We start from the raw sequence: 100,980 nt of genomic DNA, 5'->3' as shown, positions 1-100,980 counted from the left end.
CCGAGCGGTAAATCCCCCTCGGGAGAGAGGTAAAGCCCTCTCAAAGACGAACGGTAAATCCCGTTCACTAGGAAACAATCCTAGCTCAAAACAGAGGTAAAACCCTCTCAAAGCCGAACGGTAAAGCCCGTTCCCTGGGAAGCACTCCTAGGTCGAAGGCCGAGAGGTAAATCCCTCTCGGTTCATGTTGAAGGACGAGCGGTAAATCCCGCTCGGTTAATGTCGAAGGCCGAGAGGTAAATCCCTCTCGGTTCATGTTGAAGAACGAGCGGTAAATTCCTCTCGCTTAATGTCTAAGGACGAGCGGTAAATCCCGCTCGGTTAATGTCGAAGCCCGAGAGGTAAATCCCTCTCGGTTCATGTTGAAAGACGAGCGGTAAATCCCGCTCGGCTAATGAGGTAAAGCCCTCTCGGTTGATGTTGAAGACCGAGAGGTAAATTCCTCTCGGTTCATGTTGAAGGACGAGCGGTAAATCCCGCTCGGTTAATGTCGAAGGTCGAGAGGTAAAATCCTCTCGATTAAGGTTGAAGACCAAGAGCTGTTGAAGAACGAGCGGTAAATCCCGCTCAGTTAATGTCGAAGGTCGAGAGGTAAAATCCTCTCGATTAAGGTTGAAGACCGAGAGGTAAATTCCTCTCGGTTCCTGTTGAAGGACGAGCGGTAAATCCCGCTCGGTTAATGTCGAAGGTCGAGAGGTAAAATCCTCTCGATTAAGGTTGAAGACCGAGAGGTAAATTCCTCTCGGTTCCTGTTGAAGGACGAGCGGTAAATCCCGCTCGGTTAATGTCAAAGGTCGAGAGGTAAAGCGCTCTCGGTTAATGTAGAAGACCGAGCGGTAAATTCCTCTCGGTTCCTGTTGAAGGACGAGCGGTAAATCCCTCTCGGTTACTGTTGAAGGACGAGCGGTAAATCCCGCTCGGTTAATGTCAAAGGTAGAGAGGTAAATTCCTCTCGGTTCCTGTTGAAGGACGAGCGGTAAATCCCTCTCGTTTACTGTTGAAGGTCGAGCGATAAAACGCTTTCAGTTCCGCCAACGCAGCCTCCCTCAAACTCATCAGTCCTATAGTTAACCACGGCTAAAGCCAACCGCTTAACTCGGACTTGGGGGGCATAATGTATAGTATAAAATATTAACCGAGTGGTTACAAACAACCAACCGGATATTCAGGTAATCTGTTTATATCTTATTCTGTTTATATTTTATTGGGCTTATATCAGCTCAGGATCCATGAGGTAAATTATAAATACAAAGCCAGGGCCAAAAGCCAGGTACGTTCCACTTACTCTACATGACTCTCAAATACTCAATAGTGATAATCATTCACTAAATATTCAACCAAGAGCCGAGGCTCTTCAAATCACACGCCTAACTTGGGCGTCGGAGTACCTTTTGCAGGTACATCCCCCTCGTCAAGAAGGAGACCGATCGGTTTGCGCCAACACCGATCGGCCAACAGGAGGAGTTTGGAAGCGAGCGAGCGGCCCAGACGCGTCAGCAGGTTAGTCTCTCGGTCCCCAAAAGTATCTACCGAAACATAATCTAATATTTTTTAATGTTTAAAAATTGTTAAATCATGCCATTCCTTTCAATTTTTGTAGAAAAATTTCAAATTGATTTTTTTTTATGTTTTTTAATTTGGTCTTTATTTTTTAAAAATTGATGCAATCAGGTACTTTTTGTTAGAATGTGTCATATGTCAATTTCCAGTTTTTTTAATATATTTTAGTTATTTTTGAATTTTTTTTAATTTTTTAGAAATTTGTCGCATGTTAAACTGTACTATGTGACCGTTAGAGCGTGATGTTACAGTGATAGTGTCATCGATTGTCATTACCTTAGTCTTAATTTAGTTCATCTATTTTTTTTATTCTGTTTCAATTAATCCTATTTCTTTTAAATTAAATAATTTGATTTCTTTCCAAAATTAAAATAAAATTTAATTTTTATATAAATGTTATACAAATATTTTTATTAAAATTGATATTTTTTATTAATTATTTTTTAAGAAGATTAAGTTTATTTATATTTATATTTTACTTTGAATTTTATTTAAAATTGTTTTAAAGGTTTTAATATAAAATAATGTGAATAGAAAAAAAATCAAAATTAATTTCAGCTAAAATCTTATTTATCGATTACATTTCATAAAATAAAATAAATTTATCAACTTTGTCAATTTTTTTAAAAAATTATATACTTTTAAAATTTATAAAATTCAATAATTTTTATACAAATGTTTGAGTTAGTTTAAAATTAATAATTTTAAAAATTCAAATATAAAATCTAAAAATTATTTTAAACAATTTTATAAAAATTTAAAATAAATAAATTTAAAATTTGAAAACAATTTAAAATAAAGTTCAATATTATAAACAAATATTTATATAACATTTATGAAAAAATGAATTTTATTTTAGTTTAGGAAGAGATAATATTGTTTTATTTTAAAAAGTATTGAAACATTATAGAAACAAAACTGAGCATAAGAGAATAATATCTAGAGTGATAGTGACACTGTCGTGAATTTAACATGTTACAATTTTTTAAAATAAAAAATAAAAATAAGAATAATTAAAAAAATAAAAAAATCATGATATTTTTTTAACGATATTAATACATTATTAACGAAAATAACATAATTACATCAAAACTTTTAAAATAAAAGTAAAATTCAAACAAATAAAAGATATTAGCACAATTTGAGATTTTTCTTCGAAATTAAACTTTTAAAATATTTATTAAGTAATATTTTATAAATGTTTTAAAATTCAAATTGAATACATTCTTTTTGAAAAGTCTTCCATGCGTAACTTTCTGCATCCAGGATGAAAACAAATAAAGTAAAGAGAACAGGTGTGATGAATCTGAGTTTGGATAACAAACGCATGTTACATTTTTTCCAACTTTGTACATGAAATAAGAAAAATAAAAACAATGTAAACAGGTACAATAATTTTAAGAGGCTAATTTTCAAAGCATTTGTTATTAGAAATAAAGGTTTAAATCCTCGGATGGTCCTCGTATTTATATGATGAGAATCTCAAATGGGTCATCGTTTTTTTTTCGGTCTCAATTAGGTCATACTTTTTGTAAAAATGAGTCAATTTTACCCTAACCGACGGCGTTAAGTTTAGCTGAGCTGTATTTTATATTTTGATGGCGTGGCATTGTTGATTAAAATTGATGGCTGATGTGTTTTAAAATCAAATCCAAGTGGCACCGCTTCTTCTTTCCTCCAACCATCGATCACGTTTCACCTCTTCCGCTCCTCCTCCGTCCAAGTTGCTTTCTTTCCACTCCCATCCTTAAACCTTCGCTCCCCAGACACACACCCTTTCTCCCTCTCAAACTAAAAAAAGCCGTCGTTGGGGGCACGTTTGTCGAACTCCTCTTCTCCTCCGCCGACGAAGCACTTCATCTTCCATTCTCTCCTTTGAATGTCAACAAGGTCATAAAGATCAGTGCTTTCAAAACTGCCCCTGTTTAGCTTAAAAAAAATTAAAACTTGTATGTTTCTGCATAACTGCAATTTATAGAGGATGGTGGTAAGGACACAAAGATATATCCCATGAAAGCTGAACATTTTGTCCACCCAAAAGTGTGCCGTTTAAAACCCGCAAAGCTTCTTCTGCACAGCTCCTGATGCATAAACCCTCAAATGGTCATCGATAACATTAGGATCCAAATTGCCGACAAAAATCTGCAATTAAACTAGGGTCATGAACAAGAACAAAAAGAGCATTTTCTATATTGCAAAGAAGTACGCACAGTTGTATTATTTGGATCATGCTCGTTCTGTACCCCTTGAGGATTTTGATATGATGCTGCATGTTCAAAGTACAAGTAAAAAGATGTTCAAAGTACAAGTAAAAAGATGGGTAACATTGTTAAACAAAAATTCTGGAAGCAGTCCGCGGAAAAAGACACCAAAAAAAGATAAAGACAAAATACTTTGAGTATTAAAGAACTGAATCCAACTAGTAGTATAAATGTATCAATATTCAATAACAGATCAAAAGTATGCAACGACCATGGGCCTGTGGCTTTTGATGTGGGCAACGGCCATGGGTCTCTTGATCCAGCTCCTCTCCGCCTGCCTCGGCGTTGCCACCGGGAAGCACCTCGCTGAACCCTGCAGGGACTGCTCAACCCTTGTTCTCACCATGATCGTGGAAGGTGATTTAAAACACATCAGTCATTCAATTTTAATGAACAATGCCACGTCATCAAATATAAAATACAGCTCAGCTAAACTTAACGTCGTCTGAGAGCACTTAACGGTTAGGGTAAAATTGACTCATTTTTTACAAAAAATATGACCCAATTGAGACCGAAAAAAAAAACGATGACCCATTTGAGATTTCCATATAAATACGAGGACAATCCGAGGGTTTAAACCTAGAAATAAAATTAGTTACGTCATTCACCAACCACCTATGACCTGGTTTACATCAAATATACAATATGTTATGTTGTTTAAAAATCTAAATCGAATTTATCTTTTAATAATAGTTTATTTTATTTAAAAAAAAGTCACGTCTTTAAGCTATTTATGAAATTATTTTTGGCCTAATAAAGTGATTAGTATAAGTAAATATAAATAATAATTTCTTTGTAAGGCTGGTATAAAGTAACAAATTCAAAATCACATAATTTACACTTTAACTTGTCAGATCCTTTTAGGAGAATTTATGAGAAAGATTCAATGAAACTTGATCTAAATTAAGATGAAGAGTTTATATTACTTTCATATAAAAAAGCGATTTGTGAGGTTTCTCCTATCTTGCTGAATTTTATCATTTCTACTCAACATTGAATTTAAGTTTATATTAAGATCTTAAACGAGTTTGTGAGGATTTTCTTTTTTACCTTTTTAACCTTATTATTTTTATTTAATGTGAATTTAGCCATGTATTTAAATTTTGAATGATATTAGAATAAAAAGTTCTCTTATTAATACTTAAACAAATACAATCTGATTTTTATATTAAAACTCCTATTAACGAAAGTTTAAATAAACATATTTTTTTATGATGAACCCAGATATACTAATAAGAAGGAACATATACAGAAATTCAAAAAAAGAAATTTGAAAAAAGATAAAAAGTTAGAACTTACAAATCATTTAAAAGTACACGTATACGAGTTTGCTAACTTAAGAGTGTACCGAACTTTAATTAACAAAAATATCTTTATATATTATGAATTTTATATATTATGAATTCTAGGTTTTAAAATTAAAAGACTTGAATAATTTTTATTTTTTATTTTAAATTAAAAATAAAAATTATTAAAATATATCTGTGTTTAAAGTATATATTTTTTTATGAATAAAATATTTTTGTTAACTAAAATTTGATACACTTAAGAGATTATATAAGTTAACAAACTATATATATATAATTTATATTTTGTAAAGAGGTACATCTACCACTCTTTAAATATGTTACCTATTGTAAGACCCTGGAAAATAACGTACATTGGAGTACACGTGGCAACTGGAGAACTAGACACTTCAACAGCGTACGTGGCGGCAGCAGGGAGGAGCATTCCAACAGCTTGCGCCAGGTGTCACGCTGCATGGAGTTTGGAGTGGGGAAAACGCAGCGCAGTTTGCGTGTCACTCGGAGAGCACGACAGTTCACTAGAGAACGCCAGGTGTCACTGCGAGAGGAATCTGGAAAACGTTAGTGGAATGCACGTGGCTGACGAGGAGCGGACGTTCGTTCGGCACTGGAAACAAGGCATGCATTCTCAGAAAAACTCATCCCTCGCTCTACACGCACACTCCTTTCTTGATTTTGGAAAATTCTTTCTCTCCTTCTTCTCTCTACGACTTCCCCACCTTCTCTCTAGGAACCTTCCATCTTCTCCAACTTCTCTCTAAGAACTCCCAAGCTTCTCTCTTCTGTAACTTACCAAAGCTTACTCCTAATCCATTTCAGATACTGCAGAAACGTTCCCTGCACCGTGAGCAGCGTTCTGAACCGAACAGAACCAAGATCTGGACTGGTAAGCTCTCGAACCCTAGAAACCCTTTTCTAAGTTGCATGCAGACCTTAATGCAGCTGCATGTTAGAATATACTCTAAGTTTCCTACGTTCTTTCTGGATAGAGTTAGTGAAACGCTTGAGAAAGCACGTTGTGGGTAGGAAATTTTATTTGGACAAGTTAACAAGTGGTTGCATAGGGAGTACACTGCTATCCAGGTAAGGGAAGCTTATATGTTTAATTTATACTGTATGTGGTATAATCTAAGTTGTATGTATGAAAAATATGATGTTTGAGCTGTATGATTGACCACTGTTATGAAATCTGGGTTCTGATTTTATTGATCTGCATGTTGGTTTGGAACGTATGAAAAATTGATGTTTAATTGTATGAAGTAAATCTGAATCTTGATGTTGAATATGAAGTTACTGGAATTCATGTTAAAAGTTCATAAATTTGAGAATCATCTGAATTAATATAGTATAAAGCTGAAATGTTGAAATCTGGAAAATTTCTAAGGTTGAGAAATCTGAAAATTTTATTCTTTCCCACTGATAAATGACGCTCGTCCCTGAACGGTCTTAAACCGTTCGGTCTTCATTAAAATAACTTAGTTTGGAATTCTTTCATTTGGAAAGAATTCTGCTCGCGAACGAGCGTCCCCAATGGAATATCTGAGCGTTCGTCTAGCTCAGCAGTATTTAAATATTTAAAACTTTATGAATAAGTAACGCTCGGTCTTATACCGAAGCGTTCGTCCTAAATAGCGTTCGTCCTTATGGTGAACGTTCGTCTTTGATAGCGTTCGTCCTTATGTCGAGCGTTCGTCCTCCATAGCGTTCGGACTTATGTCGAGCGTCCGTTCTTAATAAGCGCTCGGTCTTATCACGAGCGTCCGTTCTAAATCTCGCTAGGTCTCCTACCTCGCGTTCGTACTAATTGAATATTCAATTGATGAAATAGCGTTCGTTCAAAGTTTCAAATATTCATTTCTTTACGTTCGTTCCATTCCTGGAATTGGTTTTTCATATGTAAATCTCTTGAAAGATAATTCTAAGTGTTCTTGACCCTCCTTTATACATTAAATCTGGTTCAAGTTTCTATCATGATTATTTTCTAAGTACCAGTACGCTTTAAGTCGAGCCAGTTCATTTAACTGGATCAACAGAGATTACGTTCGTTCTAAGTATTTTTCCTGAGTATCCAGTGAAGTCATTTGGACGTTCGTCCTGATTATTCAGTGGACTGAACGTTCGTTCTATTATTCTCTTAAAGTTAAAGATGAATTTGATATTACATTATAACGAATTACGGTGTGAACACTATATGGATTGAATCTGGGATTATGGATATTGGACGAGCGTTCCAGGGAGGAACGTATCATGTATGTTGAACATTGAATTGGTAAAGTATGACCGTGGATAGCTAATGCTGGCTTGGTCCATCCTGATATTCCGTGATGCTCATCTTCACGTAGAAGGGGGTAGTCATGTGTGGGAATGGCAGGAGGTCATTCGTATCCCTCACTTAGCAGGGGCGAAGGATTAACCTCGAGTGGCAGCTGTTGAGGGTTTCCCAGTTACTACATCACTCGGGTGCAAGGACGCCTGTAGCTACATGGTTCATACAGTCCGGACGGTCGTCTTTTATACTTATAAATTTCTATGTTATATTATGTTAAATTGTATGTTGTGCGTTGCATGTGAAATGTTGAATGTGAATGTTGAACGTATGAATTAAATATTATAAGCTTACCCTTGCAATTTTCTTTGTGTTGTCTACTGTCCATGTATCTCCGTCTTGTCAAATGCAATGATCATCCGTTGTGGATGTGAGCAGATGGTGGTACGTACGTTGAAGAAATGCTGGAAGAAGGAAATTTGGAAGATGCAAATCTTGTGGAAGTGGAAGTAAAGACCGAGCCTGAACACGCTCGTTAAATTAGGATTGAAGTTGTTAGCTTCGATTGAACGTTCGGCCAAGTGTTTTTGTATAGCCGTTCGTCCTAGTTATTGTTTTGCTTCTGTTTAGCGTACGTTAGTATATATTTGAAGCATTCGTTTTAGTTTCCCTTGTAAGCGTTTATGCGCGCTTCCCTTGTACTGATGTCGTTCGGCTTTTAAATCTGAGTTAATGCAAAGACTGCACTGTTTATATTATTAATTGTAATTAATTCTCAATTATGGTAATTACTATATTTTGGGATGTTACATTAGTGGTATCAGAGCAGTTTTGTTCTTTTAAGGAACACTGTAGGTTATGAGTGCACTACGTTTTTGCTGTGTGCTTATTATGTGTTAATGAGTTATTGTTTTAACTCTCGAACTTTACTAACGCTCGTTTTTCTCTAATCCAGAGAACTAATGGCGCCTAGACTTCCTCCTCCTCCCCAACCGAATGAGTCCGATACGTCCAGCAACGCTAGGTTGTTGGAAACCGTAGTTGAACGACTGCATCAACAGAACACCACGTTGCTGGAGCAAAACGCCACCCTGATGCAGCAAAACCAAGCTGCTATGCAAGGTTTGGAGGCCTCGCGTGTCAATTCTGAAAACACGCAAAGGCAGTTGATGGAAATCTTGGCTGCAACTAGAGGTGCGCCTGGAGCATCTTCTTCAAACGCTGCTCAACCTGCTGCCGAGTGGAGTTTGGAGAGCTTCCTGCAGCATCACCCAGCTAAGTTCAGTGGGAAGTGCCTCCCTGATGAGGCTGATCAATGGCTGGGAGATATGGAGAGAATTTTTAACGCCAAACGCTGCCCAGATGTGAACAGGTTGGCGTACGCTGAGTATTTGTTGACTGGTGAAGCGAACTACTGGTGGACGAGCGTGAAAGCTCTCTTGACAGACGTTCAAACTCCTGTTACTTGGGAAGTGTTTAGGAGTAAATTCTATGAAGAATATTTTCCTGATAGCGTCCGGTTTGCAAAAGAGGTGGAGTTTCTTCAACTGGTCCAAGGAGGGATGTCTATTTCTGAGTATACGAACAAGTTCAAACACTTGGTTCGTTTCAACACAATGGTCACAAATGAAGAATGGCAGTGCCGTAAGTTTGAAAACGGACTGCGGAGTGATTTGAAGGTTTTGATCTCCAGCTTATGTATAAGAACGTTCCCTGCCATGGTTGAGAGGGCCAAGGTTTTAGAGAAGAACATGGCAGAAGTAGAAAGGCACAAGAAACAACAGCAAGTAAATAGAGGACCTATCGTTTCCAGAGGCAATGTTACTCCAAGGAGGACCCCCTACGTTCGTCCAAATCAACCATCTAATACGAGCGGCTCTTGAGCTCTAGTTCCTACTGGACAATCTGGTCAGGTCGGGAACGTTACGTGTTTCCAGTGTGGAGGGCCACACTACCGTTCGTCCTGTCCTCAACTGGTGGGAGTGAAGCACTGTAATCTTTGTGGGCGAAAAGGACACTTAGATAATGAGTGTAACATGGGTGGAAGAGCAGTGATGAGACCACCAAACGCTGGCAGGAATCAGTCTAGAGGAGGACGAGCCCAAGCAGCTGGACGTGTGTATGCTATTATTGGTGCAGAGGCAGCTAACTCAGGTACGCTTATCACCTGCACTTTCTTGCGGTATGAAACGCCTTGATGTACGTTATTTAGTTACTGTGATAAGGAAGCTATTCGGTCTGATAGTGTAAACACCAACAATTGGGTTAGTTTAGATATCCGACCAGTGAGATAGATGTTTATTACTATGATTAGTGAGAGTGTTATTTTCTAGAATTGACTAACTTAGGAGAAATTTAATGTGAATGGGATGTTGGCGTTCGGTATCCCATGAAAATGACTTAGAATAAGAATTCTTTTATTTGGAAAGAATTCTGATTGAGACGAGCGTCCTTTGTGTGAAGGGTTAGGTTTGAGCGTTCGGCTCAGCCTAGCGTGTCCAACGATTGAAAATAAATTGAAGTGTATTTAGACCGCTCGGTTTTGTTCACCAGCGTTCGTCATAAGTAGCGCTTAGTATTATACTGAGCGTTCGTCCAAGTGAACCCTCGATCTTAGACTGAGCATTCGTCCTAAGTTAGCGTTCGGTCTAACACCGAACGTCCGTTCTATTTTTGTGCTCGGTCAACTACCTAGGGTTCGCCCTAAATATCGTTTGGTTCGACACTGAACGTTCGTCTTAATAACGCTCGGTCTTGAAACGAGCGTTCGTTCTTAACAAGCGCTCGGTTTCGAAATGAGCGTTCGTTCTAAGAAGTGTACGGTCTTATACCGGTCGCTCGTCCATACTTTGAATTTCTGAACGTACTTAAATAGCGTTCGTCCCAAATTACCAGTAAATAAATGTTCACTCTTGGTCTTATTTAACACTCTTTCTCAGGGCACTAAATATTCGTTTGATTATATCCTGTTGCTTTTAAAGTTGGTCTACGATCTTTATATCCAAGGTTATTCTGAATCCGTTATACTAGGTTGTTAAGGGTCGGGTTCTTTGACTGCTCGGATTAGTTCGTCCTTTAACGTTCGTCATTTATACCCTTTACTGGAATTTGCTATATATATATATATATATATCTACTTGTCTTAGTTTCCATAATCAATTTATTCCGGAATATTCAGATTAATCTTTTATGTTCTCTCTCATCTGTTGCTTCTGTTTATCCTTTCCACATTCTAATCCAATAGTAAAATACTTCAATATTAATTCTTTTACTCTTGGAAAACTTGTGACTCTTCCTAATGATAATTTCTCTCGTTCGGTATGATGTTACCAATCCATTAACCTTTCAAATTCAATGTCTCTTTATTTCAAAATCATCTACTGGTTCCTTATTTCACGGTTCCCTTGTAATTTATCATCTTCCCATAAATCTTTAGTCCTTACCCAAACATAACCGTTCGTTATAGTTGGAACCAGTCAACATTGAAGAATTGTTAAAGACATGTGTGTGGGACGAAGTCACTTGTCCTAGGAAGCTGCTGCCGAATGTTCTTGGATTGTAGACGCTTTGGGACGGTAGCGTATGAAGATATCATTGTCTTCTCAATTGGCTAATCCTCATTTAGTTTTCACGCATCGTCACTCTGGTTATATATTGGAGACTCGTCTGATGTGCTAGGACTAGAAGGACTAGAACACGTTCATATTTAAGGATAACGATTGTATAAATCCAACCAGTAGGTATTGGAGATACCCCATCTAGTGTTCAAGTGAAAATCCATCAGATGGGTGAAAGTGGTCTGGAACGAGAAGAAAGACGACATTACAAGATAAGTTGAAGGTTTGCTAGCATGGACAAAGTACTCCGTCTACACTTTAATATACCTAGATTTTCGAGGACGAAAATTTTTGTAGTTGGAGGGAATGTAAGACCCTCGAAAATAACGTACATTGGAGTACACGTGGCAACTGGAGAACTAGACACTTCAACAGCGTACGTGGCGGCAGCAGGGAGGAGCATTCCAACAGCTTGCGCCAGGTGTCACGCTGCATGGAGTTTGGAGTGGGGAAAACGCAGCGCAGTTTGCGTGTCACTCGGAGAGCACGACAGTTCACTAGAGAACGCCAGGTGTCACTGCGAGAGGAATCTGGAAAACGTTAGTGGAATGCACGTGGCTGACGAGGAGCGGACGTTCGTTCGGCACTGGAAACAAGGCATGCATTCTCAGAAAAACTCATCCCTCGCTCTACACGCACACTCCTTTCTTGATTTTGGAAAATTCTTTCTCTCCTTCTTCTCTCTACGACTTCCCCACCTTCTCTCTAGGAACCTTCCATCTTCTCCAACTTCTCTCTAAGAACTCCCAAGCTTCTCTCTTCTGTAACTTACCAAAGCTTACTCCTAATCCATTTCAGATACTGCAGAAACGTTCCCTGCACCGTGAGCAGCGTTCTGAACCGAACAGAACCAAGATCTGGACTGGTAAGCTCTCGAACCCTAGAAACCCTTTTCTAAGTTGCATGCAGACCTTAATGCAGCTGCATGTTAGAATATACTCTAAGTTTCCTACGTTCTTTCTGGATAGAGTTAGTGAAACGCTTGAGAAAGCACGTTGTGGGTAGGAAATTTTATTTGGACAAGTTAACAAGTGGTTGCATAGGGAGTACACTGCTATCCAGGTAAGGGAAGCTTATATGTTTAATTTATACTGTATGTGGTATAATCTAAGTTGTATGTATGAAAAATATGATGTTTGAGCTGTATGATTGACCACTGTTATGAAATCTGGGTTCTGATTTTATTGATCTGCATGTTGGTTTGGAACGTATGAAAAATTGATGTTTAATTGTATGAAGTAAATCTGAATCTTGATGTTGAATATGAAGTTACTGGAATTCATGTTAAAAGTTCATAAATTTGAGAATCATCTGAATTAATATAGTATAAAGCTGAAATGTTGAAATCTGGAAAATTTCTAAGGTTGAGAAATCTGAAAATTTTATTCTTTCCCACTGATAAATGACGCTCGTCCCTGAACGGTCTTAAACCGTTCGGTCTTCATTAAAATAACTTAGTTTGGAATTCTTTCATTTGGAAAGAATTCTGCTCGCGAACGAGCGTCCCCAATGGAATATCTGAGCGTTCGTCTAGCTCAGCAGTATTTAAATATTTAAAACTTTATGAATAAGTAACGCTCGGTCTTATACCGAAGCGTTCGTCCTAAATAGCGTTCGTCCTTATGGTGAACGTTCGTCTTTGATAGCGTTCGTCCTTATGTCGAGCGTTCGTCCTCCATAGCGTTCGGACTTATGTCGAGCGTCCGTTCTTAATAAGCGCTCGGTCTTATCACGAGCGTCCGTTCTAAATCTCGCTAGGTCTCCTACCTCGCGTTCGTACTAATTGAATATTCAATTGATGAAATAGCGTTCGTTCAAAGTTTCAAATATTCATTTCTTTACGTTCGTTCCATTCCTGGAATTGGTTTTTCATATGTAAATCTCTTGAAAGATAATTCTAAGTGTTCTTGACCCTCCTTTATACATTAAATCTGGTTCAAGTTTCTATCATGATTATTTTCTAAGTACCAGTACGCTTTAAGTCGAGCCAGTTCATTTAACTGGATCAACAGAGATTACGTTCGTTCTAAGTATTTTTCCTGAGTATCCAGTGAAGTCATTTGGACGTTCGTCCTGATTATTCAGTGGACTGAACGTTCGTTCTATTATTCTCTTAAAGTTAAAGATGAATTTGATATTACATTATAACGAATTACGGTGTGAACACTATATGGATTGAATATGGGATTATGGATATTGGACGAGCGTTCCAGGGAGGAACGTATCATGTATGTTGAACATTGAATTGGTAAAGTATGACCGTGGATAGCTAATGCTGGCTTGGTCCATCCTGATATTCCGTGATGCTCATCTTCACGTAGAAGGGGGTAGTCATGTGTGGGAATGGCAGGAGGTCATTCGTATCCCTCACTTAGCAGGGGCGAAGGATTAACCTCGAGTGGCAGCTGTTGAGGGTTTCCCAGTTACTACATCACTCGGGTGCAAGGACGCCTGTAGCTACATGGTTCATACAGTCCGGACGGTCGTCTTTTATACTTATAAATTTCTATGTTATATTATGTTAAATTGTATGTTGTGCGTTGCATGTGAAATGTTGAATGTGAATGTTGAACGTATGAATTAAATATTATAAGCTTACCCTTGCAATTTTCTTTGTGTTGTCTACTGTCCATGTATCTCCGTCTTGTCAAATGCAATGATCATCCGTTGTGGATGTGAGCAGATGGTGGTACGTACGTTGAAGAAATGCTGGAAGAAGGAAATTTGGAAGATGCAAATCTTGTGGAAGTGGAAGTAAAGACCGAGCCTGAACACGCTCGTTAAATTAGGATTGAAGTTGTTAGCTTCGATTGAACGTTCGGCCAAGTGTTTTTGTATAGCCGTTCGTCCTAGTTATTGTTTTGCTTCTGTTTAGCGTACGTTAGTATATATTTGAAGCATTCGTTTTAGTTTCCCTTGTAAGCGTTTATGCGCGCTTCCCTTGTACTGATGTCGTTCGGCTTTTAAATCTGAGTTAATGCAAAGACTGCACTGTTTATATTATTAATTGTAATTAATTCTCAATTATGGTAATTACTACATTGAAGAATTGCTAAAGACATGTGTGTGGGACGAAGTCACTTGTCCTAGGAAGCTGCTGCCGAATGTTCTTGGATTGTAGACGTTTTTGGACGGTAGCGTATGAAGATATCATTGTCTTCTCAATTGGCTAATCCTCATTTAGTTTTCACGCATCGTCACTCTGGTTATATATTGGAGACTCGTCTGATGTGCTAGGACTAGAAGGACTAGAACACGTTCGTATTTAAGGATAACGATTGTATAAATCCAACCAGTAGGTATTGGAGATACCCCATCTAGTGTTCAAGTGAAAATCCATCAGATGGGTGAAAGTGGTCTGGAATGAGAAGAATGACGACATTACAAGATAAGTTGAAGGTTTGCTAGCATGGACAAAGTACTCCGTCTACACTTTAATATACCTAGATTTTCGAGGACGAAAATTTTTGTAGTTGGAGGGAATGTAAGACCCTGGAAAATAACGTACATTGGAGTACACGTGGCAACTGGAGAACTAGACACTTCAACAGCGTACGTGGCGGCAGCAGGGAGGAGCATTCCAACAGCTTGCGCCAGGTGTCACGCTGCATGGAGTTTGGAGTGGGGAAAACGCAGCGCAGTTTGCGTGTCACTCGGAGAGCACGACAGTTCACTAGAGAACGCCAGGTGTCACTGCGAGAGGAATCTGGAAAACGTTAGTGGAATGCACGTGGCTGACGAGGAGCGGACGTTCGTTCGGCACTGGAAACAAGGCATGCATTCTCAGAAAAACTCATCCCTCGCTCTACACGCACACTCCTTTCTTGATTCTGGAAAATTCTTTCTCTCCTCCTTCTCTCTACGACTTCCCCACCTTCTCTCTAGGAACCTTCCATCTTCTCCAACTTCTCACTAAGAACTCTCATCTTCTCTCTACCATTCCTCACTTCTTTCAACTTCAATCAGTTTTCTGAAACCATAGAAACGTTCACGGGCCAGTAAGCTTCGTTTTGATCCGAACCTCTTTTGATCCTGTAACTGGAAAGTTCCAAACCATAACCTAGATCTAGAATTTCTAGGAACACTGTTTCAGTTGCATGCAAAGAATAAAATCTGAGTTTCTGAGTTGTCTTTGGTTAAACCTAGTTGAGGAGCGTAAGGAAGAGCGTAGCGGGTAGAAAGCCCTAGTTGGACAGAAGCAAGTTATACTGTTAAAAGTTCACTGCAATCCGGGTAAGGGAAGCTTATATGTTTAATTTATACTGTATGTTGAATGATCTGAGTTGCATGAATGAAGAATATAAGATTTGAGTTGTATGGATGATCACTGTTATTGTGCATGTATGAATTTTATGAAGTTGAGCTGTTATGAATGGTTACTGAGATCTGATACGAATTCTGGTTTTGATTGATCTGTTATGGATGAACACTGACTTTTATGTATGATATATGTTGTTGATCTTGGTTAAAATGCATGCTGAATTGATTATGTATGAATGGAGTATGTTTATGATATATTTGGAATGATTTGGATATTGAAACTGTATAATAACGATGTTGAAGGTGAATTAAATCTGGAATGAATGTTACAAAGTTGGAAAAATGAAATCTGGAAAATTCTGTTAAGTTTGAGAAATCTGGAATTTTAATCTTCCCCTTTTATGAATGACGCTCGTCACTGTACGGTCATAGACCGTTCGGTTTTTCATTAAAATAACTTAGTTGGAATTCGTTCATTTGGAATGAATTCTGCTTGAGAACGAGCGTCCCCAATTTAGTGAATGAGCGTTCTTTTCAGCTCAGCTTAGATAAATATTTGAAACTTTATAAATACGTGACGTTCGGCCTTAAGTCGAACGTTCGTCCTCAGTGACGTTCGGCCTCATGTCGAGCGTTCGTCCTTAATATCGTTCGGCCTTATGTCGAACGATCGTTCTATAGAGCGTTCGCCCTTATACTGAACGTTCGTCTGAATTGGCGTTCGGTCTTATACCGAAGCGTTCGTCCTAATTAGCGCTCGGTTTGTATCCAGCGTTCGTTCTGATTTGTGCTCGGTCATTGACCTAGCGTTCGTCCAAAGTAGGGTTCGGTTTCAAACTGAACGCTCGTCCTTATTATTGAATTCTGAGCGAACGTAATTGACGTTCGTCCAAAGTAAATTTCTGAACGTTCGTTCATTTACAGTAAGAGTTGTTTTCTGTACTTTAACTTCTCTGGTTATTTATCTAAGCTATTCTTTATCTAAGTTATTCTGTAAGATATTTATTCTCTTAATTCAACCTAAAGTCCTTGTACTCAATATTTTCTAAGTATTACTCTGATTTTCTAAACTCAATCCCATTTAAACTATTTTAGTATTCTTAACGTCCGTAAGTGGACTATAGTTCGTTTCTTTTGTTCAGAAACGTGAAGTCAAATGCACTGTAATAAGTTCGTTCTTATTTGATTAAAGGATGCCTGTTGTTAATATATGAGAATGGAACAGAGAATGAGAATGTGAATAAAGGGAACTTGTTATTATGGGAGAATGATATTTTGAACGAATTATTGGAAATGGATTTTAACGAGCGTTCCAAGGAGGAACGTCTCAGATATGATTGATTATTGAAGTTTTGTAAAGTATGACTGTGGGCATGCTAATGCTGGCTTGGTCCATCCTGATATTCCGTGATACTCATCTTCACGTAGAAGGGGGTAGTCATGTGTGGGAATGGCAGGAGGTCTTTCGTATCCCTCACTTAGCAGGGGCGAAGGATTTACCTCGAGTGGCAGCTGTTGAGAGTTTCCCAGTTACCACACCACTCGGGTGCAAGGACGCCTGTAGCTACACGGTTCATACAGTCCGGACGGTCTGTCTTATATATATGTATTTTTATGTTTGTTATTGGATAAGTCACATGTTGTTTGTACGAATTGAAATGTAAATGTATGTGTTGATTGTATAAATTAAATATTATAAGCTTACCCTTGCATTTCCATTGTGTTGTCTGCTGTCCATGTATTTTCCGTCTTGTCAAAATGCGATGATCATCCGTTGTGGGTGTGAGCAGATGGTGGTGCATCCCTTGAACAAAGACTTGAAGAAGGGTTGCTTGCTGAAGAAAATCTGGTAGAAGTTGAAGTGAAGGCCGAACAGTGAGCGTTCGGTTCTAGTTAGTGTAGTTAGAGTAGCGAGCGGCTGTGAGCGAGCGCTCTTTTATGGTTTGTTTATAGTTGGACGTTCGGTATTTGTTTTGTAAACCGTTCGTCCTTATCTTTTGTAAGCGCTCGTTAATTTATTCTTCATTTGCGGTCGTTCATCCTCTTTCGTTATTGTCGATCCCTGTGTTTTAAGACTGTTTTGGGTTATTGATACGTGTAATTATTCTAAGTATATAGTTGATGACTGTATAATTTTGGGATGTTACATTATTGGTATCAGAGCAGTTTTGTTCTCTTAAAGGACGCTGTAGGGTTATGAGTGCACTGCGTTTTTGCTGTGTGCTCACTGTATGTTTAATGAGTTATTATTATTTTAACTCTGGAACATAATTAACGTTCGTTTTCCTCTGTGTTCAGAGAACGAATGGCACCTAGGCTACCTCCTCCACCCCAACCAAGTGAACCTGACACGTCCAACAACACTAGGATGTTGGAAACTGTGATTGATAGACTTCAACAACAGAACACGACCTTGATCGAGCAAAACGCTGCTTTGATGAGGCAGAATCAGGATGCAATGCAAAGTTTGGAGGCCTCGCGGGTGAATTCAGAATCAACTCAGAGGCAGCTGATGGATATTCTTGCTGCTACCCGAGGCGCGCCAGGAGCGTCCTCTTCTAACGCTGCCCAGCCTGCTACAGAATGGAGCTTGGAGAGTTTTCTCCAACATCATCCGGCAAAGTTCAATGGAAAGGGTCTTCCTGATGAGGCAGACCAGTGGCTAAGGGATATGGAGAGGATCTTCAATGCTAAGAGGTGTCCGGATGAGAACCGTTTAGCGTACACTGAGTACTTGTTGACGGGAGAAGCAAGCCACTGGTGGGTGAGCGCTAGAGCCATCTTAACGGACGCTCAACAACCAGTCACGTGGGAAGTTTTCAGGAATAAATTTTATGAAGAATACTTCCCTGACAGCGTTCGTTTTGCAAAGGAAGTTGAGTTCTTACAGCTGGTTCAAGGGGGTATGTCAGTTTCAGAATACACCAATAAATTCAAACATCTTGTGCGGTTCAATACTATGGCAACCAGTGAGGAGTGGCAGTGTCGGAAGTTTGAGAACGGTCTAAGAAGTGATTTGAAGGTTATGATTTCAAGTTTGTGCATAAGAACATTTCCTGCCATGGTTGAGAGGGCCAAAGTTTTGGAGAAAAATATGGCAGAAGCTGAACAACACAAGAAGCAACAACAAGTTAGTAGGGGACCTATAGTATCCCGGGGAGGTACCGTTCCGAGAAGGACACCTTACCCTCGTCCTAGTCGGCCATCTAGCACGAGCAGTTCTCAAGCTTTAGTTCCTACTGGACAAGCCGGACAGTACAGGAACGTTACTTGTTTCCAGTGTGGAGGACCACACTACCGTTCGTCATGTCCTCAGTTGGTGGGAGGAAAATACTGTAACCGGTGTGGACGAAATGGACATTTGGAGAACGAGTGCAACATGAGTGGTCGAGTGGTGATGAGACCACCGAACGCTGGAAGGAATCAGCAAGGGAGAGGTGGACGAGCCCAAGTTGTTGGGCGTGTATATGCGATAACTGGAGCGGAGGCGGCTAGCTCAGGTATATTCATCCACCGCACTTTCTTGTGGTATGAACTGCCTTGCTGTACACTGTTTTAATTACTGTGATAAGGAAGCTGTTCGGTCTGATAGTGTAAACACCAACAATTGGGTTAGTTTAGATATCCGACCAGTGAGATAGATGTTTATTACTATGATTAGTGAGAGTGTTATTTTCTAGAATTGACTAACTTAGGAGAGATTTAATGTGAATGGGATGTTGGCGTTCGGTATCCCATGAAAATGACTTAGAATAAGAATTCTTTTATTTGGAAAGGATTCTGTTTGAGACGAGCGCCCTTTGTGTGAAGGGTTAGGTTTGAGCGTTCGGCTCAGCCTAGCGTGTCCAACGATTGAAAATAAATTGAAGTGTATTTAGACCGCTCGGTTTTGTTCATCAGCGTTCGTCATAAGTAGCGCTTAGTATTATACTGAGCGTTCGTCCAAGTGAACCCTCGATCTTAGACTGAGCATTCGTCCTAAGTTAGCGTTCGGTCTAACACCGAACGTCCGTTCTAAAAGCACGTCCGTTCTATTTTTGTGCTCGGTCAACTACCTAGGGTTCGCCCTAAATATCGTTTGGTTCGACACTGAACGTTCGTCTTAATAACGCTCGGTCTTGAAACGAGCGTTCGTTCGTAACAAGCGCTCGGTTTCGAAATGAGCGTACGGTCTTATACCGGTCGCTCGTCCATACTTTGAATTTCAGAACGTACGTAAATAGCGTTCGTCCCAAATTACCAGTAAATAAATGTTCACTCTTGGTCTTATTTAACACTCTTTCTCAGGGCACTAAATATTCGTTTGATTATATCCTGTTCCTTTTAAAGTTGGTCTACGATCTTTATATCCAAGGTTATTCTGAATCCGTTATACTAGGTTGTTAAGGGTCGGGTTCTTTGACTGCTCGGATTAGTTCGTCCTTTAACGTTCGTCATTTATACCCTTTACTTGAATTTGCTATATATATATATATATATATATATATATATATATATATATATATATATATATATATATATATATATATATATATATCTACTTGTCTTAGTTTCCATAATCAATTTATTCCGGAATATTCAGATTAATCTTTTATGTTTTCTCTCATCTGTTGCTTCTGTTTATCCTTTCAACATTCTAATCCAATAGTAAAATACTTCAATATTAATTCTTTTCCTCTTGGAAAACTTGTGACTCTTCCTAATGATAATTTCTCTCGTTCGGTATGATGTTACCAATCCATTAACCTTTCGAATCCAATGTCTCTTTATTTCAAAATCATCTACTGGTTCCTTATTTCACGGTTCCCTTGTAATTTATCATCTTCCCATAAATCTTTAGTCCTTACCCAAACATAACCGTTCGTTATAGTTGGAACCAGTCAACATTGAAGAATTGCTAAAGACATGTGTGTGGGACGAAGTCACTTGTCCTAGGAAGCTGCTGCCGAATGTTCTTGGATTGTAGACGTTTTTGGACGGTAGCGTATGAAGATATCATTGTCTTCTCAATTGGCTAATCCTCATTTAGTTTTCACGCATCGTCACTCTGGTTATATATTGGAGACTCGTCTGATGTGCTAGGACTAGAAGGACTAGAACACGTTCGTATTTAAGGATAACGATTGTATAAATCCAACCAGTAGGTATTGGAGATACCCCATCTAGTGTTCAAGTGAAAATCCATCAGATGGGTGAAAGTGGTCTGGAATGAGAAGAATGACGACATTACAAGATAAGTTGAAGGTTTGCTAGCATGGACAAAGTACTCCGTCTACACTTTAATATACCTAGATTTTCGAGGACGAAAATTTTTGTAGTTGGAGGGAATGTAAGACCCTGGAAAATAACGTACATTGGAGTACACGTGGCAACTGGAGAACTAGACACTTCAACAGCGTACGTGGCGGCAGCAGGGAGGAGCATTCCAACAGCTTGCGCCAGGTGTCACGCTGCATGGAGTTTGGAGTGGGGAAAACGCAGCGCAGTTTGCGTGTCACTCGGAGAGCACGACAGTTCACTAGAGAACGCCAGGTGTCACTGCGAGAGGAATCTGGAAAACGTTAGTGGAATGCACGTGGCTGACGAGGAGCGGACGTTCGTTCGGCACTGGAAACAAGGCATGCATTCTCAGAAAAACTCATCCCTCGCTCTACACGCACACTCCTTTCTTGATTCTGGAAAATTCTTTCTCTCCTCCTTCTCTCTACGACTTCCCCACCTTCTCTCTAGGAACCTTCCATCTTCTCCAACTTCTCACTAAGAACTCTCATCTTCTCTCTACCATTCCTCACTTCTTTCAACTTCAATCAGTTTTCTGAAACCATAGAAACGTTCACGGGCCAGTAAGCTTCGTTTTGATCCGAACCTCTTTTGATCCTGTAACTGGAAAGTTCCAAACCATAACCTAGATCTAGAATTTCTAGGAACACTGTTTCAGTTGCATGCAAAGAATAAAATCTGAGTTTCTGAGTTGTCTTTGGTTAAACCTAGTTGAGGAGCGTAAGGAAGAGCGTAGCGGGTAGAAAGCCCTAGTTGGACAGAAGCAAGTTATACTGTTAAAAGTTCACTGCAATCCGGGTAAGGGAAGCTTATATGTTTAATTTATACTGTATGTTGAATGATCTGAGTTGCATGAATGAAGAATATAAGATTTGAGTTGTATGGATGATCACTGTTATTGTGCATGTATGAATTTTATGAAGTTGAGCTGTTATGAATGGTTACTGAGATCTGATACGAATTCTGGTTTTGATTGATCTGTTATGGATGAACACTGACTTTTATGTATGATATATGTTGTTGATCTTGGTTAAAATGCATGCTGAATTGATTATGTATGAATGGAGTATGTTTATGATATATTTGGAATGATTTGGATATTGAAACTGTATAATAACGATGTTGAAGGTGAATTAAATCTGGAATGAATGTTACAAAGTTGGAAAAATGAAATCTGGAAAATTCTGTTAAGTTTGAGAAATCTGGAATTTTAATCTTCCCCTTTTATGAATGACGCTCGTCACTGTACGGTCATAGACCGTTCGGTTTTTCATTAAAATAACTTAGTTGGAATTCGTTCATTTGGAATGAATTCTGCTCGAGAACGAGCGTCCCCAATTTAGTGAATGAGCGTTCTTTTCAGCTCAGCTTAGATAAATATTTGAAACTTTATAAATACGTGACGTTCGGCCTTAAGTCGAACGTTCGTCCTCAGTGACGTTCGGCCTCATGTCGAGCGTTCGTCCTTAATATCGTTCGGCCTTATGTCGAACGATCGTTCTATAGAGCGTTCGCCCTTATACTGAACGTTCGTCTGAATTGGCGTTCGGTCTTATACCGAAGCGTTCGTCCTAATTAGCGCTCGGTTTGTATCCAGCGTTCGTTCTGATTTGTGCTCGGTCATTGACCTAGCGTTCGTCCAAAGTAGGGTTCGGTTTCAAACTGAACGCTCGTCCTTATTATTGAATTCTGAGCGAACGTAATTGACGTTCGTCCAAAGTAAATTTCTGAATGTTCGTTCATTTACAGTAAGAGTTGTTTTCTGTACTTTAACTTCTCTGGTTATTTATCTAAGCTATTCTTTATCTAAGTTATTCTGTAAGATATTTATTCTCTTAATTCAACCTAAAGTCCTTGTACTCAATATTTTCTAAGTATTACTCTGATTTTCTAAACTCAATCCCATTTAAACTATTTTAGTATTCTTAACGTCCGTAAGTGGACTATAGTTCGTTTCTTTTGTTCAGAAACGTGAAGTCAAATGCACTGTAATAAGTTCGTTCTTATTTGATTAAAGGATGCCTGTTGTTAATATATGAGAATGGAACAGAGAATGAGAATGTGAATAAAGGGAACTTGTTATTATGGGAGAATGATATTTTGAACGAATTATTGGAAATGGATTTTAACGAGCGTTCCAAGGAGGAACGTCTCAGATATGATTGATTATTGAAGTTTTGTAAAGTATGACTGTGGGCATGCTAATGCTGGCTTGGTCCATCCTGATATTCCGTGATACTCATCTTCACGTAGAAGGGGGTAGTCATGTGTGGGAATGGCAGGAGGTCTTTCGTATCCCTCACTTAGCAGGGGCGAAGGATTTACCTCGAGTGGCAGCTGTTGAGAGTTTCCCAGTTACCACACCACTCGGGTGCAAGGACGCCTGTAGCTACACGGTTCATACAGTCCGGACGGTCTGTCTTATATATATGTATTTTTATGTTTGTTATTGGATAAGTCACATGTTGTTTGTACGAATTGAAATGTAAATGTATGTGTTGATTGTATAAATTAAATATTATAAGCTTACCCTTGCATTTCCATTGTGTTGTCTGCTGTCCATGTATTTTCCGTCTTGTCAAAATGCGATGATCATCCGTTGTGGGTGTGAGCAGATGGTGGTGCATCCCTTGAACAAAGACTTGAAGAAGGGTTGCTTGCTGAAGAAAATCTGGTAGAAGTTGAAGTGAAGGCCGAACAGTGAGCGTTCGGTTCTAGTTAGTGTAGTTAGAGTAGCGAGCGGCTGTGAGCGAGCGCTCTTTTATGGTTTGTTTATAGTTGGACGTTCGGTATTTGTTTTGTAAACCGTTCGTCCTTATCTTTTGTAAGCGCTCGTTAATTTATTCTTCATTTGCGGTCGTTCATCCTCTTTCGTTATTGTCGATCCCTGTGTTTTAAGACTGTTTTGGGTTATTGATACGTGTAATTATTCTAAGTATATAGTTGATGACTGTATAATTTTGGGATGTTACACCTATTAAGATACTTGTGTTCAAAATATATTTCAAGAAATATATATTAATGTAAAGAAATTCACATTTTAAAAAATATATTATTAAAAAAATTAAATGTCTTCAAATTGAATATAAACAAAATATCATAACTTCGTTAAATTTTGAATTAGAGATAATATTTATGCAATTTGACTCACTATTACTGTTGAATCTCCTCTTAATTTCTCAAGTAATTAATTATACATGACTATAAATAAGAGTTTAAGTTAAGAAGAAGTATATATATTAATTTGTTATTAATATTTAGAAAAATAATCTTTGATTGAATTAATTTAAAATATAATAAATTGTTAGGAACATATTATATTTTAATATATTGATTTATTCTGTTTTGAAAATTAAATTAGGAGAGAATTCCATACAGTTTTACATCATAGAAAAATATTTGAAAAAATATTTTATGTAAATACCTAGAAGGTAAATAAGCTTGAGAATAGATAATAATGAATTAATGGTTTAGAACATGATGTTTCATATGCTATACTATAGACTTGATTAAAAATTAAAATAATTGTAAAAATATTGGTTGTAAGATGCTTTTCATGAGTTCACAAATAATTATGATAGCTATTTTTATCATGTATGGTTATTACTTAGTTTCATTTAATTTATCATTACAAACGTTGTTTATAATCACGTATTAAAAATACATACTATTATAAAAATTTAAAATTGAACCAATAATTTCTTGAGAATATGATAGTTTTATTTATCCAAGGCCTCAGTACGTTTGTCAATTAAAAAATATATATTTACGAAAATCTTGTCAAAGTAATTAATAAACAATTAAAAAAGAGAAATAGTAATTTAATAACTTGAGAACTCAATACAATTTGGTGAATGGAGACATGAACATAAAACCAAACAATAAACATAATGCATTCCAAAATACATTTAACATACCACACTCAGTACGAGATTGATAACTAATTATTAACTCAAACACACCCATAGACTGAACTTAGGAAAGTACAGTCTGTTAATTTATTCTTAATGACACAGAAAGCAATGCAATGATAGTGTAACTGACGTAACACAGAGAAAGTGAAAACTAAGTTTAGAATATATGGAGGCCGTTCACAGAGAAGCCGCCATCAACACAAATGGTCTGTCCAGTGATATAAGAGGCTGCAGGCGAGCACAGAAATGCCACCAACGAAGACACTTCCTCTGCCTCTCCCATCCGTCCCAGAGGGGTTTGAGAAATTACAGCATTCACAACTCTTTCCTCTTTCAAGTGCTTCAACAACACAACACAAAAATATGATGTCCTCAGTCCACACAAAAAAAACAAAACAAATGACAACAATAATCATACACTAACAATGCCAACAAAAGGGTTACCTTTTCCGCCAGAGGGGTTCTGATTACCCAAGGTGCAATACAATTACTCCTTATGTTGTCTTTGGCCCATTCGCATGCAAGATTTTTTGTCATTTGGTTCATTGCTCCTGCATGCCAATTACATACACCATTTCAAATTGGCTAGTTTTTACTACTCTAGCTACCTAACACTGTCACATGGAATGCAATGAACAATCACCTTTTGTTGCACTATAAATAACGGATACTATGTTTGTAGCTACAACACCAGCAATGGAGGACATGAAAATGATACTTGCAGCTTCTGAAGCTTTTAGGAGAGGATGTGCAAGCTGACTTAAGTGGAAACAAGATTCAAGATTCGTATTCATCAGAAATGCGAAATCTTCCGCTGTGAAATCCAGGGTATGTTTCAGTATGCTTGTTCCCACATTGTTTACCTACAATCCGTATGAAATGTAACCCGAAATCAAATAACAAATAAAAACACTAATATCGTCGTATACTGATTCAATATTACAAAAAACTAGATTGTAAAGGAAAATGTACACAAAATATATGTAACTTAAGTGTAAAACTAAATATTAACAATATTAATTTTTAATAGAAGGTTGAAAAATAACTTTAACTACATGCACTTGAATTGAATGAATTACTGACAAGGATATTGAGTTTTCCATTGAACTGAGAGGAGACAGTAGCTATAAGCTCTTCTCTGTTAACACGAGAGGTCATGTCACAGACCGAACCGGTTACTCTGTATCCTTTTGTTGTCCATTCTTTTAAGGATTCATTGAGTTCAGCTTCGTTCCGAGAACAAGTGTGTACAGTGGCCCCAAGCTCTGCCAACTCCTCCACGATAGCATATCTAAGTGATAGTTAACATGAGAGAAATCAATAAGCAGAAACAATTCTCATGCAATATCCACGTATTATACTTCTTCTTGTTACTATATTTTATTGGTACAAACATTCTTACAGATAAACACAAAAATGAACAACTTTTTCCACTAGCTTTCGTTGGTAACTGATAGCTAACAAATGAATAGGTATTTTTTAGAAATAAGTTTGAAATTGAGGAACAAAAAGTGATGAAAAATGTGAAAAAAAGGAGAGATGATATGAACCCGATTCCTTTGGATCCACCGGTGACCAGAGCTGTCATCCCCTGCAGACACCATCTGCTGCTTTTGCTACCACTGTTCGTCTCACCCATTTCTTTTTCTCTTCGATGAAGGGTATGATGATATGATGAATGAAGCTTTATCGAATCTAATAATCGATATTGTTACCTTCTAAGTGGCTTAATTTATAGTCACTATCTTCATAGAGAAAATTAAGAGTTAAACGTAAGCCATGATAAAGAATAGTTTGACATTTATCCCAACTGACTAAAGGAATTCTTTTCCAAACTCCCTTGCTTAATTTCTGTGCAGGAAAAGTCTGATTGCATGTTTGGTTTATATACATTTTGTTCAGTAGCTAAAGGATTGAGAAAATCTAATCAATTGATAGAGCCCTAAACCCTAAACACATGACTTACATGACTTAATGACATAAAAAAAAATTTAATTTGTTAAATGTGTTTGAAACTAACATTTAAATTACAATATGGTACATTATATAAAATTTCAAACACAGTATTTTATACGTCAAAAACATTTAATTTAATTAAATTAAAAAGATTATATCAATTTATTTTTAAAATTTAAGGATTAAAATGTATTGAAATTTGAGACAAAAACAAAATTATAATTTTGTGAGAGACAAAAAAATATATTTAACTTAAAAATATTAATTTATTTGAAAGTATTATATAAACTTTTGATGTTTAAGGTTTGAATGGGCACGAAATTGGAGGAAAGTTGATTTGCATTTCACTTCCCAAAATTTGCTTTAGCTGTTTGGTGCATAATATCACTTCAAATACAACTTTTCTACTTCAAGTTTGTAGACCTGTGAGTCATTAAGTTGATGTTTTAAGTCGATCTTTCTTTTGCTGAACCTCTAGTCGATTTTGCCTTATATGATCAGCCACCGTCAACTTCATAGACATTCTACAAAGCATTCACTATCTTCGTAGCAATAGAGCATAATTGGTTTTCAACGTCACGTCGTAAATGTTGGATCACAAAATAACTAACTTAAATTATTGATGGACGACATTTTCATAAATAAGTTAGACATCTAGACGTCGGTTAGGAGGAGCCCCGACGTTTATACTTTATAGACGTCGGACCCCCCTATCCGACGTCTATATGCCTAACAGGTAGGTGAAAAGTCATTTTTTTTTCTGCTATATAAACGTCTGATCCGCCATCACCGACGTCTATATGCGATTATAGATGTCGGTCCCCTGTAACAAACGTTTATATGACTGACAGGGTAGGTGAAAAGTTAACCTAGATGTTGGGCACCCTCCTAACCGACATCTATATGCGCCAGACTGTGAAAAGTCATTTTTTTTCGCCATTTAGACGTCGGATCACGCCACATCCGACATCTATATACATCGCGAATATTAATTTTTAAATCGAATGGACGTCATATTAGTGAGGTCCTCGACGTCTAGTCGAGAATAGACGTCGGACACTGGGGACACCGACGTCTTGATTCCTGTTAAATCAGAAATCGCGAACCCGCGGTTATGCACACTTCATTGTCTTTCTCCTTGCCTTTTCTCTCCGCGACATTGCATTTTCAGGTGCATTTTATCTCTTTTGAACCGTTTAAACTTACTTTTACTCCGATTGAATTAGTCTTTGATGGATTATGTTCCATTTGAACCAATTAAAATGAGTTTTCGTTTTGTTTTCCTGCAGTTTTTCTCGTGTCTTTGGGTAGCGTAGTAGCACCTTCTCCCTTTGCTAGTTTCCTTGTAAGAAAAACTTGCGTCTTTTGTATCTTTTATAGTATTTCAACCCAAAATCGAACATGGATCCTTGTTTAGTTCTCATGTCACCGTATTCTTTTTTTTATTGTCTCTCGAAATGGAACTTTGTTTGGTTGCAATCCATTTTGTTTGTGAAGCAATTTGATTCGGCAAGCGAGAAACCCAACTTCAACAATTTTTGGCCTAATAAAGTGATTGCTATAAGTAAATATAAAAAAAAAAACAATTTCTTTGTAACGCTCGCATGAAGTAACAAATTCAAAATCACATAATGATTTACACTTCAAATTGTCAGATCCTTTTAGGAGAATTTATGAGAATGATTCAATGAAACTTGATCAAAATTAGGATGATGAATTTATATTAATTTCCATATAAAAATATAGATTTGTAAGTTTTCTTTGTTATATGCTGTTACGTTGACGAGTTTTATTATTTCTACTAAAATTTAATCTCACACCAAAATCTTAAAACGAGTCTCTGAGAATTTTCTTTATATATTTTTCAATTTTTTATTTTTATTTAATGTGAACTTAGAATTGTATTTAAATTCTTTAATATAATATTAGAGTCAAAAACTCATCTTACCAATCTACTTAGACGAATTCAATATATTTTTTGTATTAAAAGTGTTATGACGAAAATTCAAACAAACATGTTTTATTATAATAAAAGGTTGCAACGTGCAAATAAAATAGAAGTGTCAGAAAGACAATAATTTTTAAGAAAAAAATTTATATTTAACTTTTCAAACAAGTTTTAACTTTTATTTTATATATATAGTTTATATTTTTTTCAAAAAAATGAGGAAAGGTAGATCCACACCTGCCTCCTTTTGGATATGTCCCTATCAAAATACTTGTGATTCAAAATACATTTCAAAAAAATGTATATCAATATAAATAAATTTATATTTGAAAAAAAATGTTAGAGAATTTAAATGTGATTATAAACCCTCAAATTGAATATAAATAAAAAATTTAAACAAAATATCATAAATTCATTAAACTTTAATGTAGTTTGACTTCTTATGATTTCTCAAGAAATTAATTATACATGACTATAAATCAGAGTTTAAGTTAGACAAAAGGAAAGTATATTAATTTGTTTTTAATATTTCGAAAATAATCTTTAATTAAATTAATTTAAAATATATTAAATTGTTAGGTACATATTTTAATATATTGATTTATTTTGAAATTACGAGAAAATTCCTTACAGTTTTACGTCTTAGAAAAATATTTGGAAAATTGATTTTATGTAAATACCTTTAAGGTAAATAAGATTATAAGAATAGATAATAATGAATGAATGGTTTAGAACATGATGCTTCATGCTATACTATAGACTTGATTAAAAAGGAGTCGTTATAAAATAAGACACATTATACATATTTATTTTATCTATATCGCCTTATAATTTATGATCATACTTCTGTCATATATATTCTAAACTGAACTTAGGAAAGTACAGTCTGTTAATTTATTCTAAATGACACAGAAAGCAATGCAGTGAGGGTGTAACTGACGTAACACGGAAAAAGTGAAAACTAAGGCTGCAATATATGGAGGCCGTTCACAGAGAAGCCGCCATCAACACAAATGATCTGTCCAGTGATATAAGAGGCTGCAGGCGAGCACAGAAATGCCACCAACGAAGACACCTCCTCTGCCTCTCCCATCCGTCCCAGAGGGGTTTGAGAAATTACAGCATTCACAACTCTTTCCTCTTTCAAGTGCTTCAACAACACAACACAATAATATGATGTCCTCAGTCCACACAAAAAAACAAAACAAATGACAACAATAATCATACACTAATAATGCCAACAGAAGGGTTACCTTTTCCGCCAGAGGGGTTCTGATTACTCCAGGTGCAACAGAATTACTCCTTATGTTGTCTTTGGCCCATTCGCATGCAAGATTTTTTGTCATTTGGTTCATTGCTCCTGCATGCCAATTACGTACACCATTTCAAATTGGCTAGTTTTTACTACTCTAGCTACCTAACACTGTCACATGGAATGCAATGAACAATCACCTTTTGTTGCACTATAAATAACGGATACTATGTTTGTAGCTACAACACCAGCAATGGAGGACATGAAAATGATACTTGCAGCTTCTGAAGCTTTTAGGAGAGGATGTGCAAGCTGACTTAAGTGGAAACAAGATTCAAGATTCGTATTCATCAGAAATGCGAAATCTTCCGCTGTGAAATCCAGGGTCTGTTTCAGTATGTTTGTTCCCACATTGTTTACCTACAATTCATTCAAAACTATTAACGAAAAAGAATATGTTTTAGTCCTACAAGTTGGATCCCAAATTAGTTCTCATTCTTATCATAGTTAGACAAGTTTTAGTATGATGAAAAGGTGAAAAAAGAAGATGTCATTACAAGGATATTGAGTTTTCCATTGAACTGAGAGGAGACTCTAGCTATCAGCTCTTCTCTGTTAACACGAGAGGTCACGTCACAGACCGAACCGGTTACTCTGTATCCTTTTGTGGTCCACTCCTTCAAGGATTCACTGAGTTCAGCTTGGTTCCGAGAACAAGTGTGTACTGTGGCCCCAAGCTCTGCCAACTCCTCAACTATAGCATATCTATGTGATAGTCAAAATAATAACATGAGAGAAATTAATAAGCAGAAACAATTCTCATGCAATATCCACTTATTATACTCCTTCTTGTTACTATATTTTATTGGTACAAACATTCTTACATATAAACACTAAAATGAACAACTTTTTCCACTAGCTTTCGTTGGTAACTGATAGCTAACAAATGAATAGGTATTTTTTAGAAATAAGTTTGAAATTGAGGAACAAAAAGTGATGAAAAATGTGAAAAAAAGGAGAGATGATATGAACCCGATTCCTTTGGATCCACCGGTGACCAGAGCTGTCATCCCCTGCAGACACCATCTGCTGCTTTTGCTTCCACTGTTCGTCTCACCCATTTCTTTTTCTCTTCGACGAAGGATATGATGATATGATGAATGAAGATTTATGGTATCTAATAATTGATATTGCTACCTTCTAATAATTGATATTGCTTTTGCTTCCACTGTTCGTCTCACCCATTTCTTTTTCATCAACTTTTTAAGTATTTATGTACTTCATGCGAATATACCAGCTTCCGTTTGTAGTTCATATAAAAAATTGATTTATGTGTAATTTCAAAACAATTTATTGTTGTTGTTATGGTCACTTTTCAGTGTGAAAACACATAGCTTGTCTTTGCTTGAGCAAGAAAATAGTATTAAATATATTTTTAGTTTTTAAACCATGAGAAATGAAATTTGTTTATATCTTAAATTTTGTTATATTTTAGTTTCTAGATTTTAAAAGTAAATAAATGTTTGAGCTAGTTTAAAATTAATAATTTTACAAATTCAAATTTAAAATCTAAAATTTATTTTAAACAATTTCAAAAAAATTTAAAACGAATAAGTTTAAAATTTGAAAACCATTTTAAATAAAATTGAATGTAAAATATAAAAATAAATAAACTTAATGTTATTAAAAATATTTAATAAAAATATCAATTTTAATAAAAAAATATTTTTTTAATATTTATTCAAAAATTAAATTTTATTTCAATTTAGAGAAAAAAAATATTATTTCTTTTAGAAAGTATTGGCACTAAATTGAGAAAAATTAAAATAAAAAAAAATTGAAACTAAAATAATAATATTTTGTGTGATAGTGACATTGTGACTATCAACGTCATTTATCACGTGGCATGACTTTGGCTTGAAATGTGATAACTTTTTAAATAAGAAAAATAAAATGATAAAAAGTAAAAAGTTACGAACTAATGTATAACATTTTTTAACTGTATTAATATATTACTAATAAAAAAAATATGATTCCATCAAATTTTTTAAAATAAAAATCAAACTGAAAGCACATAGAATATATTAGAACAATTTGAGATTTTTCTTCGAAAATAAAACCTAATGATATAATTTAACTTTTAAAAATATTGATTAAATAATATTTTTAAATATCTTTTAAATGTTTTAAAATTCAAATGGAATACTTTGAAAAGTCTTCAACGTAACTTTCTGCATCCAGGATAAAAACAAATAAAATAAATATTTGAAAAAATATTTTATGTAAATATACCTTGAAGGTAAATAAGCTTATGAGAATAGATAATAATGAATTAATGGTTTAGAACATTATGTTTCATGCTATACTATAGACTTGATTAAAAATTAAAATAATTGTAAAAATATTGGTTGTAAGATGCTTTTCATGAGTTCACAAATAACTATGATTGCTATTTTTAATATCATGTATGGTTATTACTTAGATTCATTTAATTTATCATTATTACAAACGTTGTTTATAATCACATATTAAAAATACATATTATTATAAAAATTTAAAATTGAACCGATAATTTCCTGAGAATATGATAGTTTTATTTATCCAAAGCCTTAGTACGTTTGTCAATTAAAAAATATATATTTACAAAAATCTTGTCAAAGTAATTAATAAACAATTAAAAGAGAGAAATAATAATTTAATAACTTGAGAACTCAATACAATTTGGTGAATGGAGACATGAATCTTAAGACCAAACAATAAACATCATGCAACATTTAATTGTGAATAAACTGAACATAAGAAAGTACAGTCTGTTAATTTATTCTTCATGAAACAGAAAGCAATGCAACTGAGAGTGTAACTGACGTAACACAGAAAAAGTGAAAACTAAGGGCTAGAATACATGGAGGCCGTTCACAGAGAAGCCGCCATCAATACAAATGATCTGGCCTGTGATGTAAGAGGCTGCAGGCAAGCACAGAAATGACACCAACGAAGACACTTCCTCTGCCTCTCCAATCCGTCCCAGAGGGATTTGAGGAATTACAGCATTTATAATTGTTTCCTCTTTCAAGTTCTTCAAGAACACAACACAAAAATATGATGTCCTCAGTCCACACAAAAAAACAAAACAAATGACAACAATAATCATACACTAACAATGCCAACAAAAGGGTTACCTTTTCCGCCAGAGGAGTTCTGATTACCCCAGGTGCAATACAATTACTCCTTATCTTGTCATTTGCCCATTCACATGCTAGATTTTTTGTCATTTGGTTCATTGCTCCTGCATGCCAATTACGTACACCATTTCAAATTGGTTAGTTTTTACTACTCTAGCTACCTAACACTAACACTGCCACATGGAATGCAATGAACAATCACCTTTAGATGCACTATATACAATGGATGCTAAGTTTGTAGCTACAACACCAGCAACGGAGGATATGAAAATGATACTTGCAGCTTCTGAAGCTTTTAGGAGAGGATGTGCAAGCTGGCTTAAGTGGAAACAAGATTCAAGATTCGTATTCATCAGGAATGCGAAATCTTCCGCTGTAAAGTCCAGGGTCTGCTTCTGTACGTTTGTTCCCACATTGTTTACCTAAATCCATTCAAAAATATTAACAAAAAAGAATGTTTTAGTCCTACAAGTTGGATCCCAAATCGGTTCTCATTCTTGTCATGGTTAGATAAGTTTTAGTATGAAAAAATGAAAAAAGAATATGTCATTACAAGGATATTGAGTTTCCCATTGAACTGAGAGGAGACTCTAGCTATGAGCTCTTCTCTGTTAACACGAGAGGTCACGTCACAGACCGAACCGGTTACTCTGTATCCTTTTGTGGTCCATTCGTTCAAAGATTCATTGAGTTCAGCTTGGTTCCGAGAACAAGTGTGTACAGTGGCCCCAAGCTCTGCCAACTGCTCCACGATAGAATATCTATATATATACATATGAGAGGAATGAATGGTGAGAAACAAAAACAAAAGTTTGTCCAAGACATACCCTCTTGTTTTATGCAATTATTAATCACTGTAGTTCATTGATACAATCATGTTTGTGTTTGTGTGTGTCTTACCCGATTCCTTTGGATCCACCTGTGACAAGTGCTGTCATGCCCTGCAAAGACCACCTGCTGCTTTTGCTTCCACTGTTTCTCTCGCCCATGTTTTTTCTCTCTTCAATGAAGGATGTGATATGATATGATGAATTTGCTGCATGAATCTGATTGCGTTTTATACTGTTTTCTTTATGCTATTCTATCTCTGGTGGAGAATTTTTCCTTCTCCTGCTTTCAGTAAAAAATTTGAAACATTGGTTTAAAAAATTTGAAAGTTTCGTATGTTGTTGATGCGATATCAAATACCAACTTTGCCTCTAGTCGTCATTCATGATATAACTTTACCATACTCAATGGTTTCATATACATGTCTTATCCTAGATTCTTCAAAAATTGTGATTGGCAAGGTTTGGCTCGGATCCAAATCAACTAAGATTAAAAAACTCAAATGATAAAAAAGTTCCCAATTGAAAAAAAGTTGAGATTTTTGGAGGATCCGTGTTAAATGTTTTTGTGATGACCATGACTTTTAGTTGCGAATTTACCAGCTTCCGTTCGTAGTTTATAAAAAAATTGGTTTAAGTGTAATTTCAAAACAATTTATTTGTTGTTATGGTCACTTTTCAGTGTGAAAACACATAGCTTGTCTTTTGTTTCACGTAGAAAATAATGTTAAATATATTTTTAATTTTTAAACTATGTAAAAATAAAATTTGTTTCTGTCTCAAATTTTGTTATATTATGGTTTCTAGACTTTAAAAAATAAATAAATATAATTTTTCTAATTCAATGATATTAACTTTTGGTGGGTTTATTAGACATGTTTGAAACTATCATTTAAATTAAAATATTTCAAATTGTGTAAAAATTCAAACAAATTTACACGTTAAAAAATTTAGTGTAATTAAATTAAAAGGAATTATATCTGTATTTATGGTTAAAGTTTAAGAATTAAAATATATTAAAATTTGAGATAATTCATATTCAAGTTTCGAAACTAAAAATATATTTAATTAAAAAATAATTTATTTGAGGGTATTACGTAGACTTTAAGCTGAGGAAAGCTGATTCACATTTTTCTTCCCAAAATTTGCTGTTTGGTGTGATAATATAACTTCAAATACAACTTTTGTACTTCAAGTTGTAAACCTGAGCCATTAAGTTGATTTTTCTTGTATGAACCTCTAGTCGATTTTTGCGTCAACTTCATAGACGTTCAAAATGCATTAATTTTCTTCATAGGTAAAGGAAGAAGCAATTGCTTAGTTTTAAAAGCTACAAAATTTATCGATCATGTGCATTGCATTATCAATTACATACCTTTAAATTCCACTAATTGTTGCAATACAATCTATTTAATCTATGATCCACTGTACAAAGCTAAATACAATATATTGCATTTAGTATATGGTTTGGAAAATAACAACGTAACAATTTCTTTCACAAAAAGTTCTTTCTCTGCATGCTATTCTAACTCTGTTTGCAATTATGTTCCTTACAAAAAAACCTTTTCCCTACACGCGATTTCAACAGTTAAAAAATAAAGACTAAAATCAATATTTTTAAAAATACAAAGACCAAAAGGCATCAAAATATCAAGTTTCGACTAAAAATCATTTTTATATAATACTTTAGAAACTAAAAACATATTCATTTCTATATAAAACAATTGAATGTATTAAAAAATGAAAAGATAAAATTAAAAACACACACACACATATATATATTAGAAAATATGTTAAAAATGTTTAAAAATAATGAATAATTAATGAAATTATTAGAGAGAAAACTACAAATTTTAGGAACTACAAAATTATGAACACATAAAGTTAGATATAATTTTCTACCTATCTGAATGTGAGTTAAGTTATAAATTACAAGAAGTAAGTAAATTATAAAGGTTGGAAAATGTGAGTTAAACTAGTATTATCAAATGAAATATAAAAAAGAGATGCTAAAGATATTTAGAAATAATTAATTACTAATTAAATTATTACAAAAAAATATACAATTTTTTGGAGCTACAAAATTTTGAAGACATAAAAATAAAATATAAAATTGACATGCTAAAAATTTTTAGAAATAGTGAATAATTGATGAAATTATTAGGAAAAAAAATTGGAACTACAAAATTATGAATACATGAAATTAAATATAATTATGTATACTGTATCTATATATATATATATATATATATATATATATATATATATATATTTTGATGTTGCATACTTTTCTATATATTATTTTATTTCTAAGATTAAATCAAACTTACAAATAAATATATAACAACTTGACAAAATATCATGCTTTTCACAAAAGAGAAAAAAAAAATAAAGCAATCTTAAGAGACTGACTTTTGTAACAACACATCACAAATTAAAGATTTCAAAGATCAAAGTATAGAATAATATGTTTAGGATCAACAATCAAAATTTCAACTCCATTTAACGATTAACTAAATGAGAATCTTAATTCTCTTAAAGATCACTCAAACTAGAAAAACAAAGATGACATCCAAGAAGTAACATTTGACACCTTGATCCTTTGAGACTTTCTTATTACAAATGATTCCGCTTGACACTATTAGCAAAAAAAAAAAATTCTCAATTCAACTACGATAGGACATCCAATCTTTCAATATAGTTCATTTAGTTTCTCTTTAGTGAAAAAATCATTGTTTAGTTCAAAATAGACCTTAAATAAGATATTGGATAATTCTAGCACAAATAAAACAACGCCAAATCAAACATATCACTCCATCCAAACCAAAATCAAACAACTATAACAGTTTAGAAACCACGACACAATTTAAATTCATCTTTAGACAATAAAATTAAACATGTGAAGATTATGATTAGTTCTCCTTAACTAAAAACAGTTTGCCACACACAAAACCCCAAGTTTAAGAGATTGACTTGTTATGTGGTAAAAGAAAATTTGGAAAGGATAAAGCTCTCTCCATCTTGTGTGTGGAAGATAAATTTGAAAGAGAAGGAGCTCTTCTCCTCTAGGGTTCTACTATGTGAAGATTATGAGAGGGAAAAATTAGAGAAAAAGGAAAAGGGAAGACAAATGGAGAAAGAGAAAAGAGAGATGGGTTACGAAGTCCAGACTTACATACTTACAATTCTATATATATATATATATATATATATATATATATATATATATATATATATATATATATATATATATATATATATATATATATATATATTGCACCGTATTTAGAAAATATTCACTTACTTTCACATATTTAATATTCCATCGTTATAATACATCTTTATTTTTTCACTAATTTAAATATTAAATAGTTTTATGTAGGTAGATCTCTCTTTAAATTGCATTCGAAACTAGTTTCAAGTTCGTTTAAGGTTATTCGACACTAATAATCCAATATTCAAGAATAATAACCCTATGGAGACTTCTCAAGGAATTCCAAACAAGACTTAAAAACTAAATAAATAAAAAATATTTATAAAACACATTATATAACAATAGAAAAGATACAAAGAAACATAAAGTGTTCATGAAAGAAAGGCTTTTTACGTGTACAGTTGTTCTTAAACTTTTGTTCGAACAGGTTATACTAATTGTTTATTATTAAATACATTATATTTTGAAAAAAAAAAAACTTAAACTATAAAATATATTTCATTATACAATAAGCACCGAAAATGTTACAATAAGCTTAAGTGAGTCTAGCTTATATGGAGGCCATTGACGGTGAAGCCGCCATCAACACAAATGGTCTGTCCTGTAATGTACGAGGCTGCCGGTAAACACAGGAATGCCACCAACGAAGACACTTCCTCTCCTTCTCCAAATCGTCCAAGAGGGGTTCGAGGAATGTAAGCATTTACAATGTTTCCCTCTTTTAAGAACTGCATTCAAGTTCAATGCAAGCAGATAATAATTAATCATAACATCAAAATCAATAATCATATACTAACAATAACACCACAAATTTAACTACCTCTTCGGCCGCAGGGGTTCTGATTACCTCAGGTGCAACACAATTACTCCTTATCTTGTCTTTGGCCCATTCACACGCCAAATTTTGTCATTTGGTTCATTGCTCCTGCATGTCAAAACATGCATACTTCTAAATTAATCTCTCTGTTACTTCCACTGCAAATTTAACACAAAACAACTAATTACCTTTTGCTGCACTGTACACAACAGATAAATCCAAAATATAAATTAATAAAACATTAATGCAAAAGTTAATTATCGAGCTTCCTCATAGGATGATTTTTTATTTTGTGAAAACTGAAAATTTAACATCATTTCCATGCAATTGAATGGTCTGATTACTAACAAGGATGTTGAGTTTGCCATTAAACTCAGACGAGATTCTGGTTATGAGCTCCTTTCTGTCTGCATCAGATGTCACGTCACATACTGATCCGGTTACTCTGTATCCTTTTGTGGTCCATTCGTTCAAGGATTCATTGAGTTCGGCTTCTTTCCGAGAGCAAGTTTGTACAGTGGCCCCAAGTTGTGCCAACTCCTCCACGATAGAATATCTATATACATATATATGAGAGGAATGAATGGTGAGAAACAAAACCAAAAATTCATGCAGGACCTACCCTCTTGTTTTCTTCAATTATTAATTACTATAGTTTATTGATACAAATGAATTAGCCCCTTTGTTTTTGTAAAAAACTTGAGATTAAGTATAGTATATATAAGGTAGGAAGAAAAACTGAAATGAAAAAAAGAAGTTGAAGAAGAAGAAGGTAGTAAAGTTACCCGATTCCTTTGGATCCACCTGTGACCAGTGCTGTCATTCCCTGCAAAGACCACCTGCTGCTTTTGCTTCCACTGTTTCTCTCACCCATGTTTTTTCTCTCTTCAATGAAGGATATGATATGATATGATGAATTTGCTGCATGAATCTGATTGCGTTTTTTGTATTGAGTCTCATTGGTTTTTAGCCGGCTGCACAGTTGTTTAAAAGTAAGTTACTGTTATTTTCTCTCTCTCTTTCTTTCTAATGGCCCATGTTTCTACTGTTTTCTTTTTCCAAAATCATGAACATGGACGGTAGGACGAGTATTCTTGTCCTATTCTATTTCTGGTGGAGAATTTTTCCTTCTGCTTTATATTTTGTCAGATGTGGTGTCAATGAAATTAGTTGTGCAAATATTAAATGCCCATCAAAATCAAATCAGTTTAAAATCTTCATCTTGGAAAAACCAGACCTGACTTATTTAAGACTATAATGAGATTTTAGACATACTATATGAAATGTTTTAACACTATTATTAGAATAAGGGCATGCCTTAATTTTAGACATTTTTGTTTCATGTCTAATTCTACAAGCTATCCCATTAAAAATCAATTTCCCACATCACATCCGTTACTTTTATTAAGCTTCTATCTCATATATTTTTATGAATGAAAAGGTCAAATTATATCAGTCTACCTTCCTCTACTAACTTTTATAACAATGAAACTTTGACATCAAAATTTTTTTGACTCCTATTTAACATTATTTTTCACTATCTTTTTCTCTCCTTTTTTTCTTTTAGAAATACAAAAGATCATTTTTGCTAGAATCATTTTACTTCTATAAAGGATTTTCAAAAAATAGTAACCGGTGTCAAATAATCCTTTTCCTAATTTTTAACATGATAATTTGTCTTTGAAGTTTTAGTTTTAAGGTGAAAACAAGCACTGGGTTTTATTTCTATCGAACAATAAACATCACACATTCCAAAATACATTTAACATACTATACTCTCACAGCGAGAGTCACTCACAACTTATTGTGAATTCAAATACATTCATAACCTATGAAAGTACACTCTGTTAATTTACTCGTAACATAGCACAAAAACAAAAACAATGACAGTGTATCTGACCTAGCACAGAAAATGTGAAAACAAGGCTAGATATGGAAGCCCTTAACAGCGTAGCCGCCATCAACACAAATGATCTGTCCAGTGATATAAGAGGCTGCAGGCGAGCACAGAAATGCCACCAACGAAGACACCTCCTCTGCCTCTCCAATCCGTCCCAGAGGGGTTTGAGAAATTACAGCATTCCTAATTGTTTCCTCTTTAAAGTGCTTCCAGAACACAACACAATAACATGATGCCCTCAGTCCAGAGAAAAAAACAAAAACAAATAACAAGAATAATTATACACTAACAATGCCAACAAAATGGTTACCTTATCCCCGAGAGGGGTTCTGATTGGCCCTGGTGCAACACAATTGGTCCTTATGTTGTCTTTGGCCCATTCACATGCAAGATTTTTTGTCACTTGGTTCATTGCAACTGCATGCCAATTACGTACACGTTTTCAAATTGGCTAGTTTTAACTACTCTAGCTAGCTAACTCTACCACATGGAATGCAATGAACAATCACCTTTTGTTGCACTATAAATAACAGATACTAAATTTGTAGCTATAACACTAGCAACTGCGGATATGAAAATGATACTTGCAGCTTCTGAAGCTTTTAGGAGAGGATGTGCAAGCTGGCTTAAGTGGAAACAAGATTCAAGATTCGTATTGATCAGAAATGCGAAATCTTCCGCTGTAAAATCCAGGGTCTGCTTCTGTATGTTTGTTCCCACATTGTTTACCTAAATCCATTAAAAAATATTAACGAAAAAGAATATTTTTTAGTCATATAGTTTTTGCATGAAAGGGTGAAAAAAGAACATATCATTACAAGGATATTTATTGAGTTTTCCATTGAACTGAGAGGAGACTCTAGCTATCAGCTCTTCTCTGTCTATACGAGAGGCCACGTCACAGACCGAACCGGTTACTCTGTATCCTTTTGTAGTCCATTCGTTCAAGGATTCATTGAGTTCAGCTTCGTTACGAGAACAAGTGTGTACAGTGGCCCCAAGCTGTGCCAACTCCTCCACGATAGCATATCTATATATATATATACATTTTGTTAGGAATGAATGGTGAGAACAAAAACAAAATTTCATGCAAGACCTACCCTTTTATTTTTTACAATTATTATTCACTATAATTCATTGATACAACCATGTTTGCTTTGTAGAAATCACCAGCATGTTACAAATCAATTAGCCCCTCTGTTTTTGTTAAAAACTTGAAATTAAGTATAGTATATATATGTAGTAGGAAGAAAAATTGAAATGAAAAAAAAAAAAGGTGGAAGAAGAAGGTAGTAAAGTTACCCTATTCCTTTGGATCCACCTGTGACCAGTGCTGTCATTCCCTCCAAACTCCACTTGCTGCTTTTGCTTCTACTGTTTGTCTCACCCATGTTTTTTCTCTCTTCAATGAATATGATATGATATGATGAATTTGCTGCATGAATCTGATTGCGTTTTCTGTATTTATAATCACAACTTAGTTCTGTAAGCTTAAATTGAAGGCTGCTTAACACCATTGGTTTTCCGAGTAGCTCATTGTTCAATTATTTGACAGATATTTTCTCTATTTCTTCCTTTCTCTCTAACCGCTTGTCATATTTCTACTGTTTTCTTTTGTCCTATTCTATTTCTGGTGGAGAATTTTTCCTTCTCCCTGTTTTGAGTCAAAATTCTGAAATTTTGTATGTTGTTGATGCAAGATCAAGTGCAACTTTGCCTCTAGTCGTAATTTACTAAATGCTCAATTTTAATTAAAGCACGTTTTTAAAATGCAACACTCTACAATGTTGCTTGGAACAATTCAAAATAGATATTTCTTTTACGGGGTCATGACAGATGCTGCTTATAGAATAAGGTTTACATTTTTTATTTCAAGAACAGATTTAACTTCTTTTTTAATTACAAGTAAAAAAATCAATGTACCGTAAAAAGCTGCATTTGGCTATAACTCATGTACCAAATGAAATGAATTAAATGGTGTCATATAGTTGTGTTATCTTAGATTCTTAAATCATTGTGATTGGCAAGGGAATATAAAGTGTGCATGATTAGTGTTATCGTTGAAGAGAGTAAACTTGAATTTTAGAACACAACAGATGCTGCTTTTAAGTGAATTAGATTTTTATTTTGACAACTTTTAAAATAAAACTTTACATTAAATTAATATCAACGTATATTTGTTATTGATGTTATTTAGATTATCACATCACAAGTACCAAATTTTAAATGATTCAAAATTATGTTGTAAAGATGAATTCTTATCATAAAAAGTTCAGCTGAGTTACAGAAAGATTGAGTGAGACTATAGACATCTAGTGGTTGGAAACTATCAAACAATTTCTCATCAAAGACAGGTTTCGTCAAAACTTTGCTTAAACGAGAAACGTGTTGATCAGTAAATAGAGTTACCAGAATGAAGGAAACAAATTATTGGAAGTCTCATTATAGCCCAACCAGTTCATTGTGGTTTAGTAAACAAAAATAAAAGCATTCGCAGATTCCAAAACCTTGGAAGGGCGTAGCAGGGGTTGTTGAGAGGACTAACTCTTGCAAGCATGGCAGAAAAGTAGAAAACCATGTCAGATGCTCCTAGGAATGGCGATGGATAGGATAATCAGTAAGGAGAGTGCATGATATAAGCAGTACCTCTTAGAACTGCGTTGTTGGGTAGAAACCATTCACGGACATTCCTCCATCAATACAAATAATCTGGCCAGTGATGTATGCTGATGCTGGTAGGCAAAGAAACGCAACAATAGAAGAGACTTCTGTTGGATCTCCTAGGCGCCTAAGAGGAGTTCTTGAGTACACTTCTTCCAGATAGTCTTTGTTGCTGAGCACCTAAAAGAAGAGGGTAAAGTTAGATAACGTAGATATATGATCACTACATTAGACTTTTGTTATTAGAGCACCATGAATGTTCCTGAAAGACTAAGATTCCAAATGAAGACAGTAAACCCAATTGCAATGTTGTTAGATAGGGAATGGAACACTGCTGACCACTGTTAGAATTTTTCACAGAGCTAATCTGCAGCATCTATTTTAGGTAAGGACAATCACAAACTAAAATTCATGCGGTAACAAAGCCAAAGACAATTTCCAAGACACATTTTTCTTTGATCTCTATGCTAGGAAAATGTAATTTGTTGGTGCAAGAGTGCTTACAGGGATTTACTGATTTAGACTCCCAATCAAATCCCAGGACGGTCCAACTATGGGACCAGAAAAAAATATCTTAAAAATCCTGTTTTAGATATTTGGAATGTAGTTAGAATCTATTGTGTCTCTGTATCAGCCATTTTGTCTAAATTTGTGTCGTCTAACAGAGGCAGTGGTTGTTCATTTAGATCCAGATTATCATTGGGATGTCATACACGCTTGTGGAAGAGTTACTGCTCCAGACGACTGGATTCAAGATAAGTAGCTAGGGTAGCAATTCACTAGACAATATATTCATTACAATCTACCTAAGATAAGGTAGAGGAAAGAGATTGATTATGTATATCTACAAATACGAAGATGTAGAATCAATTATGTTCTTTTGAAGATATTGTTAATCAGAGGGAGAGGAATAGAGATCATAGGCATGAGCCAAATAGATAGGAATAACAATGCATAACTATCTATGGTATACTCTAATAAAATAGAAACTTACAAAGCAAGTGTGCATGTAATTTCAAAAGCTGCTTAGCTTGGAAATAGTATTTTCACACCCAAGTAAATTTAAAACAAAAAAAAAAAGCAAGTAAAAGGTATTGGTATTACTATACCATCATTAAAATAACATTAATGAGTGTCATAGGTAGCTCATTCTAACCAATGGTTACAGGACAAAGCAGAAGAACAACCTGCTCTACCATTGAAGTTCTGATGTACCAAGGTGCCACTGCATTACTCCTTATATTGTCTTTTGCCCACTCACAAGCTAGATTTCTTGTGAGTTGATTAATTGCCCCTATATATCAGAAAACAAACCAACCTTCAAAATTTGATAAACTCATCAACATCACAGCATTAGTTAAACAAGCTGCAATACAGCATCGAGCAGGCAAATTACCTTTTGTTGCTCCTTGAACAGACATTGACTTCAGTGAGACAAAACCAGAAACAGAAGAGACAAACACAACACTTCCCATTCCCGATGCTTTCAAAAGTGGATATGCAAGTTGACATATGTGAAAGACAGATCCCAAATTGGTATCAATGAGAGTGGAAAACTCTGCACTTGTGAAGTCTGTCACCGGTTTCCGAATGTTTGTCCCTACATTGTTTATCTATACATCAAATTTATCAGGTTAGCAGGGACATCTACATTAATAAGGCCTACTGATCCAATCTAAACCTCCAAGTAATCCAGAACCACTGTTGCAACAGGACTAAACATCTAGGGGTGGTAAAATAAATTATCAGTGTCGTGTAACCGATAGGCCTAACAGTTACTAGAACAAACTCCGGTACTGTCTAATGAGTTTCTTTTGAGCCTTGATCCCTAACAGTTAGTTCATAACATAAGATTAGTTTCCACTTTTATGCACCATTTTACTCATGTACCATTATTCAATAGGTTATTTTTATCGACAACTTACAAGGATGTTGAGTTTCCCGTGGAAAAGAGAGGAAACAGACTCCATGAGCGCCTCCCTCTGCTTTGGAACTGAGACATCACAAACTGAGCCAGTAACCTCAAAGCCCGAATCATTCCATTTCTTCAGGCATACGGTGAGATCGTGTTCGTTCCTGGCACAGGTATGAACTCTGGCTCCAAACCCCGTCAATTCCTCCACAATGGCCCGCCTTTAACATGTCTCCATAGAAATCACAAGTTAAATTATGATGAGATTAAAAGGGTCGGAATTAAAACGAAACACGGGTGTGAAAGTAGGAATTTGATACCCAATTCCGCGAGTCCCACCAGTTACGAGAGCTGTCATCCCCTGAAGAGTCCACCTTTGCTGTGTAGACTGGCTTCGAATGCAATTGGACTTCGATATTTTTCTTCCGTGATTGAAAATGAAAGAGGTGGTTGTGCGGTTTGACGGTAATGGAAGATAAGAAGTTGGATTTATGAGGGAATTCAGATGCATTCTGTTCTAATCACTGGCAAATCATGCCACCAGGATTGTTCATTTTATGGTAATTTGGTTTTCCATTACAGTATTGTGTAGGACTGCGAAAACTCGATTCAAAGGATTCTGTGTGTTCGCAGATGGCAGAGGTTTCTTTTATCTTTTTTCTATTTTCTTTTTGGATAGTCTGGTGGAAATACAAATTGGATCATGAGGGATTTTATATCTAATTTACGAATTTCCCTCATGAGTTTATGTTAGAAATTTTTATATATTATTCTTATTAAATAAATAATGTAGTTTGCTATGCCAAATCCATTGACGGTGATTCTGAAAGTTTCCTCTTAGCTTTACATTACCTTTCTTTTTTCTTCTTCTCTTCAACTTCAAATCCCCTTAACTAATATTAGTTATCATTTCTTTTACTTCCCTTGGCCAATATCTCTCATCTTCTGTTCCTGAACTCTGATTTTTCCCTATTTTTATTATGTCTTCTTTCATCAAATTGTTATAGAAGAAAGGACCAAAAGCAAGCTCTGTTAAGCTGGAGCATAAAAATCTCATCACTTTGCTTTCTAGTTTCTGCCCAATCTGGAATTTTCTCTCCTTTTGCCAACTGAATTTGTACTTGGTTCAACTATTTTCCTTCAAAATTAGATCAAATTGCTTCCTTTCTCAGGATCAAGCTCGCTCTTTGGTTCATTTTCATTTGCCACTAAAATAGAGTAAATTATTATAATTTAAAATTAGCTAATTTTAAGAAGTAATGACCGTCACTAACTCTCATAAATATATAGACTGCTATACAAATAGAACGAATAATCAAGAATCTAAATATATGAAATTTTTTAGGAATCTATTACTCAACATGATAATATTTAAGTACCCATCTGAATATTCATCTAATAAGTTTCGATTAAATCATCCAAATAAATAGCCTTTGAAAAATCTGTTAAGTTTTTTCATCCAAAATTGAAAAAAAAAATTATATTGATTATTATACTCATAATTTTTTTACGTTATATTTGTTTAATTAATGTATGATATTTAATGTGTATGATAAGATTTATTTAATAAGTGAATGAATAAGCTTTTCTAATGGATATTAATAGTGTTGTCTAGGACAAATTTATTAATTGTGTATTGTTAGACTCATATAATCAATATATTAATGGTTTCTCTAATTTGTATTTTTAAACTAGTCTAATAAATGCATTCATATACTCCTTTAAAGTTTTTTTTGTTATACTTGTCTAATTAATGTATTCCTAAATTTGTTTAATCAACATAGAAAATGACTCTAATAATTTTTAGTTATGGTCATCTAATTAATGTATTGATAGTGTCATATAATGATTAATATTGTTAAACTCATGTAATGTATTTTTTCCTTACTTGTCTAATATGAAAACATCGTTTAATATATATTTCTAAACCCACTTAATCAATGTATCAACATACTAGTCTAATGTGTATTATTGCTAGACTCACATAATCACTATATGAAAATACTCCTATAATGTGTATTGTTAAACTCGTCTAATAAGTGTATGATCATATTCGTTTAACATGTATTGCAAGATTCATCTAATCAATACATGGACAAACTTGTCTAATTTGTGTATGAACAAACTTGTCTAATGTATATTGTTAGATTCGTCTAATGTTTATTATTAGACTCGTTTAATTAGTATATGGACAAAGTCATATAATTAGTGTATGTTCAGATTCGTCTAATGTGTATTGCAAGATTCGTCTAATCAATGAATGAACAAACTCGTTTAATCTATGTATGGATGTATTAGATTCGTCTAACCGGTTTATAAATAAACTCGATTCGTGTTTGTTGTTAGACTCATCAATGTATGAATAATCGTTTAATGAATATTCCTATGCTCAGTTACAAAATTTGTAAGTGTACCAAATCCTACAAGTAATAAAGTGAATAAGTCCATATATCATTTCCCACATAGACTTGCATTGTTCAGAAAACTTGTGTATATTTACTAACTAATTAAGGATAAGAACTTTAAAAGAACAAAAATTGTTGATGTGTATAAAATAAATCTAAAATTGAGAAAATAATAAATGTGTGAAATTACTATATAGTAAAGACTTCACTAGATTAAATATCATGCATCAAATCAATATAAAAAAAACATTAAATAATATACTTCCAATTCTTATTCTAACATTCACACCATATGTAATAAGAAGTCTTAGTATTTTAGTGGCAAATCTAAACTTTAATAATAAAAACCCTAATGCCTTAGCAATTTTTATTATAAATTCATAATAAGTTCAACATTCTAATATTATGAATAACTAATGATGAACTTTATTTATAGATGTTCAATTAATTAGTTGTTTTATTCTAATTTAAGTTTTCACATAGTATCTACTAATAAAATATTCACATATATACAATCAATCAATTCATACAATTAAGATTGAAAATAGAGTATAAAAATAATAAAAAAAATATATTAAATAATAAAAATTACAAGGGATCAAAGATACATCCAATCCTGAAATAAGATATAAACTTTGGAAATGTTTTATGAAAATCCAAAATATTTTTGACTTAAAAACGAGAATAAATCAAAAATATTTATAAAATATATGATATAATAAGAAAAGATAGGAAGAAACATAAATTCTTTACATGTGTATCGTTCTTAAGTGAATGCAATATAACTTAATGTTTAAAAATCTTGATTAAATAATTTTTTAAAAAGTTTAAATGTTTTAAAATTCGAATTGAATGCATCTTTCTGCATCCAGGATGCGATGAGCAGAGTTTGGATAACAAAAGCAAGTTACATTTTTTCCAAACAAGAAGCAATAAATAAACAAATCGTGTAAACAGGTACAACAATCTTAAGAGGCTGCTATACTTTTCAAAGCATTTGTTATTGGAGCTAAAACACGTTAGAATGTTTTAAAATCTAAATCTAGTTTAAGTTTTAATAAAGTTGATTTTATTAAAAAAAGTGACTTCTTTAAGCTATTTATGAAACTTTTTAACCTAATACAGTGATCAGTATAAATAAATATAAATAACAATTTCTTTGTAATATTGAGAGAAACAAACAAACTCAAAAGCACATAAATGATCTGAAAATTAGATAAGAAGATCTGGTGATATGATTTTGGTCATTTAAGTGAATGATCTACAATTTAAATTGTTGGTTTATTGACAAGATTTACTACTAATGAGATGCACTCAAATTCATATAAACAATTGCCTTTAAAGTAAATAATTTTTATTCGGTATAATTTTATTGAAATCAAAACTCAACCCATCTTTTACTCAATTATAATATTTCATAGGCTAAGTTTTTCTATTTGGATGCCGTGATCAAATAAGAATTCATCGAATAATATAATAATGGAGAATGGATAAGAGGTTCGTGGGATTGCACGAAAGGCGTGGGACTATATTTCTGGGAGCGAACTCCAGTCGAATATGAATCGCCTAGATACAGGTGATGCCTTAGAATGAAAAAGAATTCTGATCAGCTTTGTCTATGAACAAGGAAGCTATAAGTAATGCAACTAGGAATCTCATGCAGAGTTCGATCCTGGCTCAGGATAAACGCTAGCGGCATGCCTTACACATGCAAGTCGGACGAAAAATGGTGTTTCCAGCGGCGGACAGGTGAGTAAGGCGTAAGAACTTACTCTTGGGAGAGGAACAACTGCTAAGTTTTCTTTTGATTTGTTACCATGAACTTTTTTCTTGATAAATTGATATGCCAACAAGTTATTTAATTGATTTTTAACTTAAACTATTTTAATTTAATAATGGTTCTGATGCCATATTAGAAATTGAATTTTAAGATTAATTCAACCCTATAAAACCAGTTTGTAAGATGAAATTTATTGTCCAGTTATATATATATATATTATAACTTGATCTTATTTTTAGTCGTAACTTCCAATAGCTTGCCTAAAACTTGAGGTTGAGCGTGACTGAAAACTATATTTGGCATTGAAGTATGAGTTTTAAGGTGAAGACAAGCATGTGTTTTATTGCTATGAAACAATATACATCGGCTATTCCAAAATACATTTAACATACCACACTCACTGCGAGACTCAACTACGAAAGCACACTCTGTTGATTTATTCTTAACATGTCACAGAAACCAATACAATCAGACTGTAACTGACGTAACACTGAAAAAGTGAAAACTAAGGCTAGACTATGTAGAGGCCGTTCACAGAGAAGCCGCCATCAGCACAAATGGTCTGTCCTGTGATGTAAGAGGCTGCAGGCAAGCACAGAAATGCCACCAACGAAGACACCTCCTCTGCCTCTCCAATACGTCCCAGAGGGGTTTGAGAAATTACAGCATTCCTAATTGTTTCCTCTTTAAAGTGCTTCAAGAACACAACACAATAATATGATGTCTCAGTCCACACAAAAAAACAAAACAAATTACAACAAAAATCATACACTAACTATGCCAACAAAAGAGTTACCTTTTCCGCCAGAGGGGTTCTGATTACCCCAGGTGCAATACAATTACTCCTTATCTTGTCTTTGGCCCATTCACATGCTAGATTTTTTGTCATTTGGTGTATAGCTCCTGCATGCCAATTACGTGCACGTTTTCAAATTACCAGCTACAATTGGCTACTATTTACTACAATTTCTATCTAGCTAACTCTACCACATAGAGTGCACTGAACAATCACCTTTTGCTGCACTGTATACAACGGATGCTATGTTTGAAGCTATAACACCAGCAGCGGAGGATATGAAAACGATACTTGCAGCTTCTGAAGCTTTTAGGAGAGGATGTGCAAGCTGACTTAAGTGGAAACAAGATTCAAGATTCGTATTCATCAGAAATGCGAAATCTTCCGCTGTAAAATCCAGGGTCTGCTTCTGTATGTTTGTTCCCACATTGTTTACCTAAATCCATTCAAAAATATTAAGGAAAAAGAATATGTTTCAGTTCTACAAGTTGGATCCCAAATTAGTTCTCATTCTTGTCATAGAGAAGTTTTAGTATGAAAAGGTGAAAAAGATGTCATTACAAGGATATTGAGTTTCCCATTGAACTGAGAGGAGACTCTAGCTATGAGCTCTTCTCTGTTAACACGAGAGGTCACGTCACAGACCGAACCGCTTACTCTGTATCCTTTTGTGGTCCATTCGTTCAAAGATTCATTGAGTTCAGCTTGGTTCCGAGAACAAGTGTGTACAGTGGCCCCAAGCTCTGCCAACTGCTCCACGATAGAATATCTATATATATACATATGAGAGGAATGAATAGTGAGAAACAAAAACAAAAATTTATGCAAGACCTACCCTCTTGTTTTCTGCAATTATTAATCACTATAGTTCATTGATACAACCATGTTTGCTTTGTAGAAATAACCAAAGAGTTACAAATGAATTAGCCCCTGTTTTTGTTAAAAACTTGAAATTAAGTATAGTATATATATGTAGTAGGAAGAAAAACTGAAATGACAAAAAAGTGGAAGAAGAAGAAGGTAGAAAAGTTACCCGATTCCTTTGGATCCACCTGTGACAAGTGCTGTCATGCCCTGCAAAGACCACCTGCTGCTTTTGCTTCCACTGTTTCTCTCGCCCATGTTTTTTCTCTCTTCAATGAAGGATATGATATGAATTATGATGAATTTGCTGCATGAATCTGATTGCGTTTTATACTGTTTTCTTTATGCTATTCTATCTCTGGTGGAGAATTTTTCCTTCTCCTGCTTTCAGTAAAAACTTTGAAACTTTGGTGTAAAAAATTTGAAAGTTTCGTATGTTGTTGATGCAATATCAAATACCAACTTTGCCTCTAGTCGTCATTCATTATATAACTTTACCATACTCAATGGTTTCATATACATGTCTTATCCTAGATTCTTCAAAAATTGTGATTGGCAAGGTTTGGCTCGGATCCGAATAAATTGGGGTTAGAAAAACTAAAAAAATGATAAAAAAATTCTCATTTGAAAAGTTAAAAAAGTTACATGAATAAATATTCACGAAAGCTATATAAGCTAAGTCAATTCATAAGATTTTTTTTAAAATATTCATTTTAAATAACAAAAGAAATGTAATTAATTCTTAATATGTTATAAATATAATTATTTTAATTCTTTAAAGTATATTGTTGTATAAAAATATTTTAATCAAACTGATATAAATTTTATAAAACAATTTTAATAAATTAATTGTTTGTTTATGTAAAAAAGTTATACAGTAATATAAGCATTGAAATTTGTTACTAGTTAAATCATATTTAATTTTTTTAATTAACTAAACATGTTTTTAAAATATATAAAATAGTCATTTAAATTTATTATAATCATTTAAAATATATTTTTAAAATTATAAAATATAGATTTAAATTAAAACTAAATAAAACATTTTAATTTAAAAATTTATGAGTAAAAAATTTATCGATTTATTTTATTATATATTTTGTATTTATAAGCACAACTTAACTAATTCTGTAAGTTAATGTGATGCTGCTGACTTTCATTGGTTTTCCGAGCAGCCGACAGTAGTTTAAAAGTAATTAGTGTTGTTTTATCTCTTTTTTTTATTAATGGCTTGTCTTGTCTCTACTGTTTCTTTTAGGAGTGATATCATCATACTGCATAACAACAACAAATTAGTTTATTTGATGCTGTCAAATAATAATATTTATATTATAATCAGAGTAAAATAAGAAATTAATTCATTTGTCACTGTCAAATAATAATATTTTGATTATAATCAGAATAAACATGATATATCTTTATGTTATATTATAAAAATAAAATAATAATTTTATATTCTTTTTAAAAAAATATAAAAAAGATAATATTAAATAACGGTAAGAAATTTGTGTGTATTAAAATATTGTTTATTAACTTAAAATCATAATATATATTAGGATTAAATATGTTTTTCCTTCCTAAACTATCACGCGATTTTGGTTTTAATTTCTATTCGAAAGTTTTGTTCCTTTTAGTCTTCTTAGTTTTGAAACTCTTATGTTTAGTCCTTAAAATTGAACGATGTTAAATTTTTTTTGATGTAGCAAACGGCAAGCCACGTCTGATGCAAGTTACTGTGCCACGACGTTTTGGGTTCTGAAATCAGATTAGGGTTTTTAATTTATTTTATTTTTTAATTGGGAAAAAGTGATTGCCTTCTCTTGGTGAATCCTGATGACACTGTTCAAGATCCTCTCCGAGATTAGGGTGCTTGCGATGATATCCGCCTAGAGCCAATAATCAATGGAGTGCTACATTCGCAATCACAACCAACTGACGCAATTAACAGATCAAGAAACGATGAGGGAATAAAGCGAGGAAAAACGAGAGGAGAAGGAAGAAACTTGTTCGATGAGATAGTGAACGGGACTTCCATTGGAGCTGAGATTGGAGGTTTCTTGGTAGGTCCTTTTGACAGAGACGTTTTTTCTGCGTTTGATGAGGAACAAAACGGTGATAAGTGAGAGGAAAACGACACCAGAAACTACACCAGCAACTTCAGCAGTTAGGGGTCTCTTGGTGTCGCTATTTTTCTTCTTTGAGATTTGTTTATTAGGGGTTTGTGGAAGAGGGTTTGGGTTCGGTTCAGCGAGACTACTTGTTGTGTTGTTGATTTTGAAAACTTCAATTGCATTGAGTTGTACATCCTGAATGAAGCTTTTACTATTAGGATGCATTTCCAGTGAGACATGACCGAGACCGAGCGGAGGCATGATCGAGACCGAGCGGTCGGTGAAGCGGTGGGTGGATTGAGTCCTGACAACCGAACGGAGGCATGACCGAGACCGAGCGGTGCATGACCGAGACCGAGCGGTGCATGACTGAGACCGAGCGGTGGTAGTTAGGATTTTAAGTTCTGACAGTATCTTCTCTTCTCTTCCCTGCTCGATCATCCCAATAAAATTTCTTATCTCACATTCATATACATCATTCATTTTGTCAGGATGAGTCCACTAGCATTTTGTTCCCAATCCCACAGTTTTTGTTCTAAGCTTCTTGAAATTGTTATGATATTCTGATTGAAACTTGAGTTTATAATTTTGTTCAGGTTTTGAATTGTGTATCCTTTTTTAATGCATCCATGACTGAAACTCCATAGAATCTGTCTCGGCTTTTGTTAATATGCTTACCAGAATCTTGATATGCTTACCAAAATCTTAAAGATTTCAAAAATTGGATTTCTTTGACTTCCCCAGGACACTAGTAGTGTTGGCTCATCAAGTGTATCTGTCAAAGGAAAAGCAACAATCTGGTATAAAGTTCTAAATAAAAAGTGAAACATAAACCAAGCTGGGAGCTGCATCTGGGTGGCGACAATTTAAATAGATGAATAACTTTGAAAGAACTAGATCAGGTCAGTGTTATGGTGAGCTCAAAGGCAGGTTTTAGGTTTTCTTTGCTTCTGTTTTCTTTTTCTACTCGCTACTTGGGAACCTTTTTGTCTTTCTACTTGCGTCTTCTCTTCTTCTTCCAACAACATATGCAGAGAAGGTGTCGCCGGCGGAGGAACGGAGCTGGGGATGGAGATGAAAAAGGTGAAGGTGGAGGTGACTATGGAGTCGTAGGAGGATAAAAAGAAGAAAAGCAACGTGACACACAGTAACAAGGGAAGGTAGCATAACACGTGGCTCGATGTTTGTCACATCAAAAAAAATTTAATGTCGTTCAATTTTAAGGATTAAAAGTAAGAGTTTCAAAACTAAGAGGACTAAAAAGAACAAACTTTTATTTAGAGACTAAACCTAAAATTGCATGATAATTTAGAGACTAAAAATATATTTAACCATATCTATTAAATGTAAAGTCAATAAAATTAGTTGTGTAAATGTTATAAATGCCCATCAAAATCAAATCAGTTTAAAATATTTATCTCCAAAGAATCAGACATAATTTGACTTATTTAAAGCTATAATGAAATCTTAGCTGTAAAATATTTTAACAGAATAAGAAAATGATTTTTTAATAATTTTTTTTTTATAAATTTTTTACAACGTTTTATATTTCATTTCAAATATTTTTTTTAATATAAATTCAAACTACCCAATAAAAATAATAATACGTATTAAAAAGTAGTTATGAGAAGTTATTAATACTATTATAGTCTTCAGACAAATAAAATATATCTTAATTTTAAACATTTTTGTTTCTTATCTATTTCTACACACTATTCCATTAAAATTCAATTTTCCACGTCAACGAAAAAGTCAAATTATATCAGTCTGACTTAAAACAACTTTTACTGTTTACTAAATTTTAGAACAATGGTGCTTTAACATCAAAATATTTTTTTTACTCCTAATTAACGTTATTTTTCACCACTTTTTCTATTTTAAACAAAAAAAAATACTAAAAATCTCTTTTATTAAAATCATTTTATTTATATAAAGAATTGTCAAATAATAGTATCCGTGTCAAATAATCTTTTTTCTAATTTTTAACCTAATAATTTGTTCTCAAACTTCATCACTAAATTAAAAGTTCTTTTTATAGATTATTTATAAAAAATTGATATTATTATCTAAAACTAATTAGTATCGATAATAAACACTAACCTTTGTATTAATGTCATTTTTATATATTGAGAAAATAATAAAAATAACAAGTAAAATTCAGATCAATTTGTTTTATAGAAATAATATGTAAAATAATAAAATACACAAATCAAAGTATATTGGAAAAAAGAAATTGAGCGCCCCCTCTGCTTTGGAACTGAGCCAGTAACCTCAAAGCCCGAATCATTCCATTTCTTCAGGCATTCAGTGAGATCGTGTTCGTTCCTGGCACAGGTATGAACTCTGGCTCCAAACCCCGTCAACTCCTCCACAATGGCCCGCCTTTAACATGTCTCAATAGAAATCACAAGTTAAATTCTGATGAGATTAAAAGGGTCGGAATTAAAATGAAACACGAGTGTGAAAGTAGGAATTTTGGGTACTTAGTACCCAATTCCGCGAGTTCCACCATTGACGAGAGCTGGCATCCTCTGAAGAGTCCACCTTGCTGTGTAGACTGGCTTTTAATGCAATTGGACTTTGATATTTTTCTTCCATGATAGAAAATGAAAGAGGTGGCACTGCGGTTTGACGGTAATGGACGATAGGAAGTTGGATTTATGAGGGAATTCAGATGCATTTTGTTCTAATCACTGGCAAATCATGCCACCAACACTGTTCATTTTATGGTAATTTGGTTTTCCATTACAGTATTGTATAGGACTGGGGATTCAAAGGATTCTGTGTGTTCACAGATGGCTGAGGTTCCTTTTTCCTTTTTTTCTATTTTCTTTTTGGATAGTCTGGTCAAAATTATTGAGTAAATACAAATTTAACGAATATTTTTAAGAATCTATTACTCAGCATAATAATATTTAAGTACCATTTTGAATACCTAATAGGTTTTTGATTAAAACATCCAAGTAAATAGTCTTTGAAAATCTATTTATTTGTAGACAAATCTTTTTTATCCAAAATTAAAAAAATAATATTTATAATTTTTTTTATACTTGTTTAATCAATGTATGAAGAGGTTTATCATATTGCAAGATTTATCTAATTAGTGAATGAAAAAACTTATGTAATGTATATTAATAGACTTGTCTAGGATAAATTTGTGGAATGTATATTACTAAACTCGTATAATTAATATATGAATGATTTATCTAATATATATTTCTAAACTAGTATAATCAATGCATTGACATATTCGTCTAAAGATTTATGTTATACTCGTGTAATCCTAGACTCCGTTTAATCAACTTATGAAATGACTTGTTCAATATTTTTTAACTATAGTTGTCTAATTATAATGTATCGACAATCTCATCAATGAGTATTTTTAGACTGATGTAATGTATTTTTTCCATATTTGTCTAATTTGAAGACACTCGTTTGATGTATATTTTTAGACTTGTTTAATCAATACATCAACATACTAGTCTAATATGCATTTCTATACTCATCTAATGAGCATGTGTATACACTCATATAATGTATATTGCTAGACTCGTCTAATAAGTGTATGTTCAGACTTGTCTAATATGTATTGTAAGACTCATATAATTAGTACGTGGAAAACTCGTCTAATATGTATAAATTTATGTATAAACAAATTTGTCTAATATATATAGCTAGACTCGTCTAATGTTTGTTGTTAGACTCGTTTAATCAGTATATGGATAGAGTCATTTAGTCAGTATATGTTTAGACTTGTTTAATGTGTATTGCAAGACTCGTCTAATCAGTGAATGAATAAACTAATCTAATATATATTATAGTAGACTCGTCTAATCTATGTATGGACAAACCTATCTAATGTATATTGTTAGATTTGTCTAATCAGTTAAAAACAAACTTGATTTGTGTTTGAAACTCATCTAATTAGTGTATGGATAATCGTCTAATGAATATTTCTATACTTGTTGTAACAAAAATTGGCAAGTGTACTAAATCGTACAAGTAACAAAGTGGATAAGTTCTTATATTGTTTTCCACATAGACTTGCGTTGTCCAAAAAAATTATGTTTATTCACTGATTAAGGTTAAAAACTTTGAACGAATAAAAATTGTTCACGTGTACAAAATAAATCTAAAATTGAGAAAGTAATAAAATTATTATACGGTAAAGACTTTACTAGGTTAGATTTCATGTATCAAATCAATATCAAAAGCACTAAACAATATATTTCCAATTCTTACTCTAATATTCACACATGTAACAAGAATTAATGTCATGACGACAAATCTAAACTTTAATAATAAAAATCATGTCTTAGTAAATTTTATTATAATTCACATTAAGTTCAACGTGTTATGAATAACTAATGATGAATTCTATGCTTAGATATACAATCAATTAGTTGTTCTATTATAGTCTAGGTTATAACATTGTGTCTAGTAATGAGATACCTACATATATACAATCAATCAATTTATAGAGTTAAAGTAAAAAATAGAACACAAAAAGAATGAGTAAGAAATATATTAAATAGTAGAAATCCCAAATATTGAAGATATATTTGTTGGGTCTAGCGAGGAGGAAACCTTAAAGCAATGGGTCTTTCATCTTTATACAGTGGCATCACTTTCTACCCAAAACCTTAAGCAAAATGGTTTTAATAATGTTATACTTTTTTATTTCTATCCAATATGGGACTTAGACTAAGATTTAGATTTTCAACAATATTACGTATAATCCCTAGTAACAAGGAAGTTCGTTATTGATATATTAAACTTTGAAAATGTTTTATCAAAACCCAAAATGTTCTTCCAAACTTAAAAATGTGAATAAATAAAAAATATTTATAAAGTTACTATATAATAAGAAAAGATAGGAAGAAACACAAATTCTTTACAAAGAAAGGGTTTTGTGTGTATCGTTCTTAATTGAATGCCATATAATCTAATGTTTAAAAATCTTGATTAAATAATTTTGTTAAATATATTTTAAATGTTTTATAATTCGAATAGAATGCATCCTTTGAAAATTTTTCCATGCGTAACTAACTTTCTTTCTGCATCCAGGATGTGATGACTAGAGTATGGATAACAAACGCATGCTACATTTTTTCCAAACACGAAGCAATAAATAAACAAAACGTGTAAACAGGTACAATAATCTTAAGAGGCTGCTATAGTTTTCAAAGCATTTGTTATTGGAGCTAAAATATGTTAGATTGTTTTAAAATCCAAATCTAATTTAAGTTTTAATAATAGTTTATTTTACTAAAAAAAATGACGTCTTTAAGCTATTTATGAAACCTTTTTAACCTAATAAAGTGATCAGTATAAGTAAATATAAATAATAATTTCTTTGTAATATTAAGAGAAACAAACAAACTCAAAAGCACATAAATGATGTGAAAATTAAGAAGATCCAATGAAGTATGGTGATATGATTGTGGTGATTTATGTGAATGATCTACACTTTAAATTGTTGGTTTATTGAGAAGATTTAATATTAATGAGAACTCACTCAAATTCATTTAAATAATTCCTTTTATTTTAAAGAGTAACTCTTTTTTATTCTTTATGATTTTATTGAAATAAAAACTCTACCCATTTTTACTCAATGATAATATTTCATAAGCTAAGTTTTCTTATGATTTGTACCATGAACCTTTTCTCCTGATAAATTGATCTGCCAACAAGTTTTTTAATTGATTTTTAACCCAAGCTATTTGAAATACTTTAACTGACGTTGATTTTTACTTCCATCTACACTGGTTTATTAGCAAGAAATTTCATCCATTCTAACAATCTATAGTGTTTACCTAAAACTTGAGGTTGAGCGTGACTGAAACTATATTTGACATTGAAGTTTGAGTTTTAAGGTGAAAACAAGCATGAGTCTTATTGCTATCAAAGAATAAACATCAGCCCTTCCAAAATACATTTAACATACCACACTCACTGCGAGACTCAACTACCAAAGCACACTCTGTTGATTTATTCTTAACATGTCACACAAACCAATACAATTAGACTGTAATTGACTGAACACAAAATGTGAAAACAAGGCTAAACTAAATGGAGGCCGTTTACAGTGAAGCCGCCATCAACACAAATGATCTGTCCAGTGATGTAAGAGGCTGCAGGCGAGCACAGAAATGCCACCAACGAAGACACCTCCTCTGCCTCTCCAATCCGTCCCAGAGGGGTTTTAGAAATTACAGCATTCATAACTGTTTCCTCTTTAGAGTGCTTCAAGAACACAACACAATAACATGATGTCCTCAGTCCACAGAAAAAAACAAAACAAATGACAATAAAATCATACACTAACAATGCCAACAAACATATTACCTTGTCCAAAAGAGGGGTTCTAATTGGCCCTGGTGCAACACAATTAGTCCTTATGTTGTCTTTGGCCCATTCACATGCCAAATTTTTTGTCATTTGGTTTATCGCTCCTGCATGCCAATCACATACACATTTTCAAATTACCAGCTACAATTGGCTCATTTTTATTACACACTACAATTTCTAACTACCTAACTCTACCACATGGAGTGCAATGAACAATCACCTTTTGCTGCACTATATATAATGGATGCTAAGTTTGTAGCTACAAATCTGGCTTAAGTGGAAACAAGATTCAAGATTCGTATTCATCAGGAATTCAAAATCTTCCGCTGTTAAATCCAGGGTCTGCTTCTGTACGTTTGTTCCCACATTGTTTACCTAAATCCATTCAAAAATATTAACGAAAAAGCATATGTTTTAACTTTTAGTCCTACAAGATGGATCCCAAATTGGTTCTCATTCTTGTCATAGTTAGACAAGTTTTAGTATGAAAAGATGAAAAAAGAAGATGTCATTACAAGGATATTGAGTTTGCCATTGAACTGAGAGGAGACAGTAGCTATGAGCTCTTCTCTGTTAACACGAGAGGTGATGTCACAGACCGAACCGGTTACTCTGTATCCTTTTGCGGTCCATTCGTTCAAGGATTCATTGAGTTCAGCTTGGTTCAGAGAACAAGTGTGTACAGTGGCCCCAAGCTCTGCCAACTGCTCCACGATAGAATATCTATATATATATATATATATATATATATATATATATATATATGATAGGAATGAATAGTGAGAAACAAAAACAAAAATTTATGCAAGACCTACCCTCTTGTTTTCTGCAATTATTAATCACTATAGTTCATTGATACAACCATGTTTGCTTTGTAGAAATCACCAAAGACTTACAAATCAATTAGCCCCTTTGTTTTTGTTAAAAACTTGAAATTAAGTATAGTATATATATACGTAGTAGGAAGAAAAACTGAAATGAAAAAAAAAAAAAAAAAGTGGAAGAAGAAGAAGGTAGAAAAGTTACCCGATTCCTTTGGATCCACCTGTGACCAGTGCTGTCATTCCCTGCAAACACCACCTGCTGCTTTTGCTTCCACTGTTTCCCTCACCCATGTTTTTTCTCTCTTCAATGAAGGACATGATATGATGAATTTGCTACATAAATATGATTAATAATTGCAAGGATTAGGTCATATTTCTACTGTTTTCTGTGTGGTATTCTATTTGTGGTAGAGAATTTTTTTTTCTCCCTGCTGAGTCAAAACTTTGAAACTTGGTATGTTGTTGATGCAATATCAAATACGAACTTCGCCTCTAGTCGTCATCCATGATATAACTTTAGTACACTGAATGGTGTCATACTTGTTTTATGTTGTTAGATTCTTAAAATATTGTAATCAGCAAGAATATAAAATGTGCATGATTAGTGTTATCATTGATGCTGTTTGTAAGTGAACTAGAGTTTTATTTTGAAAACTTTTCTAATGAATCAAATCTGCTCCATGCGAATTATTTTAAAGTGTTTTCATAAACTTTTGTGTTTTTCAATCTAGCTTAAAAGTATTTGATTATTTATACATCCTGTACAAATAAAATTAACTAATATCTCAATTATCATAAATCATAGTTATAAGTAATTTTAAATTATTGAATTTTTTATGGATCTCAATCAAATACAAATAACATGGAATGAGTTTTTCTAAAATAGTAATGACAACGGATTAGGTAGTGCCATTACCTGGAAGTAACCTATATTAGGAATATATATTAACTTTATTTTCAAGAATCGCTATCATAAATTTATGAAAGAAAAAAAAAAGTCATTGTAATATATATTGTTCCTATCCAAACTCAAACTCTTTGAATATTTTCCCAAAATATAAGTTTCTTACACAAAACTAAAATTACTTTCCCAAAAAGTCTATATTATCTACTCTAAGATATTAAAAAACAATTAACCAACTTTCTTTACCTTTACCACTTGTTTAGCCAAGCTTAAACTCTCAAAATCACAACTATCACAAAAGAAGTTATTATATATAAAAGTCTCTAATTAACAAATCTAAATATATTTTAAGAAGTTATTATTCTTAAAATAATAGAGATTGATCTTTATGCAAGAAACATCATATGCAAACTCAAACTTTTACATTAATTAAAAAAAAAACATACTAAAAAGTAACTTTGGATCAGAATAAAAGTGTTCTACTTGCTACTAAAATATATCATGAATTCATATATATGATTTATCTCATAAATTAAAAAAAATGTTTGTAAAAATAATGATTTTTTAAAATAAAATTTGAACAATTACAATTTTTTTATTTATAAACCTTTAAACTTAATTAATAAAAATATTGCGACTTCATCATTTTAATAAATTTTACTCAATTAACTCAATAAAAAGTATCAATCAGATATTTCCTCTGATGTAGACTTTGACTTTAGAGTATATGTAAATGGTCCAATATAAAATATCTGCTATACATTCCTATGAATTCTGAACACACCCTTTTACTACTAGCTTTGACAAAGTCTACAAAGGTATTGTGTACAGTGACAATATGCAAACAATCGTTATACATCATACTTTATTGATTTTTTGTTGAAGATCTTATCTTCATCATTCAATCTTTGTTTCACCACCTTTCTATTTTGAAGTTTGACTTTCTCCTAAAACATCATGTCGTCTACAAAGAACTGAAACAAAACTATATAGAAAGTTTGGGAGCTTCATTTCCTTAAAAATTTTACAATTTCAATTTACACACACATATATATATAACAATAACAAGATATAATATATTAAAAATAAATAACTTATATTTTCTGTTAAAAAATGGTCTATGAAAATATTGATCATATATTTCTTTTCAAAACATATTATATTGATCACATCACATGGAAACCATCAAATAATCCTCAATATACTATTTATATAAAAACATAATTCATTACCCTTCTACTTTGTACTTAACAATAAACACAATTGTTATTGATAGATAAAATTATAGTATATTCTATGGAAAAAAGACAACTTCTTTTGTGAAAATGAATTAAAGTTATACAGTTTATTTATTTGTGATGACGTGTAATTATTGTGATATAGTTTGAACTATTTTACATTAGTTTAAAAAAATATATAAAAATTTGATGATACAATACTTATAAATTGTAGTGAATTCTATTTTTGACAACTTCCATTTCAGTGTATTAAAGAATAACCTATAATACCTTACCAGGTAACCCTAATTTCGTCTGCAAACTAACTATACATATGCATGTACATGTACTGCATCAGTATTGATATATACAACGTAAAATTTGAAATGTAATTGGAATATTAATGATAATAAGGTTCTAGATGAGCTAGCATGATAACGTTCATGGCTGGCTATGTTGTGTTGTATGGTTTTCCAGCTGTGAATAATCCTCTGCTTCTTTACTATTTTGCTTCTACATTGCCCAAGTCAAATTCAATGTTCAGGACGGCTAAACACCACAACATACGACACTGTGTTTGACTAAAGCTATCAAACACCAATATGAAATTTTAAATTAATTAACTACTATTACTGTAATCACTTCTCCTAGTTTGTTTAACAGCTTTGATTTATATCTAATTCAATTCTATAAATTCAGCCTATAATATGAGATTTTAGTGAGAATTTAGTGGTAACATTTTTGTTTAATATCCTTCCCAATAATTTTAATTTCTTGATCTATGTCATATTATATAAGTCAACCCCTCATTCTCTCTATTTTTTTTTTCTAGCTATGTTGTTAATGTAAAATATTTATTGATTCTGTTAATATGAATATTTAGAAGAAAAAAATCTGACTCCGGTTCCATTTCTTGTCAACAACACCATTCACACTGATTTCTATTTTACTTAAAATATCTCTGCAAACTAAATAGTATTACTAGTTTTAATAAAAGTAACTAGTTTTAATATGGGACGGGTGAATAAAATATTCAAAATTTCTGACTATTTTCTTAATCAAACGGTCATATGCCATAGACAATTGCGTGATTTCTAAGGTGACCTTTTCATATTGGGAGAGAAACCAATCTGACTTAAAACAAATATTATTTTAGTCTTTCTCCCACAGCTCACCGTATCTATTCTTCTCACAACATTTGTCTTCTTTGTCTTAACTTTCTTCATTTGGATCTTTGTAAGTTAGAACAATTATTATTTTTTTAAATAATTACTATTTCAAAAAAAATTAAATTATTAAGTAGCTTCTAAGCTATTTAACAATTGTTAAAGAGATTCTCAAATTAAAAATAATAGTTGAGTCCTTAATTGTGTACTTTTCTTTCCAATTAATGTCTCAGAATTTTTGAAACTCCTGCAAAATATTATTTTCTGTCAATTTCACTGTCAGAAACTAATCTATGTAGACTACAAAGGACGCTTCCACATTCTACATGTAAAAGCAACATTCTGAGAAGTTCCTTTGGCAGAATCATTTTTTTTCAAGAAAAAACATAAAAGTTAGTCTATTTTGAAACTAAAATCATTGTTTCTTTCCCTTGGAGAAAAAAAACACGAAAAAAGACTGCACGATCCTTTAAAATATGACTCATATGTATCTTTCAGATCCTCACAAACAGTTCTAAAAATTGATTTCATTTATAGTTTAGTAAAAGCAGTGAAGTATGTTTTCTGATCCGTATAAAAAACTACGACATCCACGAGAAGATAGAAATCAGACAACTTAGAAAAGAAGTCACATAACAGGAATATACGGTTAGACGAAGCTACGTATAGTTAATTAAATACATGGTACAAGTTTATAAATGTTAAACAAAGTTGTTTGACAGTAACATGAATTGCGAGTTTGTGAGACAACATTTGAATCTAACGTAGGCCGAAAGCCAGAAGCCAAAATGCAAGTTGTCTTGAATATATATATACTTGACCCAGTAGTTTTTGAGCCTTAAGCTATTTTGTCCTTTGCAACAACTGAAGCTGTAAAACATATTCAGGAAGTTACATTCTCACTACATGGCAGTTTCATAAAATAATAATTACATGAAAGCAGGCCTTTCTATGAGCCACATACATTCAACTTCAACATATAAAACCACCGTTATCTGCTTTTGTTGACCATCTCTTTTCCTATCTACACACTATACTTGGTATTTTTCATTGTTTCATATTTCTTCAAAGTTGAAACTGATCAAATGGAATCTGATCATGATCAGCAAGCAGCAATATCTGAAAATCCCTCTGATGGGGAGGACCAAGGCGCAACTCACGTGACATCCAGGTCCTACGAGTGCAACTTCTGCAGGAGGGGCTTCTCCAATGCACAGGCACTGGGGGGGCACATGAACATCCACAGAAAAGACAAAGCCAAGCTCAAGCAACAACAATCTTCAAATCAACCATCTTTGGACAAGGTTGTCCCTCCACAGGATCAGACCAAGTCTGGTGAAGAACGGAACACGCCAAAATGGAATTGGAATGTGTCTCAAGAAGAACATGCCTCCTCTAGAGCATCTCACACAAGGCAACAGCTTCCACTCTTTGAAGAATCACCAACCAGCAGTGAAACACTGAAGCCACAAGGTCAAAATACCACTGATGGAGCTTTGTTATCTACCCGAGATTCATCGTTGAAGTTAGACCTTGAACTCAGACTCGGACTTGAACCACAGGATTCGTCACCAGAAACGGGTACAAGAAATTTTTTTTGAGTTCGATCCTCCTCACGCTATTGTCTGAAGATGTCCACGAACCCTTTTTTTTCTTGGTGAAAAGAGCTCATAAACTGTTTGATTTTGTTCTCGCGAGTTTACCCTTTGAATTGATTTTTACCATTGCTTGTATTTTATACATGGTTGTAAAATTTACTACTTTTATACAACATTTTCTGTTTTTCTGCAAAATATGTATATGATATTTCTCCTTTGTTCTTGAACTAAATTCATTGCACCACATTCCAGATATTACCTCAAACCCTATATAGATCTAGTCTGTTCACAAGCAGCAATTGACGATACCCTTGCCTGATGTATGGAAATTATGCTTTTCTAATTAATATGATGTTGGTAATTAAGGAGTTAAAACATGAATATCGTCGATAACCTCAGAACAAATTAAATGAGTATTTTTGTTTACATACAAAATTTTATTCTCGATTAGAACCAGGTGATAGCCTTGTTCTTGTTCTCATCGACCACTTAGTGAATCGATAAGAACAAGGCAATCTATTAGCTGTACTTTACAGTATCTTATATACTTTGGATTAATCTACTTATCCAATATACAGTTTAGAATGCTAGCTGACCAAACTATTTATACATATACAAATTCTAAATTCTCTTCATTGACACATTTCAATCATACTTAAATTAATCTACCATTTTACTTTTTCTTCATCCACGGTCTCTATTATTGGTTTCAACTTTTCCATAAGTAATCAAATTGTTATCTTTTGTGACATTCAACATTCAGTCTAACTAGCTTTTTCATTATATCTTTTATGGTTCCAGAAAATGCTAAACTTCTCGTTCTCTGAAATAACTATCTTGTAATCTCCACTTTTCTTATTTTTGATATGTGTAATAGTAGGATATGTCTCAGTGACCACATTTTGTTTGGCAACATTTGACCTGCATGAAGAAATAGTTTACCTAGTGCCAATGTGCACTGGAGAATTCTTTTAGAGATATCAACCTTGTTCTTGTTGTAGGGACACCAACAAGTAACTTTACCACAACGTACAGCTTTTAAGTCAGCTTCTTCCATTTTTGTAAGTTTTTCGTACAATGTTTCTAGGTGCCCATAGTATATGATAAAACCTATACATTTAAGCTTAGAATATTCCATTTTTGTAAGTTACTAGATATGAACCTTAAACACGATTGCCTTGTCTCTTCACATCAAGATATGATTATTAACATGATTACAGCCAATATATGATACAAAAAAAGGGAACACATCACATAAACCTATTCAACTAGATGACATAGAAACCAGTTGGAGTCCATTGTGAACATTATATAGAACTGTGACTTGAAAGATTAGAATTTTATATACATATATAAATTTAGAAGTATATGGATTGAAGTATCCTAAATACTCTACTTAATAATATTATTCTTTTTGCAGATAAAAAAACTAGATGACATCCAACACAATGAAGTCTTTTTAGCATTTATATGAAGGACTCATTTCTCAAGTCTGTATAGATAAGTACTTAGTTTCTAATATTTTTCTTCAAATGCAAACATTTACTTTGGAGTTTGTCGGTATTGTAATATGAGATTATCTTGTTGAGTTTTGTTGAAGATGGATCGATCATTATCCTTCACATGTTTCACTTCACTACAATACATCTGAATCCTTAACACCTTTCTACTAAGTTGGCAATCTGTTAAGGTCTCATGTCTTACAGCAAATGCAAGAACAGAGAAAAAATATTATAGTGGAAGTTGGGGCTTTTAATCTCTTTCAAAGTTTACAATTTCAACCTGTTCATATAAACAATCATATACTGACATTAATTTAAATTGCATTTTAAAATTAAACAAAGATATTTAAACTTTATTTTGTGATAAAATATATTACCATTAATATTTATTATTGTTATATATCATTGTGAAGATAATTATTTTATACTTTTTACGTAAATGTTATATTTCGTTTATGCCTCATAAAACATTGACATAGTTATTATTTTTAATTTTGAGATGATATGTGTTTGTTCTTGCTATATAATTTTGTCACGAATTATTTGTGAATTAAATATTATTTATTAAGCTTTCTTATATGGTAAATTTAATTTGAAAAAAAAACACACACACACAAACATATATATAAAGAAAAAAGGTAAATTCATCATTCAAGTCTATTCAATCCCTTTACCATTTTGTCCCTACCAAGTCTAAATGAAGAAACATTACCACTTATTATAACTGTTTCTTCATATAAGCATTGACTTTAAGAGGTTTTTTAGACAATATGTCCAGAGATGATTGTTGTACATTATTGTTGATCTTGTTAGAGATCTCATATTCATCACTCACATCACAAAAATTCTTGTAAATGTTTAATATTTTTGGTCTAAAGTTTTAGTCAAGGTGTCATTTAATGTGATAGTCAACAAAAATAGAGACACAACTACATTGAGAGTTGGGAGCATTAGTCTCCTTTGGATTACTACAATTTCAATTATTTTATGTTATAATATATAATATACTGATATTAAGAAATAAGTTATATTTTTGTAGTTAAATAAAAATATTTAACTTTTACTTGTTTTGGTTTTTCCATAAAATATTTTCATTACAATTACAGTTATATAATATTCCTTGTTTTACATAAATGCTCTTATTATAATTTGTAATATAGAAATACTAATTATTTTCTATTTTAAAATAAATGATTTAGTATAATTATTTGTAAGGTTTTTATTATTACTCTTTTCTTCTTCTAGAATTTTATTATGAATGATTTATGACTTAAAGACTGTTTATTATCCTTTCTCAATGTGATAAATTCTATCGTAAGAGAGAAAATTCATCATCCAAGCTTATTCAATCATGAGCGTCTCATATAACAATCAAGTCTCTTTTAAACATTTTTGTTTTTCAACTTTTACAACCCTCATATTCAACTATTAGTAACATAGAAGCAGTTCAAAATTTGAAAAACCTAAAACAAATTTTTATTTAGTAATAAAATAATTTATATTAAAATATATTTTATTTAAAATTCATTTATTGAATTTTGTATTTAAATATTCTTTTTTAATATCTATAAAAAGTAATGGAGTGAGTTTCAACTTAATATTGTTATCTTTTGTAAAATTTTTTTTTCAAAATCTTCATATTATTCCGGAAATGCTATTTATATTTATGAATTGTCATCTCCAGTTCTCATAATTTTTTATTTTCCTAAGAGCAAACCTTCACATTCATGAACCATTTTTTGTTTATAAGTCAAATATCTCTATTTCTTCACATCACCATAACTTGAATAAAATCAATACGAGACAACAATTATCACCTAAGTCTATTCAACTAGGTGGCGTGTCAGACAACGATTAAACCCTTTGACATTTTTTCTTCTAACAAGAGAACAATTAAACTCATTTATTTTTTTCCCTATTTTTTAATTTGTCTTTGTAATATAATGTAATCATTATATACTACTATTGGACTTTGTTAGAAATATCTTTTCCGTGACGACAGCCTACAAGAATAAAGTCATAGAATGTTTCCTCATATATTGACTTTAATATTATAATTTTTACAACTCTTTGAAGATCTCATATTCATCATTCATATGTCTTGCCTCACTATAATATCTACCAATCCTCGATGCCTTTGTATTTTGATGAGTGTAGTATGAAAAAAAGTTTATGAAATCTAACTATTTCATGATGTATAGCAGTTTCTCAAAGTATTAGGTACATTTTTTTACATTCACATTCATCATCAACATTATAATAAATTATGTAATTATCCATTAAATTTGATTGGTAGAACAAAACTTTTGTTTTATTAATAAATTTCATACATGAATTTTAATTTTTATTATTGATGGATATATTTTTATTAGTAATTTAAATTTTTTTTATCGATGGATTTGTTTATAAATTTCATTGATAAGATGGATATCAAAATTTTAGTTTTAAGTTGTGACCATTTCGTATTTCGCGATAAAATCAATCTTTATCTGATTTTGTTTTCAAATTTTGTTAGTAAATATGTTAATAAATGATTTTTTTAAGTTTATTGGAAAAATCTATTAATATATAAGTTTGCCGATGTATTGAATTTTTTAAAGATTTGTTGGTAAAGATTTATTGAATTTTTAAAAAAATCCATTGGTAAAGAAGAAAAAGAACTGAATACAATCATTTTATTAATAGATTTATTGTTGTTGTAATTTTGTTTTATTGACAAACTTTTGTTGTTAATATTGATAAACTTTTTGTTCTATAATTTTGTTTTATTGACGAATTTGTATTATTACATTAAATTTTGTTTGTTGATAATTTTGTTTTTTTTCTCATTGTCAAGAAGCTTATAGGTAGTAAACTCGCATTCTATAACATACATATAGGCACTCATTTTTTAAAATATCTCTCATATATATTGACTTTAACATTAAAATTTATTAAGTGTTATAATACATTTATCATCCACAACTATTCAATCTCACTAGATGTCTTATCAGTCACATGTTACCCTAACAACAAGCCAAAGTGTCATGAATCAAAAATATCATACAATATAGAAGACAACCAAATGGTCATTAAGTATGATATTCTTTCAAATAAATACGTCTTTTTATGACATTTATTTATCACTTGTCTAATACAAATCAAATGTATATTTCTTCATATGAAGTAAGTTTAATATTTTTCTTATAAGAAGCTCATTATTTAAACATAAAGAGTCTAGTAGAGAATGTAATGTCCAAGCACTCATTTGTATAGATTTTCTTTATCGATAAAAAAATATATTAATACTAAAGTACTAGATACTTTAACCTTTTTACAAGACTATTTACAAAAAAACAAAAAAAAAATTAATATAACTTATAAATGTCATTTTCTTTAATTATCAATAAAATTGATGGAGTATATATAAGCACTCATCTAAGTGACAAAAAATTAAAATGAAATAACATTCAACATTGGATTAGTTTATACTATATAACAAGTAATAACTTAAGCCAAGAATATACAAATAAAGTATAATTAGACGACACATCAATTAGTTGTGATATATTTGTCAAAGTAATTAAACGATATATGATTGTTAATTAATTACAGGCATTTGCGAATATGACAACACATGGCTTGACATAAATTGTTTAAAACAATTAAATAGTCGAGGACGTGAATCAAAAAAATTAAAAATATTGTAAAGTAACTTTTGACACATTAGAACAAGAAAGATATATAGAAATGTCATTAAATAATAATGTTATGATAAAAATGTCTCAATACTTTTAATGTATAATTATTTTATTTTCTAATCATTATCATAAATATAATTCTATCACTATAATTCTATAAAAAAATCATTACTATAATATAATAATTTAATGTCATTATGATGAATCTTATTTATAATTATACAATGAAGTTCAAAAAAATAAAAAATTTATCTTAAATTTCAATTATTATTATTTTAATCTTTGTTCTTTGCTTAATTTCATTCAAGTGTATTATAATTTTTATTAGTATATAAAAGAATTCATTATAATTTAAAGAATAACAGTAAAGAAACATTTAAAATATTTTAAGTTTGATTATATGTTTTCTTTTTGATGATTTTTTAAAAGTATTTTTAAATTTTATCCATTTGTTTCATTAACTTTGTAAATTTAATAAATGTTTTAGTTTCATGAAATTTTATTTGATATTATATTTGAAATATGTATAATTATAATTTTTTTATAAATATTTTGATATTATTGAATATTTAATAATATTATTTTTTTCCTTACAAAAAATTATTATTATTTTATAAAAATTAATTAATTAATTTAAACATAAAAAAATGTATAAACACGAATAAGATATCATACCAGTTATCCAATGAAAATAGAGATAAGACAAAAAATTTATTCCCATTATGTTTGAGTACGGAGTTGAAGGTAAACTTTTATTTGAAAATAAATATATGATAACAAAACTAGTTTCCATTACCCGGTTTAACAAGGTAGACTTAATACCAATGTATTAATGGAATTGATAAAAAAAAATAAAGGTATTATGGGGTCCTATACACCTAAGAGAAGTTTAGAACTTCTAATATTGTATATCTACCATTATTTTTAAAATAGATTTATGATTCATCAATAAATGTTAATTAATAACGAATCAGAGTTTTATCGTAATCGCAATTTTTAAAAAGAAAAAAAAAACAATCATAAATAAAGGAGATTAAACCTCGGAAATGACAATACTAAATGTTCTAAGGATGACTTTAGCTTTTGGTAATGATAGAAAAATGAGCTAGAAATACTAATTTTGGTTTCTAAATTTTGCTCATATAAAAATGGAAAAAACAAAACACTAGAAGAGATAATTCTACTATGAAAGTTATGTGGTCCTAAACGCAACTATTTTTTATCTCTGTTTAAATATAAATCGAGACCAAAATCTCGTTGATCTTCTCAAAATTTTGCCAAAGATGTCAACTTGAAGATAAAATAAATTTTCCCCCTTTGAATTATGATTTGAGAAAAGTATAAAAAAAAAGTGTAATCTAAACACGCACAAGTTGTTAATGAATAAAGAGAAAGCAGAAGATAAGGGAAAACCCATTTATTGTTTTCCCCGAAAACAGGGTTCTGAACCAGTACAACTACATAAATATCCTGCTTCAAAACATAGAACTTTACAAGACAATACACAAGCAATCAAATTATCTACGTTAACAAATACTCAAACAACGCAGTTTTATGCCGTGCAAGATGTTCCACTTCCTCTAGTCATCATCAACATAGATAGTCTCTTGTTTGAACAGGCCACCAAATACATTTCTCACCTCTTTTGTTGTCTCTTCCTTCTTTGGTTTTTCCTCCTTTGGTTTACTAGCAGCTCTTCTCGGAGGAGTTTGTTTAACCACGGCTTTGTTTGGCGCCAGGTTCCGAGCCTTGGCCTGTCCCCTTACCGTGGCTAGCTGAACCTTTGGTTTCTCATCCTCATCAGGGTTTTGGATTGAAGTAGTAATCTGTGAGCTCAACTTTTCCCAGGAAAACCCTGCACCAAAGTCTTTTGCCTTGTTCAAGAGGTTTTCCACCGAGGCTCCAGCTGCCTCTGCCTTCTCTTGTGCCTCTTGGGCCAGATTAGCAGCCAGTGCTTCTTGCTGCGAAAGCTTTTTCACCTCTTGTTCCAACTTCTTTGCTGATTCAGCTGCTTCACTGGCTTTTTCTGCAGCCACTCTTGCCGCCTCCTCTGCCTTTGCTTTCTTCTGCATTTCAGCATAGGCTTTCCTTCTTCCATCCTCGGGAATAGGACTGCAAAGGAACTCATAAATCAGATAGAAATAGATACTGATCCTCCTTACTAAAATATCATTGTTCTGCTATAGATGAAAAAGAGACACAACTAGCTATACATCATGTTTTACCTAAAAAGTTCATCCACACGCTTCAAAGGGGCATTCGGATCCGAGTACACTTTCACGACCTATTAGATTAAGAGAGAGGTGTATTGGTCAAACCGAAAGCTTCGATCTTTGATGTCAGAAGCACTAGTATAAAGATTTTATAAGAAATTTCAGCAAACACTGGATGCATAATCCGTAAAAGAATACCTTGTTTTCTGCTACCTCAGTATTGGCGAAGACATCAGCCACCAACGATGCAATCTTGGACTTCGCTACCTACATCATTTTCTAAAAGTCTATTATTACCCACCGGTATGGGGAGAAAAAGGGTGGGGAAAAAAGGAAACAATATCATTCATCGCATACATTACATTACTTTATAGTCGTTCGCACTAGTGTTTCCCTCGCCCAAGACGACCACATTGTAGGAACTTTCGGGTGCGAAATCATCGGTCAAACTTGTCTTGATGAAGGTGTATTTGACGTCAGTTTCAATAACTTTCTGTAGGAACTCTTGTATGGTCAAGGGTTGAGACCGAGAGAAGAGATTGTTGAAGAAGGAGGAGAGACCGTCCAGTACATTGTAGGTTGAGGCCCCAACGCCGTTCTCGTCGTAGATGACAGCCACGTGGCCAACTCCGGCCAACTGTGCTGCCTGAACCACTTGCAATGCGTCTGATGCCGACACCTCTGCTGTTGGACCGTTCTCTGCGGAACTAATGGTGACAACCACTTTGCTGGCGTTGCCTATGGCTTTGGCTATTGAGTCAGCGTTGTCAAAGCTTGATTGCACAGCATTCAAACGCTTTGCCTGCTCATTTGATATAATCTGTGTATTCACCATGCATGAATTAGTTTCCGAAATGCACTCCAAATAGAAATTATATAAAGAGTAATGATATGCAACCGTATCTCTCTTATCACATTTATATTTTTATTCTCCTCGTCGCTCATGTACTACCTATCTATTCACCACAGATTAGTGCCAACAAATATTTTTCCTATCATAAATGGTCAACACATGTCCCATTGATTCTTCTGTAATACTAGTGATTTCTCCGGAGTTTTAGCACTTTCGTTACTTAGACCGTGAAATTAGAATTAGTAATCTTTCTTGCCACATAAGATCCAGTTCATTAAGTAGTCTTAATATTTATAAAAAAGTGTGTTTCAATCTAAATATCTTATTTGCAAATTGCATTTTTTATTAGTATAACTTTACACGGTGCTGATCATTTTTTGTGTTTGGCATGCAACAGAATTTGTGACGTGATGTTCTTAAAAAAGTGTTGAAATACTTGAGGTGAATGTTGTTACATAATTATTATAATATTTGAGTGATCACCATATTTTAAGATGGTTTAATTAAACCCGTATAACAGTAAACATGTTACAGATCTCGCTTTTCATGGTGGCTCGTGTAATGGCGAAGTTGATCATATTCTTCTTTTCAAAAGTACAGCAACGTATGACAAAGAAACATGTAATTTAGTAGGAATAAAAAAAGATTAACTGTTTTGGTAAGTGATCCTCGAGACGTTCAGAATTTGAAGAATTAAAAAGGTTAATGTTTGAAGTGGAAGCTGATTAAGAGAGAGGTTGACCTTGTATTGAGCAGCAAGACGAGCCAATTCCTGTGCAGAGCCAAGTTCGGAGACTCCAGCCCGAACACTGAAACCTTCCCTAAGAAGCGTCTGTGCAATGCGAATACCAGCCTGCCCTGTGGCGCCAGCAACGAAGACGGTTGAAGGATCTTTGCGCCTTGGATTTCCAAATGAAAAGCCTGGCGAAGAATTGTTGGCTGGAACTGGGATCAAGGAAGTGACATCGGGTATCTTTCCAAAGTCTAAACGAAAAGGGTTGGAATTGGAAGAGGTATCTTTGTCATCAGGAGAAGATGAATCATCTTTGGGTTTGCCAAGCCCAAATGATGGGAATGATCCAGACTTCTTGGCGAAGACTCTGAGCCTTGGGTTCCGGAGGGTGAACCTTGAATGGGGGGTTGTGGTTAGGAGGGATGAATTGGACGTAAGAGTGGGAGTCATGGATGGATTTCCAAGCTCACCCTCGCCTTCAATAGGAGGGACTATACGTCTTTTGGATTCTCTACCTTTACCTCTACCTCCTCGCCCTTTCAATCACTGATTTTCTTTCGTCTTCTCACAATTATCCCAATGGGAGAGGAAACCGCAGTCTGGCCAATTGTCTCCAGCCACGTACTCATACTTTATCCTTTGCGGAAATATCCAACACCAAGCGTTCCAACAGCACAGAAAATGACGTTCCCTTTTAAAACACGATCGTGAATCGAAAATCGTATCCCCTCTAGCACTGTTTTCGTCCATTAATGCAACACTGTGCTAGTTATGGAATTTTTTTACACTGAACTTTGGATAAGGGTACAATGTCCCAACCCAATATATGGTAGCAAAAGCTTTCGTATGCAAACAACTGTGGGCTAAAACAAATATTTCGAAACTTGTTTTCCTTTGTGAACCATTTACTTATTACATACACATTAATATTGTCTGGAGATGAAGACAAAACAGAAGTTGAACATATATAAAAATGAGACAAAAGAACTACACGGATCAGTTTTGTTAGCCTTGTGTCGTCCGATGTTAAGTTCCATGGTCGATCGGTTATAAAAAAACAAATCTAACAATTAATTATAAGACTACCGTGAGTAATTGGACCATAATTAAAACGTTATTAAGGTAAAAAAAAACTCAGAAACTTACAAATATAGTATGTCGGTAAGATAATTATTATTTTAACATCTATTGTATTTATTAAATTCTGTCTTAACCGCTGACTTGAAAGGACAAAATGACACACAATAGGAGGGAAGAGAGAAGATGTCTAAACAAAGGAAAGATATAGCCAGTTGAACAGAGAATACAGTTTGTGTATCTTTAGCCCTACATACAATAACAGAAGTATATACGTATGTAGTATGTTTTGAACAAAGTATTGTATGAGACTCCATCCCTTGACTATAAGTACCAATACTATGGTTGATTAAAAAAGTCGAAACTTCACAATTAGTAACTGCAAAGAAAAATGCGTGCACATGGGATAAAACTAAAAGAGAGTACGAGGGCTAATTACTTACGCATAAAGTGATTAGCATAACAAATTTTATTTAAAGGCCACGATAGGCATCCCTGCATGGAACGAGTGTCGAGCTGCTGTGACCAGACTCACTTGAATAAATAGCTTAATATCGAATATCGTTCAAAACGAGTGTGACAACAGTGTGCTTCTACGGTTCTCTGATTTAGTCTAGCCAAACACATGACGCCATTCAAAACGTTAACCCAAAACCAGTACTCACTCACTTTTCAGAATAGTATTTTCAAAATGATAAAATAAGTATGAAATACCAATTTTCCGTAAAACTATAAACTATATTTCTAACTTAAAATACACACATACTAAATAAAACTTAATTTTATATGTCCAAAATGGTCGTGTTAATACTAGAAATATCCTCTATCACAATCCACGGTTAATCAAAAACATCAGCTTCAAATTTATATTCAACCCACTGTTGGATATAACTCCACAATGAAGCCAAAAATACAAATATTTTTAAAACATTATTTATATTACAAGTATTTTTAAAACAAGTCCTTCAAAAGAAGGCCGAAAAATGCTTTCACGGCAATATACAAATATTTTTTATTTATATTTTAAAAACCAAATTGCATTAACATACCCACACCCATTTTTTCAAAAACTAACATTTGTTTCTTGTAGTGTGCTCGTAGCATTCACGCCACACGGGGAACACGGCGTTCAAAGTTCTCAAGCAAAGGGCGAAAATATAAGTTTTGAATCGCAACCAAGTAAAACCTGGAAACAAGCACTCGTATCACATAAAGTAAAAATAAACAAGGCGTAACATCGCAACGAAGCAACCATACGACCCACAAGACAGTAATACTTTAAAAGATATCGCCAACTTCTTGCAAACAATCAAAGTAGGTAAACGACCACATATTTGTACAACAAAGCATACAGCTACATCAAACTCAATGGACCCAATAAATGCTTTCAAGGAATAATACCGGGAAACAGCCCAGAAACAACTCCTGAGATGCCAACGTTAATCATGAAAAATATACAGCGGTAAAGAACCACCTGTGTTATATACAACAGATTTACCTATAATGCTCTTCTAGAACTAGAAAAATGGCTAAAAGAATGAATACTTCACCTGAATTGAAGTTCAAAATAAAGATCTGCACATGGTCTTCTCACCAGGTCATCTAGAGTTGACATAAAATTCATCTACCAATTGACCAGAAAGCTAATTTAGTATAAAACTCATTAATAATATTACCAAGACCTTCAGGATTAATCTGGTCTAAATAGGAAACTAGTCAACATTACTAAGCACATCAAAGCCATAGGGAAATAGAGAAAAGAAACGTGAAACAAACCAAAAAACAGTAGAAGATAGAACCAAGATGCACCACCCAAAAAACATGAAATTCCCAACTAAGGGGAGACAAATATTACCAGTAAATATAGGGCAATGTCTGCATAGAGTTGTACTCAACAGATTTGCTCAGTAAGCGTCATTTATCCATTTCCGCTGCCAGCATTAAAGATAGATAACATCAAACAGTTACCAAAAAATAAACAAACATAACATTTGTAAATGGGAAGTTCCTAAACAAACTAAGATATTTCTCAAGTTTTTAAATAAAACAACTTAAAAACTCAGAAGTGATGCATTTAATTATTGATGCCCCTCTTTGCTTTGAGGGATTCAAGAGCCTTATTCCGCAATTCAATCTCAAGCTTCTTTTGCTCAGATGGTGTCTCTTCACCATCACTTTGATGATAATCTCGTCCAGCTTCCTCGTCATCTGAAATATTGTCTGTTTTACTTTTCAGCTTCAGCTTCTCTGCACGTCGTTCTTCCCTTCTGCGACGCCTCTCTTCCCGTCTTCTACGCTTATCCTCCTTCCGCAACTTCTTCTCCTCCTTTCTCCTCTTCTTAGCCTCTTTCCTGTCCTCTATCTTAGAATCATAACTATAATCCTCGTCAGAAGACGCATATTTTTTCTCAGACCTTTTATGCCTTTTCCTGTCCTTGCCCTCTCGTCTATGCTTACCACTTTCCTCAGAATCAGAATCATGTGAAGCACTCTGATTGCCAATATCATCTCTTCCAACTAAATATGGAGTGGCTTCTGATTTGTGGTGCCGATCACTACTTTTGGCATAATTTGAACGGGATTGGTCCTTGTCATCTGATTTTTTAATATCTACAGATTCACGAGGCTTCTCCCTCGAAAAAGTTTCCTTGTTAACTGAGGGCTTTTGTTGAGAAAGAAATTCATTGCCTTTTCCAGCAGACTTATCCCTGCCAAAGAAGTTTACCATTGTCAGATATGTATTCAATGTAGTGTAGAAGCCAACCATCCCAATAGTTAGAACAGCTGCAGTAAGTCAACCATATTACCCTTTTATTTCCCGGTCTTTCTTACTCCAATCATTGTTATGTTCAGAAGCTGGATGACCTGCATCCCTCTCAGGAGAGAACTCATCCTCATGACCATATTTTGCAGGTGAACCTTTTCTCGTACTAGCTGGTGACTGTCTTACTATCTTGTGTGATGAGTTTACTTTAGAATCTCTCCTTTCTCTAACAAAAGAAACGTAAAAAAAATGAGAAAAGAACAAGAAAAACAATAAATGAATCAATAATAGTAACTTGTATTCATTGTTCTAGTTGAGATTGATATTAGATAACGGAAACTACAGGGGATCCAACAAGCCCATTATGAAAAAATATAAAAAAACCATATTGGGTTATGGTGGAAGCATTGTGGTCAAATAAATATGATATATACATATTGACAAAATTAAGACAAGCAGAAATATATTTGTAATGCTAAAAAGAATGAAAGACAACCATATAATTAATAATAATAATAATAATAATAACAATAATAATAATACCATGTCTAGAAATTCAAATAGCAACAAAATTAAATGAAAAACATTACGAAATTCGAACTCTAAACTTAAAATAACAACAAAATACTAATGTCCTAAATTTCTAGTCATATTTTTTATGTTCTTAAATCACCTTGTTCAGCTGCCTTTGGGGTTGCTATAAAATAGATGATTAAATGTTTCAGATATTAGAGAATAATTAGAGGAAAAGAAGAAAAAAATAATTTAGAGAGGGTGAGTGCACTAAACAAAGAGGAAATAGAAAATGAAAAGGAAAAAAAATAAGAGAGAGGACTTTCAGAGGAACTGGAGGTGGCTGTGGAGGCAGGTAAGTGTCAGGAGGGCACGGCAATGGGCCAGTGACAATGCTGTAATGCGACGCTGTGAACCAGAGGAGGCTGTGGCATTAATTTACTTTTTTGTAGTTTTTTGGGTTTGGGTCGGGTTGTATGACCCTTTTTTTTGTTTTAAAAAGAAAGACTACTGCACTGATCCAACATCAAAGAAAAAATTAGGCTTCTTGAGTGTGTCGGGTCAGATTGGCCCATGCTGGTCCGAGGCATCTTCCACATGCTTCACAATTTCCACCATGGCTGCTACAAACCACTACTTTGACAGCCAACACAGCCTCTATGAGCCATGAAAGACCCAATTAACCACCACCATGCTGTGACAACCGCAATAAGTCTGCCACCAGCACATAGTCCACCACTGAAATTCACCATGGCAAAGCCATGGCTGCTTTTCAATAACACTGCTTGTATTCCTAAAATTAAACCAACTAGCTAAACAGTTATATGATCCAATATCAAACCTGGAATAGTATGTTTCTTCTGCTTCATCTCTAGTCTGTGGGCTTTCATGGCTAGATTTCTGGGTTCTTTGTTTCTTTAAAGGACTCAAGCTTCTTTTATTAGATAACTCTTCTTTTTGTTTCATAGTGTTCCCATGAGGACTAAACATTTGCAAAGAGCAAAAAGTAAGTGTGCGTGAACATTTAAAATGGTGGAGGTAAGAATATAGCTCAAAGTGAAGAAAAACTACCTTCTACCTTCACTGCTGGTCTCACTCCTTGCTTCTGCAGATACAGATCGATTTGGAGATTTCTCCGGAGTGGACATTGACTCTTGTGATTTTTTGTTCAAAGCTTTGCCTCTTCGTACAGACCCCACAGGGCTACTCCTGAATATTTTATAAATTTAAATTTAAATGCAGAACAAATCACGTTCAAACTATCACTACTTAATTTTGTTGTCCCTCACAAGGTGTGGGGTCATTATAAAATTCCAAAGTTGAAACTTCAAACCTACTTCAAAATTGAATAAGCAATTATGTATTTGAAATATGTCTTTCTTAAACACTTCAATATTATCGAATTAATAAATTTAAGAGGGCCAGAGACAAAACTAGACGGCAATTTTATTCAAAAGCTACTATACCTGACTCTCCTTATAGAAGACTGCATGGGACTTCTTTGTTGTCTTTGAGAACTTTTCCTATTTGGAGAGGTTGAAACATGTATTGGAGACTGAGAACTCCATTCATCTCGAGGAGACCTCTGAGGGGAGATACTTGGAGATCTATTCTTGCTAGGAATAGGTGATCTGCGTCGCAATGGGGATGGTGAGTGTGGAGGAGTTCTACTACCATACCTTCGTTGTATTGGGGAGGGGGATTGCATGGGAGATTCTGATCTATTCCGAGCACTGATTGGTGGAACTCGACGGACTGGAGAAGGTGATCTATGCCGAGTGACAGGTGATCTTCGTCGTCTAGGTGAAGGTGATCTTCGTCGTTTAGGTGAAGGTGATCTTCGTGGTCCAAGAGGTGATGGTGATCTATGTCTGTGACCGGGTGATCTCCACATTCCAAGAGGTGATGGGGATCTGTGTTTGTGCCCTGGGGATGGTGATCTATGACGACGACCAAGAGACGGTGATCTATGACGACGACCAAGAGACGGTGATCTATGATGATGATCAGGAGACGGAGATCTACGTCGTCGTACCAAAGGAGATCTATGTCTTCTCCCAAGAGAAGGAGACCTGCGTCGTCGCACTGGAGAAGGTGACCAACGTCGTCGCACTGGAGAAGGTGATCTTCGTCGTTGCACTGGTGAAGGTGACCTCCGCCGTTGCACCGGTGAAGGTGACCTCCGTCGTCGCACTGGTGAAGGTGACCTTCGTCGTCGCACCGGTGAAGGTGACCTTCGACGTCGATAAGAAGGTGAACTTCGGTGCACTGGTGAATGAATTCTACGTCGTATAGGAGAAGGAGATCTGTAGCTTGAGCGAGATCCAGATCTTCTCCTCAAATAAAGTGACCTCCTATGAGGAGAACGTCGTGGTGAATGCCGATGAGGAGAAATAGATCGTCTTCGTGGAGAACGGTGAATCTTTTCAAAAGAAGGAGAGCGTCCTCGAGCTGTTGGAGACCTAGACATACTTTTTGACCTGTGTCTACCACTAAACAATATACACCCATTAATACAAAACGACAAATCTAAATTAAAATATAACGCTCAGTATAGTACTTATTAGAAGACTAATGGGGTGGGGAATGAAATAAGATCCAACAGCTGACCAAGTTGCATTTAATTACGCATCAAATTTGGATACCCTGAATATACAAGCATACCCTGAATAACTTCGGGAATTTGAAAATGATTTGCTCATTGACCTTGAGGGTGAGCCTCTGCATGAAATGGCAAACACAACGTATTGATAACCTTCCAATTCAATATAAAAAAGAAAGGTGAAAATATGTTTTAATGTTAGTTTTTAATAGTTACCGATGAGGTGAAGTAGAAACTGCAGGTGAATGTGGGGACCTAGAAAGTCTATAATAAATTAACAGTCAATTAGTACATAAGAATTCATCTTTAAAGTTTGAAGGAGCACAGTAATGTTTATGTGGATTCTCTACACTCAAACACCAACCAAATACTCAACTAACAAGTAAAGCTTCAGAAAGAAAAAAAGTTCAAAATATATTGCATGGTGTGATTGACATTACTTGATAAACTTTAAATATGTAATTCCAACCACATCAAACGTAATATTTATACATCACATTTTACGCACATAAATAAATATTCATAATGTCAGAAGTTTCAGCAAATTTATGCAGATTACATTGTGATTTATTTTAATTAATATAGGCAATTTTAAGGTTGCCAATTGTCATGAAAAAATGAGCTCTAATAGGATATAGATTAGGATTTAAGAATGCCTTTTTAAGTTTGTGGGCAAGTTAGACGAGCTTATACTATAAACAGACCTTATATCTCCGATTGGGCAAACTCAAGCAAGGGTTCTAGGTCATATAACAACATACACCAAATATAACAAAATAATAATCCACTGACTGTGAGAACCAAAAGAAATCATTTCATATTCTGGAGCCTAACCCATAGGTAACCACTAAAAAGTAAAAGAAATAACATAACATGTAATTATTAAAAAAAAATCCATTTCACCTGCTCCTTGCCCTGACACCATTCCTCTTTTCAGTTTCCTTCCCATCTCGATCATATCCTGAATCCTTCGACTTTGAATTTGGAGCTGATGCAGTATCCTTATCCTTGGAATCAAATCCACCGTCCTACAGTAGTTTGAGGTAAAGGACATGAACCCAAATAATTGCAGAAGCTAGCTGAACGCCATGGAAACACAAATGAAAGTTAAAACCAAAATCTCAGCTCTATAAAATGTAACTCCAGCATGTACAGAGTAGTATTACCAGTTTCTTAAACCTCTCTTCCAAAATATCTCTACCTTCCTTATCCTTTTTCCTCTGAATTTCACTGGTTATACGATCATTTTCAGCCTAAAACATTCACAAGAAAAACCCTTTTTTTTTCAGAAACCCACAAGAATAAAGAGAAAAGGCATTTTGAGACAAAAATGAATGGCATATTGAACTTCAATAGCACCTTCTTCTTCAAAAGTTCTTCTTCCTTGGCATCCAAGAACTGCTGAGGAACACCACTGGCATTTTTCTGTGCACTGAGAAGAAGTGTCCAAAGTTCTTTCATGAACTTTCCGGTGTTCTTTTCCATAAATCCAGTAATTTGTATTTGAACTTCCTTCCCGTTCACTTCCTGCGTCATAATGAAAAGAATGTGACCAAATGGTGAAAAATTAAAGCACAAATATGTGAAAAAGTTGGCAAAAAACCAAGTAATACAACAAAAAAATGCATGACTACATGTATGTTACTGATAGTTCAATTTAAGGAGTAAGACTTCTCAATCACAACCTAAAAGCAAATAGATGTTAGGCAAATAATATAAATATAATTTTTAACAAAACACGTTAAGAGGGGGAAAAACAAATTACAAAGGTGAAAACGCTTTTTAATCTCCATGATTAATAACATAAAACTACCTTAGCATCCAGAAGACTGTGTATGAAGTTAATAAGCACTTCATCCTCGAAACCAAGAAACTCGGTCACCCTTCTGGTGACCCAAGGCTTAATTACTTCCATATTCACCTTCGTCATGTCCACCTACAAACCATCAAGCATATCTGAATTGAAACAAAAAAGAGGCAAACGGAAAGGAACTGACTACAAACTAGTGCAAACTTTATTTATCAAGTTCACACAAACGATAACCCTCGTCGCACCCAAACAGCAAAAGCGTTTCAACAAACCCTAAAAACTAAAGATTTAAACAAGAAAAACAGACCAGATGCTCCAATTCCGGTGCAAACTTCTGTGATTTCATCAGCTTGGCTTGCTTGTTCGAAAACCGAGTGTCCTGGTCCGCGGATGTGCCCTGAATACAAAATTCAACAAAGCTGAGTATCACGCTGCAATTAAGATGACAGTTAATGGGAAAAAGGAGAAGATCTGAGAAATGTTGAGATATTTTAGGTAGGATTAAACAGGGGAAAGAGTTAATTGCAAGCTCAGAGGTGCCGCTATACTAACTCGAAAGAAACCTCCCGACATCTTTTGATGGCAATCGTTTCCGTACGGAGCGAAGAGTGTGTGACGGAGATTGCGAACGAGAACCCACAAGCGGAGAAAGGCGGATTCGGAGCAGAACTTAGGTTTAAACTACGGCACATACACCGATATAAATAGGGGGAGAGAAGATGGATAGGTTCTGATTCTCAACACTGTGGTTGAGAAGAGAAGAAGAGAATAAGAGAAGAGGAGAAGAAGAGAACCGAGTTCCAGAGTTGGAGCGCAGACTCGCTATCTTGGAACTCTGTTGCGTTTCAGAACCTACTCGAAGCGTGCCCTAATTGCACTGACCCAATTACAAAATCATCCCTCCAGTGTGCAATTACAATTCCACCCTTTTAGATCCACAGGTACGGATAGATGATTAATTAATTAATTACAGAGGAAGAAATTATTTTTCTTATTATTGTTCATGAAAACAAATGTAAATGATAATAAAAATATTATTTGACTGAGAAAATATAAGGAAAAGTATGTTTTCAGTTTCTGTAATTTTGTTAACTTGATTTCGATTCTATCCTACAAAAAGTAATTAATTAGTTTTCACATGTATAAAATAAAATTAATCCTTATATCAACTTAATAGTAAATAGTAAATTTAGATATAAAAAACTAAAGTAAAATATTTTAAAAACACTTAAGTATTAAATTAATCAATTTCAAAATACAATGACCAAACGTAAATTTGAAAAAAAAAATCTTCGAAATATATTCAACAAATAAATATATTTTCAGAAATTTAGTAACTTACATGGAATGATCAAAATTTATGTATTGATAACAGTTTCGTAAATAAGTGCTGATATTTTTAGTTAATTGTATGACCCGCGCGAGTGAGAGAATTCAATAGGAGGCACATTAAAGCGTTATCTATAAAAATTTATATTTTATTAAATTAAATTAAAAGTAAAAATATTTTATTTTTATTAATTAAATTTAATTAAAATTAAAATTTAATTTATATTATTATATTTTATATTTTATAATTTTATTTTAAAAAATTATAAAATATTTATTTTTAAATATTTGTGGATGTTTATCCATGTGAATTTTTAAACATCCTCAAATAATTTTTAAATAAATATCTGACCAATAAAAGAAAGTGAATAGTAAATATTTTTTTTCTGTTTCGATTTGAATAACAAATAAATATTATCTTTATTTACATACTTTATCCGTTGTCATTTTTATATAAACTGTTAGATTTTTAACTATAATAAAGAATTATGATGATGACGCATAATTTGTTTTTGTTGTAGTTTTTTCAAATAATTTAAATATGTTTGAATGTATATTATAATCGAAGTGTTATTTCATAAGCTAGTGCCAACTTATATTTATTATACAAAAACTAAACTCTAAAAGTTGTACCTATTTTGTGTCGTGTTTTTTTATCGGATTAATAACTTATTTTCATTTACTTATATAGTACTTTGTGATTATTTTTTCTCAAGTAACTCAACTTTAAGATTATATAGTGTTTTGGTTGTAGAATCAACTAATTTTTACAAACACATTTTTACAGTTTCTTCTATGTCGTTTGAGTAGACGTGTATTTGTCTTACGTCTTCGTCCTCATTCTAAGTAATCGAGAGCGGGAGCGCCTGTGAAATGTACTCTAATGCTTTAGTCAGTAAACCGTCTGTACGAGGTGCAAAGTCTTAAAGGTAAATGTGATCATCTACTTCTTATTTTTATTTATAATTTTTTAGATTGACCTAAGACTAGTGAAATGTTAATCACGGTCCAATCTTAGCCTATTACGCTAATTGGTACTCACTCCTAGTTGTGGTTCTTGATGTTGTTTGAGAACTCTTTTGCTCTTGGGATTAATTGTTCGGTCGTCACTCATGTTATGCTAGATGATATTCTTATTATCTTTGCTCGAGATTTGGTGACATAGAGGATTGTTCACTCCTTTTCTGATTAAGACCGTTTGGTCAGACAACCGTATGGTCTCAACCAAAAGAGAAGTGGATGCCCCTTTATGTCACTAAATCCCGAACAAAGATAACACGAAGGTCATCCGACATAACATGAGTGACAACTGGACGACCAATCCCATAAACAAAACACTTCTCAAATAACATCAAGAATCATAACTAGGATTAAGTACTAATTAGTGTAATAGGTTAAGATTGGACCGTAATTAACATTCCACTAATCTTAGGCCTAGGGATGACAAAAAAATCTGCGACAGATAGTTGGTACCCGCGAATATTTACTACCCGCGGGTTACGAGTATCGGATTTTTTAATACTCGCTTATAAACGGATCGGGTGTGGGTATTATTCTATCCGTACCTGCAAAACATAAAAATAAAAACTTAATTTATATTTTATTAAGTTAAATTTAATTAAAATTAACATTAATTTATATTTTATAAAGTTAAATATAATTAAATTAAATTTTAATTTATATTTAATTTAATATATATTATATTTTTTGTAATTTTATTTAAATTTTATTATAATATTTTATAGAAATATATTTTTTTAAATATTTGCGGGGTATCCACGCATATCCGCGGGTTTTAAAATATTTGCAGATATTTTTTAAGCGGATATCTGGGTAGCGGGTGGATTTTTTTTTGTTGGATCGAGTTGCCCCGTTGCCATCCCTACTTAGGCACATATCAAAGATAAGATGTATCTGACCATATTTATTGTGTATTTAAGACTTTACTCTGACTCGTACGACTGTTTACTGACTTAAACATTAAAATATTTTTAGTAGGTATTCTCCTATAGGTTTGGAGTGTGTTTATGGAGGTTGTTTAACCCTACACCCGAAATACACACTAAGATATAATGTTTGGACTAATAATGGATGTATATAATTATTTAATTTCTGTGCTATAAAGAATTGGCAATAGAAGAAATAAATCCATATCTTATGCAAGTAAAGTTAAAAAGAAAATACTTAGAACGGCTATGTTTGTGTAATATAAGTAAAAACATATGGAAAATAACATTCAAGTTTAACTCGTAATTGTTCTTAAAGATGAAAAAGACTGCAACCACTAAGCAATTAATTTTTGGTTTCTTGACTCTGGTGAATTAGAACGCAAGCTTCCAAAGTCATTGATTATTTGAAAAATATCTTGGCAACTCTGATCGTGCTCCATACATCATCACTTCACGGTTCGTACTCCATATTCATACCCATAGCCTTATACTCTTTCTCGTTCCAGCTACCTCGCATGGCGTCAACTACTCTCTCCAACTTCTGGCTCTCTCAGTTCAACCCACTGCACAATCAACGGAAAAAGAGGCCAAAATCTCTACTCTCATCTTCTCGAACCAATCCACGCCTTGTTTCTTCCATTAACGATCATTTGGCGCTCACACGTGTCACATATCCGCTACTCCAGTCTCATTCTACTCCCAAGCGCAGATTCCACGTGAGGACTCCCCCAAATTTTCATCGAAGTTTGATGCTTTTAGTCTAATTTGGCTAAATATTCATATGGGCAGGTTGGAGTGCAGAAAGATTATTCTGATGGGGAAAGCTCTGAGTCGCTTGTTTCTGACGCAACATACCAAGAGGAATTTTCTTGGTCTTCTGTAATTCTTCCGTATGTTTTCTGTCACTGTTTCTACAGAGGAAAGGAGAGACGTTTTGGAGGGAAAAGTAAAATTTTGTCGCTCCATGAATGTGCGGAAGAGAAAAGCAAACTATATATCAATCCTACTTTAATACTCAAAAGTTTATAATTTTAAAATGTATAATAATCTGATTTCATGCTCCAATTAATCAGTATTTTATTTCAAAATATAGGTTTCTGTTCCCCGCATTGGGTGGCTTATTATTTGGTTATGATATTGGTGCCACCTCCGGTGCTACAATCTCACTGCAGGTAATTTTTTTATTCAGTGTCCTTAAATTACAACTTAATACTTTTTTAGTAAACTTTTCTATAAACATTTGTAGAAGAAGAAGAAGATAAGAAAGTAAAATACATTGAACTTCTTCACATTGTTAAAATCAACCTTTATTGTATCTTAGCTTTCGTAGAAGTTAATTAAAAAAATTTAAGCTTTTTGCGAAAATCACAATTCGCTTTACTTTTTCAGTTCTCTGACTGTTTATAGAAATTTTTATTCAAACAGGATCAAATTTATCTCTTTCTACTCTTAGTGCAGAAATGTAATCAATGATTTTTCATTTTGTTGATTTGGATCCACAGTCACCTGACCTTAGCGGAATAACATGGTTCAATCTTTCTGCCATTCAGCTTGGACTGGTGGTATGTTTTCAGCATCATAATTCGAAAACCTTTTGCAATTTCATGGAAAAGATTTTTTCATCAGTACATTAGAAACTAATTGCTACCATGAAACATAGGTTAGTGGTTCCCTATATGGGGCTCTTCTGGGCTCACTTCTCGCATATGCTATAGCCGATTTCCTTGGTAAGAGCTTTTATTAGTTATATATCCGGCAACTGAATCTTCTTTAAATTGTTTCTTATTGAATCTATTATGTCTGCTAAAACCCTAGGGAGGAAGCGACAACTCATTGCTGCAGCACTGTTGTATATAGTTGGTGGTGTGGTTACTGCATATTCACCAGAACTTGGTGTTCTCTTAGCAGGAAGGCTGCTTTATGGACTTGGTATAGGTTTGGTAGGCTACTCTGACCAGTAATAGTTTTTGCGATGTGGATAATTCTTGCACAATCTTACAAGTGCATTGTATTACAGGCCATGCATGGGGCTCCTTTGTATATTGCAGAGACATGTCCATCACAAATCCGTGGTACCCTAGTATCATTAAAAGAACTCTTCATTGTCCTGGGGATTCTGGTAATGCATTGTCTTTTATGTCTCTTATTATTAAAGAATTTACTGTGGTGAGACGGAACTCATCTTTTTTGTTATGCAGTTGGGTTATTTTGTGGGAAGCTTTCTGATTGATACAGTTGGGGGATGGCGGTTCATGTATGGATTTAGTGCTCCAGTTGCTGTATTAATGGGGCTTGGAATGTGGACTCTCCCCGCTTCTCCTCGTTGGCTGCTTCTCAGAGCAGTGCAAGGAAAAGGTTCTTTTCAAGATTTGAAGGAAAAGGCCATTGTTTCCCTGAGCAAACTAAGGGGTCGACCGCCTGGTGACAGAGAATCTGAGAGACAAATAGAAGATACCCTTCTCTCATTGAAGTCTGCCTATGGACAACAGGAATCAGAGGGGAATTTCTTAGAGGTGTTTCAGGGTCCCAATCTGAAAGCTTTCATAATTGGTGGAGGACTGGTATTATTTCAACAGGTTGGTCGATTTTAGTGCAATGAGTCTCTTCGTACTGAAGGAAATGTGGTGAAACTTTTCTGTATTTTTTTGTCTGATCAGTCACCTTATTACAATAGATAACAGGTCAACCAAGTGTTCTATATTATGCAGGCCCAATTCTTCAGGTACACAATCCTTATACTCATTTCATTTCTACTTTGTTGTGACTGAAATCTGTTCTTTCCATCTAGCTCACTTCTTATTATATTTTGTCATAAATATCCAGAGCGCTGGATTTTCTGCTGCATCTGATGCTACAAAAGTTTCAGTTGTTATTGGCTTATTCAAGGTATACCTATTTAGATTTGTCCTACCGAGGAATGGGATCACTTTGTGACACTGATGATAATTTCTGTGACTGATGTGCATGTAGTTACTAATGACCTGGATTGCTGTCCTTAAAGTTGATGATTTGGGGAGAAGGCCTCTGCTGATTGGAGGTGTCAGTGGCATTGTAGGAATCCCACCTCATATTAAACTAAAAGATTCTTAATACTCTGCAACTCGTCGTATGCAAATGGTTATTTGGTTTTCTTTAATTTCTGCAGGCCCTCTCTTTAGTTCTCCTTTCTGCATATTATAAATTTCTTGGAGGGTTCCCACTTGTTGCTGTTGGAGCTTTACTTCTTTATGTTGGTTGCTACCAGGTAAATGTCTCATGGCCAACTTTGGTCATTGGTCCTGCTTCTTTCATTATCATATTCAACCTGGAGATGAACTTCTTCTACAGTATTAATTAATTTTAGCTATACATTTTGGATACAAAACGACCATAGGTTGACATGCATTGAGAGACCTCTGATTCCAGAAAAGCTCCTAGCCACAAATAAAATTTCTGGCGTAATGCTATTGTTTATGAGATCAACTCAACTGATCCTTATACTGTGGTTAATTATGCCATATTGCATTTGCATTGCAGATATCATTTGGGCCCATAAGTTGGTTAATGGTATCAGAGATCTTCCCACTTCGCACAAGAGGAAAGGGGATTAGTCTGGCTGTTCTTACCAACTTTGCTTCAAATGCTGTAGTCACTTTTGCATTCTCTCCATTAAAGGTTTTAGATTCTTTACTTTTGTTTTGTTTTTCTATTCAGGATAAACTTATCATTTTAGTATGACTGCTCTTGTTGTTTATAATCCGCACTGATTTCTGCTGCAGGAGTTTCTAGGAGCAGAAAACCTTTTTCTCCTTTTTGGGGCTATTGCTATTCTATCACTTCTGTTCGTTATCTTTTCTGTGCCGGAGACAAAAGGGTTGAGTTTAGAAGATATAGAATCCAAAATCTTGAAATGACAGCTAATCTAAGATCATTTTATGTGATTGCTGATATTTTGCTGACTCTCTCACCTTGTGTACGTATGGAATTTGATAACCTTGACAGCGTTTTCAGTAGACAATGTGATTTTTAATCTCTAACCAAGATACTCAAATTATGGTTTTAGCATTCATGATTCAATCGCCATGAGGGTTCCCATGCTAACGGAGGACCACCTATAACACGGCACTAATCTTTCGATACATTGTTCATCACTAATTTTATTCTGAAAATTGACTGACAAAATTGATCAATATTTTCTAATCTTGTGATGACACATGCATTTCCTCTAATTTTAGAGGTCAGGTTTGATTCGGGAATTATTTTGAAAGATAAGTCCAGTGTGGCTCTGCTTTTTGGTTTGCTTGTGTAATGCTGCTACAGTTTGACGCTAACTTGCTCTAGCACATACGAATATGATTCAGAATATATGCACCTTATTTTCATGGCTAACATTTGCGTAGTTGGTGGATATAATTTCATGCGAGAAAACATACCGTGGAAAATTCTTTTTGCGTGCATGTCCGCTTCAATTTTCTATTTTCTATGCATGGTTTGACATTTAAGCCTGAGTAGCATAGGTTCTATTTTCATATGTAAAATTAAAATTAAACGTAGATTCTGAAAGAAATTATATTTTGAAATCCCCTAAACTTGTCTGACACGTACTTCTCCTTACCTGAGTCCTCCTTAAATTCACAGAAACAACTAATGAAGTTCTCATATATAGTAATTAAACGAATCCTTGATGACTACCTGTACTGGTGAAGTGAGTATGAAAAAGTGGATACTTTTCTTATTCATTCTCATAAGAATATTCTGTAGCGAACATGAGACTGATTGTGTAATATATAATGTAATACAAATTTACAACACAATTTATCACATACAAATTAAATTTACAAATACACTGAAATTACGCACGATTGTCGGGTACATGCATATACATAGGTAAAAATGCTGAACACAAAATTGGGTAGGAAATACTTTATGGCGGCTTTCAATTTGCCTGAAGAATTCGGCCATGGTTTTCTTCCTGGGCCTCTGTATAGTCTGCATTTTAAAAAGAACAGAGACCAAACGCAATCAGATAGACAATATCATATTACAAAATTGCATGAAGAGGAGATAGATAACTATTGAACAGGTATTGCTGTGTTACCTTGCTGGGCGTTGTAAGATATAGGAACTTGTGATGAAGTGCGAGAAACACTGGTAGATGCTGGCATTTGAGACGAAGCACGAGAAGCATTGGAGTATGATGGCATTAGAGATGAAGAGCGTGAAGCGTTGATAGATACTGGACTCTGAGGTGACAAGCGAGTAGTACTCGGAGTAGCAACATTAGATGCGTCTGCGTATTTTGCAGGTTCCTCAGTTCGGAGCAAAGAAGTGACAGCTTCTCTCACCTTCTCCATCACGCCTGCATCACCAGGAGTTCTGCGAGGACTCATTGCTTCAGATATCACCTGAGACAACGCCTTCTCATCTTCCCCCGGCTCCAGTTTGTTCAAGAAGTACTCTTTCATGGACACACCCTTATCCCATATTTGCGCGGTGGGGCTTGTGTTCTTCCCACTCAGTGAAGGAGCAGCTGATGGTGCTGAAGTTATTGGAGCTGATGTAGTTCGCGGAGTGGTTGTAGGAAACTGGGAAGTTGCTACTCTTGCAAGGGGAGTACGAGGAGCAGAATAGGACAAATTGCTGCGACTTGATTTTGGTGCAAATGTTGCTGGTGATGATGATGATGGTGATGATGGTGATGATGGTGAAGGATGATCATGAAGCTCTGAGGGTTTGGACACAGTGAGACCTTGAACTTTGGAGGTTGCATGTGCAGCATCTGGTTTTTCAGTCTGAACTGTTGACAGTTTAGGTGCTGCCGTTTCAGTGGTTGTCTTGTTTAGAGGAGAAGGAGTACTAGGATGAGTATTAACGTTAATATTAGTAACAGAAGCAGTGGTAGCATTTGGGGTGGTGGCTGTTATTGTTGTTGCAGGGTGCGTTGTTCTCTTGGATAAGGAACGGTACAGTGACCTCTCATGATCTTGTTCGACTACGTGTTTGTCACTGCTTGATACAACATGCTTCTCAGGGATCATAGGATTTGCTCTTGGACTTGGAATCTGCTTTACATTTGCTTTGTACCCAGTAGGTGTCTTCTCTGATTCGTACACTGAGATGTTAACAATGAGACAAGAATTTTAGATTTTAAGGATGAGGAAGAAAAGACAAAGGTTTGTGAAAAACAACGAATGAGGTGTTGTATGACGATGTATATTACTAGGAGCTCCGAGAAATTCAGCATCTTCTTCTGCTCCATCACCTTCTGCGGCAGTAGCAGATGATGGACTACTGAGGTTGCCATCTTCATGTTTTTTCTTGCTGAGGCTGTGGCGCAGTTTCTTGGCCTTCTCCTTGACTTTGGTGAGAACTGATTTTTTGGGATTCTGGGAATGATCATCTTCTGAGTCATGAGAAGACCTCAACCTTTGGAAGAAAGGGGAGCCGGGGGAAGACAAGTTGGAGGAAGGGGAAGAGGAGCAGGTTGGTGAATTCTTACTAGACTTTGAGGACTCCCCTGTATATTCAAACCAAACCATAAACAATAAGCAAAACACTTTACTTTCTATCAATTTCATTGTAAATATTTTCATACCTTGAGTAGACGTGCATGGTAAAACATTATGGTATGAGAAGTCATAATTTTTTGTGAGGAAACGATTACCTCGGAGGAGTTGTTCCATGGTGTGGATGGCAGGGGGAGCTTTTGAAGTAGTTTCAAGTTGTCTCTGGGGGCGTTCGAGTTGAGCCATTTCTGTGTATGAAAGCCGGAACACAATTTACCTCAACCTTGCTATAACTCTGCTTTTATATTTTGGTGTATCCGTGGACAATAAGAGGCAGAAATTGAACACAGAAAACGAACCGTGCTCATGCAATTGCTTCCGGGGTCCCTTTCACCTATGGAGTCCCTTTCCACACGTGTACACTAACAATTTTCCTTACTATACTAAACCTCACAAATAACCACTCCTTAAATTAGTAATTTGACCTGGCTAGAACGACAAAAACCATTCAACTTCTTCCACTCTAAGGTAGATCTATCAACAAATCGATTAAGAAAAATAATTCTTTGACTTACATAATTTTTTATATTAATTTGACACAACTTTTCTTTTACTTTTACTCTTTTTTTTTTAATAGTATTAGAATTATATATTTTTATATTCATTTGACATATATTATGTAAAATGATATTTTTTGTATTTTTTAAGAAAAAAAGAAAGTAAAAAATAAGAAATAATAATATCAAATGAATTCAAAATATATGTATATCAAAACATCATTTTTCTTTTTTTTTTTTAAAAAACAGTTACGTCTTTATAACTATTTTACTTATATATTATATAATGAATGTAAAAGTACGTAACTTTATAGTACTCATCAGTTAAATAATTTTTAAATTATAAGGAAAAAACAAACTGACTCATGTCATTTATAAATAACAACTATAAATTTAAATAAACAAATATTGATGTGGATTATTTTTGGGTATTAGTATAGAATTTTTGTTCGTTTAAACATGTCACAACATAAGATGAACATGGATATCAACGTAGACAACGTAATTTTTTTAAGAAAACAGCGAAATATGGCTGTCGGGCTATAGTAATTAGGATGGATAATATTGAACTTTGTAATGAATTGTTCAAACATTGTTAGCTACATTTTCAGTTACCCACCCCTTTCCATGAGTATAATGATCCAAAGAAACGTGGAACAATTGTTCATGAATTTGTGATATCTGCATATATTAGAAAAATTAAGACTTTTAAATGTTCCAAAAATTATTAAATAAGTTTTGCCTCAATTTTTTTTATTATCCCTATTGTCTTGATTTGTATAAAGTTCACAAAGTTCATATTCCGTTATTTTTTTTACATATGTAAGCAAAAATGCTTTATTAACTATGTATACAGACAAAAACAAAATTTTAAATAGGTATTTAGATAAGTCATGAAGGGTCACGACATCACTCTGACACATCAATCAAAAGTGAAGTCGTGCACTCTAAAATAATTTTAGGTCCGGGTAATAAATTAAGTCTTGTAATCAATTACACAATGCTAAAGTCGTATAAGGGGGCACGAGTTGACCTGTAATCGATTACACCTTTGCCATAGTCAATTACAGAAAGTGTAAATGAGTAAAAACTTTCTTACAAAAAGTGTAAATCGAGATAAACTCTTTATTAATCAATTATAGCCTTTGGTAACCGATCACAATAGGATTTTAGTATTAAAACAAAAAGTTGTTTTGGTTCTTGACCATGTATGTTGTTTATGTTTTTTGATGACATTATTCGAATACACATAATCAATTACCAAAGCTTTTACCTATTTACACATCATATATAATCGATTATGGCAATGGTAAAATCGATTACACGTAAATTTGTGTTTTTCCTACATGACTTTAACACTGTATAATTGATTACAAGATCTAGTAATAAATTATCAAGACCTAAAAATCGTTTTGGGAATGTAGAACTTTACCTTTAACTTATGTGTCAAAGAGAAGTCATACAAGGAACACAACTTTTTTTTTTCTTTATGTGAATTCTTCTCACCCACCACTTTGATGGGGAAAGGGCCCAAAAATATAACAATTTATCAAACAGTAATAACGCAGCGGAAATTCAATCCCCCTTCTTGCAAGAATCTGTGAGGAGCACCAAACAAATAAAACAAAAATACAATCCAAAGCACAAAGAGACACCAACAAGGGTAAAAACCACAAGTCGTCCAGACCAAAGAAAAATCCAATATGATCAATAATAGGGTACAAAACAGTCTCCAATAATAACACCAAATGATGTGTTCAATAAGCCAATTTAAATAAGCACAAATGCTTACAAATGAGAACCAAGAAGATGAAAATTCCACAAAACAGGGCTGCTGGTGCGGGACCGATTTCTCCCAATCTAGACCTCCGATTGACCATCTAGACGGTCAGAATGAAGAACCATATGTCTGGAACCTAGTGTCCAAAAATCAGCTCGATCCAACGGTGAACGAGTTCACAACGAATAAAACACCAGTGTTGGTTTAGGGTTATGCGGGAATGGCTTTCTCTCTTTCTTTTTCTCTCACTTGGTTTTTGCCTCTCTTCAAATGACTCTAATGTGCTCTACTAATCTGACCCATCTCAATTTGACCTAGTGGGACCTAAAGGTCCACATTATTTGGACCTATTCTCCACATAGAAAGGGAGTCCAATAACCCAACAAATCTCCCCCTCACGACTATGTGGAGATATCTGCCAAACCGGCGATCTCACAACAAACTTCAAACTTTCCTCTTGGCAATGCCTTGGTCATCATATCAGCACCATTATCATCTGTATGAACTTTAGCTAATTCCAACAACCTAGCATCCAAAACATCACGTATCCAATGATACCTCACATCAATATGTTTGGATTTAGAATGAAAAGTTGGATTCTTACCAAGATGGATAGCACTTTAACATGTATAATTGATTACAAGATTTAGTAATAAATTATCAAGACCTAAAAATCGTTTTGGAAAGGTACAACTTTACCTTTAACTTATGTGTCCAAAGAGAAGTCACACAAGGAACACGACTTTTTTTCCTTTATGTGAATTCTTCTCACCCACCACTTGCCTGCGTAATAATTTTTTTTTGTCTATACATAAAAAAAACAAAACAAAGCATTTTTGCCTAGATACTTAGAAAAAACCTCATATTCCCAATATATTTCCTCTATTTTCACATTTTTTTTATTACACGTATTTTACGTCATCAACTCAAATTACATATGAAATTTTACTATTACAAGAGATTGGATCCGTTGTTAATACGTGATTCTCTTGGGAACTAAAGATGGTAAAACCCTGAACACCCCATTACCATGACTGAATGGAAGAAACTTGATTTAGAGTGATAAAGAGGATAGAAGAAGAATTCATATTTGCTGAATAATTGTGACCAATTTAACGTTGGTTCTGTATTTTTGCAGATTTCTCAAAATAAAAGGAAAAATCTTCTTTGTTTTCAGAGTACTAACTTAGGACTGATTTCCGGTAGCCCAGTTACTGCTATGCTATGCATGGTCTCCTCAGAAGCCCAACATTGCTCAGGATTCCCGCCACAAATGGCATCATCAACCGTCGCTTTTTCCGATCAGAACAACAAAGATGTGCTGAACTCATTGATATATACGCTCGCGATCGAGCGTTGCACCTTGGCAAGAAGCTGCACGCGAGCTTAATCACCAAAGGTTTCTCTCGTTTCAACGTAATTGCTTCTAACCTCGTAACCTTCTACGTGTGCTGTAGCCAACTCTCCCACGCGCGAAAACTGTTCGACAAAATTCCCACAACAAATGTTCGCCGCTGGATTGCCCTCATTGGCACGTGCGCTCGCTGCGGCTTCTACGATCTCGCGCTGGCGGTGTTCTCTGAGATGCAGGCCATTCCAGGGCTTACGCCAAACTACGTATTCGTCATCCCCAGCGTTCTCAAAGCTTGCGGCCACGTTGGGGATCGAATCACTGGAAAGAAGACGCATGGCTTGATTTTGAAGTGTTCCTTCGAACTCGATTCTTTTGTGTCCAGTTCATTGATAGTTATGTACTCCAAGTGTGCGAATGTTGGGGACGCGCGCAAGGTGTTTGATGGGATGGTTATGAAAGACACGGTGGCTCTAAATGCCGTTGTTGCTGGATATGTTCAACAGGGTGCTGCAAATGAGGCACTGAGTTTGGTGGAAAGTATGAAGTTGATGGGTTTGAAGCCAAATGTGGTGACTTGGAACTCTTTGATATCTGGGTTTTCGCAGAAGGGTGACCAAGGAATGGTGTCTGAGATTTTTAGAGTAATGATTTCAGATGGGTTGGAGCCTGATGTGGTATCGTGGACGTCTGTTATATCTGGTTTTGTGCAGAACTTTCGTAATAACGAGGCATTTGACGCGTTTAAGCAAATGTTGAGTCACGGGTTCTGCCCAACTTCAGCTACTATAAGCACCCTTTTGCCTGCTTGTGCTACTGCAGCAAGAGTTAGAATTGGGAGAGAGATTCATGGCCACGCTTTGGTGACTGGGGTGGAGGGAGATTTATATGTAAGGAGTGCTCTTGTTGACATGTATGCAAAATGTGGGTTCATTTCTGAAGCGAGGAATTTGTTTAGTAGGATGGCTGAGAAGAACACGGTTACTTGGAACTCCATCATTTTTGGTTTTGCGAATCATGGGTATTGCGTGGAAGCTATTGAGCTCTTCAATCAGATGGAGAAGGAAGGGGCTGCCAAGCTGGACCATTTAACTTTCACGGCAGCTCTCACTGCATGCAGTCATGTTGGAGACATTGAACTTGGGCAGAGGCTGTTCAAGGTCATGCAAGAAAAATACGGTATTGAGCCACGGCTGGAGCATTATGCGTGCATGGTGGATCTTCTTGGTCGAGCCGGGAAACTCGATGAAGCTTATTGCATGATAAAGGCTATGCCAATTGAACCTGATTTGTTTGTGTGGGGTGCATTACTGGCTGGCTGTAGAAATCACGGGCATGTGGAGCTTGCAGAAATCGCTGCTCTGCATCTGATGGAATTAGAGCCCGAGAGTGCTGCAAACCGTCTTCTGTTGTCTAGCCTATATGCTGATGCAGGCAAATGGGCAAAGGTTGAGAGGATCAAGAAAAGGATAAAGAAGGGAAAGCTCAGAAAACTTCAAGGCTTGAGTTGGATAAATAATTTATAACATTATAGGTCGGTAGAGGCCTTAGGTTTTGCTTCATTGAGAGAATGGTGCACCTAGAGATATAATTTTGGATCTATCGTCTTGTGTTCTTCTGAGGCGACATTTCCTTAACATACTCCGTTGGACCTGTCCATATGGTTGCATCCTTTTTAGATATTGAATACGATGGAAGGAAAAGGAGACGAGTACCATTTCATTGTCTAGATTAGATATTTACGAAGAAATAGATAGCTCCATGCATACCTTGCAGGAAAAGGTGTTGAAACGGAAGTGTCATTCCACTCCTTTCATCGTTTAGGCATTTCCCTATCTAGAATCATAGTAAAAAAGGATGAGAACAACTGAAAATGAATTTAAGTATGGACAGAGGTAGTTTATTTTTTTTTTATTATAAAGAATATTAAAATAACTTTACGATGAATTTATTGATTTTTGAATAAATATTTTATCTAATTGACAGTGTAATTTTTTAAACTAATAATATTTAACCAAAAATATTCAAATACGAAATAGTAACTTCATTATATTTCATTTAATTTCATTTGTCAACATTTAATATGGAGGACAGGAATATTGACAGGATTAAGTCCCTCTTGAAAATGCTAATTACTAGTATATAATACGTGTTACTAAAAGATATGTTGCTTTCCTTTTCTAACGAAAGATCCCCAAAAGGCTATTTGGGCAACAAAAGCACAAGTTCTTCCATTGCATCTCACATACTTGCAACGGGATCGGAAAAAGTTTAGTTCTTGAAAACATGTAACGAATAATTTGCTTCATTCTTTACCTAGTTTTATTTTCAAGCGAAAACGACTTGTGGTCTACTTTTTGTATCTAAAGCATTACTGGGGACCCTAAAACTTTAATCTATTTTTTCCAAGAAACCTAATCCACTTGAAGCCATTTGCGCCTTTGTGTAAGATTCCAAGACCCCTGTATTCTTTTTTTATCTATTTTAAAAGAGAATGTCCCCATTGGATGCCTTTTCTCTTAATCCATACAAGTTTCCTTTAATTGACCTCCAACTAGGTGTCCTTGCGCTTTGAATCTTTAGCTACTTTTTATCTTTTCCTTAAGTAATTCAATTCATAAAGCAGCTTAATAAATTTGTATAATTTAGTTATAAGACTCATCACCTCTTAAGATAAACGATTCAATATATAAATGATAAGTTGCCCAAGAAATAAAAATACCTAGAATTCGGTTCTTCTCAAAACACCTATTTATTTTGCTCAAAATAGACTTGTGCCTTACTCGTAATCTTTAATCAATTAAACCATAGATGATGGTTAATCTTTGACCATTACCACGAAAAAGAAAGCAGAGTGCCCAAGAAGTGAGTTGTGTTATGGGTTAAACAAGAATTCTCCAGGTTGGGATGCGTGTGCTCTGCCTCTATATATATACAAGGTACAAATCCCCGTTCTACTCCCAGTGTACCATTTAACATAGAAACCTACAGCACCCAATTTAAGAAAATGATACATCTCTATCAAACGAAATAACGATCATGAGCTTTAAGATAAAGCAAAAACATTTAATGCCAGAGCATGGTATAAATGTTTGCTGTCTGTTGTTCAGTCTCTTTTATTCAGTGGTTCTGAAAAAGAGATTTAAAACATTCAGGATTACACAATAATAGAACCTATAATTTATGAATCAAGAACTAGTTAAGAATTTACTTTAGAAACAGCTGTCTAGGCAGACCAGAAGAAATAAGCCAGAATTCTCGTAATTAGGTGACAGGAATTAGATATGCGTGCCAAGAAGTTTGCAAATCTGTGCACAGGGTACACAATACTGAATCAGATTGTAATCTAGCTCCACATGGTCTTCTTCATATACTTCCTCAATATTCCATTTGTATGAATTACAGGGTAACAGTCAATGCAGCTATTCTCCTTCTCGGAAAGCTACTAGAAAAAAATCAAGCGGTTCAATCTACAAAAAGAAAATTCATAAGTATATTTCATGGCCATAAAAGCAAATTTGATGGTATTAAAAATACAACCATTCACCACCACCACCAACTGATAATGTCGTAGAATCTAGCAGTGCAATATAAATTGAAATGAAGATATGCACATCAAACATCCTAAACGAAAAAGAAAGTATTACAGGAAGATCCAACGAAATATACTTCCCACATCACAGTACATATTTCTACCCTTAAAAATAAGTTCAAACACCATAAAGCTAGTTCACATTTCAACAAATTCGAGACTCATGGCCAGTTTGTGAGGACAAATTATTACATGAACCAGAACTACTACATTCTGTGATTTCACATAATCTCTACGTGACAGGTAACTGAATATTTCAATTAATGAAAAAGAGCAAATAAACTTAACCATGTGCAGATCATTTAAAGATCATAGTAGTCTTAGATCATGTAATAATTTCTCCAGCAAGTAGTACAAGATCACAAAATAATTTCTCCATGGAGGGAGAGCCATCGATTAATCATTTGATTTGAAGTTGATGTAATAAAGATTCAGTACCTCCAGAGGAGAACACAAACAAACGCACGTATTGCTAAGTTCTAACACAATTAACAAGCCACGTAGAAAACAGAGCATTCAATTTACTCTCAAGCAAGATGCAAGTTAAACACATAACATGTTCCATAAAGAGTGTTGAAATTTCAATCAGTGATAGCTGACCTTAGAGGCTCATTTATCATTGGGAGCAAGGTGAGTCCAATCCCTTTGGTGCAGCATGTTGTAAGGATGGTAAGCTGAGGTGGCGGATGAAGTAGGCATAGGGATTCCCATGTGGCCATGGGCATGGGGCGTGCCGAGGACAAGCATGGACATCATGGGAGGGGGATAGGGCATGGACATCATGGGAACAGGAAGATGAGCATTGGCATGGCCATGGGATTGACCATGGGAATGGGCACTGGGAGGAGCAGAGTCGTGCAAACTCTGAGGCACGGGTGTGGAAGCGAATAACTGATCCGATGAAGAAGGACCTTCGTTGGAGAGACCCTGCATCCGCTTCAGGTAAAGCCGATACTTCTGAAGATGACTCGCCACATTCTCGCGGGTCAACCCTTCCACGTTCATCAACTGCATAATCGTCTTCGGCACCGCGTTCTTGATCCCAAGGTGAGCCACCACGTCGACGAACCGCTTGTGCAGCTGCGGGGTCCACACCAGCCGCGGCCGCTTCACTGCTGTCCGCTCCGCCGAGTTCTCCGTCCGCACCGCCGAGTCCGCCTCCTCCGCCACGCACTCGATCTTCCGATGCTTCCGAGAATCCGACCCCGAGCCGTCGCGATCGGTGTCCTCGTCCTCCTCCTCCTCGTCCTCCTCGTGGTGTTGGTGGTTGTTGGAGGAGGAGAAGGCCTGGTGCACGCTCCCACCGCCGCGCAGCGTGGAGAGCGTGTTGCGTGAGGCCCGGTTGACGTCTAGGGCGGTGCGGTGGGGCTCCGGACATATGCTGAATGCTGTGGCGAGCTCCGGCGGAATCAGCGGCTGAGAGAGAGGCGTGAGATCGTTGGCGGTGGGGAGACCCAGTTCCCACTCCATGACCCGCTCTTCGTCGTACTCGCCCGTCTTCACCTCTTCCCCCATTCAGTTAGTTGTAACTGTCAAAACAAATTTAACCGCTTCTGACACACTCTATGTCCCCGACCCAAACACAAACACAGATATATAAATATCTCTCTCTGAAAACCCAAAAAGGTGTATTGGATTTAGATCCGAAGAGTAAAAATTTGAGAAGATAGAATTAGATAATAGACAGAAGATAGAAGATTCCCGAAAAGGAAAACGAAAATTAGTTGCAACTGTGTGGTGAAGATATTTGGCAGATTCGGCCGTGTGTGGTGGCGACAGAGAAAGTGAAGGGGAGGAGGAAGAGGGATAATGAATAAATAATGATATAGATGAATGAAATAATGCTGCTTATATTTTTTATGAATTTTAATTTCAGAAAAATTGTGAAAAGGAGAGAAAAAGTGCAATATCTTATTCCAGATGGGTGTTGGGTTGATGCCAACGTGGACGACTTAGCCAGATATTTTTGATCCTCTAAATATCTATCTCTCCTCCTTTCTTCTCTTTTTATTTATTTATTATTATTTGTACATAATTAAA

The 100,980-nt window shown here is 34.2% G+C and overlaps 15 protein-coding genes and 2 pseudogenes across 26 annotated transcripts; 5 read left to right on the top strand and 12 right to left on the bottom strand.

Moving 5' to 3' along the window:
- The first annotated feature begins 8,722 nt into the window (after positions 1 to 8,722).
- On the top strand, positions 8,723 to 9,277 carry LOC148201779 (uncharacterized). The gene has a single exon (XM_088109485.1). It carries the CDS (start codon positions 8,723 to 8,725, stop codon positions 9,275 to 9,277), a length of 555 nt encoding a protein of 184 aa, XP_087965611.1.
- Positions 9,278 to 17,576: 8,299 nt separating this feature from the next.
- LOC148201778 (uncharacterized) lies at positions 17,577 to 18,868 on the top strand (annotated as a pseudogene).
- Positions 18,869 to 24,397: 5,529 nt separating this feature from the next.
- Positions 24,398 to 26,104, bottom strand: LOC124833766 (tropinone reductase homolog At2g29150-like). The gene is made up of 5 exons (XM_088109484.1): positions 26,016 to 26,104; positions 25,549 to 25,756; positions 25,109 to 25,328; positions 24,910 to 25,016; positions 24,398 to 24,805 (listed from the first exon to the last, which is right to left on the bottom strand). The coding sequence occupies exons 1-5, from the start codon at positions 26,102 to 26,104 to the stop codon at positions 24,623 to 24,625; spliced, it is 807 nt and encodes a 268-aa protein (XP_087965610.1). The 3' UTR covers positions 24,398 to 24,622.
- Positions 26,105 to 29,135: 3,031 nt separating this feature from the next.
- LOC148201777 (tropinone reductase-like) lies at positions 29,136 to 30,786 on the bottom strand. Its single transcript, XM_088108881.1, has 5 exons — positions 30,654 to 30,786; positions 30,179 to 30,386; positions 29,822 to 30,041; positions 29,623 to 29,729; positions 29,136 to 29,519 (listed from the first exon to the last, which is right to left on the bottom strand). Exons 1-5 carry the CDS (start codon positions 30,740 to 30,742, stop codon positions 29,331 to 29,333), a joined length of 813 nt encoding a protein of 270 aa, XP_087965007.1. The 5' UTR covers positions 30,743 to 30,786; the 3' UTR covers positions 29,136 to 29,330.
- Positions 30,787 to 32,514: 1,728 nt separating this feature from the next.
- Positions 32,515 to 33,792, bottom strand: LOC124833764 (tropinone reductase-like). The gene is made up of 5 exons (XM_088108882.1): positions 33,704 to 33,792; positions 33,357 to 33,564; positions 33,006 to 33,225; positions 32,801 to 32,907; positions 32,515 to 32,697 (listed from the first exon to the last, which is right to left on the bottom strand). The coding sequence occupies exons 1-5, from the start codon at positions 33,790 to 33,792 to the stop codon at positions 32,515 to 32,517; spliced, it is 807 nt and encodes a 268-aa protein (XP_087965008.1).
- A 3,357-nt stretch (positions 33,793 to 37,149) lies between these two features.
- Positions 37,150 to 39,701, bottom strand: LOC124833767 (tropinone reductase homolog At2g29340-like; annotated as a pseudogene). The gene is made up of 5 exons (XR_015784962.1): positions 39,562 to 39,701; positions 38,447 to 38,635; positions 38,006 to 38,217; positions 37,665 to 37,769; positions 37,150 to 37,572 (listed from the first exon to the last, which is right to left on the bottom strand). The product of XR_015784962.1 is annotated as a tropinone reductase homolog At2g29340-like (transcript).
- LOC124833758 (tropinone reductase-like) lies at positions 39,362 to 40,555 on the bottom strand. The gene is made up of 4 exons (XM_088108880.1): positions 40,380 to 40,555; positions 40,071 to 40,290; positions 39,872 to 39,978; positions 39,362 to 39,767 (listed from the first exon to the last, which is right to left on the bottom strand). The coding sequence occupies exons 1-4, from the start codon at positions 40,401 to 40,403 to the stop codon at positions 39,588 to 39,590; spliced, it is 531 nt and encodes a 176-aa protein (XP_087965006.1). The 5' UTR covers positions 40,404 to 40,555; the 3' UTR covers positions 39,362 to 39,587.
- Positions 40,556 to 40,881: 326 nt separating this feature from the next.
- LOC124833759 (tropinone reductase homolog At5g06060-like) lies at positions 40,882 to 45,213 on the bottom strand. Of its 3 annotated transcripts, none has more exons than XM_088108879.1 (6): positions 44,455 to 45,213; positions 44,148 to 44,355; positions 43,619 to 43,835; positions 43,410 to 43,516; positions 42,208 to 42,402; positions 40,882 to 41,019 (listed from the first exon to the last, which is right to left on the bottom strand). In XM_088108879.1, exons 1-5 carry the CDS (start codon positions 44,643 to 44,645, stop codon positions 42,211 to 42,213), a joined length of 915 nt encoding a protein of 304 aa, XP_087965005.1. In that variant the 5' UTR covers positions 44,646 to 45,213; the 3' UTR covers positions 40,882 to 41,019; positions 42,208 to 42,210. The 3 variants fall into 3 exon arrangements, with proteins under 3 accessions (XP_087965005.1, XP_087965004.1, XP_047164258.1); XM_088108878.1 differs by lacking the exon at positions 40,882 to 41,019 and adding an exon at positions 41,976 to 42,107 and having other exon boundaries at positions 44,455 to 45,212; XM_047308302.2 differs by lacking the exon at positions 40,882 to 41,019 and having other exon boundaries at positions 41,976 to 42,402; positions 44,455 to 45,211.
- A 3,469-nt stretch (positions 45,214 to 48,682) lies between these two features.
- On the bottom strand, positions 48,683 to 50,253 carry LOC124833760 (tropinone reductase homolog At5g06060-like). The gene is made up of 5 exons (XM_088109098.1): positions 50,149 to 50,253; positions 49,677 to 49,884; positions 49,332 to 49,551; positions 49,116 to 49,222; positions 48,683 to 49,043 (listed from the first exon to the last, which is right to left on the bottom strand). The coding sequence occupies exons 1-5, from the start codon at positions 50,235 to 50,237 to the stop codon at positions 48,831 to 48,833; spliced, it is 837 nt and encodes a 278-aa protein (XP_087965224.1). The 5' UTR covers positions 50,238 to 50,253; the 3' UTR covers positions 48,683 to 48,830.
- A 7,682-nt stretch (positions 50,254 to 57,935) lies between these two features.
- Positions 57,936 to 58,699, bottom strand: LOC124833763 (tropinone reductase homolog At5g06060-like). Its single transcript, XM_088109097.1, has 3 exons — positions 58,662 to 58,699; positions 58,439 to 58,545; positions 57,936 to 58,336 (listed from the first exon to the last, which is right to left on the bottom strand). Exons 2-3 carry the CDS (start codon positions 58,529 to 58,531, stop codon positions 58,154 to 58,156), a joined length of 276 nt encoding a protein of 91 aa, XP_087965223.1. The 5' UTR covers positions 58,532 to 58,545; positions 58,662 to 58,699; the 3' UTR covers positions 57,936 to 58,153.
- Positions 58,700 to 63,637: 4,938 nt separating this feature from the next.
- Positions 63,638 to 64,153, top strand: LOC124833748 (uncharacterized). The gene has a single exon (XM_047308290.1). The coding sequence runs from the start codon at positions 63,638 to 63,640 to the stop codon at positions 64,151 to 64,153; it is 516 nt and encodes a 171-aa protein (XP_047164246.1).
- A 6,581-nt stretch (positions 64,154 to 70,734) lies between these two features.
- Positions 70,735 to 73,687, bottom strand: PTAC16 (plastid transcriptionally active 16). The gene is made up of 5 exons (XM_047308309.2): positions 73,141 to 73,687; positions 71,913 to 72,365; positions 71,744 to 71,812; positions 71,558 to 71,616; positions 70,735 to 71,444 (listed from the first exon to the last, which is right to left on the bottom strand). The coding sequence occupies exons 1-5, from the start codon at positions 73,579 to 73,581 to the stop codon at positions 70,913 to 70,915; spliced, it is 1,554 nt and encodes a 517-aa protein (XP_047164265.1). The 5' UTR covers positions 73,582 to 73,687; the 3' UTR covers positions 70,735 to 70,912.
- Positions 73,688 to 75,563: 1,876 nt separating this feature from the next.
- On the bottom strand, positions 75,564 to 82,759 carry LOC124833768 (splicing factor PWI domain-containing protein). 5 transcript variants are annotated; one of them, XR_015784866.1, is made up of 15 exons: positions 82,450 to 82,759; positions 82,205 to 82,294; positions 81,901 to 82,023; positions 81,447 to 81,614; positions 81,254 to 81,340; positions 80,991 to 81,115; positions 80,304 to 80,351; positions 80,150 to 80,206; positions 78,952 to 79,977; positions 78,557 to 78,694; positions 78,327 to 78,467; positions 77,016 to 77,198; positions 76,064 to 76,916; positions 75,759 to 75,832; positions 75,564 to 75,682 (listed from the first exon to the last, which is right to left on the bottom strand). XR_015784866.1 is itself a non-coding variant. In XM_047308306.2 (13 exons), the coding sequence occupies exons 1-13, from the start codon at positions 82,468 to 82,470 to the stop codon at positions 76,283 to 76,285; spliced, it is 2,841 nt and encodes a 946-aa protein (XP_047164262.1). In that variant the 5' UTR covers positions 82,471 to 82,759; the 3' UTR covers positions 76,026 to 76,282. The 5 variants fall into 5 exon arrangements, 1 of the variants encoding a protein (XP_047164262.1); XR_015784865.1 differs by having other exon boundaries at positions 75,564 to 75,832; XR_015784868.1 differs by lacking the exon at positions 78,327 to 78,467 and having other exon boundaries at positions 75,564 to 75,832.
- Positions 82,760 to 85,612: 2,853 nt separating this feature from the next.
- Positions 85,613 to 89,216, top strand: LOC124833771 (Major facilitator superfamily protein). Of its 3 annotated transcripts, XM_047308310.2 has the most exons (14): positions 85,626 to 85,891; positions 85,965 to 86,065; positions 86,269 to 86,347; positions 86,678 to 86,737; positions 86,836 to 86,902; positions 86,991 to 87,115; positions 87,193 to 87,294; positions 87,374 to 87,751; positions 87,850 to 87,897; positions 87,999 to 88,061; positions 88,146 to 88,226; positions 88,321 to 88,419; positions 88,692 to 88,829; positions 88,934 to 89,216. In XM_047308310.2, exons 1-14 carry the CDS (start codon positions 85,691 to 85,693, stop codon positions 89,066 to 89,068), a joined length of 1,677 nt encoding a protein of 558 aa, XP_047164266.1. In that variant the 5' UTR covers positions 85,626 to 85,690; the 3' UTR covers positions 89,069 to 89,216. The 3 variants fall into 3 exon arrangements, with proteins under 3 accessions (XP_087965352.1, XP_047164266.1, XP_087965354.1); XM_088109226.1 differs by lacking the exons at positions 88,692 to 88,829; positions 88,934 to 89,216 and adding an exon at positions 88,549 to 88,672 and having other exon boundaries at positions 85,613 to 85,891; XM_088109228.1 differs by lacking the exons at positions 85,626 to 85,891; positions 85,965 to 86,065 and adding an exon at positions 86,127 to 86,145.
- Positions 89,217 to 89,353: 137 nt separating this feature from the next.
- Positions 89,354 to 92,151, bottom strand: LOC124833751 (low-temperature-induced protein). Of its 2 annotated transcripts, XM_047308293.2 has the most exons (4): positions 91,819 to 92,150; positions 91,375 to 91,671; positions 90,253 to 91,266; positions 89,354 to 90,143 (listed from the first exon to the last, which is right to left on the bottom strand). In XM_047308293.2, the coding sequence occupies exons 1-4, from the start codon at positions 91,904 to 91,906 to the stop codon at positions 90,091 to 90,093; spliced, it is 1,452 nt and encodes a 483-aa protein (XP_047164249.1). In that variant the 5' UTR covers positions 91,907 to 92,150; the 3' UTR covers positions 89,354 to 90,090. The 2 variants fall into 2 exon arrangements, with proteins under 2 accessions (XP_047164249.1, XP_087965355.1); XM_088109229.1 differs by having other exon boundaries at positions 91,375 to 92,151.
- Positions 92,152 to 94,847: 2,696 nt separating this feature from the next.
- LOC124833772 (Tetratricopeptide repeat (TPR)-like superfamily protein) lies at positions 94,848 to 97,262 on the top strand. The gene has a single exon (XM_047308311.2). It carries the CDS (start codon positions 95,222 to 95,224, stop codon positions 96,872 to 96,874), a length of 1,653 nt encoding a protein of 550 aa, XP_047164267.2. The 5' UTR covers positions 94,848 to 95,221; the 3' UTR covers positions 96,875 to 97,262.
- A 1,138-nt stretch (positions 97,263 to 98,400) lies between these two features.
- On the bottom strand, positions 98,401 to 100,758 carry LOC124833773 (transcription factor PCL1-like). Of its 2 annotated transcripts, XR_007028438.2 has the most exons (3): positions 99,541 to 100,758; positions 98,560 to 98,818; positions 98,401 to 98,477 (listed from the first exon to the last, which is right to left on the bottom strand). XR_007028438.2 is itself a non-coding variant. In XM_047308313.2 (2 exons), the coding sequence occupies exon 1, from the start codon at positions 100,453 to 100,455 to the stop codon at positions 99,550 to 99,552; it is 906 nt and encodes a 301-aa protein (XP_047164269.1). In that variant the 5' UTR covers positions 100,456 to 100,758; the 3' UTR covers positions 98,401 to 98,818; positions 99,541 to 99,549. The 2 variants fall into 2 exon arrangements, 1 of the variants encoding a protein (XP_047164269.1); XM_047308313.2 differs by having other exon boundaries at positions 98,401 to 98,818.
- Between the last annotated feature and the right edge of the window lie 222 nt (positions 100,759 to 100,980).

The sequence above is a fragment of the Vigna umbellata genome, chromosome 3, assembly GCF_029865625.1.
Source record: "Vigna umbellata cultivar VRB3 chromosome 3, Vumbellata_1.0, whole genome shotgun sequence".
Taxonomy (NCBI): domain Eukaryota; kingdom Viridiplantae; phylum Streptophyta; class Magnoliopsida; order Fabales; family Fabaceae; genus Vigna; species Vigna umbellata.
This window is presented reverse-complemented; position numbering and strand designations above follow the sequence as displayed.

What these genes read in the sequence shown, in the direction of transcription:
- LOC148201779 (XM_088109485.1), top strand. Translation starts at nt 8,723, where the DNA reads ATGGAGAGAATTTTTAACGCCAAACGCTGCCCAGATGTGAACAGGTTG.
- LOC124833759 (XM_088108879.1), bottom strand. Translation starts at nt 44,645, where the DNA reads ATGCATCTGAATTCCCTCATAAATCCAACTTCTTATCTTCCATTACCG. An exon ending in ACGGGAAACTCAACATCCTT is followed by an intron (nt 43,836 to 44,147) that starts GTAAGTTGTCGA and finishes TTTGATGTATAG; the next exon opens with ATAAACAATGTAGGGACAAA. An exon ending in TGTTCAAGGAGCAACAAAAG is followed by an intron (nt 43,517 to 43,618) that starts GTAATTTGCCTG and finishes TCTGATATATAG; the next exon opens with GGGCAATTAATCAACTCACA.
- LOC124833758 (XM_088108880.1), bottom strand. Translation starts at nt 40,403, where the DNA reads ATGGAAAACTCAATAAATATCCTT. An exon ending in AAAACTCAATAAATATCCTT is followed by an intron (nt 40,291 to 40,379) that starts GTAATGATATGT and finishes TAATGGATTTAG; the next exon opens with GTAAACAATGTGGGAACAAA. An exon ending in TATTTATAGTGCAACAAAAG is followed by an intron (nt 39,979 to 40,070) that starts GTGATTGTTCAT and finishes ATTGGCATGCAG; the next exon opens with TTGCAATGAACCAAGTGACA.
- LOC124833764 (XM_088108882.1), bottom strand. Translation starts at nt 33,792, where the DNA reads ATGGGCGAGAGAAACAGTGGAAGCAAAAGCAGCAGGTGGTCTTTGCAG. An exon ending in GGTGGATCCAAAGGAATCGG is followed by an intron (nt 33,565 to 33,703) that starts GTAAGACACACA and finishes GTATATATATAG; the next exon opens with ATATTCTATCGTGGAGCAGT. An exon ending in GAACTCCTCTGGCGGAAAAG is followed by an intron (nt 32,698 to 32,800) that starts GTAACCCTTTTG and finishes GTGTTCTTGAAG; the next exon opens with AACTTGAAAGAGGAAACAAT.
- PTAC16 (XM_047308309.2), bottom strand. Translation starts at nt 73,581, where the DNA reads ATGACTCCCACTCTTACGTCCAATTCATCCCTCCTAACCACAACCCCC. An exon ending in GTCTTGCTGCTCAATACAAG is followed by an intron (nt 72,366 to 73,140) that starts GTCAACCTCTCT and finishes GTGAATACACAG; the next exon opens with ATTATATCAAATGAGCAGGC. An exon ending in CGTGTGGATGAACTTTTTAG is followed by an intron (nt 71,445 to 71,557) that starts GTAAAACATGAT and finishes GTTCCTTTGCAG; the next exon opens with TCCTATTCCCGAGGATGGAA.
- LOC124833751 (XM_088109229.1), bottom strand. Translation starts at nt 91,906, where the DNA reads ATGGCTCAACTCGAACGCCCCCAGAGACAACTTGAAACTACTTCAAAA. An exon ending in TGAATTTCTCGGAGCTCCTA is followed by an intron (nt 91,267 to 91,374) that starts GTAATATACATC and finishes TTAACATCTCAG; the next exon opens with TGTACGAATCAGAGAAGACA. An exon ending in ATCTTACAACGCCCAGCAAG is followed by an intron (nt 90,144 to 90,252) that starts GTAACACAGCAA and finishes TTTAAAATGCAG; the next exon opens with ACTATACAGAGGCCCAGGAA.
- LOC124833773 (XM_047308313.2), bottom strand. Translation starts at nt 100,455, where the DNA reads ATGGGGGAAGAGGTGAAGACGGGCGAGTACGACGAAGAGCGGGTCATG.
- LOC124833766 (XM_088109484.1), bottom strand. Translation starts at nt 26,104, where the DNA reads ATGGGTGAGACGAACAGTGGTAGCAAAAGCAGCAGATGGTGTCTGCAG. An exon ending in GGTGGATCCAAAGGAATCGG is followed by an intron (nt 25,757 to 26,015) that starts GTTCATATCATC and finishes ACTATCACTTAG; the next exon opens with ATATGCTATCGTGGAGGAGT. An exon ending in GAACCCCTCTGGCGGAAAAG is followed by an intron (nt 24,806 to 24,909) that starts GTAACCCTTTTG and finishes GTGTTGTTGAAG; the next exon opens with CACTTGAAAGAGGAAAGAGT.
- LOC124833772 (XM_047308311.2), top strand. Translation starts at nt 95,222, where the DNA reads ATGCATGGTCTCCTCAGAAGCCCAACATTGCTCAGGATTCCCGCCACA.
- LOC124833760 (XM_088109098.1), bottom strand. Translation starts at nt 50,237, where the DNA reads ATGGGCGAGAGAAACAGTGGAAGCAAAAGCAGCAGGTGGTCTTTGCAG. An exon ending in GGTGGATCCAAAGGAATCGG is followed by an intron (nt 49,885 to 50,148) that starts GTAACTTTTCTA and finishes GTATATATATAG; the next exon opens with ATATTCTATCGTGGAGCAGT. An exon ending in TGTATACAGTGCAGCAAAAG is followed by an intron (nt 49,223 to 49,331) that starts GTGATTGTTCAG and finishes ATTGGCATGCAG; the next exon opens with GAGCTATACACCAAATGACA.
- LOC124833763 (XM_088109097.1), bottom strand. Translation starts at nt 58,531, where the DNA reads ATGACAAAAAATTTGGCATGTGAATGGGCCAAAGACAACATAAGGACT. An exon ending in GAACCCCTCTTTTGGACAAG is followed by an intron (nt 58,337 to 58,438) that starts GTAATATGTTTG and finishes GTGTTCTTGAAG; the next exon opens with CACTCTAAAGAGGAAACAGT.
- LOC124833768 (XM_047308306.2), bottom strand. Translation starts at nt 82,470, where the DNA reads ATGTCGGGAGGTTTCTTTCGA. An exon ending in AAGAGAGGTTTAAGAAACTG is followed by an intron (nt 81,116 to 81,253) that starts GTAATACTACTC and finishes AAACTACTGTAG; the next exon opens with GACGGTGGATTTGATTCCAA. An exon ending in ACCAGCAGTGAAGGTAGAAG is followed by an intron (nt 78,468 to 78,556) that starts GTAGTTTTTCTT and finishes GCAAATGTTTAG; the next exon opens with TCCTCATGGGAACACTATGA.
- LOC124833771 (XM_047308310.2), top strand. Translation starts at nt 85,691, where the DNA reads ATGGCGTCAACTACTCTCTCCAACTTCTGGCTCTCTCAGTTCAACCCA. An exon ending in ATGGACTTGGTATAGGTTTG is followed by an intron (nt 87,116 to 87,192) that starts GTAGGCTACTCT and finishes ATTGTATTACAG; the next exon opens with GCCATGCATGGGGCTCCTTT. An exon ending in TTGCATTCTCTCCATTAAAG is followed by an intron (nt 88,830 to 88,933) that starts GTTTTAGATTCT and finishes TTTCTGCTGCAG; the next exon opens with GAGTTTCTAGGAGCAGAAAA.
- LOC124833748 (XM_047308290.1), top strand. Translation starts at nt 63,638, where the DNA reads ATGGAATCTGATCATGATCAGCAAGCAGCAATATCTGAAAATCCCTCT.
- LOC148201777 (XM_088108881.1), bottom strand. Translation starts at nt 30,742, where the DNA reads ATGGGTGAGACGAACAGTGGAAGCAAAAGCAGCAGATGGTGTCTGCAG. An exon ending in GGTGGATCCAAAGGAATCGG is followed by an intron (nt 30,387 to 30,653) that starts GTTCATATCATC and finishes ACTATCACATAG; the next exon opens with ATATGCTATAGTTGAGGAGT. An exon ending in GAACCCCTCTGGCGGAAAAG is followed by an intron (nt 29,520 to 29,622) that starts GTAACCCTTCTG and finishes GTGTTGTTGAAG; the next exon opens with CACTTGAAAGAGGAAAGAGT.